Consider the following 144179-nt stretch of genomic DNA (forward strand, 5'->3'; position numbering starts at 1 on the left):
GTACACACACACACATCACATAAGTCCCTTCCCCAGTGGTGCTTACACTCTATAATCCCTACCACATGTACACGCACACATCACATCAGTCCCTGCCCCAGTGGTGCTTACACTCTATAATCCCTACCACATGTACACACACACATCACATCAGTCCCTGCCCTAGTGGTGCTTACACTCTATATTCCCTACCACATATACACACACACCACATCACATCAGTCCCTGCCCCAGTGGTGCTTACACTCTATATTCCCTACCACATGTACACGCACACATCACATCAGTCCCTGCCCCAGTGGTGCTTACACTCTATAATCACTACCACATGTACACACACACATCACATCAGTCCCTGCCCAAGTGGTGCTTACACTCTATATTCCCTACCACATATACACACACATCACATCTGTCCCTGCCCCAGTGGTGCTTACACTCTATATTCCCTACCACATGTACACACACATCACATCAGTCCCTGCCCCAGTGGTGCTTACACTCTATATTCCCTACCACATGTACACACACATCACATCAGTCCCTGCCCCAGTGGTGCTTACACTCTATATTCCCTACCACATGTACACACACACACATCACATCACATCACATCACATCACATCAGTCCCTGCCGCAGTGGTGCTTACAATCTATATTCCCTACCACATGTACACACACATCACATCAGTCCCTGCCCCAGTGGTGCTTACACTCTATAATCCCTACCACATGTACACGCACATCACATCAGTCCCTGCCCCAGTGGTGCTTACACTCTATATTCCCTACCACATGTACACATCACATCAGTCCCTGCCCCAGTGGTGCTTACACTCTATACTCCCTACCACATGTACACACACATCACATCAGCCCCTGCCCCAGTGGTGCTTACACTCTATATTCCCTACCACATGTACACACACACACACACATCACATCAGTCCCTGCCCCAGTGGTGCTTACACTCTATATTCCCTACCACATGTACACACACATCACATCAGTCCCTGCCCCAGTGGAGCTTACACTCTATATTCCCTACCACATGTACACACATCACATCAGTCACTGCCTCAGTGGTGCTTACACTCTATATTCCCTACCACATGTACACACATCACATCAGTCACTGCCTCAGTGGTGCTTACACTCTATATTCCCTACCACATGTACACACACATCACATCAGTCCCTGCCCCATTGGAGCTTACACTCTATATTCCCTACCACATGTACACACATCACATCAGTCCCTGCCCCAGTGGTGCTTACACTCTATATTCCCTACCACATGTACACACACATCACATCAGTCCCTGCCCCAGTGGTGCTTACACTCTATATTCCCTACCACATGTACACACACATCACATCAGTCCCTGCCCCAGTGGAGCTTACACTCTATATTCCCTACCACATGTACACACACATCACATCAGTCCCTGTCCCAGTGGTGCTTACACTCTATATTCCCTACCACATGTACACGCACACACAAACATTCCAGGGTTAATTTGTTGGGAGCCAATTAACCTACCAGTATTTTTTTGGATTGTGGGAGGAAACTGGAATACCCAGAGGAAACCCACGCAAACACGGGGAGAATATACAAACTCTGCACAGTTAGGGCCATGGTGGGAATGGAACCCTTTCCTGGTTCTCATCTTACCTATCTGAACGCTCTTTCAGTGTTGGCTTCTCTAACTCTACCTCCTCCTCACTACCTCTGTCAATCGGAGTTCCACAAGGCTCAGTCTTAGTTCCTCTGCGTTTCTCAATGTATACTTCTTCTCTTGGCAAACTAATCAGCTCTTTCAGATTTCAGTATCACTTATATGCGGATGATACTCAAATCTATCAACCCCAGAGTTGTCACCAGTGGTTTTGGGCTATAAAAGACGCTGTAACGGAATCTGCTGCGCTATATAAGACGCTGTAACGGAATCTGCTGCGCTACATAAGATGCTGTAACGGAAACTGCTGCGCTATATAAGAAACTGTAACGGAATCTGCTGCTATATAAGACGGGCGCTCTTCACACCGTCGTAAGGGGCTGCGCCCCCTTAATTTGCGAACATTTGTATATGAGAAAGATGGTTAGAATTGTATGAAAGATGGCCTGTATTGCAACTTGAGTTATAGGTGAAATGTGTTAAATAGAGAGCATATGATGTGGAAGGGGGTGTGTATTGTTTTGTTTAATTAAAAAGCGGTTACAGAGAAAGATGTACATTGATAGTGTGGATGGTACAGTGACATTTGTGGGTGTGGGGGGGGGGGGCTGTGTGTGCATGTTGTTTAGGTGTGTGTGTGCTATAGTATAGTAGGGTGTTTCTGAGTCAGCGGCTCCCCACTGGCGCGAGGGGGGTTGCGAATCGCAGGAGGGGGGGTGCGCGGGGGGGCCGTGAATTTCGGGAGGGGGGCACGGGGCGCGATGAATCACCTAGTTGGTTATATATTCTTGTAGAAGGATGGTAGGATGTTGCTGTCATTCAGAATGCATTTACGTAAACAGTAATAGTAGCAGTAAAAGGTCTGACTTAAAACACCTACAGTAAAACAGAACAGGTGTTATATATTATACAAAGAATTGGTTGATGATGTGTAGGTTGACGTGCACATAGTTCATAGTTGTCACTGGAAAAAAATTGCTACAAGAAAAAATCAACACAGAAAGTTCAACACATGTAAATGTTGACATAAGTGTGGCACTTCATCGGTGTCCATGTCGACACATGAGAATGAAAATGAAAACATTCAAAAAAAGAAAAATAAATCTTCAAAAACTCATGTCAACCTTTTTTATTGTCGACCATAGCCGTGCCAGTGTTTTGCATGTGCCATTTAATCCCTGGGTTGCCGTGAATCACGCGCAGGGGTGGGGGGGAGGGAGGAGGTGAGGGGTGTCCGCGAATCACGGGAGGAGGGGTCGTGGGTGGATGCCGTGAATTGCGGGAGGGGGGGTTGTGGGGGGGGGTGTGGGTGCCGCGAATCGTGGGATGGGGGTGCGGGGGGTTGCAGTGAATCGCGGGAGGGTGGGTCGCGGGGGAGGGGGGTTGCCGCAATGACAGGAGGGGGGGTCAGGGGTAGGGAATCGCGGTAGGGGGGGTCGTGGGGGGCACCGTGAACCGCGGGAGGGGGGGCCGGGGGTTGGCACGAATCGTGGGAGGGGGGGTCGCGGGGTGTCGCGAATTGCAGGAGGGGGGGTGTCACGGGGTGGGGCCGCGAATCGCGGGAGTCACCGGGGGTGCCGCGAATTGCGGGGGGTGTGCTGCAAATCGCGGGAGGGGGGTTGTGGGGGGTGCCCTGAATCGCCACAAGAAAAAATCAACACAGAAAGGTCAACACATGTAAATGTTGACATAAGTGTGGCACTTCATTGGTGTCCATGTTGACACATGAGAATGAATATGAAAACATTGAAAAAGTGAAAAATAAATCTTGTCAACCTTTTTCATTGTCGACCATAGCCATGTCAGTGTTTTGCATGTGCCATTTAATCGTGGGGATGCCGTGAATGGGGGGGGGGGGAGGTGAATACCCAACATGACCCTCTCCAGGAGGGACACATTGCTCTGTTTCTGGACTTTCTTCTTAATTTATGGATTACCATCACCTGTGCTTAAACACCTTTCTTATCAATTACCCTGTTTAAAATGACAGGTGATGACAATCATAAATTAAGATGGAAGTCCACAAACAGAGCATTCTGTAGCTCCTGGAGAGGGTCATGTTGGGAGGTATGGAGGTGTGGGGCACTCACCTGGTGTGTCTGGTGAGTAGCTGTGTCTTTGCTGTGTAACATGGAGAGGCAGAGGGTGTCTGGCACTGTCTGTGGGCTCACTGGGCTGGTTCTCTGTCATGTGAGTCAGTCATGTGAGTCAGAGGCTCCACCTAGAGTTATAGCTCCAGACACACTTTGAGTGACAAATGTAGCCAAATATATTAGAGATGGTGAGGATAGAACCCATGACCTCAGTGCTGTGAGGCAGTAATGCTAACCATTACACGTCCGTACTGCCCTGTATATATAACACATGGTGGGGATAGAACCCATGACCTCAGCGCTGTGAGGCAGTAATGCTAACCATTACACGTCCGTACTGCCCTGTATATATAACACATGGTGGGGATAGAACCCATGACCTCAGTGCTGTGAGGTGGTAATGCTAAACATTACACCATCCGTACTGCCCTGTATATATATATATAACACATGGTGGGGATAGAACCCATGACCTCAGTGCTGTGAGGCAGTAATACTAACCATTACACCGTCCGTGCTGCCCCAGTATATATAACACATGGTGGGGATAGAACCCATGACCTCAGTGCTGTGAGGCAGTAATACTAACCATTACACCGTCCGTACTGCCCCGTATATATAACACATGGTGGGGATAGAACCCATGACCTCAGCGCTGTGAGGCAGTAATGCTAACCATTACACCATCCATACTGCCCAGTATATATAACACATGGTGGGGATAGAACCTATGACCTCAGTGCTGTGAGGCAGTAATGCTAACCATTACACGTCCGTACTGCCCTGTATATATAACACATGGTGGGGATAGAACCCATGACCTCAGTGCTGTGAGGTGGTAATGTTAACCATTACACGTCCGTACTGCCCCGTATATATAACACATGGTGGGGATAGAACCCATGACCTCAACGCTGTGAGGCAGTAATATAACCATTACACCATCCGTACTGCCCCGTATATATAACACATGGTGGGGATAGAACCCATGACCTCAGTGCTGTGAGGCAGTAATGTAACCATTACACCATCCGTACTGCCCCGTATATATAACACATGGTGGGGATAGAACCCATGACCTCAGCGATGTGAGGCAGTAATGATAACCATTACACCGTCCGTACTGCCCCGTATATATAACATATGGTGGGGATAGAACCCATGACCTCAGCACTGTGAGGCAGTAATGTAACCATTACACCGTCCGTACTGCCCCGTATATATAACACATGGTGGGATTGGAATAGAACACATGACCTCAGCGATGTGAGGCAGTAATGCTAACCATTACACCATCCGTACTGCACCGTATATATAACACATGGTGGGGATAGAACCCATGACCTCAGTGCTGTGAGGTAGTAATGCTAACCATTACACCATCCGTACTGCCCCGTATATATAACACATGGTGGAGATAGAACCCATGACCTCAGCACTGTGAGGCAGTAATACTAACCATTACACCGTCCGTGCTGCCCCGTATATATAACACATGGTGGGGATAGAACCCATGACCTCAGCGCTGTGAGGCAGTAATGCTAACCATTACACCATCCGTACTGCCCCGTATATATAACACATGGTGGGGATAGTACCCATGACCTCAGCGATGTGAGGCAGTAATGCTAACCATTACACCGTCCGTACTGCCCCATATATATAACACATGGTGGGGATAGAACCCATGACCTCAGCGCTGTGAGGCAGTAATACTAACCATTACACCATCCGTACTGCCCCGTATATATAACACATGGTGGGAATAGAACCCATGACCTCAGTGCTGTGAGGCAGTATTACTAACCATTACACCATCCGTACTGCCCCGTATATATAACACATGGTGGGGATAGAACCCATGACCTCAGCGCTGTGAGGCAGTCATGTAACCATTACACTATCCGTACTGCCCCGTATATATAACACATGGTGGGGATAGAACCCATGACCTCAGTGCTGTGAGGCAGTAATGCTAACCATTACACCATCCGTACTGCCCCGTATATATAACACATGGTGGGGATAGAACCCATGACCTCAGCGTTGTGACGCAGTAATGTAACCATTACACCATCCGTACTGCCCTATATATATAACACATGGTGGGGATAGAACCCATGACCTCAGTGCTGTGAGACAGTAATGTAACCATTACACCATCCGTACTGCCCAGTATATATAACACATGGTGGGGATAGAACCCATGACCTCAGCGCTGTGAGGCAGTAATGCTAACCATTACACCATCCGTACTGCCCCGTATATATAATACATGGTGAGGATGGAACCCATGACCTCAGTGCTGTGAGGCAGTAATACTAACCATTACACCATTCGTACTGCCCCGTATATATAACACATGGTGGGGATGGAACCCATGACCTCAGCGCTGTGAGGCAGTAATGCTAACCATTACAACATCCGTACTGCCCCGTGTATATAACACATGGTGGGGATAGAACCCATGACCTCAGCGCTGTGAGGCAGTAATGCTAACCATTACACCATCCGTACTGCCCCGTATATATAATACATGGTGAGGATAGAACCCATGACCTCAGCGTTGTGACACAGTAATGTAACCATTACACCATTCGTACTGCCCTATATATATAACACATGGTGGGGATGGAACCCATGACCTCAGTGCTGTGAGGTGGTAATGCTAACCATTACACGTCCGTACTGCCCCGTATATATAACACATGGTGGGGATAGAACCCATGACCTCAGTGCTATGAGGCAGTAATGCTAACCATTACACCGTCCGTACTGCCCCGTATATATAACACATGGTGGGGATAGAACCCATGACCTCAGCGATGTGAGGCAGTAATGCAAACCATTACACCATCCGTACTGCATCGTATATATAACACATGGTGGGGATAGAACCCATGACCACAGTGCTGTGAGGTAGTAATGCTAACCATTACACCATCCGTACTGCCCCGTATATATAACACATGGTGGGGATAGAACCCATGACCTCAGTGCTGTGAGGTAGTAATGCTAACCATTACACCATCCGTACTGCCATGTATATATAACACATGGTGGGGATAGAACCCATGACCTCAGTGCTGTGAGGCAGTAATATAACCATTACACCATCTGTACTGCCCCGTATATATAACACATGGTGGGGATAGAACCCATGACCTCAGCGTTGTGACGCAGTAATGCTAACCATTACACCATCCGTACTGCCCCGTATATATAACACATGGTGGGGATAGAACCCATGACCTCAGCGCTGTGAGGCAGTAATGTAACCATTACACCATCCGTACTGCCCCGTATATATAACACATGGTGGGGATAGAACCCATGACCTCAGCGATGTGAGGCAGTAATGCAAACCATTACACCATCCGTACTGCATCGTATATATAACACATGGTGGGGATAGAACCCATGACCTCAGCGATGTGAGGCAGTAATGCAAACCATTACACCATCCGTACTGCCCGTTATATATAACACATGGTGGGGATAGAACCCATGACCTCAGTGCTGTGAGGCAGTAATGCTAACCATTACACCGTCCGTACTGCCCCGTATATATAACACATGGTGGGGATAGAACCCATGACCTCAGTGCTGTGAGGCAGTAATGCTAACCATTACACCATCCGTACTGCCCCGTATATATAACACATGGTGGGGATAGAACCCATGACCTCAGTGCTGTGAGGTAGTAATGCTAACCATTACACCATCCGTACTGCCATGTATATATAACACATGGTGGGGATAGAACCCATGACCTCAGTGCTGTAAGGCAGTAATATAACCATTACACCATCCGTACTGCCCCGTATATATAACACATGGTGGGGATAGAACCCATGACCTCAGCGTTGTGACGCAGTAATGCTAACCATTACACCATCCGTACTGCCCCGTATATATAACACATGGTGGGGATAGAACCCATGACCTCAGCGCTGTGAGGCAGTAATACTAACCATTACACCATCCGTACTGCCCCGTATATATAACACATGGTGGGGATAGAACCCATGACTACAGTGCTGTGAGGCAGTAATGTAACCATTACACCATCCGTACTGCCCCGTATATATAACACATGGTGGGAATAGAACCCATGACCTCAGTGCTGTGAGGCAGCAATGCTAACCATTACACCGTCTGTACTGCCCCCGTATATATAACACATGGTGGGAATAGAACCCATGACCTCAGTGCTGTGAGGCAGTAATGCTAACCATTACACCATCCGTACTGCCCGTATATATAACACATGGTGGGAATAGAACCCATGACCTCAGCGCTGTGAGGCAGTAATACTAACCATTTTGACCTTTTGACTGTTGATCCAGACACTGTTGACCTACTGTCCAATAATCCACCCCAGTGCTCGGTTATGGGAGGCCTGTGCCAAACCCTTATTATAGAGTAATGCAGAGCACAGCCGCTGCTGCTGACACCAGTGTGTACTGAGATATACACCCTGCCCCCTCCCATCCTGTGTAATTCATTTTCACTTTCACAATGACTGCTGCACTCTAGTGTGACAGAGGAGACTTGGGGAGGAAGAGAGGAGACAGGAGAGCAGGTAGTATGGACGGGGTGCAGGCAGGGGGCAGTGGAGGGGGTGCAGGGGGGGGGGTGTAGGTGGGAGGGTTGCAGTGGGTCAGCAGATGGAAGGGGAAGGAATAGATTAGACCTCTGCAGGAAATGTGTCAGGGTGGGGAACAGACTCCCACTGTATAGTGTACATGTAGCAGTTACATTGTTACCACACGTCCCTAGCACTGTACCGTCTGCCCAGCACCATGGCCCCTGTTCTCCACTACAGATAACTACGTGGCATTATGCTACATTATACTCGTGGTCAGTGACCTGGCGGAGATTATACTATAAAGGAATGAAGGCGTTTTATGTCCTGTCCTCTGCTATAACTTCTCCCCATGTACTTCTGCCTCCTTCCCTGTGCTCATCGCTGCCCCCTTCTGGCTCAGACACTTATTTTATTTATTTATTTATTAGCAGTTTCTTATATAGCGCAGCAGATTCCGTTGCGCTTTACAAAAGGAGACAGTGATACAACAAACAGGGTATTTACAGACAGTCAAAAGGTATGAGGGCCCTGCTCGCAATCTTACACTCTATAGGGAAATAGGCATTGATACATAAGGATAGATACTGTATTCTTTACTGCATCGATTCCACCAGAATGCAAGGTTCCATGACTGGTTCTGGAATTTGATTACTAATATAATCATAACAATGTGATATAATAATGTATTTATTATGATTTATTACCAGTTATTTATATAGCACATACATTCCACAGAGCTGTACAGAGAATATTTGAACATTCACATCAGTCCCTGCCCCAGTGGAGCTTACAATCTATATTCCCTACCACATGTGGGAGAAAACCGGAGTACCCGGAGGAAACCCACGCAAGTAAGGGAAGAATATACAAACTCTGCACAGTTAGGGCCATGGTGGGAATAAACCCATGAACCCAGTGCTGTGAGGCAGTAATGCTAACCACTAATGTCCGTGCTGCCCAGTAGTAGCCAATGGGCATGTTTTTGCATTCCTTCTGGGAACAATCCAATCGTATTGCTCTCAGCGTCCCCTGTGTCAGCATGCATCAGTCTGTGTATGTGCAGGATGACTCCCGAGTACTAAACCCTGATGTCCTTCTATCACACAGCGTGGTACAGGGGTCCGACAGTCGGGATCCCGACAGTCATTATCCTGACGTTGGGATCCCGACTGACCGGACCCAGACATCATAGTGAGCGCAACTAAGCCCCTTGCTGGCTCACTGCACTCGCATGCCTATTCTATTCTCCCTCTATGGGGGTCGTGGACCCCCAAGAGAGAAAATAGCCGCCAGCCGCCGGGAACCCGGCTGTCGGGACCCCGTCCGGCACACCTATCACAAAGGACAACACTTATTGGGAGAGCAGTCCTTTGTGATTGCAGTCGCATGTCTATGGGAATACTGGCGTCACTAACACAGGTGTGTATCCGATAAGCAGCACGTTGTATCGCGATATGGCATGTAGTACACCCGGCTGTTTATATCTCTCCAGGGGTTAGGGGTTGACCTCCCCCTAGGCGACAAAGACATAACATGGATAAGAAGTACAAGAATAGAATTGGATGTGACAGATATATTGTTATTTATTGTGTGTATTAGCTGCATCCTACATGTGATACACGTCACGTCCCACACATAAGTCATGTTTCCGTAACAGCCCGGTCCTCATCGCCTGTAAGGTGGAGGACACCGGTCCTAGGGTGGTGGTGACACATCACAGCTGTGACATTAGTAATAACGTTGTGTTCCAGCCATTACAGGATACATGGAGCGCGGAGAGAGCCCAGATGTTGGCATATTCTCCAGGTCAGCGGAGAATGATTACCGCTGGTTATACGATATCCTGAGGGAAGATTTCCTTGTGTGTTCCTTCCTCATCTCCAACACCAATCACTTCCAGTTCGTACAAGAAGTGCAGAAATGCAGGTTCGCCATATTGTACCACACAAAAAACAGAGGACGGGTCAACATCACGGACGTCACCGACTCACTGTATGACGAAGAAATATCCGTTATGTACCAAACACTTGGTAAGAATCGGTGATAGTTGTATTTTGCCTAGAACTTTGATGATCTACGACTGGGGCAGCCAACCCTAGTCGTCGAGAGCTACCAACAGTGCATGTTTTGCAGGTCTCCTCACAGAATCACAAGTGAGCTAATTAGCTCCATCTGTGTATCTTTTAAAATGTGTCCGTGATTAATGAGTGCAGCTGTGCAGCAGCTAGGTTGTCTGGAAAATGTGAACTGTTGGTAGCTTCCGAGGACTAGGGTTGGCTACCACTGATCTACGACATCTAGGGGTACAGTGCCGGCCATTACCAGACAAGAGGAGAAGCATCGCACCCAAATCCCCCCCACTGACCAATGCAAAATTCTGCCCCTCTGCAATACCAGAACCCCAATCCAGGAGCATGTTGATAGGCTGCGGTGGGAGGCGGGACCAGTGCTGAGTGTACGCTATTGCATCACTTTGGTATAGCGATGTGATTGAAGGCTGAGCAACCGGGGAGGGTGGTAGGGCGAGGATTAAAGAGGTATTAAATGTACTCTGGCCCTAGAAGACTCTTCCGCTGCAGTGTGCTGGGACTTATTAGGAACAACATACATATACAGTAATTTGCAGCCTTTGTTATTTGCATACATCAGTGTATTTAGGCTAATATGCCAATCAAACAATTAGCACTACACTTGGGGGGGTCATACTGATTTAATCGCCCCGTCCCAATGTTTGTGGAACTGCGCATGTGCACCTCCCCTTTTTGCGAATGGCTTTGGCGACTTTGCAGGGAACGGGGCAGAATGCTGGGCGTTCCCATGGGTTTGCAGGCAGAACGATGTGTGCCATGGCGGGTGGCTGACATCACCGGGCGTCGCCCTCCAGCCCCGTCTTCGTAAGTTTAACTGACTGACAAGATATGCGAGGGGATGTGCCTTCGTTATACATCCCCTTAACGAGGTAATCAGAACCACCCCCTTGATTCTTTGATTGAGATTAAAGATAAACCTGTTCAAATCTGAGGAAGCTTGTACCACATAGATCCCTGCGAAGTCTAAATGGATCCGGTTCTCTGAGAAGCATCCGGGTGTGTTGTGCGGCTGCTAATAGGGACCCCCCCCCTCCTTTAAGCTCTGTCACCAGTGTAAAAGGGAGGAACCCTAGAAGACGAACAAAATCCGGCCCGGGAACAGTAGCCCGGGGGGGTGTGTGCTGACGCTACAGTCCGGGGGGGAAGGGGGGGTGCTAACGCTATGGTCCGTGGTGGGGGGGTGTCGTAGTGTCGGACACTACTCACCAAGGTTTAGGTTCGTCCGCCCGCACCCCCACACTTACGTTCACTTACCCTCCCGGATTGGCTGGGAGGGTCCCGAAAATCAGTTCTCCCTCCCGGCACCCCGGAAAGGTTGACAATCCTCCCTGATTCCGCAGGACCCCCTGCATCTCCCCTGCGCAGCCTTAAGTTACCGTGATTCGTGGATGACACCTCTCTGGGCTTTACCCGGAGTGGAGATTTTGAAAGTAGGACAGGATGAGCCGCTTTCAGCTCCATAGCCGCCCAGCATGTACGAGGCAGCAGTGAGCGGTGGTGCATGATCCCACATCATCACTGGCCCGGCCAATCATCTGCTGGTATTACCAATGGGATGGACGGGTTTCCATAGCATCCTAACACATTATTATCATAGCGCTTCCCATCTCTCACCGCCCACAACTGAGGTACAGCAGCGCAGTCAGTGCTGCGGACATCGAAGGTCCAAGTAGTCACGTAGGGTGGGGACGGGGGGCCCTGCCTGCTTTGTCAGTCCCAAGATACACATTTCTGATGGCAGCCCTGTTGTGGTACTGGGACAACACTGTCATTTGTGTAAGGAGAGAAATCCATGTTCATCTTCTTGTGCATACTGTATCTGTCCCCATTCCGTCATTTGGAAATGGTTGTTAATAATAATAATAAAAATAATATTAAGAGTAAGGTACTTGTGTATTAGCAGGGCACCCACAAAGCAAATTGCTTAGTGGGCGATTCTGCGTAAAAAAAAAAAAAAAATCGATTTTCCTATGTAATTTATTCACTGCTCTCTGGCCGCGGGCGGTGCGATACGATCACAGCGCACGCAAAAATCGCATGTGACCGCATGCGATTTTATAGGGTGCGATGCTATTGACTTTACTATACACTTCTATGAGATGCAATGAGATTTAGGCACCCCTTCTCTATCCACGCTACCCCGAAACATGGCGAGCACTGCAAGCCCCGCGAGTGGTGGCGGAACGTGTCCTCCTGACCTTTTCATACCCCCACTATTCACGTCGGCGTGGAGTCGATCTTATATAGTGTGGCGAGCGCGGCGAGCCACCGTGCCCCAAGTGTCGCAGGGCGCACTGCACTCACCACACTTCGGGCTCGGTGGCTCGATGCGCCCGCCACACTATATAAAATCGACTCCATGCCGACGTGGATAGTGGGGGTATGAAAAGGTCAGGAGGACGCGTTCCGCCACCACTCGCGAGGCTCGCAGCACTCGCCAAGCTTCAGGGTGGCTTGGATAGTGGGGGGGTGCCTAAATCTAATTGCATCCAATAGAAGTGTATAGTAAAGTCAATAGCATCGCACCCTATAAAACCACATGGTCTCGCATGGCACCACCCGCGGGTAGAGAATAGTGAATAAATTACATAGAAAAATCGCATCGCACAAAAAATATGGCAAGTGATACAAGGTGATTTACCTACGGTGCCGTACGTATGCAAATTGGGTGCCCTGCTAATACACAAGTACCAAGAATAAAATGTACTATCGATACAGTATATTAATTGCATTAGTTGCCTGAGCAGGGCCCTACCAAATGAAAGGTCTTTCTCTGTAGATTTAAGGAAATATGTTGACATTGCTTTGTTTTGGAGTTATCTGGCAAAACGTCTGCCTGCCATTTACAATGCATCACCATTGTGCTCTGGAAATTGTGATAGTTTGTGAACTCTCCCTGTGCATCTGCCAGGTGACCTGCTGGGTGGTCTGGAAACTGTGACAGTTATTTGCAGTCACCCACTAAGCAGGGACTTTTTCAAATTCTTCTAAGGGGGCTAAAAAGGGCAAAATGTTCTGCCCAGCAGACCTTTGAAACTGTGCACATCAGCTTATTGTTATTAGTATTATCATTATCAATATCATTGTCACCGCCTATATTTCAGGTAAAGACCAAGTCATAGTGGTGGTTGATGACCTGGATGACAGCAGTGATGTCGCAAAGCACAGGATTCTGGGAAGTCAGCACAGTCTGAGGGATCTGACCCGGGATATCTTCCTATTCACCAGAGAAGAGAAAGCGGATCATGAAATACTGAGACGTAAAGTGCAAAACATAAAGAACCTGATTCCTACCGGTACGTGAGATGATACAGCGCAGACACTGGGACTCCTGTATAAGCCCATTATATGGTCACGTTCAGTCAGTAGCTCAGGATGTGTCCGCAGCAGCCAAGGGGCCTGATTCCTACCTGTAAGTGAGATGACACAGCGCAGACACTGGGACCCATGTATAAGCCTATTATATGGTCACGCTCAGTCAGTAGCTCAGGATGTGTCACAGCAGCACAGGGGCCTGATTCCTACCTGTACGTGAGATGACACAGCGCAGACACTGGGACCCATGTATAAGCCTATTATATGGTCACGCTCAGTCAGTAGCTCAGGATGTGTCACAGCAGCACAGGGGCCTGATTCCTAACGGTACGTGAGATGACACAGTGCAGACACTGGGACCCATGTATAAGCCCATTATATGGTCACGCTCAGTCAGTAGCTCAGGATGTGTCCACAGCAGCACAGGGGCCTGATTCCTACAGGTACGTGAGATGACACAGCGCAGACACTGGGACCCATGTATAAGCCTATTATATGGTCACGCTCAGTCAGTAGCTCAGGATGTGTCACAGCAGCACAGGGGCCTGATTCCTACCGGTACGTGAGATGGTGCAGCGCAGACACTGGGATCCATGTATAAGCCCATTATATGGTCACGCTCAGTCAGTAGCTCAGGATGTGTCACAGCAGCACAGGGGCCTGATTCCTACCGGTACGTGAGATGGTGCAGCGCAGACACTGGGACCCATGTATAAGCCCATTATATGGTCACGTTCAGTCAGTAGCTCAGGATGTGTCACAGCAGCACAGGGGCCTGATACCTACCGGTACGTGAGATGGTGCAGCGCAGACACTGGGACCCATGTATAAGCCCATTATATGGTCACGTTCAGTCAGCAGCACAAGGGCCTGATTCCTACCGGTACGTGAGATGACACAGCGCAGACACTGGGACCCATGTATAAGCCCATTATATGGTCACGCTCAGTCAGTAGCACAGGATGTGTCCACAGCAGCACAGGGGCCTGATTCCTACCGGTACGTGAGATGGTGCAGCGCAGACACTGGGACCCATGTATAAGCCAATTATATGGTCACGTTCAGTCAGCAGCACAAGGGCCTGATTCCTACCGGTACGTGAGATGACACAGCGCAGACACTGGGACCCATGTATAATCCCATTATATGGTCACGCTAAGTCAGTAGCTCAGGATGTGTCACAGCAGCACAGGGGCCTGATTCCTACCGGTACGTAAGATGGTGCAGCGCAGACACTGGGACCCATGTATAAGCCCATTATATGGTCACGTTCAGTCAGCAGCACAGGATGTGTCCACAGCAGCACAGGGGCCTGATTCCTACCGGTACGTGATATGACACAGCGCAGACACTGGGACCCATGTATAAGCCCATTATATGGTCACGTTCAGTCAGCAGCTCAGGATGTGTCACAGCAGCACAGGGGCCTGATTCCTTCCGGTACATGAGATGGTGCAGCGCAGACACTGGGACCCATGTATAAGCCCATTATATGGTCACGCTCAGTCAGTAGCACAGTATGTGTCCACAGCAGCACAGGGGCCTGATTCCTACAGGTACGTGAGATGACACAGCGCAGACACTGTGACCCATGTATAAGCCTATTATATGGTCACGTTCAGTCAGTAGCTCAGGATGTGTCCACAGCAGCACAGGGGCCTGATTCCTACCGGTACGTGATATGACACAGCGCAGACACTGGGACCCATGTATAAGCCCATTATATGGTCACGCTCAGTCAGTAGCTCAGGATGTGTCACAGCAGCACAGGGGCCTGATTCCTAACAGTACGTGAGATGACACAGCGCAGACACTGGGACCCATGTATAAGCCTATTATATGGTCACGTTCAGTCAGCAGTAGCTCAGGATGTGTCACAGCAGCACAGGGGCCTGATTCCTACCGGTACGTGAGATGACACAGCGCAGACACTGTGACCCATGTATAAGCCCATTATATGGTCACGTTCAGTCAGTAGCTCAGGATGTGTCACAGCAGCACAGGGGCCTGATTCATACCGGTACGTGAGATAATACAGCGCAGACACTGGGACCCATGTATAAGCCCATTATATGGTCACGTTCAGTCAGCAGCAGCTCAGGATGTGTCAAAGCAGCACAGGGGCCTGATTCATACCGGTACGTGAGATGACACAGCGCAGACACTGGGACCCATGTATAAGCCCATTATATGGTCACGCTCAGTCAGTAGCTCAGGATGTGTCACAGCAGCACAGGGGCCTGATTCCTACAGGTACGTGAGATGACACAGAGCAGACACTGGGACTCCTGTATAAGCCCATTATATGGTCACGCTCAGTCAGTAGCTCAGGATGTGTCACAGCAGCACAGGGGCCTGATTCCTACAGGTACGTGAGATGACACAGCGCAGACACTGGGACCCATGTATAAGCCTATTATATGGTCACGTTCAGTCAGCAGCAGCTCAGGATGTGTCACAGCAGCACAGGGGCCTGATTCCTACCGGTACGTGAGATGACACAGCGCAGACACTGTGACCCATGTATAAGCCCATTATATGGTCACGTTCAGTCAGTAGCTCAGGATGTGTCACAGCAGCACAGGGGCCTGATTTCTACCGGTACGTGAGATGACCCAGCGCAGACACTGTGACCCATGTATAAGCCCATTATATGGTCACGTTCAGTCAGTAGCTCAGGATGTGTCACAGCAGCACAGGGGCCTGATTCATACCGGTACGTGAGATGACACAGCGCAGACACTGTGACCCATGTATAAGCCTATTATATGGTCACGTTCAGTCAGTAGCTCAGGATGTGTCACAACAGCACAGGGGCCTGATTCATACCGGTACGTGAGATGACACAGCGCAGACACTGTGACCCATGTATAAGCCTATTATATGGTCACGTTCAGTCAGTAGCTCAGGATGTGTCACAACAGCACAGGGGCCTGATTCATACCGGTACGTGAGATAATACAGCGCAGACACTGTGACCCATGTATAAGCCTATTATATGGTCACGTTCAGTCAGTAGCTCAGGATGTGTCACAACAGCACAGGGGCCTGATTCATACCGGTACGTGAGATGACACAGCGCAGACACTGTGACCCATGTATAAGCCTATTATATGGTCACGTTCAGTCAGTAGCTCAGGATGTGTCACAACAGCACAGGGGCCTGATTCATACCGGTACGTGAGATAATACAGCGCAGACACTGGGACCCATGTATAAGCCCATTATATGGTCACGTTCAGTCAGCAGCAGCTCAGGATGTGTCACAGCAGCACAGGGGCCTGATTCCTAACGGTACATGAGATGACACAGCGCAGACACTGGGACCCATGTATAAGCCTATTATATGGTCACGCTCAGTCAGCAGCACAGGATGTGTCACAGCAGCACAGGGGCCTGATTCCTACAGGTACGTGAGATGACACAGCGCAGACACTGGGACCCATGTATAAGCCTATTATATGGTCACGTTCAGTCAGCAGCAGCTCAGGATGTGTCACAGCAGCACAGGGGCCTGATTCCTACCGGTACGTGAGATGACACAGTGCAGACACTGTGACCCATGTATAAGCCCATTATATGGTCACGTTCAGTCAGTAGCTCAGGATGTGTCACAGCAGCACAGGGGCCTGATTCCTACAGGTACGTGAGATGAGACAGCGCAGACACTGTGACCCATGTATAAGCCTATTATATGGTCACGTTCAGTCAGCAGCACAGGGGCCTGATTCCTAACGGTACGTGGGATGGTGCAGCGCAGACACTGGGACCCATGTATAAGCCTATTATATGGTCACGTTCAGTCAGTAGCTCAGGATGTGTCACAGCAGCACAGGGGCCTGATTCCTACCGGTACGTGAGATGACACAGCACAGACACTGTGACCCATGTATAAGCCTATTATATGGTCACGTTCAGTCAGCAGCAGCTCAGGATGTGTCACAGCAGCACAGGGGCCTGATTCCTACCGGTACGTGAGATGACACAGCGCAGACACTGTGACCCATGTATAAGCCTATTATATGGTCACGTTCAGTCAGCAGCAGCTCAGGATGTGTCACAGCAGCACAGGGGCCTGATTCCTACCGGTACGTGGGATGGTGCAGCGCAGACACTGGGACTCATGTATAAGCCCATTATATGGTCACGTTCAGTCAGTAGCTCAGGATGTGTCCACAGCAGCACAGGGGCCTGATTCCTACCGGTACGTGGGATGGTGCAGCGCAGACACTGGGACCCATGTATAAGCCCATTAGATGGTCACGCTCAGTCAGTAGCTCAGGATGTGTCCACAGCAGCACAGGGGCCTGATTCCTACCGGTACTTGAGATGACACAGCGCAGACACTGGGACTCCTGTATAAGCCCATTATATGGTCACGTTCAGTCAGTAGCTCAGGATGTGTCACAGCAGCACAGGGGCCTGATTCCTACCGGTACTTGAGATGACACAGCGCAGACACTGTGACCCATGTATAAGCCCATTATATGGTCACGTTCAGTCAGTAGCTCAGGATGTGTCACAGCAGCACAGGGGCCTGATTCCTACAGGTACGTGAGATGACACAGCGCAGACACTGTGACCCATGTATAAGCCTATTATATGGTCACGTTCAGTCAGTAGCTCAGGATGTGTCCACAGCAGCACAGGGGCCTGATTCCTACCGGTACGTGAGATGGTACAGCGCAGACACTGGGACCCATGTATAAGCGCATTATATGGTCACGCTCAGTCAGCAGCTCAGGATGTGTCACAGCAGCACAGGGGCCTGATTCCTACCGGTACGTGAGATGACACAGCGCAGACACTGGGACCCATGTATAAGTCCACTATATGGTCACGTTCAGTCAGTAGCTCAGGATGTGTCACAGCAGCACAGGGGCCTGATTCCTACCGGTACGTGAGAGGACACAGCGCAGACACTGTGACCCATGTATAAGCCCATTATATGGTCACGTTCAGTCAGTAGCTCAGGATGTGTCACAGCAGCACAGGGGCCTGATTCCTACAGGTACGTGAGATGACACAGCGCAGACACTGTGACCCATGTATAAGCCTATTATATGGTCACGTTCAGTCAGTAGCTCAGGATGTGTCCACAGCAGCACAGGGGCCTGATTCCTACCGGTACGTGAGATGGTACAGCGCAGACACTGGGACCCATGTATAAGCGCATTATATGGTCACGCTCAGTCAGCAGCTCAGGATGTGTCACAGCAGCACAGGGGCCTGATTCCTACCGGTACGTGAGATGACACAGCGCAGACACTGGGACCCATGTATAAGCCCACTATATGGTCACGTTCAGTCAGTAGCTCAGGATGTGTCACAGCAGCACAGGGGCCTGATTCCTACCGGTACGTGAGAGGACACAGTGCAGACACTGGGACCCATGAATAAGCCTATTATATGGTCACGTTCAGTCAGCAGTAGCTCAGGATGTGTCACAGCAGCACAGGGGCCTGATTCCTACCGGTACGTGAGATGACACAGCGCAGACACTGTGACCCATGTATAAGTCTATTATATGGTCACGTTCAGTCAGTAGCTCAGGATGTGTCACAGCAGCACAGGGGCCGGATTCATACCGGTACGTGAGATAATACAGCGCAGACACTGGGACCCATGTATAAGCCCATTATATGGTCACGCTCAGTCAGCAGCAGCTCAGGATGTGTCACAGCAGCACAGGGGCCTTATTCATACCGGTACGTGAGATGACACAGCGCAGACACTGTGACCCATGTATAAGCCTATTATATGGTCACGTTCAGTCAGTAGCTCAGGATGTGTCACAGCAGCACAGGGGCCTGATTCATACCGGTACGTGAGATAATACAGCGCAGACACTGGGACCCATGTATAAGCCCATTATATGGTCACGTTCAGTCAGCAGTAGCTCAGGATGTGTCACAGCAGCACAGGGGTCTGATTCCTAACAGTACATGAGATGACACAGCGCAGACACTGGGACCCATGTATAAGCCCATTATATGGTCACGTTCAGTCAGCAGCAGCTCAGGATGTGTCACAGCAGCACAGGGGCCTGATTTCTAACAGTACATGAGATGACACAGCGCAGACACTGGGACCCATGTATAAACCCATTATATGGTTACGCTCAGTCAGCAGCACAGGGGCCTGATTCCTACAGGTACGTGAGATGACACAGAGCAGACACTGGGACTCCTGTATAAGCCCATTATATGGTCACGCTCAGTCAGTAGCTCAGGATGTGTCACAGCAGCACAGGGGCCTGATTCCTACAGGTACGTGAGATGACACAACGCAGACACTGGGACCCATGTATAAGCCTATTATATGGTCACGTTCAGTCAGCAGCAGCTCAGGATGTGTCACAGCAGCACAGGGGCCTGATTCCTACCGGTACGTGAGATGACACAGCGCAGACACTGTGACCCATGTATAAGCCCATTATATAGTCACGTTCAGTCAGTAGCTCAGGATGTGTCACAGCAGCACAGGGGCCTGATTCCTACCGGTACGTGAGATGACACAGTGCAGACACTGTGACCCATGTATAAGCCCATTATATGGTCACGTTCAGTCAGTAGCTCAGGATGTGTCACAGCAGCACAGGGGCCTGATTCCTACAGGTACGTGAGATGACACAGCGCAGACACTGGGACCCATGTATAAGCCTATTATTTGGTCACGCTCAGTCAGTAGCTCAGGATGTGTCCACAGCAGCGCAGGGGCCTAATTCCTACCGGTAAGTGAGATGAGACAGCGCAGACACTGTTACCCATGTATAAGCCTATTATATGGTCACGTTCAGTCAGCAGCACAGGGGCCTGATTCCTAACGGTACGTGGGATGGTGCAGCGCAGACACTGGGACCCATGTATAAGCCTATTATATGGTCACGTTCAGTCAGTAGCTCAGGATGTGTCACAGCAGCACAGGGGCCTGATTCCTACCGGTACGTGAGATGACACAGCGCAGACACTGTGACCCATGTATAAGCCTATTATATGGTCACGTTCAGTCAGCAGCAGCTCAGGATGTGTCACAGCAGCACAGGGGCCTGATTCCTACCGGTACGTGAGATGACACAGCGCAGACACTGTGACCCATGTATAAGCCTATTATATGGTCACGTTCAGTCAGCAGCAGCTCAGGATGTGTCACAGCAGCACAGGGGCCTGATTCCTACCGGTACGTGGAATGGTGCAGCGCAGACACTGGGACTCATGTATAAGCCCATTATATGGTCACGTTCAGTCAGTAGCTCAGGATGTGTCCACAGCAGCACAGGGGCCTGATTCCTACCGGTACGTGGGATGGTGCAGCGCAGACACTGGGACCCATGTATAAGCCCATTAGATGGTCACGCTCAGTCAGTAGCTCAGGATGTGTCCACAGCAGCACAGGGGCCTGATTCCTACAGGTACGTGAGATGACACAGCGCAGACACTGGGACTCCTGTATAAGCCCATTATATGGTCACGTTCAGTCAGTAGCTCAGGATGTGTCACAGCAGCACAGGGGCCTGATTCCTACCGGTACTTGAGATGACACAGCGCAGACACTGTGACCCATGTATAAGCCCATTATATGGTCACGTTCAGTCAGTAGCTCAGGATGTGTCACAGCAGCACAGGGGCCTGATTCCTATAGGTACGAGAGATGACACAGCGCAGACACTGTGACCCATGTATAAGCCTATTATATGGTCACGTTCAGTCAGTAGCTCAGGATGTGTCCACAGCAGCACAGGGGCCTGATTCCTACTGGTACGTGAGATGACACAGCGCAGACACTGTGACCCATGTATAAGCCCATTATATGGTCACGTTCAGTCAGCAGCTCAGGATGTGTCCACAGCAGCGCAGGGGCCTGATTCCTACCGGTACGTGAGATGACACAGCGCAGACACTGTGACCCATGTATAAGCCCATTATATGGTCACGTTCAGTCAGTAGCTCAGGATGTGTCACAGCAGCACAGGGGCCTGATTCCTACAGGTACGTGGGATGACACAGCGCAGACACTGTGACCCATGTATAAGCCTATTATATGGTCACGTTCAGTCAGTAGCTCAGGATGTGTCCACAGCAGCACAGGGGCCTGATTCCTACCGGTACATGAGATGACACAGCGCAGACACTGGGACCCATGTATAAGCCCATTAGATGGTCACGCTCAGTCAGTAGCTCAGGATGTGTCCACAGCAGCACAGGGGCCTGATTCCTACCGGTACGTGAGATGGTGCAGCGCAGACACTGGGACCCATGTATAAGCCCATTATATGGTCACGCTCAGTCAGTAGCTCAGGATGTGTCACAGCAGCACAGGGGCCTGATTCCTACCGGTACGTGAGACGGTACAGCGCAGACACTGGGACCCATGTATAAGCCCATTATATGGTCACGCTCAGTCAGTAGCTCAGGATGTGTCACAGCAGCACAGGGGCCTGATTCCTACAGGTACGTGAGATGGTGCAGCGCAGACACTGGGATCCATGTATAAGCCCATTATATGGTCACGCTCTGTCAGTAGTTCAGGATGTGTCCACAGCAGCACAGGGGCCTGATTCCTACCGGTACGTGAGATGACACAGCGCAGACACTGGGACCCATGTATAAGCCTGTTATATGGTCACGCTCAGTCAGTAGCTCAGGATGTGTCACAGCAGCACAGGGGCCTGATTCCTACCGGTACGTGAGATGACACAGCGCAGACAATGGGATCCATGTATAGGCACATTATATGGTCACGCTCAGTCAGTAGCTCAGGATGTGTCACATCAGCACAGGGGCCTGATTCCTACTGGTACGTGAGATGACACAGCGCAGACACTGTGACCCATGTATAAGCCTATTATATGGTCACGTTCAGTCAGTAGCTCAGGATGTGTCACAGCAGCACAGGGGCCTGATACCTACCGGTACATGAGAGGACACAGCGCAGACACTGGGACCCATGTATAAGCCCATTATATGGTCACGCTCAGTCAGTAGCTCAGGATGTGTCACAGCAGCACAGGGGCCTGATTCCTACAGGTACGTGAGATGACACAGCGCAGACACTGTGACCCATGTATAAGCCCATTATATGGTCACGCTCAGTCAGTAGCACAGGATGTGTCCACAGCAGCACAGGGGCCTGATTCCTACCGGTACATGAAATGACACAGCGCAGACACTGGGACCCATGTATAAGCCCATTATATGGTCACGCTCAGTCAGCAGCACAGGGGCCTGATTCATAACGGTACGTGAGATGACACAGCGCAGACACTGGGACCCATGTATAAGCCTATTATATGGTCACGCTCAGTCAGTAGCTCAGGATGTGTCACAGCAGCACAGGGGCCTGATTCCTACCGGTATGTGAGATGACACAGCGCAGACACTGGGACTCCAGTATAAGCCTATTATATGGTCACGCTCAGTCAGTAGCTCAGGATGTGTCCACAGCAGCACAGGGGCCTGATTCCTACCGGTACGTGAGATGACACAGCGCAGACACTGGGACACTGGGACACTGGGACCCATGTATAAGCCCATTATATGGGCACGCTCAGTCCAACATCTGAAGGGCAGAAATCGGTACACATTCGGGAAGGGTGTGTGGCCATGTGTGAAGTAGCCGTGGTCACAGTTAAAGTGGGCGTGGTCACACCCCCTTTCCGAGTGTCTACTTTGCTCCCACCACTCTAGAAAATGGAGTTTAACACATACAAAAACCCAGCCCCACCCCCACACATGCTGATGCTGCGCTACTGCTGCTGCCTACCTTCCCCAGCAGTTCAGCTCAGAATCAGTCCTCCGGCCATGTGCCGCTGCGGTAGCTGCTGCTGGCATTCCCTCACTAATCAGGCGGCGTCTGTCATTCCCTGCATCACCACCGTGTGCGTGTGTGTGAGCAGGGGGAGGCGGGCCCGGTCAGTCTCCCTGCGGGGCACCTCGGGAGATGAAGTCTTCTTGGCCAACCACTCCCCCCTCTCAGCTAACGCTGCCGGAAGAGCAGCCAACAGTACAGAATTGTGAAACTACAATTCCCAGAGTCGGAGGAGCTGGCTACAGAAAAACGGTACATTCGGTAGAGTTACATCTAGCCGGTATAGACCATTAAAAAAACGGTAGTGTACCAGCTAAATCGGTACAGTTGGAGGGTATGCACAGAACAAGCAGCGGATGGGACACATACACGCCAGGCACAGCAAGTACACTTTAATAATATTGGTACTTGTTTCCTAGCACGGCCACAATCGTAACTAATCGTGTCCCTTAATTAAGGGACACGATTAGCCCGATGGACCCGATTTCCTTTGAAATCAGGTCCATTTTGCCGGCTAGGAAACAAAAATCGGGGGCATCGCGTCGGTCGGGACCATTAACATTGGTCCCGACGCGACCGACGCGATGCCCCCGATATTTGCATTGACTTCAATGTTAAAAAAAATTTTAACATTGAAATCTTGTCGGGAACTGTAAAATATCGGGGGCATCGCGTCGGTCGGGACCATTAACATTGGTCCCGACGCGATGCGACGCGATGCACCCGATTTTTACATAGGATTCAATGTTAAAAAAATTTTTAACATTGAAATGGTGTAAAAATGTTAAAAAATGTGAAATGGGTCAATATGACCCATTTCACATTAAAAATGTCCCCGTCGTCGCCCCACGATAGACGGCAACCCGAAGCGTGGCGAGCGCAGCGAGCCCGCGAGGGGCGGCGGTACGCGTCCTCCGACCTTTTCATGCCCTACTATCCACTAGGGCGTGGAGTGAGAATAGAATAGTGTGGCGAGCGCAGCGAGCCACCGAGCCCGAAGCGTGGCGAGCGCAGCGAGCCCCGCGAGGGGACGCGGATACCTTCACAGGTAAACGCGTCCCTTCGCGGGCTTCACAGGTGTCCGTGGCGACGCCGACAACTGTGAAGCCCGCGAAGGGACGCGATTACCTGTGAAGGTATCCGCGTCCCCTCGCGGGGCGCGCTGCGCTCGCCACGCTTCGGGCTCGGTGGCTCGCTGCGCTCGCCACACTATTCTATTCTCACTCCACGCCCTAGTGGATAGTAGGGCATGAAAAGGTCGGAGGACGCGTACCGCCGCCCCTCGCGGGCTCGCTGCGCTCGCCACGCTTCGGGTTGCCGTCTATCGTGGGGCGCTGTGTACACGTTTCAATTTGGGGGGGTTTGGAATTTTTTTCATTCAATCCAATGTAAAATTGGGTCCCAGGGACCCAATTTACATTGGATTTAATGAAAAAATCGGGTCAAAAATCGGTCGGATCGGTCGATCGCATCGCATGCGACCAAATCGCATGCGATGCGATCGACCGATTTTTTTCAGCACGACCACCCCGATCTTAATCGGTGTGGCCGTGCTAGGAAACAAGTACCGATAATATTAATGAATACACACGAGAGCATAATGTCTGATTCATGTTATTAATATAAGGAACGTTGCATGTTCTATATAAAGTGTAATGGGAATATAGATAAAGAAGTGACACTAAACAGCAGTGACGATATAATATAGCCACAGATGGCACATTTTTATGGCGCTCAGTGGTACTTTTTTGTGTGGAAACTTTATAACTCTGATAAATCATTTAACGTAGAAATTGGTGTCAGGTGACTTGTCTGTGGGAGGGGCTATGAATCGTATCAATATGTAACTATAGATGAGTGGCGCCACCTTGTGTCCAGGGAAAGGTAATTGGTTTCATTTTAGAAAGGTCTGACTGCAAGATGATTTACATACAAAATCATCCAATCAGAGGCCGCTAGATGATCCATAGAAATATTATTATGTGTATAGTATGACTTCATAGGCAGGGCCACCGCTACCCCCAAGGAAGCTGCCTAGGGGCTCCAGAATCTGGGGGTGCCCCTGTGTAATACCTGCAAAGTGTATGCGGTCATGTTGGCAAAAATAAGTATGTTACATTTAGAGTAGAGTTGTGTTGATAAGGTAACCAGTTACCCCATGGGGGTTATAAAAGACATGTAGGTATAAATATGTGCCTTCACAGAAGGCAATGGGAACTTTTAGGAGTACAGGACTGAAACCCCTCTCAGAGGGAAGTGGACTGGTCTGACCAGAAATTCCATGCCCATGTGTAACGACCGCCGGGTCCAAGACCTCAAACGGCAGGGGAGGTTGGTTCTACACCCCAAACGGACCAGCTGGTGAACAAAACTAAATAAAGTTGCACGGCTCGAGAGGAGAGCGGGTATGGAGGGGCACGAGCTGAAGCTTATAAGAGGACGGAGTGTGTAACGGCTGTTGCGCAGTTTGGAGAAAAAGCTGAGACTGTGAGAGCTACGCAGCGGTCAGGGAGAAAAAGCAGTTTCTGAGGAAGCGCTGAAGGACTCACCCGGTTCTAGGGAGGAGACAGCGGAGATTCCGGGGACCGACAGCTACCGGCTATTCCGACGTAGGAGCCCGATCAGTAATTCGGCAAGGAGGCGGTAGCCGGAGCTATCGGGAGGCGGGCCACGGCTGGTGATGACGCAGGGTCGAAGGCGGAGTTCCGGCCCAGTGAGACTGTAAAGAGGCGGCAGCTGAACATCGGGAGGCAGGCCGCGGCTGACCGTGACGCAGGTTCTGAGGCGGAGCCCCGACACTGCTACTAGGCCGAGGGGCTGGTATGTAACTACGCAGAGTGCGCGAGGAGGCGGTTCCCGACGGGGAAGGCGGTGCCGAACTGTCAGAAGAGGTGGTGAGTGTGAATCCTACCCCCCGTTAACCCTTACATCCATAATTGTACGCAGCAGGCATTGCCACCAGCACAGTATCAACAGGGACCAGGCGAAACCCGACCTACTCGGTCAGGGGAGGCCTTCCAAAGGAATTATTTTAACCCCTCGAGATAGATAGCCGTCATCTGTCTGTATCCCGCATCTAGCCGCATAGAGGGCGAAACCCGACCCGGCGGGTCAGGGGATGCCCATTAGTCAGTGCATAGCTTGAAGATACTGACAGGCTCTGTAAACTTGAGTAAACTTCACAGCTAACACCACAACTGGAAGGAGGGTGAAACCCGGCTCAGAGGCCAGGGGAAGCCCACAAGAACACAGTATAGCCGTAGGATGACTTAAATCTAGAGGAAAAAGAATATTTCGGCTAGGAGCTTCTGTTAAAATCATCAGCTGCAGTGACAGAGAGCAAAGAGTGAATAGCATTCTGTATTGTGACTAGAGACAGAACAGACTCACTGCAGGACTGATACAATAATTGTATCAAACTCATTAACAGAACTAAAATATATAGATACAAAACAGTTACTATACAGTTCATGTAGAAAGTACTTTGAGGTTGCCTGTTTGCAATATAGTAAAGTCATAGAGAATGCCATTGTAGAGGACTTATACTTACCTAGAGTTAGATAGTATTGTAGGATGGAACTGTTAGGAAACCTGTAAAGGAAGAAAAGTAAAGTTTAGTATTTTGACAAAATAATATAGCCATTATTGCGCAATAATCTAACATTATACCCGGGTCAACAATTGTATGAAAGGCCTATCATACCATAGAATTGATTGTGCATTTTAATCCATGTTATATTTATCTGTTATTGAGCCACAAAGGTAAGCGTTATTGTGGTCTGCGGACGGACCAACGAGGGAGAGCAGCATACCTGGGAATCCAGGTCACGTTCCGGTATAATAAAACTTTTGTGGCTATTGTTGTTTGGCTTGCACGCCAGTATATTATTGTTAATATTCTCTTATTACCAGCTCTTATAAATAAATATTGTTGAAATACGCTCCTGTGAATATTTGTAAGAAACAACTGAAAATTATATTACCTTACCCGTTGGAGCCCGATCAGAAAGGAAATAAAAAGGGTTTACACCTGAGTTTAGCACACAATTAAGGATGATTCGGAGGGAGGCATTCTTGTTGAACTTAGGCCCTTATTCTGGTTCATTTGCAGCGGCCATGAATTCATATGTTTTGCTTATGTGCAGCAGCATTTCTGTGCAGGTGTATACGCTGGGTGCGTGCGAACTCAGTGAAAAGTCTGTTCTCCGGGTGCAGGTCCCCAGCCTTGCGAGCGGGGAGAGAAGAGGGGCGTGGGGTGCTGGGCTGGGGCATTAGCTTTTGTGACCGCCCAGCGATCCATGGGTGTTCCCAATAAAACGCTGGGCATACACATGACACAGTGCGGGGGCGGACAGCTGACATAACCGTGTGTCAGCTGTTCTCCCAATATCCTGCAATTCTACACGCATATGTACGAGTGGTCTGGACCAGATGCAAATGGCAGGCACTGAACCCATAAGACGCTATCTCCACACGTTCACCTGAGGGTCTGGAAAGTGGGCATTGGTGTGTGATTGGAGGGGGCATTAAGCTGATGTATTGCCTAGGGTGCTGGAATACCTCGCACCGTCCCTGTACATAGGTCCCTGTTATAGCATGTTCTCTGTATGTAGCTCTCCCATGACATGACCAGTAATGTGCTAATGCTGGAATACCTCGCACCGGCCATGTACATAGGTCCCTGTTATAACATGTTCTCTGTATGTAGCTCTCCCATGACATGACCAGTAATGTGCTAATGCTGGAATACCTCGCACCGGCCCTGTACATAGGGTCCTGTTATAGCATGTTCTCTGTATGTAGCTCTCCCATGACATGACCAGTAATGTGCTAATGCTGAAATACCTCGCACCGGCCCTGTACATAGGGTCCTGTTATAGCATGTTCTCTGTATGTAGCTCTCCCATGACATGACCAGTAATGTGCTAATGCTGGAATACCTCGCACCGGCCCTGTACATAGGGTCCTGTTATAGCATCTTCTCTGTATGTAGCTCTCCCATGACATGACCAGTAATGTGCTAATGCTGGAATACCTCGCACCGGCCCTGTACATAGGGTCCTGTTATAGCATGTTCTCTGTATGTAGCTCTCCCATGACATGACCAGTAATGTGCTAATGCTGGAATACCTCGCACCGGCCCTGTACATAGGGTCCTGTTATAGCATGTTCTCTGTATGTAGCTCTCCCATGACATGACCAGTAATGTGCTAATGCTGGAATACCTCGGACCGGCCCTGTACATAGGGACCTGTTATAGCATGTTCTCTGTATGTAACTCTCCCATGTCATGACCAGTAATGTGCTAATGCTGGAATACCTCGCACCGGTGCTGTACATAGGGTCCTGTTATAGCATGTTCTCTGTATGTAGCTCTCCCATGACATGACCTGTAATGTGCTAATGCTGGAATACCTCGCACCGGCCCTGTACACAGGGTCCTGTTATAGCATGTTCTCTGTATGTAGCTCTCCCATGACATGACCAGTAATGTGCTAATGCTGAAATACCTCGCACCGGCCATGTACATAGGGTCCTGTTATAGCATGTTCTCTGTATGTAGCTCTCCCCTGACATGACCAGTAATGTGCTAATGCTGGAATACCTCGCACCGGCCCTGTACACAGGGTCCTGTTATAGCATGTTCTCTGTATGTAACTCTCCCATGACATGACCAGTAATGAGCTAATGCTGGAATACCTCGCACCGGCCCTGTACATAGGGTCCTGTTATAGCATGTTCTCTGTATGTAACTCTCCCATGACATGACCAGTAATGAGCTAATGCTGGAATACCTCGCACCGGCCCTGTACATAGGGTCCTGTTATAGCATGTTCTCTGTATGTAGCTCTCCCATGACATGACCAGTAATGTGCTAATGCTGGAATACCTCGCACCGGCCCTGTACATAGGTCCCTGTTATAGCATGTTCTCTGTATGTAGCTCTCCCATGACATGACCAGTAATGTGCTAATGCTGGAATACCTCGCACCGGCCCTGTACATAGGGTCCTGTTATAGCATGTTCTCTGTATGTAGCTCTCCCATGACATGACCTGTAATGTGCTAATAGTGGAATACCTCGCACCGGCCCTGTACATAGGGTCCTGTTATAGCATGTTCTCTGTATGTAACTCTCCCATGACATGACCAGTAATGTGCTAATGCTGGAATACCTCGCACCGGCCCTGTACATAGGTCCCTGTTATAGCATGTTCTCTGTATGTAGCTCTCCCATAACATGACCAGTATTGTGCTAATGCTGGAATACCTCGCACCTGCCCTGTACATAGGGTCCTGTTATAGCATGTTCTCTGTATGTAGCTCTCCCATGACATGACCAGTAATGTGCTAATGCTGGAATACCTCGCACCGGCCCTGTACATAGGGTCCTGTTATAGCATGTTCTCTGTATGTAACTCTCCCATGTCATGACCAGTAATGTGCTAATGCTGGAATACCTCGCACAGGCCCTGTACATAGGGACCTGTTATAGCATGTTCTCTGTATGTAGCTCTCCCATGACATGACCTGTAATGTGCTAATGCTGGAATACCTCGCACCGGCCCTGTACATAGGGTCCTGTTATAGCATGTTCTCTGTATGTAGCTCTCCCATGACATGACCTGTAATGTGCTAATAGTGGAATACCTCGCACCGGCCCTGTACATAGGGTCCTGTTATAGCATGTTCTCTGTATGTAACTCTCCCATGACATGACCAGTAATGTGCTAATGCTGGAATACCTCGCACCTGCCCTGTACATAGGGTCCTGTTATAGCATGTTCTCTGTATGTAGCTCTCCCATGACATGACCAGTAATGTGCTAATGCTGGAATACCTCGCACCGGCCATGTACATAGGGACCTGTTATAGCATGTTCTCTGTATGTAGCTCTCCCATGACATGACCAGTAATGTGCTAATGCTGGAATACCTCGCACCGGTGCTGTACATAGGGTCCTGTTATAGCATGTTCTCTGTATGTAGCTCTCCCATGACATGACCTGTAATGTGCTAATAGTGGAATACCTCGCACCGGCCCTGTACATAGGGTCCTGTTATAGCATGTTCTCTGTATGTAGCTCTCCCATGACATGACCAGTAATGTGCTAATGATGGAATACCTCGCACCGGCCCTGTACATAGGTCCCTGTTATAGCATGTTCTCTGTATGTAGCTCTCCCATGACATGACCAGTATTGTGCTAATGCTGGAATACCTTGCACCGGCCCTGTACATAGGGTCCTGTTATAGCATGTTCTCTGTATGTAGCTCTCCCATGACATGACCAGTAATGTGCTAATGCTGGAATACCTCGCACCGGCCCTGTACATAGGGTCCTGTTATAGCATGTTCTCTGTATGTAGCTCTCCCATGACATGACCAGTAATGTGCTAATGCTGGAATACCTCGCACCGGCCATGTACATAGGGTCCTGTTATAGCATGTTCTCTGTATGTAGCTCTCCCATGACATGACCAGTAATGTGCTAATGCTGGAATACCTCGCACCGGCCCTGTACATAGGGACCTGTTATAGCATGTTCTCTGTATGTAGCTCTCCCATGACATGACCTGTAATGTGCTAATGCTGGAATACCTCGCACCGGCCATGTACATAGGGTCCTGTTATAGCATGTTCTCTGTATGTAGCTCTCCCATGACATGACCAGTAATGAGCTAATGCTGGAATACCTCGCACCGGCCCTGTACATAGGGTCCTGTTATAGCATGTTCTCTGTATGTAGCTCTCCCATGACATGACCAGTAATGTGCTAATGCTGGAATACCTCGCACCTGCCCTGTACATAGGGTCCTGTTATAGCATGTTCTCTGTATGTAGCTCTCCCATGACATGACCAGTAATGTGCTAATGCTGGAATACCTCGCACCTGCCCTGTACATAGGGTCCTGTTATAGCATGTTCTCTGTATGTAGCTCTCCCATGACATGACCAGTAATGTGCTAATGCTGGAATACCTCGCACCGGCCCTGTACATAGGTCCCTGTTATAGCATGTTCTCTGTATGTAGCTCTCCCATGACATGACCAGTAATGTGCTAATGCTGGAATACCTCGCACCGGCCCTGTACATAGGGTCCTGTTATAGCATGTTCTCTGTATGTAGATCTCCCATGACATGACCAGTAATGTGCTAATGCTTGAATACCTCGCACCTGCCCTGTACATAGGGTCCTGTTATAGCATGTTCTCTGTATGTAGCTCTCCCATGACATGACCAGTAATGAGCTAATGCTGGAATACCTCGCACCGGCCCTGTACATAGGATTCTGTTATAGCATGTTCTCTGTATGTAGCTCTCCCATGACATGACCAGTAATGAGCTAATGCTGGAATACCTCGCACCGGCCCTGTACATAGGGTCCTGTAATAGCATGTTCTCTGTATGTAGCTCTCCCATGACATGACCAGTAATGTGCTAATGATGGAAAACCTCGCACCGGCCCTGTACATAGGTCCCTGTTATAGCATGTTCTCTGTATGTAGCTCTCCCATGACATGACCAGTAATGTGCTAATGCTGGAATACCTCGCACCGGCCCTGTACATAGGTCCCTGTTATAACATGTTCTCTGTATGTAGCTCTCCCATGACATGACCAGTAATGTGCTAATGCTGGAATACCTCGCACCGGCCCTGTACATAGGTCCCTGTTATAACATGTTCTCTGTATGTAGCTCTCCCATGACATGACCAGTAATGTGCTAATGCTGGAATACCTCGCACCGGCCCTGTACATAGGTCCCTGTTATAGCATGTTCTCTGTATGTAGCTCTCCCATGACATGACCAGTATTGTGCTAATGCTGGAATACCTCGCACCGTCCCTGTACATAGGGTCCTGTTATAGCATGTTCTCTGTATGTAGCTCTCCCATGACATGACCAGTAATGAGCTAATGCTGGAATACCTCGCACCGGCCCTGTACATAGGATCCTGTTATAGCATGTTCTCTGTATGTAGCTCTCCCATGACATGACCAGTAATGAGCTAATGCTGGAATACCTCGCACCGGTCCTGTATATAGGTCCTGTTATAGCATGTTCTCTGTATGTAACTCTCCCATGACATGACCAGTAATGTGCTAATGCTGGAATACCTCGCACCGGCCCTGTACATAGGTCCCTGTTATAACATGTTCTCTGTATGTAGCTCTCCCATGACATGACCAGTAATGTGCTAATGCTGGAATACCTCGCACCGGCCCTGTACATAGGTCCCTGTTATAGCATGTTCTCTGTATGTAGCTCTCCCATGACATGACCAGTATTGTGCTAATGCTGGAATACCTCGCACCGTCCCTGTACATAGGGTCCTGTTATAGCATGTTCTCTGTATGTAGCTCTCCCATGACATGACCAGTAATGAGCTAATGCTTGAATACCTCGCACCGGCCCTGTCCATAGGATCCTGTTATAGCATGTTCTCTGTATGTAGCTCTCCCATGACATGACCAGTAATGAGCTAATGCTGGAATACCTCGCACCGGTCCTGTACATAGGTCCCTGTTATAGCATGTTCTCTGTATTTAGCTCTCCCATGACATGACCAGTATTGTGCTAATGCTGGAATACCTCGCACCGGTCCTGTACATAGGTCCCTGTTATAGCATGTTCTCTGTATGTAGCTCTCCCATGACATGACCAGTAATGTGCTAATGATGGAATACCTCGCACCTGCCCTGTACATAGGGTCCTGTTATAGCATGTTCTCTGTATGTAGCTCTCCCATGACATGACCAGTAATGTGCTAATGCTGGAATACCTCGCACCGGCCATGTACATAGGGTCCTGTTATAGCATGTTCTCTGTATGTAGCTCTCCCATGACATGACCAGTAATGTGCTAATGCTGGAATACCTCGCACCGGCCATGTACATAGGATCCTGTTATAGCATGTTCTCTGTATGTAGCTCTCCCATGACATGACCAGTAATGAGCTAATGCTGGAATACCTCGCACCAGCCCTGTACATAGGGTCCTGTTATAGCATGTTCTCTGTATGTAGCTCTCCAATGACATGACCAGTAATGTGCTAATGCTAGAATACCTCGCACCAGCCCTGTACATAGGAACCTGTTATAGCATGTTCTCTGTATGTAGCTCTCCCATGACATGACCAGTAATGTGCTAATGCTGGAATACCTCGCACCGGCCATGTACATAGGGTCCTGTTATAGCATGTTCTCTGTATGTAGCTCTCCCATGACATGACCAGTATTGTGCTAATGCTGGAATACCTTGCACCGGCCCTGCACATAGGGTCCTGTTATAGCATGTTCTCTGTATGTAGCTCTCCCATGACATGACCAGTAATGTGCTAATGCTGGAATACCTCGGACCGGCCCTGTACATAGGTCCTGTTATAGCATGTTCTCTGTATGTAGCTCTCCCATGACATGACCAGTAATGTGCTAATGCTGGAATACCTCGCACCGGCCCTGTACATAGGTCCCTGTTATAGCATGTTCTCTGTATGTAGCTCTCCCATGACATGACCAGTAATGTGCTAATGCTGAAATACCTCGCACCGGCCATGTACATAGGGTCCTGTTATAGCATGTTCTCTGTATGTAGCTCTCCCATGACATGACCAGTAATGTGCTAATGCTGGAATACCTCGCACCGGCCCTGTACATAGGTCCCTGTTATAGCATGTTCTCTGTATGTAGCTCTCCCATGACATGACCAGTAATGTGCTAATGCTGGAATACCTCGCACCGGCCATGTTCATAGGGTCCTGTTATAGCATGTTCTCTGTATGTAGCTCTCCCATGACATGACCAGTAATGTGCTAATGCTGGAATACCTCGCACCGGCCCTGTACATAGGTCCCTGTTATAGCATGTTCTCTGTATGTAGCTCTCCCATGACATGACCAGTAATGTGCTAATGCTGGAATACCTCGCACCGGCCCTGTACATAGGGACCTGTTATAGCATGTTCTCTGTATGTAGCTCTCCCATGACATGACCAGTAATGTGCTAATGCTGGAATACCTCGCACCGGCCATGTACATAGGGTCCTGTTATAGCATGTTCTCTGTATGTAGCTCTCCCATGACATGACCAGTAATGTGCTAATGCTGGAATACCTCGCACCGGCCCTGTACATAGGTCCCTGTTATAGCATGTTCTCTGTATGTAGCTCTCCCATGACATGACCAGTAATGTGCTAATGCTGGAATACCTCGCACCGGCCCTGTACATAGGGACCTGTTATAGCATGTTCTCTGTATGTAGCTCTCCCATGACATGACCGGTAATGTGCTAATGCTGGAATACCTCGCACCGGCCCTGTACATAGGGTTCTGTTATAGCATGTTCTCTGTATGTAGCTCTCCCATGACATGACCAGTAATGTGCTAATGCTGGAATACCTCGCACCGGCCCTGTACATAGGGTCCTGTTATAGCATGTTCTCTGTATGTAGCTGTCCCATGACATGACCAGTATTGTGCTAATGCTGGAATACCTCGCACCGGCCCTGTACATAGGGTCCTGTTATAGCATGTTCTCTGTATGTAGCTGTCCCATGACATGACCAGTAATGTGCTAATGCTGGAATACCTCGCACCGGTGCTGTACATAGGGTCCTGTTATAGCATGTTCTCTGTATGTAGCTCTCCCATGACATGACCAGTAATGTGCTAATGCTGGAATACATCGCACCGGCCCAGTACATAGGTCCCTGTTATAGCATGTTCTCTGTATGTAGCTCTCCCATGACATGACCAGTAATGTGCTAATGCTGGAATACCTCGCACCGGCCCTGTACATAGGATCCTGTTATAGCATGTTCTCTGTATGTAGCTCTCCCATGACATGACCAGTAAAGTGCTAATGCTGGAATACCTCGCACCGGCCCTGTACATAGGGTCCTGTTATAGCATGTTCTCTGTATGTAGCTCTCCCATGACATGACCAGTAATGTGCTAATGCTGGAATACCTCGCACCGGCCCTGTACATAGGGTCCTGTTATAGCATGTTCTCTGTATGTAGCTCTCCCATGACATGACCAGTAATGTGCTAATGCTGGAATACCTCGCACCGGCCCTGTACATAGGTCCCTGTTATAGCATGTTCTCTGTATGTAGCTCTCCCATGACATGACCAGTAATGTGCTAATGCTGGAATACCTCGCACCGGCCCTGTACATAGGATCCTGTTATAGCATGTTCTCTGTATGTAGCTCTCCCATGACATGACCAGTAATGTGCTAATGCTGGAATACCTCGTACCGGCCCTGTACATAGGATCCTGTTATAGCATGTTCTCTGTATGTAGCTCTCCAATGACATGACCAGTAATGTGCTAATGCTGGAATACCTCGTACCGGCCCTGTACATAGGATCCTGTTATAGCATGTTCTCTGTATGTAGCTCTCCCATGACATGACCAGTAATGTGCTAATGCTGGAATACCTCGCACCGGCCCTGTACATAGGGTCCTGTTATAGCATGTTCTCTGTATGTAGCTCTCCCATGACATGACCAGTAATGTGCTAATGCTGGAATACCTCGCACCGGCCCTGTACATAGGTCCCTGTTATAGCATGTTCTCTGTATGTAGCTCTCCCATGACATCACCAGTAATGTGCTAATGCTGGAATACCTCGGACCGGCCCTGTACATAGGGTCATGTTATAGCATGTTCTCTGTATGTAGCTCTCCCATGACATGACCAGTAATGTGCTAATGCTGGAATACCTCGCACCGGCCCTGTACATAGGGTCCTGTTATAGCATGTTCTCTGTATGTAGCTCTCCCATGACATGACCAGTAATGTGCTAATGCTGGAATACCTCGCACCGGCCCTGTACATAGGGACCTGTTATAGCATGTTCTCTGTATGTAGCTCTCCCATGACATGACCAATAATGTGCTAATGCTGGAATACCTCGCACCGGCCCTGTACATAGGGTCCTGTTATAGCATGTTCTCTGTATGTAGCTCTCCCATGACATGACCAGTAATGTGCTAATGCTGGAATACCTCGCACCGGCCCTGTACATAGGTCCTGTTATAGCATGTTCTCTGTATGTAGCTCTCTTATGACATGACCAGTAATGTGCTAATGCTGGAATACCTCGGACCGGCCCTGTACATAGGGTCCTGTTATAGCATGTTCTCTGTATGTAGCTCTCCCATGACATGACCAGTAATGTGCTAATGCTGGAATACCTCGCACCGGCCCTGTACATAGGTCCTGTTATAGCATGTTCTCTGTATGTAGCTCTCCCATGACATGACCAGTAATGTGCTAATGCTGGAATACCTCGCACCGGCCCTGTACATAGGTCCCTGTTATAGCATGTTCTCTGTATGTAGCTCTCCTATGACATGACCTGTAATGTGCTAATGCTGGAATACCTCGCACCGGCCCTGTACATAGGGTCCTGTTATAGCATGTTCTCTGTATGTAGCTCTCCCATGACATGACCAGTAATGTGCTAATGCTTGAATACCTCGCACCTGCCCTGTACATAGGGTCCTGTTATAGCATGTTCTCTGTATGTAGCTCTCCCATGACATGATCAGTAATGTGCTAATGCTGGAATACCTCGCACCGGCCCTGTACATAGGGTCCTGTTATAGCATGTTCTCTGTATGTAGCTCTCCCATGACATGACCAGTAATGTGCTAATGCTGGAATACCTCGCACCGGCCCTGTACATAGGTCCCTGTTATAGCATGTTCTCTGTATGTAGCTCTCCTATGACATGACCTGTAATGTGCTAATGCTGGAATACCTCGGACCGGCCCTGTACATAGGGTCATGTTATAGCATGTTCTCTGTATGTAGCTCTCCCATGACATGACCAGTATTGTGCTAATGCTGGAATACCTCGCACCGGCCCTGTACATAGGTCCCTGTTATAGCATGTTCTCTGTATGTAGCTCTCCTATGACATGACCTGTAATGTGCTAATGCTGGAATACCTCGGACCGGCCCTGTACATAGGGTCATGTTATAGCATGTTCTCTGTATGTAGCTCTCCCATGACATGACCAGTAATGTGCTAATGCTGGAATACCTCGCACCGGCCCTGTACATAGGGTCCTGTTATAGCATGTTCTCTGTATGTAGCTCTCCCATGACATGGCCAGTAATGTGCTAATGCTGGAATACCTCGCAGCTGCCCTGTACATAGGGTCCTGTTATAGCATGTTCTCTGTATGTAGCTCTCCCATGACATGACCAGTAATGTGCTAATGCTGGAATACCTCGCACCGGCCCTGTACATAGGTCCCTGTTATAGCATGTTCTCTGTATGTAGCTCTCCCATGACATGATCAGTAATGTGCTAATGCTGGAATACCTCGCACCGGCCCTGCACATAGGGTCCTGTTATAACATGTTCTCTGTATGTAGCTCTCCCATGACATGACCAGTAATGTGCTAATGCTGGAATACCTCGCACCGGCCCTGTACATAGGTTCCTGTTATAGCATGTTCTCTGTATGTAGCTCTCCCATGACATGACCAGTAATGTGCTAATGCTGGAATACCTCGCACCGGCCCTGTACATACTGTAGGGTCCTGTTATAGCATGTTCTCTGTATGTAGCTCTCCCATGACATGACCAGTAATGTGCTAATGCTGGAATACCTCGCACCGGCCCTGTACATAGGGTCCTGTTATAGCATGTTCTCTGTATGTAGCTCTCCCATGACATGACCAGTAATGTGCTAATGCTGGAATACCTCGCACCGGCCCTGTACATAGGGACCTGTTATAGCATGTTCTCTGTATGTAGGTCTCCCATGACATGACCAGTAATGTGCTAATGCTGGAATACCTCGCACCGGCCCTGTACATAGGTCCCTGTTATAGCATGTTCTCTGTATGTAACTCTCCCATGACATGACCAGTAATGTGCTAATGCTGGAATACCTCGCACCGGCCCTGTACATAGGGTCCTGTTATAGCATGTTCTCTGTATGTAACTCTCCCATGACATGACCTGTAATGTGGTAATGCTGGAATACCTCGCACCGGCCCTGTACATAGGGTCCTGTTATAGCGTGTTCTCTGTATGTGGCTCTCCCATGACATGACCAGTAATGTGCTAATGCTGGAATACCTCGCACCGGCCCTGTACATAGGGACCTGTTATAGCATGTTCTCTGTATGTAGCTCTCCCATGACATGACCAGTAATGTGCTAATGCTGGAATACCTCGCACCTGCCCTGTACATAGGGTCCTGTTATAGCATGTTCTCTGTATGTAGCTCTCCCATGACATGACCAGTAATGTGCTAATGCTGGAATACCTCGCACCGGCCCTGTACATAGGGTCCTGTTATAGCATGTTCTCTGTATGTAGCTCTCCCATGACATGACCAGTAATGTGCTAATGCTGGAATACCTCGCACCGGCCATGTACATAGGGTCCTGTTATAGCATGTTCTCTGTATGTAGCTCTCCCATGACATGACCAGTAATGTGCTAATGCTGGAATACCTCGCACCGGCCCTGTACATAGGTCCTGTTATAGTATGTTCTCTGTATGTAGCTCTCCCATGACATGACCAGTAATGTGCTAATGCTGGAATACCTTGCACCGGCCATGTACATAGGGTCCTGTTATAGCATGTTCTCTGTATGTAGCTCTCCCATGACATGACCAGTAATGTGCTAATGCTGGAATACCTCACACAGGCCATGTACATAGGTTCCTGTTATAGCATGTTCTTTGTATGTAGCTCTCCCATGACATGACCAGTAATGTGCTAATGCTGGAATACCTCGCACCGGTCCTGTGCATAGGTTCCTGTTATAGCATGTTCTCTGTATGTAGCTCTCCCATGACATGACCAGTAATGTGCTAATGCTGGAATACCTCGCCCCGGCCCTGTACATAGGGACCTGTTATAGCATGTTCTCTGTATGTAGCTCTCCCATGACATGACCAGTATTGTGCTAATGCTGTATACCGAGAACTGAGCGCTGATATAATATATATCATTTTGCTGTTGTGTCGTTACAGGATTGGATTCCGCTGCTATTTACGTGAGTACCGGCCTGATAGATGTTTAATACCAATTTGTTATATGCTGTATCAATGTCAACATTTGGTGCTATTATAAGAAAAGTCACTTTAGCCTAATTCTGGGCATACACCGACCAATACATCAGTGCCAGCGGGTGTGTGCCAGCGATACTGTATGTTGGTGAGCAATGTTGTTGGAAGAAATATTGCATTAGTCCTGCAGCCCAGCCGATATACATCTGCAGATACAGATGTTCCCTCCTGGTTTGTCTCATTACGTGTACCCATCATTACTAGCCTGTGGGGTCACTAGTGTTACTATTCCTATGTACCGTGGCATACTGTGCTTACAGGCGGTCCGCCACCTGCCCATACACTTACTGCAATGAACGTGGGTAACTGATATAACAAAGACATGGAGACTGATCCCAGTTGTGATGTCAGGAATGACACATCGGGCCGATGATTGTCAGATAGGGCAGCGAATCAACCAACCATAGAGGGAGATTCTTTATACTAAAAATGCAATAAAAAGCCCGTTATCGGTGTTTTTACTGCATTTTGGGATGCTCTAAGCATCCCCCGCCGGGTTACCGCTGCGGGGTGCATCGCCAGAAAAATCTAAAAAATATCATTATCCTAGTGTCCCCTAGCCCTCATTACACGTGTAATACAGTCAGTCCCGGCGTCCCCTCACTCTGAGGACACGTGTAATACAGTCAGACCCGGCGTCCCCTCACTCTCAGGACACATGTAATACAGACAGTCCCGGCGTCCCCTCACTCTCAGGACACGTGTAATACAGACGGTCCCGGTGTCCCCTAGCCCTCATTACACATGTAATACAGACAGTCCCGGTGTCCCCTCACTCTCAGGACACGTGTAATACAGACAGTCCCGGCGTCCCCTCACTCTCAGGACACGTGTAATACAGACAGTCCCGGCGTCCCCTCACTCTCAGGACACGTGTAATACAGACGGTGCCGGTGTCCCCTCACTCTCAGGACACGTGTAATACAGACAGTCCCGGCGTCCCCTCACTCTCAGGACACGTGTAATACAGACGGTCCCGGCGTCCCCTCACTCTCAGGACACGTGTAATACAGACGGTCCCGGTGTCCCCTCACTCTCAGGACACGTGTAATACAGACGGTGCCGGTGTCCCCTCACTCTCAGGACACATGTAATACAGACGGTGCCGGTGTCCCCTCACACTCAGGACACGTGTAATACAGACGGTCCAGGCATCCCCTCACACTCAGGACACGTGTAATACAGACAGTCCAGGCGTTCCCTCACACTCAGGACACATGTAATACAGACAGTCCCAGCGTCCCCTCACTCTCAGGACAAGTGTAATACAGACAGTCCCGGTGTACTCTCACTCTCAGGACACGTGTAATACAGACAGTCCCGGCGTCCCCTCACTCTCAGGACACGTGTAATACAGACAGACCCGACGTCCCCTCACTCTCAGGACACATGTAAAACTGACAGTCCCGGCATCCCCTCACTCTCAGGTTACGTGTAATACAGACAGTCCCGGCGTCCCCTCACTCTCAGGACACGTGTAATACAGACAGTCCCGGCGTTCCGTCACTCTCAGGACACGTGTAATACAGACAGTCCCGGCGTCCCCTCACTCTCAGGACACGTGTAATACAGACAGTCCCGGCGTCCTCTCACTCTCAGGACACGTGTAATACAGACAGTCCCGGCGTCCTCTCACTCTCAGGACACGTGTAATAGAGACAGTGCCGGCGTCCCATCACACTCAGGACACATGTAATTCAGACAGTCCCGGCATCTCCTCACTCTCAGTACGCGTGTAATACAGACATTCCCGGTGTCCCCTCACTCTCAGGACACGTGTAATACAGACAGTCCCGGCATCCCCTCACTCTCAGGACACATGTAATACAGACAGTCCCGGTGTCCCCTCACTCTCAGGGCACGTGTGATACAGACAGTCCCGGTGTCCACTCACTCTCAGGACACATGTAATACAGACAGTCCCCGTGTCCCCTCACTCTCAGGACACGTGTGATACAGACAGTCCCGGTGTCCACTCACTCTCAGGACACATGTAATACAGACAGTTCCGGTGTCCCCTCACTCTCAGGACACGTGTAATACAGACAGTCTCGGCATCCCCTTACTCTCAGGACACGTGTAATATAGACAGTCCCGGCGTCCCCTCACTTTCAGGACACATGTAATACAGACAGTCCCGGCGTCCCCCCACTCTCAGGACACCTGTAATACAGACAGACTCGGCGTCCCCTCACTCTCAGGACACAAGTAATACAGACAGTCCCGGCATCCCCTCACTCTCAGGACACGTGTAATACAGACAGTCCCGGTGTCCCCTCACTCTCAGGACACGTGTAATACAGACAGTCCTGGTGTTCCCTCACTCTCAGGACATGTGTAATACAGACAGTCCCTGCGTCCCCTCACTCTCAGGACACCTGTAATACAGACAGTCCCGGCGTCCCCTCACTCTCAGGACACGTGTAATACAGACAGTCCCCGTGTCCCCTCACTCTCAGCACACGTGTAATACAGACAGGCCCGGCGTCCCCTCACTCTCAGGACACGTGTAATACAGACAGTCCCGGCGTCCCCTCACTCTCAAGACACGTGTAATAGAGACAGTCCAGGCCTCCCCTCATTCTCAGGACACGTGTAATACAGACAGTCCCGGCCTCCCCTCACTCTCAGGACACAAGTAATACAGACAGTCCCGGCGTCCCCTCACTCTCAGGACACGTGTAATGCAGACAGTTCCGGTGTTCCCTCACTCTCAGGACACGTGTAATACAGACAGTCCCGGCATCCCCTCACTCTCAGGACACGTGTAATACAGACAGTCCTGGTGTTCCCTCACTCTCAGGACACGTGTAATACAGATAGTCGCGGTGTTCCCTCACTCTCAGGACATGTGTAATACAGACAGTCCCTGCGTCCCCTCACTCTCAGGACACATGTAATACAGACAGTCCCGGCATCCCCTCACTCTCAAGACACGTGTAATAGAGACAGTCCAGGCCTCCCCTCATTCTCAGGACACGTGTAATACAGACAGTTCCGGCGTCCCCTCACTCTCAGGACATGTGTAATACAGACAGTCCCTGCGTCCCCTCACTCTCAGGACACATGTAATACAGACAGTCCCGGCATCCCCTCACTCTCAAGACACGTGTAATAGAGACAGTCCAGGCCTCCCCTCATTCTCAGGACACGTGTAATACAGACAGTCCCGGCATCCCCTCACTCTCAAGACACGTATAATACAGACAGTCACGCATACTTGCCTACTTTTCATCTCCCCTTTGCGGGAGACCAGGGAGAGGGCAGCTAATTAGGGGGCGTGGGAGCTCTCAAATGTAATTTAGATAGCTCCGCCCATGGACCTGCCCCATTTACGGCACAAAAATGGGGCGTGGCCATGGGTGGAGCGATCTAAATTAAATTTTTAGATGGTACCGTAGCACTGTTTAAAAGAAGGAACCCTATTAAAGAAAAAATGGGAGCAGAGGGAGAGAAGCAGGAGGGAGGCACGAAGCAGCTAGCCGCTATCTTACCATCTTATCTGCGGCGCTGCCTTCTGCTGCTCCTGCTCCGATGGCTGCCCCCTGCTGCGCTGCCGCTGTAGGCAGTGTAGCCACTGCTGACAGATCCCCGGCACTTTGTAATTAGCGCATGCGCAGTCACTTTTTTTTTTTTTTTGCCAGACGTGCTAAAAAACCGGGAGGATACCTCACATTACCGGGAGACCGGGAGGAAGAAGCAAAAAACGGGATACTCCCGCTAAATGCGGGAGGGTCGGCAACCCTGCAGTCACGGCATCCTCTCACTCTCAGGACACATGTAATACAGACAGTCCTGGAGTGCCCCACTCTCTGGACACGTGTAATAGAGACAGTCCCGGCCTCCCCTCATTCTCAGGACACGTGTAATACAGACAGTCCCGGCGTCCCCTCACTCTCAGGACACGTGTAATACAGACAGTCCCGATGTCCCCTCACTCTCAGGACACGTGTAATGCAGACAGTCCCGGTATCCCCTCACTCTCAGGACACGTGTAATGCAGACAGTCCCGGCGTCCCCTCACTCTCAGGACACGTGTAATACAGACAGTCCCGGTGTCCTCTCACTCTCAGGACACGTGTAATGCAGACAGTCCCGGCGTCCCCTCACTCTCAGGACAAGTGTAATGCAGACAGTCCCGGCGTCCAGCGCCGAATTTCCCATTAGGCACGTGAGGCACCGGCCTAGGGGCGGCACATGTTTGAGGGCGGCACTTGGATGCCTGTGATAGTACTGTAAGCCAAAAATGTACCAATAACTGCAAAATATCCACTGTACTGTACTATATTCCATCTTAAATAGAGTGTAAATGGATAGGACATGCAGATACTGCCCCCTATAAACTGTCCTACTTAGTAAACAATCCCTAAATCCGCCCCTGCCGGCGTCCCCTCACTCTCAGGAAACGTGTAATGCAGACAGTCCCGGTGTCCCCTCACTCTCAGGACACGTGTAATACAGACAGTCCCGGCGTCCCCTCACTCTCAGGACGCGTGTACTACAGACAGTCCCAACGTCCCCTCACTCTCAGGACACGTGTAATACAGACAGTCCCGGCGTCCCCTCACTCTCAGGACGCATGTACTACAGACAGTCCCAACGTGCCCTCATTCTCAGGACACGTGTAATACATACAGACCCGGCGTCCCCTCACTCTCAGGACACGTGTAATATAGACAGTCCCGGCGTCCCCTCACTCTCAGGACGCGTGTACTACAGACAGTCCCAACGTCCCCTCACTCTCAGTACACGTGTAATACAGACAGTCCCGGCGTCCCCTCACTCTCAGGACACGTGTAATACAGACAGTCCCGGCATCCCCTCACTCTCAGGACACGTGTAATACAGACAGACTCGGCGTCCCCTCACTCTCAGCACACGTGTGATACAGACAGACTCGGCGTCCCCTCACTCTCAGCACACGTGTGATACAGACAGTCCTGGCGTCCTCTCACTCTCAGGACACGTGTAATGCAGACAGTTCCGGTGTTCCCTCACTCTCAGGATACGTGTAATACAGACAGTCCTGGTGTTCCCTCACTCTCAGGACACGTGTAATACAGATAGTCGCGGTGTTCCCTCACTCTCAGGACATGTGTAATACAGACAGTCCCTGCGTCCCCTCACTCTCAGGACACCTGTAATACAGACAGTCCCGGCGTCCCCTCACTCTCAAGACACGTGTAATAGAGACAGTCCAGGCCTCCCCTCACTCTCAGGACACGTGTAATACAGACAGTCCCGGCCTCCCCTCACTCTCAGGACACATGTAATACAGACAGTCCCGGCATCCCCTCACTCTCAGGACACAAGTAATACAGACAGTCCCGGCGTCCCCTCACTCTCAGGACACGTGTAATTCAGACAGTTCCGGTGTTCCCTCACTCTCAGGACACGTGTAATGCAGACAGTTCCGGTGTTCCCTCACTCTCAGGACACGTGTAATACAGATAGTCGCGGTGTTCCCTCACTCTCAGGACATGTGTAATACAGACAGTCCCTGCGTCCCCTCACTCTCAGGACACCTGTAATACAGACAGTCCCGGCGTCCCCTCACTCTCAAGACACGTGTAATAGAGACAGGCCAGGCCTCCCCTCATTCTCAGGACACGTGTAATACAGACAGTCCCGGCATCCCCTCACTCTCAAGACACGTATAATACAGACAGTCACGGCATCCTCTTACTCTCAGGACACATGTAATACAGACAGTCCTGGAGTGCCCCACTCTCTGGACACGTGTAATAGAGACAGTCCCGGCCTCCCCTCATTCTCAGGACACGTGTAATACAGACAGTCCCGGCGTCCCCTCACTCTCAGGACACGTGTAATACAGACAGTCCCGATGTCCCCTCACTCTCAGGACACGTGTAATGCAGACAGTCCCGGTATCCCCTCACTCTCAGGACACGTGTAATGCAGACAGTCCCGGCGTCCCCTCACTCTCAGAACACGTGTAATGCAGACAGTCCCGGTGTCCCCTCACTCTCAGGACACGTGTAATACAGACAGTCCCGGTGTCCCCTCACTCTCAGGACACGTGTAATACAGACAGTCCCGGTGTCCCCTCACTCTCAGGACAAGTGTAATGCAGACAGTCCCGGCGTCCAGAGCCGAATTTCCCATTAGGCACGTGAGGCACCGGCCTAGGGGCGGCACATGTTTGGGGGCGGCACTTGGATGCCTGTGATAGTACTGTAAGCCAAAAATGTACCAATAACTGCAAAATATCCACTGTACTGTACTATATTCCATCTTAAATAGAGTGTAAATGGATAGGACATGCAGATACTGCCCCCTATAAACTGTCCTACTTAGTAAACAATCCCTAAATCCGCCCCTGCCGGCGTCCCCTCACTCTCAGGACACGTGTAATGCAGACAGTCCCGGTGTCCCCTCACTCTCAGGACACGTGTAATACAGACAGTCCCAACGTCCCCTCACTCTCAGGACACGTGTAATACAGACAGTCCCGGCGTCCCCTCACTCTCAGGACACGTGTAATACAGACAGTCCCGGCATCCCCTCACTCTCAGGACACGTGTAATACAGACAGACTCGGCGTCCCCTCACTCTCAGCACACGTGTGATACAGACAGACTCGGCGTCCCCTCACTCTCAGCACACGTGTGATACAGACAGTCCTGGCGTCCTCTCACTCTCAGTACACGTGTAATACAGACAGCCCCAGTGACCCTTCAATCTCAGGACTGCGTGTGATACAGACAGTCCCGGCGTCCCCTCACTCTCAGGACATGTGTAATACAGACAGTCCCGGCATCCCCTCACTCTCAGGACACGTGTAATACAGACAGTACCGGCGTCCCCTCTCTCTCAGGACACGTGTTATATAGACAGTCCCGGCGTCCCCTCACTCTCAGGACACGTGTAATACAGACAGACTCGGCGTCCCCTCACTCTCAGGACACGTGTAATACAGACAGACTCGGCGTCCCCTCACTCTCAGGACACGTGTAATACAGACAGTACCGGCGTCCCCTCTCTCTCAGGACACGTGTAATACAGACAGACTCGCGTCCCCTCACTCTCAGGACACGTGTAATACAGGCAGTCCCGGCGTCCCCTCACTCTCAGGACGCGTGTAATACAGACAGTCCCGGCGTCCCCTCACTCTCAGGACACGTGTAATACAAACAGTCCCGGCGTCCCCTCACTCTCAGGACACGTGTAATACAGACAGTCCCGGCGTCCCCTCACTCTCAGGACACGTGTAGTACAGACAGTACCGGCATCCCCTCACTCTCAGGACACGTGTAATACAGACAGTCCCAACGTCCCCTTACTCTCAGGACACGTGTAATACAGACAGACTCGGCGTCCCCTCACTCTCAGGACACGTGTAATACAGACAGTACCGGCGTCCCCTCTCTCTCAGGACACGTGTAATACAGACAGACTCGCGTCCCCTCACTCTCAGGACACGTGTAATACAGACGGTCCCGGCGTCCCCTCACTCTCAGGACACGTGTAATACAGACAGTACCGGCGTCCCCTCTCTCTCAGGACACGTGTAATACAGACAGACTCGCGTCCCCTCTCTCTCAGGACACGTGTAATACAGACAGTCCTGATGTAACAATGAAGGTTCTTTCCGTTCTTTGTACAGATTCCAGGAATAAACAGCAGCAGCAGCAGCGGTCGGAGGAGAGATAAGGTACAGATGCGCACAGCGTCTATTCCCGGCTGCTTAGCAGCCGACAGGGTGGACTCCCAACAGCACCCCCTCACCGCGGGACACTGCCGGCCGCGGGTGGGACAGCGGGACAGGCACCTGATAATCGGGACTGTCCCGCTAAAATAGGGACTGTTGGGAGGTATGCACTGGATGGGTGTTGTCACTGTGATGCACAGTGGCCCTTATTCAGATCTGATCGCAGTACAAATTTGTTCTCAAAATGGGCAAAACCATGTGCGCTGCAGGTGGGGCAGATGTAACATGAGCAGAGAGAATTAGATTTGGTTGAGTTATTTTGTTTCTGTGCAGGGTAAATACTGACTGCTTTATTTTTACACTGCAATTTAGACTTCAGTTTCAACACCCCACCCAAATTTAACTCTCTCTGCACATGTTACATCTGCCCCACCTGCAGTGCACATGGTTTTGCCCATTTTGAGAACAAATTTGTACTGCGATCAGATCTGAATAATACCCAGTGTGTGGTGGTTGCCATACCAAAATAATCCTCCTCGCTATCAGCATCTCAGTACCAGCAGATAGTGATTAGGAAATCATTTATTAAAGTATTTTTTCTAGCACAAATTACAGATTGTGAAATATTTGTTTTCTATTTTTTTATTGCTTACATTGTATTTTATGTTTTTGGAATTATTTTTGTAACGGTCACAGTGACATCACAGCTGTGTGGTGGAATGCAGTGCTCGCTGGTGATGTGGTAAGGTCACCGCCAGTCAGTGTCACCAGCGGGCGAGTATCCCCCAGCTGCCCCAGCGATAAGGGCCAACATACAATGCATTGTTAATTATATCTATATATCCTAGCCCTCAGTGGGGTCACCTTGCAGTCAGGCTGAGTTGCCGGTTCCCATGTCAAATTCATAACATGGGTTTCTATGGAGCTGGGCAGAGCCAATCAGTCGCAGAGCTCCCCAGGAGCCTGCTCCTGAATGGCTGAGGGAGGACGTCACTGGGGATTCCCACATTCTCAGGGAGGGGCTCCAAGTGTCAACACATTTGTGGCTGCTCAGACTGCTGGAGCCGGGCATTAGGTTTGCTACAAGGAAAGAAGAAGCTGCGACCAGCCAGGGTGATCAAGATTTGGCCAGGGGACCTTATGTTAAAAGTGTTCCCCAGCTGTGGCATGACACTGCTGGCTATTTAAGCACCGGTGCTGGTTTCCAAAATATGGGGGACCCCTACTCCTTTTGTTCCCTGTATTTTGTGAACCAGGACTGGGCCAAGAGACTAGTGCTGGTTATAGAAATACAGGTGGACCCCATGTCATCCCCCCCCCTGTATTACTGCAACCAGGACCGGCTTACTGAGCCTGGGGCTGGTTATAGATGGGCAGGGGGACCCCACAATGTTTTTTTTTTAAATTGTTTAATTATTTTTCTATCCTTTTTTTCACAGAGAAGCATTACATGGATCTGACGGATCTAACTGATACATTATGACTGATACAGTATGACTGATACAGTATGACTGATATGACTGATATGGCGGATCTAACTGATACAGTATGACTGATATGACTGATTTATTATTTATTTATTAACAGTTTCTTATATAGCGCAGTATATTCCGTTGCGCTTTACAATAGCAGACAGTGATACAACAAAACAGGGTATTTACAGACAGTCAAAATGTAGGAGGGCCCTGCTCGCAAGCTTACAATCTATAGGGAAATAGGCATTGATACATAAGGATAGATACTGTATTCTTTATTGCATCGATTCAACCAGAACGCAAGGTTCTATGACTGGTTCTGGAATTTGATAAGCTTGCCTGAAGAGATGAGTCTTCAGGGAACGCTTATAGGTTTGGAGACTTGAGGACAGTCTTATTGTGCTTGGGAGGGCATTCCACAGAGTGGGTGCAGCCCGAAGAAAGTCCTGCAGTCGGGAATGGGAGCGGGTAATGAGTGTGGATGAGAGACGCAGATCTTGGGAGGAGCGTAGAGGTTGTGTTGGATGATATTTTGAGATAAGAGAAGATATGTATGTTGGTGTAGTTTGGTTTATGGCTTTGTGTGTAAGTAAAAGAATTTTGTATTGAATACGGTAGAATACAGGTAACCAATGAAGTGACTGACAGAGTAGCTTTGCAGACGATGAACGTCTGGCTAGGAAGATTAGCCTTGCAGCTGCATTCATAATGGACTGTAGTGGTGAGAGTCTGTATTGGGGAAGGCCAATAAGGAGACTATTGCAATAATCAATGCGTGAGATGATGAGAGCATGGATTAGAGTTTTTGCAGTGTCTTGTGTAAGGTAAGGGCGACTGATATGACGGATCTGACTGATATGACGGATCTGACTGAAACAGTCTGACTTATTTGATGGATCTGACTGATATGACAGATCTGACTGATATGACAGATCTGACTGATATGATGGAACTGACTGATATGACAGATCTGACTGATATGACAGATCTGACTGATATGACTGATATGAGGGATCTGACTGATATGACTGATCTGACTGATCTGACGGATATGACGGATCTAACTTATACAGTATGACTGATATGACGGATCTGACTGATATGACTGATATGACGGATCTAACTGATACAGTATGACTGATATGACGGATCTGACTGATATGATGGATCTGACTGATATGACGGATCTGACGAAAATGACTGCTATGAGAGATCTGACTGATATGACTGATATGACGGATCTGACTGATATGACTGAAATGACGGATCTAACTGATACAGTATGACGGATATGACTGATATGACTGATATGACTGATATGACGGATCTGACTGTTATGATTAATCTGACTAATATGACTGATCTGACTGATCAGACGGATATGATGGATCTGACTGTTCTGACTAATATGATGGATATGATGGATTTGACTGATATGATGGATAAGACTGATCTGACTGATATGACTGATATGACGGATCTAACTGATACAGTATGACTGATATGACGGATCTGACTGATATGATGGATCTGACTGATATGACGGATCTGACAGAAATGACTGATATGACGGATCTGACGGAAATGACTGATATGAGGGATCTGACTGATTTGAGTGATAGGACAGATCTGACTGATATGACTGATATGATGGATCTGACTAATATGACGGATCTGACTGATATGACGGATCTGACTGTTATGATTGATCTGAATAATAAGACTGATCTGACTGATCAGACGGATATGATGGATCTGACTGTTCTGACTAATATGATGGATATGATGGATCTGACTGATATGATGGATAAGACTGATCTGACTGATATGACTGATATGATGGATCTGACTGATATGACGGATCTGACTGATATGACTGATATAATGGATCTGACTGATCTGACGGATATGACTGATATGACTGATATGACTGATATGACGGATCTGACTGATATTGAAAAATAGGGATTTGGTCAGCAGAAATGGCGCACAAAACCTATGGATGATATGTTATGAAAATCAGGATTTATATGCTGGATTTTTTTTAACCAGATAAAAATAATTTATTAAACAAATTTCATAGAAGCAGGAAAACAATCACAAACTGCACATCAAAGTGTCAGTGCAAGATGAAGTACATTGCTATTGGACGGGGGTGACAATAGATGTGTATCTCACTATTTAGGGTGGGTGAGGTGGGCTATAGTGCTATTTAGATGGAGGGTCCCCAATAGCAGAGCGGCGCACCACCGCACAGGCTTAAATAAATGATGTCACAGATGGTATCTGATTCTCCCATCAGCGTGATGGCATCCTCAAAACATGTTTCGGGTTTCAAATCCTTCTTCAGGTGTGGATCTTTTATCTGGTTAAAAAAAATCCAGCATATGGGTCCCGATTTTCATAGGTTCTGCACACCATTTCTGCTGACCTAATCCCTATTTTTCAGTATACAAACGAGTGGATGTTGCTCCCCCTTCAGATCAGCAGAGGGCTGCTTGTGAACTTTTGGACAATAGTGCGCACTGACTCCACCTAAAACTTGATCAAAGGATCTGACTGATATGACTCATATGATGGATGTGACTGATATGACAGATCTGACTGAAATGACTGATATGACGGATAAGACTGATCTGACGGATATGATGGATCTGACGGATATGATGGATCTGACTGATAAGACGGATATGATGGATCTGACTGATCAGACTGATATGACGGATAAGACTGATCTGACTGATATGATGGATCTGACGGATATGATGGATCTGACTGATAAGACGGATATGATAGATATGACTGATATGACGGATCTAATGGATATGACGGATATGATGGATATGACGGATCTGATGTATATGATGGATCTGACGGCAGGGCCGTCTTAAGAATATAATGGGCCCCATGGCAAAATAATTTGAGGGCCCCCCTCCCCTCATAACCCCCCTCCTTTCATAACCCCCCTCCCCTCACAACCCCCCTCCCCTCACCTATGTGCAGCAGCAGCGGGTGGCGGGGATCCGGGCAGCGGTGGGTGGAAAGGTCCGTCCAGGAAGTGGCAACTCAGACCTTGATGTAGTGCTTTTTGCCGCCGTGCGGGAAGCGCTGCAGATTTTGGAAAGAATGGCTGGGCGCTGATTGGCTGAGCGTCCGGCCAATCAGCATATGGCCAGTCTTTTCAAAATCAGCACAGCAGCGCTTCCTGCCCGGCGGCAGACAGCACTACATCAAGGTCTCCGCTTCCTGGACGGACCCTGCCACACGCTGCTGCCCGGGTCCCCTGCACACGCCGCCCGCTGCTCAGGTCCCCTGCACACGCCGCCTGCTGCCCGGGTCCCCGGCACACTTCGCCCGCTGCCTGGGTCCCCTCCACCCGCCGCTGCCAGGATCCCCGCTACACACCGCCTGCCGCCTTTCCCTAGGACAGTGCCATCTTCTCCATTGTGGTGGGCCCCTACTATCCTTGGGCCCCTGGGCAACTGCCCATTAAGCCCAATGGGAAAGACGGCCCTGTCTGACGGATATGAGTGATATGATGGATATGATGTATCTGACTGATATGACGGATAGGACTGATATGATGGATATGATGTATCTGACTTATCTGACTGATATGACGGATAGGACTGATCTGACTGATAAGATGGATCTGACTGATATGATGGATCTGACTAATATGATGGATCTGACTGATATGACGGATCTGACTGATCTGACTGATATGACGAATATGACTGATATGACTGATATGATGGATCTGACTGATATGACGGATATGATGGATCTGACTGATATGACGAATATGACGGATCTGAATGATATGATGGATCTGACTGATATGACGAATATGACTGATCTGACTGATATGATGGATCTGACTGATATGATGGATCTGACTAATATGATGGATCTGACTGATATGACGGATCTGACTGATCTGACTGATATGACGAATATGACTGATCTGACTGATAAGACGGATATGACTGATCCGTGCAATACTTCACGCTCGTCCGTATTTGGCTGCCGGTAAACTCGGCAGCCAAATACGAATGACTTCACCATTGGAAAATACGAATCCTGAGAATTTGGATGCTTAGTAAATTTTCTCCGGTGGTATTTTCCGGCCGATCACGGCCGATCCCTCTTGGGCCTTTCTTAATAGATTTCCCCTTGAATGTAGAATATCAGGATATGCCCAGAGATTAGACTGAGGGCAGGATATCAGGATATGCCCAGAGATCAGACTGAGGGCAGGATATCAGGATATGCCCAGAGATCAGACTGAGGGCAGGATATCAGGTTATGTCCAGAGATCAGACTGAGGGCAGCATATCAGGATATGCCCAGAGATCAGACTGAGGGCAGGATATCAGGTTATGCCCAGAGATCAGACTGAGGGCAGGATATCAGGATATGCCCAGAGATCAGACTTCACTGAGGGCAGCATATCAGGATATGCCCAGAGATCAGACTGAGGGCAGGATATCAGGATATGCCCAGAGATCAGACTTCACTGAGGGCAGCATATCAGGATATGCCCAGAGATCAGACTGAGGGCAGGATATCAGGATATGCCCAGAGATCAGACTGAGGGCAGCATATCAGGATATGCCCAGAGATCAGACTGAGGGCAGGATATCAGGATATGCCCAGAGATCAGACTGAGGGCAGGATATCAGGATATGCCCAGAGATCAGACTGAGGGCAGGATATCAGGATATGCCCAGAGATCAGACTGAGGGCAGGATATCAGGATATGCCCAGAGATCAGACTGAGGGCAGCATATCAGGATATGCCCAGAGATCAGACTGAGGGCAGGATATCAGGATATGCCCAGAGATCAGACTGAGGGCAGCATATCAGGATATGCCCAGAGATCAGACTGAGGGCAGGATATCAGGATATGCCCAGAGATCAGACTGAGGGCAGGATATCAGGATATGCCCAGAGATCAGACTGAATGTAGAATATCAGGATATGCCCAGAGATCAGACTGAGGGCAGGATATCAGGATATGCCCAGAGATCAGACTGAATGTAGAATATCAGGATATGCCCAGAGATCAGACTGAGGGCAGGATATCAGAATATGCCCAGAGATCAGACTGAAGGCAGGATATCAGAATATGCCCAGAGATCAGACTGAGGGCAGGATATCAGGATATGCCCAGAGATCAGACTGAGGGCAGCATATCAGGATATGCCCAGAGATCAGACTGAGGGCAGGATATCAGGATATGCCCAGAGATCAGACTGAATGTAGAATATCAGGATATGCCCAGAGATCAGACTGAGGGCAGGATATCAGAATATGCCCAGAGATCAGACTGAGGGCAGGATATCAGAATATGCCCAGAGATCAGACTGAGGGCAGGATATCAGGATATGCCCAGAGATCAGACTGAGGGCAGCATATCAGGATATGCCCAGAGATCAGACTGAGGGCAGGATATTAGGATATGCCCAGAGATCAGACTGAGGGCAGGATATCAGAATATGCCCAGAGATCAGACTGAGGGCAGGATATCAGGATATGCCCAGAGATCAGACTGAGGGCAGGATATCAGAATATGCCCAGAGATCAGACTGAGGGCAGCATATCAGGATATGCCCAGAGATCAGACTGAGGGCAGGATATCAGGATATGCCCAGAGATCAGACTGAGGGCAGGATATCAGGATATGCCCAGAGATCAGACTGAGGGCAGCATATCAGGATATGCCCAGAGATCAGACTGAGGGCAGGATATCAGGATATGCCAAGAGATCAGACTGAGAGCAGCATATCAGGATATGCCCAGAGATCAGACTGAGGGCAGCATATCAGGATATGCCCAGAGATCAGACTGAGGGCAGGATATCAGGATATGCCCCGAGATCAGACTGAGGGCAGCATATCAGGATATGCCAAGAGATCAGACTGAGAGCAGCATATCAGGATATGCCCAGAGATCAGACTGAGGGCAGCATATCAGGATATGCCCAGAGATCAGACTGAGGGCAGCATATCAGGATATGCCCAGAGATCAGACTGAGGGCAGGATATCAGGATATGCCCAGAGATCAGACTGAGGGCAGGATATCAGGATATGCCCAGAGATCAGACTGAGGGCAGCATATCAGGATATGCCCAGAGATCAGACTGAGGGCAGGATATCAGGATATGCCAAGAGATCAGACTGAGAGCAGCATATCAGGATATGCCCAGAGATCAGACTGAGGGCAGCATATCAGGATATGCCCAGAGATCAGACTGAGGGCAGGATATCAGGATATGCCCAGAGATCAGACTGAGGGCAGCATATCAGGATATGCCAAGAGATCAGACTGAGAGCAGCATATCAGGATATGCCCAGAGATCAGACTGAGAGCAGCATATCAGGATATGCCCAGAGATCAGACTGAGGGCAGCATATCAGGATATGCCCAGAGATCAGACTGAGGGCAGGATATCAGGATATGCCCAGAGATCAGACTGAGGGCAGGATATCAGGTTATGCCCAGAGATCAGACTGAGGGCAGGATATCAGGATATGCCCAGAGATCAGACTTCACTGAGGGCAGCATATCAGGATATGCCCAGAGATCAGACTGAGGGCAGGATATCAGGATATGCCCAGAGATCAGACTGAGGGCAGCATATCAGGATATGCCCAGAGATCAGACTGAGGGCAGGATATCAGGATATGCCCAGAGATCAGACTGAGGGCAGGATATCAGGATATGCCCAGAGATCAGACTGAGGGCAGGATATCAGGATATGCCCAGAGATCAGACTGAGGGCAGCATATCAGGATATGCCAAGAGATCAGACTGAGAGCAGCATATCAGGATATGCCCAGAGATCAGACTGAGGGCAGCATATCAGGATATGCCCAGAGATCAGACTGAGGGCAGCATATCAGGATATGCACAGAGATCAGACTGAGGGCAGGATATCAGGTTATGCCCAGAGATCAGACTGAGAGCAGGATATCAGGATATGCCCAGAGATCAGACTGAGGGCAGCATATCAGGATATGCCAAGAGATCAGACTGAGAGCAGCATATCAGGATATGCCCAGAGATCAGACTGAGGGCAGGATATCAGGATATGCCCAGAGATCAGACTGAGGGCAGCATATCAGGATATGCCCAGAGATCAGACTGAGGGCAGGATATCAGGTTATGCCCAGAGATCAGACTGAGGGCAGGATATCAGGATATGCCCAGAGATCAGACTTCACTGAGGGCAGCATATCAGGATATGCCCAGAGATCAGACTGAGGGCAGGATATCAGGATATGCCCAGAGATCAGACTGAGGGCAGGATATCAGGATATGCCCAGAGATCAGACTGAGGGCAGCATATCAGGATATGCCCAGAGATCAGACTGAGGGCAGGATATCAGGATATGCCCAGAGATCAGACTGAGGGCAGGATATCAGGATATGCCCAGAGATCAGACTCAGTCAGGGTATCAATATATACCAGATAATCACACACAGCACTAAGAGCCAGATGTATCAAGCTTAAAAAAAGTGATAAAATGGAGAGTGATAAACAGCCAGCCAATCAGCTCCTAACTGTCGTTACAGGCTGGGTTTGAAAAATGACAGGGAGGAGCTGATTGGCTGGTTGTTTATCACTCTCAATGTCACACTTTTGAAGCTTGATCCATCTGGCCCAGAGAGGGAAGAGATGTGACCTCACTAGTTACCAAAGCCAGGAATTTATGACACATTTGTTTTTGTTATTTATATTCTGCACATTTAATGTATCACAGTCTGATAAACAATATGTCATATTTATTATCATGTTGTAACTTTTCTGTATTAGGTCAGAACAGTGCTGACGCTGATGGTACTTCCACCTTCTCTGCTTATATGGTGGCATACATATCTCACACCAGATCCCATACATGTGAGTATCTTCCGAATATAAACACCAACTTTACTTCATAGACCCCCAAATCTGTGCTGCTGGGTCCCCAGCTCCCGCCCAGTGCAGGCACATGTGCATTGGGTACAAATTCCAGAGAACGTGCCCGTCTCGGCTCTCGGCTGCCCAGCGAGCACTGGGAGGAAGACAATAGGGTGCCTGACTACAGATATGTAGGTACCAGTTAGCTGACCTGACCACATTCCCTGGAGAAGGCAGCGCCCAGCATGTACGCAAGATCCACCTCCGACCATGTGTGTTCGGGCAGGTGTGCATGAACCCCATCAGTGTCGGCGCACCATTACTGAGCTTCGCACCCCTGCTCCATCTCTCCGCTTAGTGGTGAAACTTGTGGGTTGTGAGCCCAGGTGCAAAAATATACTTTGGGCCCCCATACTCCACCCCAACCCTAGTTCCCAATATGCAAAATGGCCGAGGGTGACATGGAGAGTCCGAGGGTGACAGGTAGAGGCAGGGGAAGGCAGAGAAAAAAAAGTGGGGGCAGGAAGAGGGTAATATGGGGAGCAGTGGGCCCCTAAGGGTGGTTTTGCCTCTGTCTCTGCCCATACATTGATACTGTGCAGTTCCGCATGGGGGCGTAAGCAGCACATCTGGGAGACGCAGGTCAATGTCATGTGAAATACTCTGCGCAGCCTGGCGTAGTACTGACTGACCCCCTTCTCTTTCCATACTCAGCTTATGCTGTCCGGACTCTGGGCCGCAGTGTGCGGGACGACTCTCTGCGCCAGGCCGTATACACCGCCACTAGGCATTGTGAGTATATTGTGTGACTGAAGGTTGAATGTGTAATATAATAATAATAATAATAATAATAATGTGGATTTTAGTTAATATACGATAATAAATATGATATTTTCCAGTATATGTAAAGTGGCGACATGCAGTATTAGGTAACTTTAAGTTATAGGGACGGTGATACATAGATAGATAATACACCATCTAAATACTGCCTAGGGATGGCCATCAACCATCGATGATTTGAAATCATCGATGGTTCATGGCCGATGTTGAATACTTTTGCCATCGATGGGGGAGAACCAGATGGTTTCCCTCCATCGATGGAACAGCATAACAATGTTTTGCTTTTTTTTTGGTAAGTGCCGGGGCACGGAGCATAGCTCCGCCCCGGCACCCGCGAAGCCCCGCCCCTGTGTTTTGATTGGCCCACAGGCCAATCAATCAAACACAATGGATGACCATTGATATATAAAAATATCGATGGTCATCCATTGCATAGTTTAACACTATCGATGGCCTGTTGCAGAATTGCCATTGATGGCAACCATCAATGGCAATGGCAACGATGGCCATCCCTAATACTGCCAATTGCCCACTCTGAAGTGCAGACACAGCTTTTGGTGTATTACGCATGTTGCCTGGGCTAACATCAGAAATTGGGGGGCCCAGGACACACAGTTTAGGGAGGGCCCCTCCTTCCTGGGATGGATCTGTGCCACCGACTGATTGTAGCTGGAGCATCAGGTGGTAGCAATGTGGAGACCGTGCTGGTAGCATTTCACATATGGAGCCGGCCATGAGCCAATTGGAGCTTGCGGACCAACCAACTGCTGTGGCAGCTCCTGATTGGCTGCTGAACCGCGATTGGCTCACTAACGGCTCCTGTGATTCAGGAACAGTGTAAGAACAGCGACTCTGGATGGACAGGTATTCCCTCCTCTGGAGTACTGATGCTCCAGGTACTGTGGGTATAGGGGGCGATAGAGAGTTGGGTGATCACAGGCGGCCAGTCTGATCATTAGCGCCTATGTTGTATTTCAGTGTAAGGTTGTCTCCTTCGCGGTGACCCTGCTCAGCGCCTACGATGCTTACCACAAACCCAGCATCTCCAACGTGAGTATGAGGTGCTTATTCTGCCATCTATACCTGTATTTCCTCCACCTTCATTACCCAGTGCCAACACTAAATAATGTCCCCTTTCCCCCTCCATAGACATTGTACAAATATAACCCTTGTGCTCACCAAAGGTGCTTGTGTGCCCCAAAATGGGGTGTGACCTTTCTGCAGGGTGTGTGGTCTAACTGCAATGGACTTGGCGATTGTACTATATTATGCCACACACATTAATGCCCTTTGTTCTATATAATTCCCCACACAGTAATGCCCCTTGCACCATATTATACACCACACAGTAATTCCCCTTGTACTATATTATGCCCCACACAGTAATGCCCCTTGTACTATATTATGCCCCACACAGTAATGCCCCTTGTACTATATTATGCCCCACACAGTAATGCCCCTTGTACTATATTATGCCCCACACAGTAATGCCCCTTGTACTATATAACTCCCCACACAGTAATGCCCCTTGCACCATATTATACACCACATAGTAATGCCTCTTGCACCATATTATACCCCACACAGTAATTCCCCTTGTACTATATTATGCCCCACACAGTAATGCCCCTTATACTATATTATGCCCCACACTGTAATGCCCCTCGCACCATATTATACCCCACACATGAATGCCCCTTGTACTATATTATTCCCCACACAGTAATGCCCCTTGCACCATATTATACCCCACACAGTAATGCCCCTTGCACCATATTATACCCCACACAGTAATGTATCTTGCACTATATGCCCCACACAGTAATGCCCCTTGCACCATATTATTCCCCACACAGTTAATGCCCCTTGTACCATATTATGCCCCACACAGTAAATGCCCCTTGCACAATTTTATGCCCCACACAGTAAATGCCCCTTACACCATATTATGCCCCACACACTTAATGCTACTTGCACTATTTTATGCCCCACACAGTAAATGCCCCTTGCACCATATTATGCACCACACAGTAAATGCCCATTGCACCATATTATGCACCACACAGTAAATGCCCCTTGCACCATATTATGCCCCACACAGTAAATGCCCCTTGCACCATATTATGCCCCACACAGTAAATGTCCCTTGCACCATATTATGCCCCACACAGTAATGTCCCTTGCACCATATTATACCCCACACATGAATGCCCCTTGTACTATATTATTCCCCACACAGTAATGCCCCTTGCACCAGATTATACCCCACACATTAATGCCCCTTGCACCATATTATACCCCACACAGTAATGTCTCTTGCACTATATGCCCCACACAGTAATGATTCTTGCACCATATTATTCCCCACACAGTAAATGTCCCTTGCACCATTGTATGCCCCACACAGTAAATGCCCCTTACACCATATTATGCCCCACACAGTAAATGCCCCTTGCACCATATTATGCACCACACAGTAAATGCCCCTTGCACCATATTATGCCCCACACAGTAAATGCCCCTTGTACCATATTATGCCCCACACAGTAAATGCCCCTTGCACCATATTATGCCCCACACAGTAAATGCCCCTTGCACCATGCTATGCCCCACACAGTAAATGCCCCTTGCACCATATTATGCCCCACACAGTAATGTCCCTTGTACCATCTTCTCCCTAGTAGTACAGTGCTTGTCTCTTCCCCATCCTGTCGCTGCCTGTTCCCCCATGCAGTGTAGCGCGTATCGGTAGTGAGTGAGTACATTGTCATTTACACTATGTGCGCTCTCGCTGTGTGTGTTACAGGCTACTCTCTCAGTCCTGTGGGTCACAGCTTGCTCCAGACATATATTCCCTGGCTTCTATCGGAAACGCGCAGTGGTGAGTATTGTGCTGTATACTGCAGGGAAGCCCCAATGTCTATGAGATACTATACAGTATACATATGTATATAAGAGGTACCGCAGAAGATGGGGACACATTTATACACATGTATCTGCTAGTGACAGACACCTCTATCATATGTACTCATAGGGGTACATGTACTAAGGTGGGAGTTCTACTGAACATAGCAACCAATCAGATTATATATAATGGGCGAGATGTCATAGGGTGCGATTTTGTTAGTAAAAAAAAAATCGCACCAAATCGCACCTTTAAAAATCGCATTTTTTGCCGCGAATTCACATATGTAATGAGATGCAAATTTGCGGCAAAAAGTGCGATTTGCCGCGATTTCGGGCGATTTTTAGTCATGAAAATGTGCGCATTTTCAGTCATGAAAATGTGCGCATTTTCAGAAATGCTATTTTCTGCTAAAGAAAAAAAGTAAAAAAAAAAAACGGCGTGGGGTCCCCCCTCCTGAGCATAACCAGCCCCGGGCTCATTGAGCCGGACCTGGTTCCAAAAATACGGGGGACAAAAAGCATAGGGGTCCCCCGTATTTCTGAAACCAGCCCCGGACTCTTGAACCGGTCCTGGTTCCAAAAATACGGGGGACCAAAAATCTGGGGGTCCCCCGTATTTTGAAACCAGCACCGGGCTCCAACAGCCCGCGGTATCATGCCACAGCCGGGGGACACTTTTTATACAAGGTCCCCCGGCCGAAACATGAGCACCGTGGCTGGTCAGCCTTGGACGGGGTACCTGGAGGAGTGGGGTCCCCCCCAATAAAGGGGTCCCCCCCCAGGCTTCACCCGTCCAGGGCTGAAGCCCGGGGCTGTCACCGGCGTCCATGGCCAGTGGACGCCGGCCTGATCGGGTTAAATCGTTCATACGTTACATTGCTTTTTACCGGAGAACTACAAGTGCCAGCAGACCTCTCCCGGATGCTGGGACTTGGAGAACCACAAGTCCCAGCATGTGGGGCATTAATGGGCCCGCTGAGACTTGTAGTCCACCTGTAAAAAGAATGTTTATTAAAAAAACACACAGAAAAGTACAAGTTTATTACATACACATTCACCTCACTTTTACACCATCATACTTACCATTCCTGGATCCAACGCTGGTCTGGCTGCTTCACAGCCGGCTCCCCCCACACTGACAGGCAGCGCGGAGAACCGGCTTTCACCGCTGCCTCTGACAGCTTCTGTAGAGCGCGATTGGCTGAGCTACTGTATGCGTCTCCATGGAGACGCATAGCTCAGTCCTGATTGGAGCCGGTTCTCCTCGCTGCCTGTCAGTGCGGGGGGAGCCGGCTGTGAAGTAGCCAGACCAGCGTTGGATCCAGGAATGGTAAGTATGATGGTGTAAAAGTGAGGTGTGTGTGTGTGTGTGTGTGTGTGTGTAATAAACTTGTACTTCTCTGTGTGTGTTTTTTTTATAAACATTCTTTTTACAGGTGGACTACAAGTCCCAGCGGGCCCATTAATGCCCCGCATGCTGGGACTTGTGGTTCTCCAAGTCCCAGCAAGCGGGGGAGGTCTGCTGGCACTTGTAGTTATCCGGTAAAAAGCAATGTAACGTATGAACGATTTAACCCGATCAGGCCGGCGTCCACTGGCCACGGACGCCGGTGACAGCCCCAGGCTTCAGCCCTGGACGGGTGAAGCCTGGGGGGGGACCCCTTTATTGGGGGGGTCCCCACTCCTCCAGGTACCCCGTCCAAGGCTGACCAGCCACGGTGCTCATGTTTCGGCCGGGGGACCTTGTATAAAAAGTGTCCCCCGGCTGTGGCATGACACCGCGGGCTGTTGGAGCCCGGTGTTGGTTTCAAAATACGGGGGATCCCCAGATTTTTGGTCCCCCGTATTTTTGGAACCAGGACCGGTCCAAGAGTCCGGGGCTGGTTTCAGAAATACGGGGGACCCCTATGCTTTTTGTCCCCCGTATTTTTGGAACCAGGTCCGGCTCAATGAGCCCAGGGCTGGTTATGCTTAGGAGGGGGGACCCCACGCCGTTTTTTTTTATAAAAACACTTTTACACATTTTTATTAACATGGCTACATCTGTCACTCAAGCTGTGAGTGTGTCAGAGACGCTGGGTGGAGTCATAGGCTAATAGCCTATCAGAGCCTCTGACTCCACCCATACACACTCACACAGTGATAGAGAACCAGCCCCCAGACACCCTCTACCTTCCCATGCTGCCTCATATGCTGACAGATAAAAACAGTGGTGAAAGCTGCTCAATCAAACCAGTAATTCCCCCAGGTGCTGCAAGGGAGGGGGATTTAATCCCCAGCACACCAAAGGGAATTAGTAGTAAGATTTGAAATAACAACATAATAGAGGCATACTTGCCTACCTGACCCTCTCCATGAGGGACACAATGCTCTGTTCCTTTGCCTCCCTGGTAATGTATGATTGCCAGCACCTGTGGGGAGCTAGGTAAAGGCGTTTCACCACAGGTGCTTGCAATCATACATTACCAGGGAAGCACAGGAACAGAGCATTTTCTCCCTCATGGAGAGGGCTATTTCACACTGTCCGGCTCCTGCCGGATGGCAAAATCCCAGACGGCTTAAAAGCCGTGCCGTCCCTGCAGTGTGTAATGGACTGCTATGTGTCCATTCACACAGGACGGTCACGGCACGGCTGCCGGATAGCAGCCGGATCTCACGACTGCAGTGTCCGGCTGCCGTGCCGTGGCCGTCCCGTCCTCAGGCTAGCGTCACACACTCCGGTTTTGACCGGACGGCAAAAAACCGGACACACTTTGTCCGGCTTTTTGCCTGACAGTTGTCCCTTTCACATGCTCCGGCTCCGTGAGCCAGTGCTGTGAAAATTTGAGGGTGGAAACTGAAGTGACGTCAGTTTGGTGGGTGTGGAGAGCTAAAACCGGACACCAAATGACCGGAATGTGTGTGAAAGGCCCTCATCGCCCTCAGCACACACTGACCTGTGAGGGCGGGACGGCCACGGCACGGCAGCCGGACACTGCAGTCGTAAGATCCGGCTGCTACCCGGCAGCCATGCCGTGACCGTCCTGTGTGAATGGACACATAGCAGTCCATTACACACTGCAGGGACGGCACGGCTTTTAAGCCGTCCGGGATTTTGCCGTCCGGCAGGAGCCGGACAGTGTGAAATAGCCCTCACAGGTCAGTGTGTGCTGAGGGCGATGGGGACCTTTCACACACTCCGGTCATTTGGTGTCCGGTTTTAGCTCTCCACACCCACCAAACTGACGTCACTTCAGTTTCCACCCTCAAATTTTCACAGCACTGGCTCACGGAGCCGGAGCATGTGAAAGGGACAACTGTCAGGCAAAAAGCCGGACAAAGTGTGTCCGGTTTTTTGCCGTCCGGTCAAAACCGGAGTGTGTGAAACTAGCCAGAGGGTCAGGTAGGCAAGTTAGAATAGAGGGTCATTCAGAGATCTTAGTTACATATATTTTGCAAAAGATATATGCTGACATATGCTGACAGCCAAAGACACTGCTGCCTCCACAGCGTCTCTCACCCCCCCTTCCCCCCGGACATGGATAGTGGCAGCCGGCAACTGACGACCTCACCTCTCCCCCACCAGCACATGTCTCACGACTTTATGACCTGCACCCACACCCACACCCCTAGCTGCTTAGCAGCGGCTGGCGCATGCACCTCTCCCCCTCCCCCCCTGGATAAGGAGACCAGGAGCCAGCAGCTGGGGGCCGACCGCACCACTCCCCCACCCACTGATTAGTGGTGGCCAGCGTAAAAACCTCGGCCCAGGTGAGTGCTAGCGAACTCGCCCACGGCTGCTTAGCAGCAGGTGGCGGCCGCACCCCCCCCCCCCCCCCCCCCCCCGAGCAGGGGAGCAGGAGCCGGCAGCTGACGACCGCACATCTACCCCCACTGGATCCGTCCGTCCTGGAGCCCATACGTAACATTACATCCCTTATGCTTCAGGACCGTCCAGAAACTCGAAAGTTAAATAACATACTTTCCTTTCAGTGACCCGCAGTCCGCAGGTGTTGTTTAAAACACGTAACCTTTTTCCTTACAATTCCATATCCTCCCTCCCTCAGCATCAAGCCTAACCCTCAGTCAGCATAATCCCTGACCCTCCCACCCTCCACGTCAAACTCTAATGGGGTGTACACACGGGTGCGATATAGCTTCCGATATTGCCGATATAGTGCACATCGGAAGCCATATCGCATACCGATTGTGCACTTTTCAGGGCTTGCGAGCCTGATGCGCTGCTGATGCGTACTCCCGAGTGAGCGCAAATCGGCAGCGACATAGTGAGGGCAGGCAAGACTATATAGTGCAGATCTGCACTATATAGTCTTTGTGCCTAATACTCACCATATCCTCCGGCGGCCAGAGGGAGAGGGACGAGTTCTGGGGCTGCGCTGCAGGGCGGCTGATGATCCGGCCGGAAGAAGAGGGGGGGGTGTGGCCTGATGTCCTGATGTCTGCACGGCACGGCTGGGGACAGCTTTGATACCGGCAGGTAATGTCTCTCCTCTCTCCTACATGCTCCCACACAGTCAACATGCTGCCGTGCGATGCGAGTCCCGATGCCATCAGATCGCATCGGGACTCGCATCGCACGGCAGCATGTCGACCGTGTGTACACACCTAAACCCTTCCTCAGCATCAAACCCTAACCCTCCCTCAGCGTCAAACCCTAGCCCTCCCTCAGCCTCAAACCCTAGCCCTCCCTCAGCGTCAACCCTGACCCTCCCTCAGCGTCAACCCTGACCCTCCCCCAGTATCAAACCCTGGCCCTTCCTCCCCCAGGGTCAAACCCTGGCCCTCCCTCAGCCAGGGTCAAACCCTGGCCCTCCCTCAGCCAGGGTCAAAGCCTGGCCCTCCCTCTCTCAGCTCACACCAGCGTAAACACTGACCCTACCTCCCCCAGCATAAACCCTAACCCTCCCTCAGCGTCAAACCCTAACCCTCCCTCAGCGTCAACCCTGACCCTCCCTCAGCGTCAACCCTGACCCTCCACCAGCATCAAATCCTGGACCACCCTCCCCCAGGGTCAAATCCTGGCCCCCCCTACCCCAGGGTCAAACCCTGGCCCTCCCTCACCCAGGGTCAAAGCCTGGCCCTCCCTCACCCAGGGTCAAAGCCTGGCCCTCCCTCCCCCAGGGTTAAACCCTGGCCCCCCCTCCCCCAGGGTCAAACGCTGGCCCTCCCTCCCCCAGGGTCAAACCCTGGCCCTCCCTCCCCCAGGGTCAAAGCCTGGCCCTCCCACTCTCAGCTCACACCAGCGCAAACACTGTCCCTCCCTCGCCCAGCATAAACCCTGACCCTCCCTCGGCGTAAACCCTGACACTCCGTCTCTCCCCCAGCATAAACCCAGACTATATGGCGTTTACATGTTAAGGGGGCGCAGCCCCTTACGACGGTGTGAAGAGCGCCCGTAGGGCGCGATGAATCACCTAGTTTTTATTAACAGGACCATGCACAAATCTCAATGATCTGTGCATGGTTCTGTCAAATTCGCCTGTCAGAACCTGGTCTATTTTTTTTTGCTATTTTTGGTAACATTTACCAAAAATCGCACCCTATTACATTTGCGAGTTGAATACTTTATAATGGGAAAACATCTGGATGCAATTTGAAATGTGACTAAAAATCGCCACTTTAAAAAGTGCGATTTTTTTACCGCGATTTTCAACCTATTAAATTTGCGATTTTTGGAAAATGTGCGCTTTCGGCCGTTTTTGACCAAAAATCGCACCCGGGGGCCAGGTCGCCATGGCAACCAGATTCTTCTTCCTGGTGACCAGGGAGGAAGGAAGCAGAATCTGGTCATGGGCAGATCAGTGGTGGCGCGGGCAGTGGTGTCTGACCCCCCGGCAGAGATTGCAAAAGTGCAGTGCAGTGAGGGACCCCATTTTTTTTAATTCAGTGGGTCCTGCAGAACATGCTGCAACAGCCAATATAAATCCTCAGCACCACCCCCAACCAATCTCCGCAGGCAGAAACTTCCGCTGCCTGTGACCTTCCCTGGCCTGCATCGCCTGCAACATCCTGATGCAGATGCTGGACACCAAGCCCCTGCAGAGCCGCCGCTCCTCCTGGCTCTCTGGCTACTTGAACCAGCACCTGTACAGCAGCGTAGGCAGTGGCTACTGCTCATATGGGGGCTTAGCAAGTGCCCCACCATCCCCTGCCAGAACTCCTCCATTGGGGTGCGGGTCTTTCCCTCATCCCAAAGCTGCACCTCCACTCGTTCGAGCTCCACCAGTGCCACCGCTCCTTGCTGCTGGATGAGTGGGGGCTGTACGGCTTGACACTATGACACAAGGTGGCACAGGCGACACTAGGACACATAACAGGGCATTGACTATAAATAGGATGCAATAAAGCATGTACTACACTTGTGTGTGGGTTACAGTAGAACACAATAGGGCACAGGTGACATAAAGGGACATGGGGGCAACATTAGTACAAGAGGGCATGGGTGAGAGTATGCCACAAGAGGGCACAGGGAACACTAGGACGCAGAAGGCAAAGGGCGACAATAAGATGCAAGAGGGCATGCGGTAGCCCAGAGACCTGATGTGATGCTTCCGATGCTGAATCACCGGGAGCATCGCATTCCCATAGAAACCTATGGGAGATGCAGATGGCGCCGGGACAGGAGGGATGACATCAGGGACTAGAGATTCCTGCTGTGGTCCCTCCTGATACATTCGGGTGATACTTATTTGTTTGAGGCTAACCCGTTTTCGGGGAACTAGCTGCAAATATTATATGATAAATGGGCCCACGTTTTGTACCATGCGAGGTGATGTGCGCTCCTGCATCTAGTTCAACTCGCACACTGCTGTAGCCCATCGCACAGTGTACGTGCTCTTAATGTTTCTGGCTCCGGTACTTGTGTATTATCAGGGCGCCCAAGAAATCGGACGAAAATCAGCCGCAAATCGCATGCAAAAATCGGATGCGATTTTGCGGCCGATTTTCTGCCGATTTTTTTTGTTTTCTGGCCGCTTTGCATGCTGTTCCATCATTGCACATCTTGCACGCCCCCGATTTCCATCGTAGTGCATCGCATGCAATATAGTGGCATGTGATGCATGCCATGCGATGCATGTGAAGCGATTCGATTTGTAATTGTACAATCACCCTGATGGGTGCTTACAATGTTAAATGCACCCCCATTGTCAACACCACCCCCACTATCAACGCCAACCCGAAGCGTGGCGAGCATAGCGAGCCCGCGAGGGGCGGCGGTACGCGTCCTTTCGACCTTTTCATACCCCCACTATCCAGGTCGGCGTGGTGAGCGCAGCGCACCCCGCAAGGGGAAGCGGAACACTTGTAAAGTAATCCGCATCCCCTCGCGGGCTCTCTGCGCTTGCTACGCTTCGGGTTCGGTGGCTCACTGCGCTCGCCACACTATCTAAAATCAACTCCACGCCGACGTGGATAGTGGGGGTATGAAAAGGTCGGAGGACACGTACCGCGGCCCCTCGCTGGCTCGCTGTGCTCGCCATGCTTCGTGGTTGGCATTGATAGTGGGGGTGGCGTTAACAATGGGGGTGCATTTAACATTGCGAATCGCATCGCATGCCACTTGCTGGCATGCAATGCTATGCGATATTTAATTGTACAATCAGGGGCACACATTGCATACCATCGCATACCATCGCATAGTACCTGGGGGTGTGCAAGGATGGAATAGCATGCAAATCGGCAGGAAATGGCCGAAAATCGGCAAAAAATTGGCCGCAAAATCGCATCGCAGATCAAATCGGCCGCAAATCGGCCACAAATCGGCCGATAAATCGGATGTGATATCGTATACGATTTATATTCCATCGGGCGCCCCATACACAAGTACCCTGGCTCCTACACTTTCATCCTAGCTCATAGTTTTTTAAGTTTAGCAAGCCCTGGTCTACGTAATAGCAGACGTAGAGGTAGGAGGGCCCTGCTCACAGGCTTACTAAATAAACTGGATTGTGTTCATAAAAATAATGTAGTGATCTAGACATTGTATAAATAAGTATAACATACATAAAACACTGGGTAAAAATACAGTATATCACTTTGTTTTCCAGTGACATATGTTACATGATATTCACAACCTCAACATAGAAGTTGCCGTCTTCTGGCATTCAGCCCACAATGTACATAGAGAAACGGGGAGATCTATATATAAAAGGCTCAATACGCCTCACCTCTGAGGTGAAGTTCTGCCAGTGACCACTAGAGGCCACTCGACAAACCAAATTACTCCTTTCTCACAAAAGTAAAAGCAAAATGATCTGTTTCAGACTTGCTGGATATGGAGAAAGGGAGCTGTGACACAGAGATTGGCGGAAGGAGCAGATAGGGACTAAGCCGCCATATTGACGGGATTCTAACTAGTGTACATATCAGTACAGCGCTTTTAGGATGTTAGGAAATTCTGATCTGTTTTCTGAATTCCTTCAACAACGTCACCTCGGATGTGCTCAGATCTCATATTAATCTTAAATATAATAATAACAACTATAACTCAAGTGACAAATATGAGAATATACTTTCCTGGTATTTTAGTGATCAAAATGATGGAACTTTCAATTTCATTATAATGATAAATAATATGAGAACCTCTAGATTTCAGTATCTGATGTGGCTCTCATGCGCTACAATCACAAAAGTGATATGCGCTCAGTAAATGTTTATTAGTCCGGCACGTTGGCTTGGGGAATATTCGCCCATTCATCCTTACGGATCCACCTCATCTCATGGATGCTGGTGGGCTTTCTGCTGTTATCATATTTCTATTGGATTTTGACCAGAACTCCCACGCATCTGTAAGGATCCGGGGGCAACCTCGCCTGCCCTAACTCCATTGCCTCAGACTAGGGTTGGCGGGCACGTGCAGAACTAGGCTTCGCCAATAATAGCCGCGTTCGAAGGAGGCAGTCTAGCTCCAACCCAGATGCCACCTGGTCTTGAGAGTGACAACGCGCCCACCAAGGCCAGGAGAGAGCAAGGGGACCAGCTACCTAATGCCCACACGAGGCAAGGGGCCCCCGCACCCCCAAGGGGGTGACTACACAGGGAGATTAGGAATGCTCCCACAGGTGATGAGACAAGGTAATCTCTGGCTGGACGCAACAATGCGTGACGGTGGTATATATACACAATGGCAACAATGCTCAAAAGATGGTATAAATAAACAATAATAGACAATGGCAACAATGCTCAGAAGATGGGATGCAATAATAATAAACCTCAACTGTACTATCCTGCACTGCGATGGACAAGCCCCACAATGCAGACACCCAGGCTGGTATTAGGGAAACCAGGAGACAGAAGGAATACAAGGCAAGAGTCCAATGGACACTTAGCTGCAGCAGGGCAGGATGCAGGAACCAACACCGCGAGACTCTGGAGGACTCAGGAACCAGGAACACCAAGGGATTGCTGCGCAGGGTCCACAAAGCTGGGACAGCACAAGTAGCACACGGGACTCTGGCTGGGAGCTCTGAACTAAAGGCTTGCACACGGCTGACTCAGGGCTGATAAGACAGTATAACTGGCAGGGCTGAACAGGTGAGGCTGCCTTATGAAGGCTTCTGGTAATTAGCGCAGCTGTGCACTCCAAGCTAGCAGCCTGATAATGATACACCTGTGCTGTTAGGATCTCCTGTGCCACGCTGCCTGGCGAGGCACTACGTGGCACTGGCTGGTAGGAGATCTGACCAGGAATGGAGGGCAGCCTCGCCAACCTAACTCCGTTGCTACCAGATGGAATTGGTGTGTGAGTGCAGGATGCTAAGCTTCACCACTAATAGCCGCGTTCGTGAGAGCCCGTTAGTCAGGCTCCCACCTCGATGCCACCTGGTCTTATGTAAGTGACAACTCACACGCCAAGGCCAGTGATTAACAAGGGGAACCTCTAACTGACACCTGCTGGCGAGAATCCCAACGGGGCTCCCGTAAGAAACCCTAGGAACCTGGTGTAAAACAGTGTCTGGATGGGACCACCCCACGGGTGTAACAATACACAAAAGATGACTCAATATGCCGAATGTAACAATACAAAAAGATGACTCAATAAGCAGGACTGTAACAATACATAAAGATGACTCAATAAGCAGGACTGTAACAATACAAAAAGATGACTCAATAAACAAGACTGTGACCATAAACAAGGATGGCCGCACAAGCAAGATGGTACACTTAGCTGGGGCTGAGCGGCAGCGGACAGGGCGAAGCAAGGAACCAGCTGACAGGAAGGATCACGCTGGAGAGGACTCCCAATAGACCAACCAAGCTCCAGGAACCGGGAACACTCAGGACGCTGGGTCTGAACTATAACCGGCGTCTGAGTGTCCCGGCATCAGGGTTTAAATAGTAGCGCCTCCATAGGAGGACGAGGCTGCGTTGCGCGCCTCCTCTTCCGCCCGGCCGCCTGGCGTCCCCCGTCGCCTAGGCAACCGGGGCGGGCGCTGAGGAAGTGGCCGGGCGTGCGACTCCCGGCCGTACGTGACGTCAGACGGGGGGCGTGTGTCGTTGCCATGACCACGTCCCCTGACGCGGGGACGCCCCCTGATGCGGCGACGCCCTGGCTGTGACATCACAGCCGGGAGACAGCGCGGAGAACCCCCTGCGTCAGCGCTAGAGCCGGCTGCAGGGGTAGCAGCATTACCAGCCGGGACGGAGCGCAGAGAACCCCTCGCGTCAGCGTCAGAGCTGACTGCAGGGGTCATAACAGTACCCCCCCCTTGAGGAGGGGTCACCGAACCCTTACCCCCAGGTTTAAATGGAAATTTCTTAAAGAACTCTGCCCTAAGTCTGGGAGCATGAAGAAGTCTGTCCGGAACCCAGGATCTCTCTTCATCCCCAAATCCCTGCCAATGAACAAGAAATTTGAGCTGACCCCGGACAAATTTGGAATCAAGGATCTGTTCTACCAAAAACTCCTTGTGGCCTCTGATAATCACAGGTCTCCTAGACTGTTTCTGATGAAAGAGAGTGGAAACCGGCTTAAAAAGGGAACAATGGAAAACATTATTGATCCTCAATGACCGAGGTAATTGTAACTGAAAGGCTACTGGGTTAACCTGCCTGGTAATGAGAAAGGGTCCGATGAATCTGGGGCCCAACTTATGACTTTTCTGACGTAATTTGATAAATCGGGTTGAGAGAAAGACTTTCTGGCCCACCCTGAATGGGCAGGGTTTCCTGTGTCTGTCATAAAAAACTTTAGAACGGGCCGAAGAAAGAATCAAGGCCCGACGCACCTTCTTCCAAGAGTTCCTAAGGACAGTAACTGCCGAGGGAATTGAGTGAGAGGACTGAACCGGAACATCAAAGGAATTGCATTTGGGATGAAAACCGGTGTTACAGAAAAATGGTGAAGTCTTGGTTGACACGTGATAGGAATTATTATAAGAAAATTCAGCTAAGGGCACCAAGTCTGCCCAATCAGTCTGACATTTAGCAATAAAGCAGCGTAAATACTGTTCCAAGGCCTGATTAACCCTCTCGGTTTGTCCATTTGACTGAGGGTGGTATCCGGAGGATAAGCTGAGCTGAATACCCAAGTTGGAACAAAATGCCCTCCAAAAGCTGGCGACAAACTGGGGTCCCCTGTCCGAGACGATATCTCTGGGGAGACCATGAAGTCTGAAAATATGAGTAATGAAAAGTTGCGCTAATTCTCGAGCCGAGGGAAGTTTGCGCAAAGGTACAAAATGAGCCATTTTACTAAAACGATCGACAGTAACCCAAATGGTGGAAAAATGGGAAGACAAAGGAAGGTCGACGATAAAATCCATAGAAATGTGTGACCAGGGTCTGTCTGGAATAGATAAGGGTAGAAGCTGGCCCATGGGTGGTGCTCTGGGAGATTTCTGTCGAGTACATACGGGACAAATTGAGACGAAATGGGTGACGTCTTGTTTCATGGAGGGCCACCAGACTGCTGTGGACAAACTTTCGAGGGTCTTGGTGATGCCAGGATGGCCCGCCAACTTAGTGGAATGGAAATCCTTGAGAACTAAATCTCGCAGAGCCTTGGGGACAAAGAGTCGGTTCTGAGGAGTCGACTGGGGAGCAGAGGACTGGGAAGCAAGAACACGGGTAGCCAAATCTTGGGTTAACCCGGCCAAGATAAAAGCTGACGGGATAATGGTCTCTTCCCCCAATTCCGGGTCCTGAGAAGACTGAAAACTCCGGGAAAGCGCATCGGCCTTGACGTTCTTAGGACCGGGTCTGAAGGTGATGTTGAATCGAAAACGGGTAAAGAAAAGAGCCCATCTAGCCTGACGAGGGTTGAGTCGTTTGGCTGACTGGATATATGCTAAATTCTTGTGATCTGTGATAACGGTGATCATGTGTTCTGCTCCTTCCAGCCATTGGCGCCATTCTTCAAAGGCCCACTTTATGGCAAGAAGTTCTCTATTACCTACATCGTAATTCTTTTCAGCGGCGGAAAATTTCCGTGAAAAATAGGCACAGGGATGCAGTTTGTTATCCAGACTATAAGTCTGGGAGAGCACGGCTCCCGCCCCAACATCGGAGGCGTCAACTTCCACTAAGAACGGTCTCCGGGGGTCAGGATGGTGAAGAATCGGAGCGGAACAAAAAGCTTTCTTCAGCCGTTCAAAGGAGTCAACGGCCTGTGGGGACCAGTCTTGTGGATTTGCTCCCTTGCGAGTGAGTTCCACAATGGGAGCCACGATATCTGAAAATGAGCGAATAAATTTACGATAATAGTTAGAGAAACCCAGGAACCTCTGAACAGCCTTGAGGTTAGAGGGATGAGCCCATGACAGGATGGCTTGAACCTTTTTAGGGTCCATGGAAAAACCTTTGGGAGTGATGATATAGCCCAGGAAAGAAACCTGGGAAACTTCAAACTCACATTTTTCTAGCTTGGCGTACAGTTGGTTTTCGCGTAATTTTTGGAGAACCATACAGACATGCTGCCTATGTTCGGTCAGAGTTTTGGAAAAAATCAAGATATCGTCTAGATACACCACAGCAAAAACTCCTAAAAACGGCCGGAGTACCTCATTAATGAAATCCTGGAAGACGGCAGGAGCATTGGCCAATCCGAAAGGCATAACTAGATATTCGTAGTGGCCAGTATGCGTGTTGAAAGCCGTCTTCCACTCGTCCCCCTGCCTGATTCTTATGAGGTTGTATGCTCCTCTCAAATCGATCTTAGAAAAAACAACGGCTTCCCGAATCTGGTCGAATAACACAGAAATGAGAGGTAAAGGATAAGAATTCTTAATGGTGATCTGATTCAAGGCCCGATAATCAATACAGGGGCGCAAGGACCCATCCTTCTTTTCAACAAAAAAGAACCCTGCCCCTACCGGAGACTTGGACGGACGGATGAAGCCTTTCTCTAGGCTTTCTTTAATATAATCTTCCATAGCGCGGGACTCAGGAGCGGAGAGAGCATACAAACGCCCTTTGGGTAACCTGGCATTGGGGACAAGATCTATAGTACAATCAAATGGCCGATGGGGAGGCAGTGTTTCTGCTTCTTTTTTAGAAAAAACATCAAGAAAGGTGTGATACGAAGAGGGTAAAGAAGACACAACAGGAGACACCGCCCGTAAAGGGAGAGCGAGACAGCTGCCAGAACATGCTGACCCCCAACGGGTAATCTCTCCCGTAGCCCAATTGACATTGGGATTGTGCTTCCTTAGCCAAGGCAGACCCAAGACAAGAGGTGCAACCGGGCAATGAAAAACTAAAAAAGAGATTTCCTCGGAATGTAAAGCTCCTATAGACAACCTGAGGGAAGGAGTACGGGAGGATATGCTGCCATTGGACAGTGGTAGGCCATCTAACCCACAAACTGACAAAGACCCCTCAAGGGGGATGGGTTTGAACCCTAAGGATTCAACCAATGTGGCGTCTATAAAATTGCCAGCTGCGCCACAATCCAAGAAGGCAGACACCTCCAGAAACTGCTTCCCAAAGGAGATGGTGGTCTTGATATAAATGGATTCCATGGGGGAAAAACAGGTAAGGCCTAAGTGAACCCCCCCAAGGTTACCTAGGCCCTGTCTTTTCCCGCCTTAAGCGGACAACCCACCACACGGTGACCGGACCCCCCACAATAAAGACACAATCCCTTAAGTTTTCTCCGATTCTTTTCGGAAGCGGAAAGGCGGGTAGCCCCTAGCTGCATGGGTTCCTCCCCTGAGTGGTCAAAAGAATCTCCCGAAGGAGATGAGGGAAAGATCCCAGACTCTCTCTCTCTCTGACGCTCCCGAAACCGTCGATCCACCTTGATGGCTAATTGCATCAACTCATCTAAGGATGTGGGAGATGGGTAGTGCACCAGTGCGTCTTTGAGGCCATCGGACAAGCCAATCCGAAATTGACTGCGTAGAGCTGGGTCATTCCACCCGGAATCAATGGCCCACCTCCTAAACTGTGTGCAATACCCCTCTGCCGTACCATGCCCTTGACGGAGGGCTCGGAGATTGGCCTCAGCTGAAGCAGACCTATCGGGATCATCATATAACAACCCCATGGCCGAGAAAAAAGAACTGACGGAGGAGAGGGCCTCATCTCCTGCAGGGAGCCCGAATGCCCAGGTCTGGGGATCCCCCTGTAGAAGAGAAATGATTATCCCCACCCGCTGGGTCTCTGAACCGGAGGATAAAGGACGCAGTTTGAAATATAGTTTACAGGCCTCTCTGAAGTTATAAAAAAGTGAACGATCTCCAGAGAAGCGATCAGGGAGATCGAGTCTGGGCTCTGGGCGTCTAGACGCTGACAGGGCTCCATGTACCTGTTCCTCCTGAGTATTGACCCGGAGGGTGAGCTTTTGGAGCTCCTGTGTGAGAGTGTGAATCTGGCCCACCAGAGCATGACCCGTGGCCTGCTGGGAAGGATCCATAATGGACTATGACCCGCGACTGAGGACAAATATAAATTATCGGGCCGGTTATAATGTTAGGATCTCCTGTGCCACGCTGCCTGGCGAGGCACTACGTGGCACTGGCTGGTAGGAGATCTGACCAGGAATGGAGGGCAGCCTCGCCAACCTAACTCCGTTGCTACCAGATGGAATTGGTGTGTGAGTGCAGGATGCTAAGCTTCACCACTAATAGCCGCGTTCGTGAGAGCCCGTTAGTCAGGCTCCCACCTCGATGCCACCTGGTCTTATGTAAGTGACAACTCACACGCCAAGGCCAGTGATTAACAAGGGGAACCTCTAACTGACACCTGCTGGCGAGAATCCCCACGGGGCTCCCGTAAGAAACCCTAGGAACCTGGTGTAAAACAGTGTCTGGATGGGACCACCCCACGGGTGTAACAATACACAAAAGATGACTCAATATGCCGAATGTAACAATACAAAAAGATGACTCAATAAGCAGGACTGTAACAATACATAAAGATGACTCAATAAGCAGGACTGTAACAATACAAAAAGATGACTCAATAAACAAGACTGTGACCATAAACAAGGATGGCCGCACAAGCAAGATGGTACACTTAGCTGGGGCTGAGCGGCAGCGGACAGGGCGAAGCAAGGAACCAGCTGACAGGAAGGATCACGCTGGAGAGGACTCCCAATAGACCAACCAAGCTCCAGGAACCGGGAACACTCAGGACGCTGGGTCTGAACTATAACCGGCGTCTGAGTGTCCCGGCATCAGGGTTTAAATAGTAGCGCCTCCATAGGAGGACGAGGCTGCGTTGCGCGCCTCCTCTTCCGCCCGGCCGCCTGGCGTCCCCCGTCGCCTAGGCAACCGGGGCGGGCGCTGAGGAAGTGGCCGGGCGTGCGACTCCCGGCCGTACGTGACGTCAGACGGGGGGCGTGTGTCGTTGCCATGACCACGTCCCCTGACGCGGGGACGCCCCCTGATGCGGCGACGCCCTGGCTGTGACATCACAGCCGGGAGACAGCGCGGAGAACCCCCTGCGTCAGCGCTAGAGCCGGCTGCAGGGGTAGCAGCATTACCAGCCGGGACGGAGCGCAGAGAACCCCTCGCGTCAGCGTCAGAGCTGACTGCAGGGGTCATAACATGTGCCCAACTGACACATTATTGAGAGAGCTGCAATGGCACAGGCTGACCACTGGAGGCCACCAGAGAGTAAACACAACAGAAGCTGAGGAACCCAGGGAGCAGAATCCAAGGAAAACAAACAAACTCCACACAGAAAATGTGAACAGCACATTCCACCGATCCGCTGGAGGCATATCGTAATAGCATCCACATGTCTTTTTGATACACTTGTATAGGATTGTTGTCTTCTAAATGGCCACACCTTCTTAGGAGCCCTAGTTCATACAGATTTACCTAGACATTCTCCTGAAATGATTGCTGGTATAATCAAGAATTCATAGATCCATCAATAATGGCAAACTGTCTTCATCTTGTGCCAGTGAGGCAGGCCTCAACTGAGTTTCTTCCTCCCTCATGTCTAATGGTTGGGGTGAGATTCTTATGAGAGACCAAAGATATGATTTCTCGATTAGGCCAAAAAGTTGTATTTTTGTAGACAGAAAAATGAGTTCTTTCACTTATCGAGAACTGCAAACTTTAATTTATTATTATTAATAATAATAATAATAATAATAATAATAATAAAAATAATCATAATAATAATAAAAATAATCATAATAATAATAATAATAATCTTGTTGATCGTTTGCTTGATTTTGGACTCATGAACATTAGCCTGTACAAGACAATCCAGAGTATTTTACACCTTGGGGGTGTCCTGCAGGTGAATTTTGTTGGATGATCACTCCTGGAGAGAGAAACTTTTGGTGAAACCTAATGTCTCTAGAAACTTTTCTGGAATCTTGATGAGATAATTATTTGTGTGATCCTAGGAAAATATTTTTGATTCACAAGATTCAGGCAGAAATTACAAAATGGGTAAAGGCTTCACAAATTTTTACATTGGACCTATTCAATTGAAGTGCCGATTTCAACACTGGAATAAATTGGCAAAGTTGTAAAACACGCGGTTCTGAGAATTTCTTGCTGATCCACGTGTTTTAGTCAAAAATAGGTATTTTTTTTCCAACAACTTTTTGCGGATGCAGTACCAGGTGCATTGAATATGTATGTCCCGATTTTTGGGCAAATGGGTTAATTTAGACAACATTGAATACCCCCCTTAGTAGGAGTTTGGGACATTCTGGTAAAATCTGTTTTATAATGCAATCTTTATGTAAGATGGACCAGTGAGTATTTAAAACATTTTCCAGAGTGTTTGATGATCTATTAACCTTTGCGATAAACATGAGTTTTTCATTTCCATTAGGATCTTGTGTCAATTTCGATATGAGAGTAAAGCAAGTTTACTCTATATTACAGTGTTGTCATCTTTGTACTGCCTCATGGATTGTCTAAACAAAAAGTTTATTGCTCAGATTTGGCTATGGAAAGAAAAGAGTTGCCAAACTGAGAGCAATTGTTGTTCCCATTGCTGTCCATCTTTTTGAAAAAAATTACTACATACAACAGTGGTTCACAAAGGGTGTGTATGGGCAGCCTAGGGTGCCATAAGGCTCTTGCAGGTCTGTCTCAGGTTGCTGGTCCAGGACCAAATAATTTATGGTCAAAGTGATAGGTAAAACCAGCGTTAGTGGCTGTCAATCATGAAACATGTAGCAATCAGATGCACATCATTATGTCACTACATAACTGAACCTAAAGATGGGAGGTAGGCACAATTTAATTAATTTTATAATTTTTAAAAAAAAATGTATAACAGAAGTTTTATTTAAAGGCTGCTATGAAGAAAGTGCTGACACTTTTTGATTCAAGGAATTTTTGGGATCCACTGACATACAGTATATGCAAGTGTTAATATATATATTGTGCAGACAGCGATACAGCACACATGAAATTAATATACTTCATTACATGCTTAAGTCAACATGTGGACAGAATTATTAAAATACACATTTAGTAAGTAACGCAGTAAAATAAACATGTTATACATATACACATCCATATGCATATAAACAAAATACAAAATGTAAATGATGACAGCAGATATTTAGCACTGAGAAGGTAATTGTACATAGGTACAACACAGTTATGTTTATTCAGTTTAATTTAAGTAATTAAGGTTTTCAATGGTGGGAATTTATGCCAGAGATAATCTTGTGCATTCATAGTACCTTAGAGTGTACGCTCTTCAGTCTAGACTTGTATATTGTCTATGAACATTGAGTGTTCTCCTTCATGCATCTGAGTGGGGAAATCATTGTGGAAAGTTACGTAGATGTCATATTTACTTTATCATTTCTGGCCTATCCCAGTCATATATTCCTATGCCTGGTTATGTGTCTATGTTCTGTGTGTTACTGGTAAACTACCCTCTGATGTCTCCTAGCTTGTTACTGCCTGGAAGATAATGACATACGGACTAGCGATGTTCACTTTTTGGAAAGCCTGGAATTCCCCAAGAACAAGTGGTGTGAGTATTTGTAATTGTGCAACACACACACACACTATATACAAACATAGCAGATGGGAAGACCGCGCTCCTCTGTTTAGCTTCATGGTAATCCACAGATTCACTAACACAGAGGAAGTGTAATTACTATTGATAATGACTATGGCCCAGGGGCAATGGGCACAGGTGTGAAGGAGAGGGGGGTTAGTGAACAGAGATCGTCCTTTAATGTACCTATAGGGAAACAGGAATGTATGGCTGCATTGTTTATAAATACATCTTCTCCTCATACAGTATCCTCTATACAATAATTAACTCACTAAGCAGCATTTGGAAGCACATTGTTCTCAGGAACTTTGTGAATTACCAAGTGCCAGCATGCCCTGGCAGACTTTCCATTTGGGTGTTGTTGGCTAGCGGGGACCGGTGGTGTGCTGGTATAATATTACAATATTCTTTTATTAAACCATCATTATGTAACTCCACCCCCCACTGGCTCATCCATAAGGATGCAGCCCGGTGTCAGGGAACAAGCTGATATTTGACTTGTGATACTGTTGTGATTTTTCAATTATGTCTTTATTAATTTAATTGTGTACTATATTATTTAATTATTTTTCAAACCATTGTTTACAACCATAGTAAAAATAATGTTGTAATTTAAAATGTAAATGATCCAAATTTCAATTGCATTTTGTTGTTGGGGTCTTCCTTTAATTTGCCAACTGCAGCCCAGATATTTGGGAGGGGGGGTTTGACCACTTATATCTTACTTCTAGTCCTACATTGCTTGGCTCCTATCTATGGAGAGTAAGGTACTACTAATTTTTCACATACTTGCCTATTGTTACTAAAGTTGCAGGAGACTTCCAATTTTTTGAGTGCTCTCCAGCATCCACGGTAGATGTCTCCTCAGTGTCTCCTCTCCGCTCTTCTTCCAGAGAGGAGACTTTCAATGTAGATACTATGGTTGTACATAGCAGAAGTGTCACACTTAATATCCAGTCTACATAGTGTCAGCGGCGGGGGACACTTGTTTTCAATGCCACACTTACCATGCCTTAGTGATTATGAGGGGGCCCCCCATTTTAGTTGTGGCCCTGTCTCCCCTAGGGTTTCCATGCTGACCAACCTGTCAGTATTTGCCATTATGGTGTGTTTCCCCTGCTATAGTGTCACATCCCTTGCTGGTACACCCTAAGGCTGGGTAGAAGAAAATTCAGAGTACCCCTTAACTCTTCAATTTTTTCCCATTTCCAGCCAAGCGGTTTTGGGGTAGACCTCACATTTTCTCCTATTTATAAGAAAGGGCAAATGTACAGCTAAAGATTATCAGAGGCAAGTCATTTTTTGGAGATTTTTATAATGAGTTTGTTGCAGTTTTCAAGCCCAAACCAATATTTGTGATTAATAAATACTATATGGCACTCTTTGTTCTAAAGTGTATTATTGTATAAATAAATATGCATAGGCCCCAGTGCTAAAAGCCGGAGATATTGTTGAACTGCAGAGAGTGAGAGGCGAATAGTTCCTGGTACCACCCATAAACCGCATAACCACAAAATGACTGCTTTAGGGTTACTAAATCCTACATCTACAGTAGATGGTACGAGCTGCCCCTATTAGCCATTGTGATGCCTGTAGTACTAGCGTGGGAAAGCCATTCTGATTGATTAGTAATGGTTAGACCAGAAGTGATATCTAGGCTAAAATACTCTATATCCATGGGATGAGGTCAGCAGCAACCGGTGGTCAGGATACCAGTGTTCACTACACTGATGCTAAAGGTAAGAATACCAGGGAGCGCTACCGTCAGGCTGGGGAAAGGGGAGTGGGGTTAGGTTTAGGCATTGATGGGGGTACTTGGGTTTAGGCTGTGGGTGGGGAGGTTAAGGTTAGGCTGTGGGAAGGGGAGGTTAAGGTTAGGCTGCGGGAGGGAAGGTTAGGGTTAGGCTGCGGGAGGGAACGTTAGGGTTAGGCTGCGGAAAGGAAGCTTAGGGTTAGGCTGTGGGAGGGGAGGTTAGGGTTAGGCTGCGGGAAGGAAGGTTAGGGTTAGGCTGCGGGAAGGGAAGCTTAGGGTTAGGCTGCAGGGGGGGAGGTTAGGGTTAGGCTGCGAGGAGGGAAATTTAGGATTAGATCTTAGAGCTAAGTTTTTTGTCAAATTTGTGGGCATTTTCACCCAGTTTTGGGCCCATTTTTTGTTTACTGGCTCCAAAAGCAAAGGTGAAAAGGCATGGGCACAAAAGGACTAAAAAACGCCCGCAAACGCCCACAATTGAATACCCTTGGATGAATTAGTGCCATTTTTTGGGCTAGCCGAAAAAACGTCCACTGACTGAATACCTCCTGGGGGATTTTTAATCCTGGATTCAGAAAGTCGGAATTTCTTAACATTCAGAATCCTGTCCGTTTTCGGCTTCCGACTATCTTGACACTTGGAAAAATGTCGACTGTCGTGGATATAACAATCCACGTGCGTTTCTGACTAAACCGTTTCTTCTTTAAAAGAAGACGAAACTAACAGCCTTCAATGCTGTTGGAAACGGCAGCATTGAATAGTCGAGTGCCGATAGTTTCCCCTGTGGGGAATACTGGCACAGATTGAATACTGCCCCATGTACAGTATCACGGAGAATATTGGTGCTATTATTGTCACATACAGAAATGCAGTTTTTTCACTACAGCATATTAGACATATATAGGACCCTCTGCAGCAGTTGTGTTACACAGCTTTCATATACGACCCTCTGCAGCAGTTGTGTTACACAGCTTTCATATACGACCCTCTGCAGCAGTTGTGTTACACAGCTTTCATATACGACCCTCTGCAGCAGTTGTGTTACACAGCTTTCATATACGACCCTCTGCAGCAGTTGTGTTACACAGCTTTCATATACGACCCTCTGCAGCAGTTGTGTTACACAAGCTTTCATATATGACCCTCTGCAGCAGTTGTGTTACAGAGCTTTCATATACGACCCTCTGCAGCAGATGTGTTACACAGCTTTCATATACGACCCTCTGCAGCAGTTGTGTTACACAGCTTTCATATACGACCCTCTGCAGCAGTTGTGTTACACAAGCTTTCATATACGACCCTCTGCAGCAGTTGTGTTACACAGCTTTCATATACGACCCTCTGCAGCAGTTGTGTTACACAGCTTTCATATACGACCCTCTGCAGCAGTTGTGTTACACAGCTTTCATATACGACCCTCTGCAGCAGTTGTGTTACACAGCTTTCATATACGACCCTCTGCAGCAGTTGTGTTACACTGCTTCCATATACGTCCCTCTGCAGCAGTTGTGTTACACAGCTTTCATATACGACCCTCTGCAGCAGTTGTGTTACACAGCTTTCATATACGACCCTCTGCACCAGATGTGTTACACAGCTTTCATATACAACCCCCTGCAGCAGTTGTGTTACACAGCTTTCATATACGACCCTCTGCAGCAGTTGTGTTACACAGCTTTCATATAAGACCCTCTGCAGCAGTTGTGTTATAGAGCTTTCATATACGACCCTCTGCAGCAGTTGTGTTACACAGCTTTCATATACGACCCTCTGCAGCAGTTGTGTTACACAGCTTTCATATACGACCCTCTGCAGCAGTTGTGTTACACAGCTTTCATATACGACCCTCTGCAGCAGTTGTGTTACACAGCTTTCATATACGACCCTCTGCAGCAGTTGTGTTACACAGCTTTCATATACGACCCTCTGCAGCAGTAGTGTTACACAGCTCTCATATACGACCCTCTGCAGCAGTTGTGTTACACAGCTTTCATATAAGACCCTCTGCAGCAGTTGTGTTATAGAGCTTTCATATACGACCCTCTGCAGCAGTTGTGTTACACAGCTTTCATATACGACCCTCTGCAGCAGTTGTGTTACACAGCTTTCATATACGACCCTCTGCAGCAGTTGTGTTACACAGCTTTCATATACGACCCTCTGCAGCAGTTGTGTTACACAGCTTTCATATACGACCCTCTGCAGCAGTTGTGTTACACAGCTTTCATATACGACCCTCTGCAGCAGTTGTGTTACACAGCTTTCATATACGACCCTCTGCAGCAGATGTGTTACACAGCTTTCATATACAACCCCCTGCAGCAGTTGTGTTACACAGCTTTCATATACGTCCCTCTGCAGCAGATGCGTTACACAGCTTTCATATACGACCCTCTGCAGCAGATGCGTTACACAGCTTTCATATACGACCCCCTGCCGCAGTTGTGTTACACAGCTTTCATATACGTCCCTCTGCAGCAGTTGTGTTACACAGCTTTCATATACGACCCTCTGCAGCAGATGTGTTACACAGCTTTCATATACAACCCCCTGCAGCAGTTGTGTTACACAGCTTTCATATACGTCCCTCTGCAGCAGATGCGTTACACAGCTTTCATATACGACCCTCTGCAGCAGATGCGTTACACAGCTTTCATATACGACCCCCTGCCGCAGTTGTGTTACACAGCTTTCATATACGTCCCTCTGCAGCATTTGTGTTACACAGCTTTCATATACGACCCTCTGCAGCAGATGTGTTACACAGCTTTCATATACGACCCTCTGCAGCAGTTGTGTTACACAGCTTTCATATACGACCCTCTGCAGCAGTTGTGTTACACAGCTTTCATATACGACCCTCTGCAGCAGTTGTGTTACACAGCTTTCATATACGACCCTCTGCAGCAGTTGTGTTACACAGCTTTCATATACGACCCTCTGCAGCAGATGTGTTACACAGCTTTCATATACGACCCTCTGCAGCAGTTGTGTTACACAGCTTTCATATACGACCCTCTGCAGCAGTTGTGTTACACAGCTTTCATATACGACCCTCTGCAGCAGTTGTGTTACACAGCTTTCATATACGACCCTCTGCAGCAGATGCGTTACACAGCTTTCATATACGACTCTCTGCAGCAGTTGTGTTACACAGCTTTCAGCGCGCATGTAAAAGGTCAACCTGAGTATTTTTACGTTTATTTAAGTCAATATCGACACCCAATGTTGACCTTTTTGCGTGTGTGAATCTTTTGTTAATGTTGACATACAGTATTACACATTTTACAGATAATGCTACATTATGAATACTGTATATATGTGACATGTGCCCCCCGTTCTCCCAGTATAAGGAGTCACTAGTACGGGGTGTATCTGAATGTAGTACAAAGCAGTGGAACCATGTACCACCAGCAGCCTGATATCATTTCCTCTCTTCCAGGTACCTGAGCAGGTATATCGGGCTGTTCTCCTGTCTCCAGCTATACTGGCATCTGTCTGTATCTAACATAAACCAAAGTGATTGGACAACAGAATGTCACCTGTCCCCTGTGCTGTGTACAATAAACGTGTAACGCTCGCAGTGATTTCCTCTTTATTTATAGGGCTCATGTACTACATATAACCATAGTAATCAATGAGTGTCATCTGTATACAGGGCGGATCCAGGAAACAATGACCAGGAGGGCACTGTGTTCATGGGAGGGGGTGGTTTTGGCGTTGGGGTGCAGGGAAGTGTCCACACACAGATCCACTGTACATAGTAGTGTCCTCCTAAAGTTGTGGCAGATGATATAGTAAATGAGTATCCCACTTATGTAAGTATAATTGCTGGTACTGTATGCAAATACTTATGGATATTGATAGTGTGAAATCACACATTCAGAATCCAATGATTCCCCAGTGTGTGCAGTGTGTGCGTAGCCCAGGACTTACTCAGCGGCTGTTATAGAATCAGGCTGATCGGGGGCGGAGCTGATGTCACATGACTTCCCCACACACACCTGGCCACGCCTGCATATTACCTGACACTCCCAGATAACAGCCGCTCACCATGTAATGATTCCCCAGTGTGTGCAGTGTGTGCGTAGCCCAGGACTTACTCAGCGGCTGTGATAGAATCAGGCTGATCGGGGGCGGAGCTGACGTTACATGACTTCCCCTTATACACCTGGCCACGCCTGCGTATTACCTGACACTCCCAGATAACAGCCGCTCACCATGTAATGATTCCCCAGTGTGTGCGTAGCCCAGGACTTACTCAGCGGCTGTGATAGAATCAGGCTTATCGGGGGCGGAGCTGACATCACATGACTTCCCCTCACACACCTGGCCACACCTGCATTTTACCTAACACTCCCAGATAACAGGCGCTCACCATGTAATGATTCCCCAGTGTGTGCAGTGTGTGTGTAGCCCAGGACTTACTCAGCGGCTGTGATAGAAGCAGGCTGATCGGGGGCGGAGCTGACGTTACATGACTTCCCCTCACACACCTGGCCACACCTGCGTATTACCTGACACTCCCAGATAACAGCCGCTCACCATGTAATGATTCCCAGTGTGTGCAGTCTGTGTGTAGCCCAGGACTTACTTAGCGGCTGGCTGTGATAGAATCAGGCTGATCGGGGGCGGAGCTGATGTCACATGACTTCCCCTCACACACCTGGCCACACCTGCGTATTACCTGACACTCCCAGATAATAGCCGCTCCCCATGTAATGATTCCCCAGTGTGTGCAGTCTGTGTGTAGCCCAGGACTTACTCAGCAGCTGTGATAGAATCAGGCTGATCGGGGGCGGAGCTGATGTCACATGACTTCCCTCATACACCTGGCCACGCCTGCATATTCCCTGACACTCCCAGATAACAGCCGCTCACCATGTAATAAATCCCCAGTGTGTGCAGTGTGTGCGTAGACCAGGACTTACTCAGCGGCTGTGATAGAATCAGGCTGATCAGGGGCGGAGCTGATGTCACATGACTTCCCCTCACACACCTGGCCACGCCTGCGTATTACCTGACACTCCCAGATAACAGCCGCTCACCATGTAATGATTCCCCAGTGTGTGCAGTGTGTGCGTAGCCCAGGACTTACTCAGCGGCTGTGATAGAATCAGGCTGATCGGGGGCGGAGCTGATGTCACATGACTTCCCCTCACACACCTGGCCACGCCTGCGTATTACCTGACACTCCCAGATAACAGCCGCTCCCCATGTAATGATTCCCCAGTGTGTGCGTAGACCAGGACTTACTCAGCGGCTGTGATAGAATCGGGCTGATCGGGGGCGGAGCTGATGTCACATGACTTCCCCTCACACACCTGGCCACGCCTGCATATTACATGACACTCCAAGATAACAGCCGCTCACTATGTAATGATTCCCCAGTGTGTGCAGTGTGTGTGTAGCCCAGGACGTACTCAGCGGCTGTGATAGAATCGGGCTGATCGGGGGCGGAGCTGATGTCACATGACTTCCTTCATACACCTGGCCACACCTGCGTATTACCTGACACTCCCAGATAACAGCCGCTCACCATGTAATGATTCCCCAGTGTGTGCAGTGTGTGCTTAGACCAGGACTTACTCAGCGGCTGTGATAGAATCAGGCTGATTGGGGGCGGAGCTGGTGTCACATGACTTCCCCTCACACACTTGGCTCCACCTGCATTATCCCTGACACTCCCAGATAACAGCCACTCACCATGTTATGATTCCCCAGTGTGTGCAGTGTGTGTGTAGCCCAGGACGTACTCAGCGGCTGTTATAGAATCAGGCTGATCGGGGGTGGAGCTGATGTCACATGACTTCCCCTCACACACCTGGCCACGCCTGCGTATTCCCAGACACTCCCAGATAACAGCCGCTCACCATGTAATGATTCCCCAGTGTGTGCAGTGTGTGCGTAGCCCAGGACTTACTCAGCGGCTGTGATAGAATCAGGCTGATCGGGGGCAGAGCTGATGTCACATGACTTCCCCTCATACACCTGGCCACACCTGCATTTTACCTAACACTCCCAGATAACAGGCGCTCACCATGTAATGATTCCCCAGTGTGTGCAGTGTGTGTGTAGCCCAGGACTTACTCAGCGGCTGTGATAGAAGCAGGCTGATCGGGGGCGGAGCTGACGTTACATGACTTCCCCTTATACACCTGGCCACGCCTGCGTATTACCTGACACTCCCAGATAACAGCCGCTCACCATGTAATGATTCCCAGTGTGTGCAGTCTGTGTGTAGCCCAGGACTTACTTAGCGGCTGGCTGTGATAGAATCAGGCTGATCGGGGGCGGAGCTGATGTCACATGACTTCCCCTCACACACCTGGCCACACCTGCGTATTACCTGACACTCCCAGATAATAGCCGCTCCCCATGTAATGATTCCCCAGTGTGTGCAGTCTGTGTGTAGCCCAGGACTTACTCAGCAGCTGTGATAGAATCAGGCTGATCGGGGGCGGAGCTGATGTCACATGACTTCCCCTCACACACCTGGCCACGCCTGCGTATTACCTGACACTCCCAGATAACAGCCGCTCACCATGTAATGATTCACCAGTGTGTGCAGTGTGTGCGTAGCCCAGGACTTACTCAGCGGCTGTGATAGAATCAGGCTGATCGGGGGCGGAGCTGATGTCACATGACTTCCCCTCACACACCTGGCCACGCCTGCGTATTACCTGACACTCCCAGATAACAGCCGCTCCCCATGTAATGATTCCCCAGTGTGTGCGTAGACCAGGACTTACTCAGCGGCTGTGATAGAATCGGGCTGATCGGGGGCGGAGCTGATGTCACATGACTTCCCCTCACACACCTGGCCACGCCTGCATATTACATGACACTCCAAGATAACAGCCGCTCACTATGTAATGATTCCCCAGTGTGTGCAGTGTGTGTGTAGCCCAGGACGTACTCAGCGGCTGTGATAGAATCGGGCTGATCGGGGGCGGAGCTGATGTCACATGACTTCCTTCATACACCTGGCCACACCTGCGTATTACCTGACACTCCCAGATAACAGCCGCTCACCATGTAATGATTCCCCAGTGTGTGCAGTGTGTGCTTAGACCAGGACTTACTCAGCGGCTGTGATAGAATCAGGCTGATTGGGGGCGGAGCTGGTGTCACATGACTTCCCCTCACACACTTGGCTCCACCTGCATTATCCCTGACACTCCCAGATAACAGCCACTCACCATGTTATGATTCCCCAGTGTGTGCAGTGTGTGTGTAGCCCAGGACGTACTCAGCGGCTGTTATAGAATCAGGCTGATCGGGGGTGGAGCTGATGTCACATGACTTCCCCTCACACACCTGGCCACGCCTGCGTATTCCCAGACACTCCCAGATAACAGCCGCTCACCATGTAATGATTCCCCAGTGTGTGCAGTGTGTGCGTAGCCCAGGACTTACTCAGCGGCTGTGATAGAATCAGGCTGATCGGGGGCAGAGCTGATGTCACATGACTTCCCCTCATACACCTGGCCACACCTGCATTTTACCTAACACTCCCAGATAACAGGCGCTCACCATGTAATGATTCCCCAGTGTGTGCAGTGTGTGTGTAGCCCAGGACTTACTCAGCGGCTGTGATAGAAGCAGGCTGATCGGGGGCGGAGCTGACGTTACATGACTTCCCCTTATACACCTGGCCACGCCTGCGTATTACCTGACACTCCCAGATAACAGCCGCTCACCATGTAATGATTCCCAGTGTGTGCAGTCTGTGTGTAGCCCAGGACTTACTTAGCGGCTGGCTGTGATAGAATCAGGCTGATCGGGGGCGGAGCTGATGTCACATGACTTCCCCTCACACACCTGGCCACACCTGCGTATTACCTGACACTCCCAGATAATAGCCGCTCCCCATGTAATGATTCCCCAGTGTGTGCAGTCTGTGTGTAGCCCAGGACTTACTCAGCAGCTGTGATAGAATCAGGCTGATCGGGGGCGGAGCTGATGTCACATGACTTCCCTCATACACCTGGCCACGCCTGCATATTCCCTGACACTCCCAGATAACAGCCGCTCACCATGTAATAAATCCCCAGTGTGTGCAGTGTGTGCGTAGACCAGGACTTACTCAGCGGCTGTGATAGAATCAGGCTGATCAGGGGCGGAGCTGATGTCACATGACTTCCCCTCACACACCTGGCCACGCCTGCGTATTACCTGACACTCCCAGATAACAGCCGCTCACCATGTAATGATTCCCCAGTGTGTGCAGTGTGTGCGTAGCCCAGGACTTACTCAGCGGCTGTGATAGAATCAGGCTGATCGGGGGCGGAGCTGATGTCACATGACTTCCCCTCACACACCTGGCCACGCCTGCGTATTACCTGACACTCCCAGATAACAGCCGCTCCCCATGTAATGATTCCCCAGTGTGTGCGTAGACCAGGACTTACTCAGCGGCTGTGATAGAATCGGGCTGATCGGGGGCGGAGCTGATGTCACATGACTTCCCCTCACACACCTGGCCACGCCTGCATATTACATGACACTCCAAGATAACAGCCGCTCACTATGTAATGATTCCCCAGTGTGTGCAGTGTGTGTGTAGCCCAGGACGTACTCAGCGGCTGTGATAGAATCGGGCTGATCGGGGGCGGAGCTGATGTCACATGACTTCCCTCATACACCTGGCCACGCCTGCGTATTACCTGACACTCCCAGATAACAGCCGCTCACCATGTAATGATTCCCCAGTGTGTGCAGTGTGTGCGTAGCCCAGGACTTACTCAGCGGCTGTGATAGAATCAGGCTGATCGGGGGTGGAGCTGATGTCACATGACTTCCCCTCACACACCTGGCCACGCCTGCGTATTACCTGACACTCCCAGATAACAGCCGCTCCCCATGTAATGATTCCCCAGTGTGTGCGTAGACCAGGACTTACTCAGCGGCTGTGATAGAATCGGGCTGATCGGGGGCGGAGCTGATGTCACATGACTTCCCCTCACACACCTGGCCACGCCTGCATATTACATGACACTCCAAGATAACAGCCGCTCACTATGTAATGATTCCCCAGTGTGTGCAGTGTGTGTGTAGCCCAGGACGTACTCAGCGGCTGTGATAGAATCGGGCTGATCGGGGGCGGAGCTGATGTCACATGACTTCCCTCATACACCTGGCCACGCCTGCGTATTACCTGACACTCTCAGGTAACAGCCGCTCCCCATGTAATGATTCCCCAGTGTGTGCAGTTTGTGCGTAACCCAAGACTTAAGGTGCCCACAGACGCATCAATTATCAAATGCGTTTTGTACTTTTTAAGCACAAATTGCATCTTACGTACAATTATTGGATGGTGTTTATGGGCTTGTGCGATGTGATGCGCGTTCCCGGGAGCCCGATATTGTATGTCTTAAAAAGTACGTGCTGCACGTACTTTTTAGACTACATCTGAAATTTAACATTACAAACATGGGTTCATCACATCGCATCGCATGTATCCAAATGCACATTGCATCGCAAGCTGGAAGAAAAATTGTATAGAACCATTGTACAGACAAAAACGCCTAGCACAGTACAATTGTAGCGTCTGTGGGCACCTTTACTCAGCGGCTGTGATAGAATCAGGCTGATCGGGGGTGGAGCTGATGTCACATGACTTCCCCTCACACACCTGGCCACGCCTGCGTATTCCCAGACACTCCCAGATAACAGCCGCTCACCATGTAATGATTCCCCAGTGTGTGCAGTGTGTGCGTAGCCCAGGACTTACTCAGCGGCTGTGATAGAATCAGGCTGATCGGGGGCAGAGCTGATGTCACATGACTTCCCCTCATACACCTGGCCACACCTGCATTTTACCTAACACTCCCAGATAACAGGCGCTCACCATGTAATGATTCCCCAGTGTGTGCAGTGTGTGTGTAGCCCAGGACTTACTCAGCGGCTGTGATAGAAGCAGGCTGATCGGGGGCGGAGCTGACGTTACATGACTTCCCCTTATACACCTGGCCACGCCTGCGTATTACCTGACACTCCCAGATAACAGCCGCTCACCATGTAATGATTCCCAGTGTGTGCAGTCTGTGTGTAGCCCAGGACTTACTTAGCGGCTGGCTGTGATAGAATCAGGCTGATCGGGGGCGGAGCTGATGTCACATGACTTCCCCTCACACACCTGGCCACACCTGCGTATTACCTGACACTCCCAGATAATAGCCGCTCCCCATGTAATGATTCCCCAGTGTGTGCAGTCTGTGTGTAGCCCAGGACTTACTCAGCAGCTGTGATAGAATCAGGCTGATCGGGGGCGGAGCTGATGTCACATGACTTCCCTCATACACCTGGCCACGCCTGCATATTCCCTGACACTCCCAGATAACAGCCGCTCACCATGTAATAAATCCCCAGTGTGTGCAGTGTGTGCGTAGACCAGGACTTACTCAGCGGCTGTGATAGAATCAGGCTGATCAGGGGCGGAGCTGATGTGACATGACTTCCCCTCACACACCTGGCCACGCCTGCGTATTACCTGACACTCCCAGATAACAGCCGCTCACCATGTAATGATTCCCCAGTGTGTGCAGTGTGTGCGTAGCCCAGGACTTACTCAGCGGCTGTGATAGAATCAGGCTGATCGGGGGCGGAGCTGATGTCACATGACTTCCCCTCACACACCTGGCCACGCCTGCGTATTACCTGACACTCCCAGATAACAGCCGCTCCCCATGTAATGATTCCCCAGTGTGTGCGTAGACCAGGACTTACTCAGCGGCTGTGATAGAATCGGGCTGATCGGGGGCGGAGCTGATGTCACATGACTTCCCCTCACACACCTGGCCACGCCTGCATATTACATGACACTCCAAGATAACAGCCGCTCACTATGTAATGATTCCCCAGTGTGTGCAGTGTGTGTGTAGCCCAGGACGTACTCAGCGGCTGTGATAGAATCGGGCTGATCGGGGGCGGAGCTGATGTCACATGACTTCCCTCATACACCTGGCCACGCCTGCGTATTACCTGACACTCCCAGATAACAGCCGCTCACCATGTAATGATTCCCCAGTGTGTGCAGTGTGTGCGTAGCCCAGGACTTACTCAGCGGCTGTGATAGAATCAGGCTGATCGGGGGTGGAGCTGATGTCACATGACTTCCCCTCACACACCTGGCCACGCCTGCGTATTACCTGACACTCCCAGATAACAGCCGCTCCCCATGTAATGATTCCCCAGTGTGTGCGTAGACCAGGACTTACTCAGCGGCTGTGATAGAATCGGGCTGATCGGGGGCGGAGCTGATGTCACATGACTTCCCCTCACACACCTGGCCACGCCTGCATATTACATGACACTCCAAGATAACAGCCGCTCACTATGTAATGATTCCCCAGTGTGTGCAGTGTGTGTGTAGCCCAGGACGTACTCAGCGGCTGTGATAGAATCGGGCTGATCGGGGGCGGAGCTGATGTCACATGACTTCCCTCATACACCTGGCCACGCCTGCGTATTACCTGACACTCTCAGGTAACAGCCGCTCCCCATGTAATGATTCCCCAGTGTGTGCAGTTTGTGCGTAACCCAAGACTTAAGGTGCCCACAGACGCATCAATTATCAAATGCGTTTTGTACTTTTTAAGCACAAATTGCATCTTACGTACAATTATTGGATGGTGTTTATGGGCTTGTGCGATGTGATGCGCGTTCCCGGGAGCCCGATATTGTATGTCTTAAAAAGTACGTGCTGCACGTACTTTTTAGACTACATCTGAAATTTAACATTACAAACATGGGTTCATCACATCGCATCGCATGTATCCAAATGCACATTGCATCGCAAGCTGGAAGAAAAATTGTATAGAACCATTGTACAGACAAAAACGCCTAGCACAGTACAATTGTAGCGTCTGTGGGCACCTTTACTCAGCGGCTGTGATAGAATCAGGCTGATCGGGGAGGAGCTGACGTCACATGACTTCCCCTCACACACCTGGCCACGCCTGCATTATCCCTGACACTCCCAGATAACAGCCGCTCACCATGTAATGATTCCCCAGTGTGCGCAGTCTATGTGTAGCCCAGGACTTACTCAGCGGCTGTGATAGAATCAGGCTGATCGGGGGCGGAGCTAACGACACATGACTTCCCCTCATACACCTGGCCACACCTCATATTATATAGGGAGAGGGGCCCTAAACTGCACACCCTGGACATATGAGGTGCTACCTGCTGAGACCTCTAGTGCAACAAGCAGGAGGAGGAGTTTGCAGGTGCACACTAAATATATATGCTAGACCTTTTAATATCATTGCTATATTGCACTTCTGAGGTTATTAGCATAATGATGGCCATTATTATCGGCTTGTCCACCACGTCCAGGTTACCTCAATAGGACAAGTCCCTAACACTACTCTGGGATAGGTCCAGGGCACAGGGCCCCCCAGGCCAGCCCAGCAGAACCACCCCATGGCATCACATTAGTGTGAAATTAAAGTGATAGTGAAAGGTATAGGGGAAATTATATGTGATAGGACTTACCTAGGTAAGAAGTAATAATAAATGTGAAGGGTGCTACATATATATTAACCCCTTACGAACGCAGCCTGTTTTTGCCTTACTGACAGAGCCCTTTTTTTCAAATCTGACATGTATCACTTAAGTGGGGATAACTTTTTTTTGCTTTTACTTATCCCAGTGATTTTGAGATTGTTTTCTCGTGACACATTGTACTTCAAGTTAGTGGTAAATTTTGGTCGATACAGTCTGTGTATGTCGTAAAAAAATTGAAAATTTTGCAATTTGCAAAATGTTAAATTTTCTGCTTGTGAGACAAATAATCATACCACTCAAAATAGTTAATAACTAACATAGACCATATGTATACTTTATGTTTCCATCATTATTTCAACCTCCTTTTAATTTTTTTGGACACTAGGAGGCTTAAAATATGAATAGCAAATTCTCATATTTTCAAGAAAATTTCAAACACTGATTTTTTTAGGGACCAGTTCAGTTCTGATGTGACTTTGAGGGACTTGTATGTGAGACACCCCCATAAATGATGCCATTTCAAAAACTGCACCCCTCACAGTATTCAAAACAGCATTTTGGAAGTTTGTTAACCCTTTAGGTGTTTCACAGGAATTAAAACAAAGTGTAGGTGAAATTTCAAAATTTTTTTTTTTTTTGCAGATTTTCAATTTTAATAGATTTTTCTAAGGAACACAGTAGATTTTACTAGAGAAATGTGACTAAAAATTGATTCCCCCAATTCTTTTGTTTTCATAAATATCCTATATGTGGCCCTAGTGTGCACGTTGACCAAACCACAGGCTTCATAATAGAAGGAGCACCTACTTGATTTTGGAGCCTCCTTTTTATGAGGTTATTTTTTAGGCACCATGTAGGTTTCTAGGCACCATAAGATGCTAAAAGTTAGGAACCCCCCCACAAGTGACCCCATTTTGCAAACTACACCCCTCAGGGAATTCACCTAGGGGTATAGTGTACATTTCAAACCCCCAGGGGTTTCACCAATTGTGGTACAACTGGGCTGTGAAAATGAAAAATTACATTTTTTTTACACAAAAATGCAGTTCTGGCTCAACATTTTTCATTTTCACAAGGAATGAAGGAGACAAAGCACCCCAAAATCTGTGCCCCAATTTCTCCCGAGTACGGCAATGCCTCACATGTGACCAAAAAATGCCAGGACTTAGAAGGGAAGGAGTGATATTTGGATTTTGCAGCACAGATTCTGGTGGAATGTTGGTGGGTGCTATGTCGCATTAGCAAGACCCCCGAAGCACCAATACAGTGGAACCCCCCCACAAGTGACCCCATTTTGCAAACTACACCCCTCAGGGAATTCATCTAGGGGTATAGTGTACATTTCAAACCCCCAGGGGTTTCACCAATTGTGGTACAACTGGGCTGTGAAAATGAAAAATTACATTTTTTACACAAAAATGCAGTTCTGGCTCAAAATTTTTCATTTTCACAAGGAATGAAGGAGACAAAGCACCCCAAAATCTGTGCCCCAATTTCTCCCGAGTATGGCAATGAGTCACATGTGACCAAAAAATACCATTTGGGTGCATGGCAGGACTCAGAAGGGAAGGAGTGATATTTGGATTTTGCAGCACAGATTCTGGTGGAATGTTGGTGGGTGCTATGTCGCATTAGCAAGACCCCCGAAGCACCAATACAGTGGAACCCCCCCCCACAAGTGACCCCATTTTGCAAACTACACCCCTCAGGGAATTCATCTAGGGGTATAGTGTACATTTCAAACCCCCAGGGGTTTCACCAATTGTGGTACAACTGGGCTGTGAAAATGAAAAATTACATTTTTTACACAAAAATGCAGTTCTGGCTCAAACTTTTTCATTTTCACAAGGAATGAAGGAGACAAAGCACCCCAAAATCTGTGCCCCAATTTCTCCCGAGTACGGCAATGCCTCATATGTGACCAAAAAATACCATTTGGGTGCATGGCAGGACTCAGAAGGGAAGGAGTGATATTTGGATTTTGCAGCACACATTCTGGTGGAATGAATGGTGGGTGCTATGTTGCATTAGCAAGACCCCCGAAGCACGGTGAAATGATGAACCTAATAATCCATAGATGTGTGGTATATTTTAAAGCACTCCTTCATACATAGGCCGGGTTTGTCGGGGCAAGTTTCACAGTGGAAAATAGTTTGCTTTCGTATTCCCTTTTTATAGCAAACTTTGCACCTTTTTTGTGTCCTGCCCTTTTTTCCAGTGGAGGGGATTTCGTTCGGAAAATGCTGCCCTGATACAATACGGGGGCCAGTACTAGAAGTACTGGGGCCCTCTGCCTGCTGGTTCCCAAATATTAGGCCCTTTATGACTTCCTCTTGAAAGTGCATAAATGTCCCCGTCTGGCTGGTAGAACGGAATAGTACGTAAGCGTTATACAGTGCCATCTGGATGATATACACGGCCAGCTTCTTATACCATATTTTTTTTTTCCGCAGGGCACTGTACGGCTTCAGTACCTGATCTGAAAGATCCACTCCGCCCATGTACTTATTGTAATCTAGGATACAAATAGGTTTTGAGGTGTGGGTACTGGTACCTCGTATAGGGACGGAGGTGGTACTGTCTCCGTGAATTGTTGTCAGTATAAGGACATCCCTCTTGTCCTTATATTTGACCAACAACATATTTTCGGTGGATTGTGCCCTGCTTTCACCCTTTCTCAGTAATTGGGCAACGTGCGTTTTTGGGAGGCCTCTTTGGTTCTTGCGCACAGTACCGCAAGCTGCTGTACCTCTTGAACCAAGGGCCTTAAACAGGGGGATGCTAGTGTAAAAGTTATCCAGATAGAGGTGATAACCCTTATCCAGGAAGGGGTGCACTAAATCCCAGACAATCTTTCCACTAACACCTACGAGGGAGGGGGGGCATTCTGGCGGTTCAATTCTTGAGTCCTTTTCTTCATATACCCTAAACCTGTGGGTGTACCCTGAGGTACTTTCACACAGTTTATACATTTTTATGCCATACCTTGCCCTCTTATTGGGAAGGTACTGGCGGAATTTAACCCTTCCTTTAAAATGTATAAGTGACTCGTCTACACAAATGAATTTTTGGGGGATGTACATCTCAGCAAATTTGGCGCTGAAATGATCAATGACCGGCCTGACTTTGAATAGCCGGTCAAAGGTGGGATCATCTCTGGGTGGGCACTGTGCATTATCGTTGTAATGCAAAAATTTAAGGATCGTCTCAAAACGAGTCCGGGTCATGGCCATACGATGAAGTGGGGTGCTGTACAGAACATCTGTACTCCAATATTGCCTAATTTCTGGCTTTTTAACTATGCCCATATGTAACACCAGACCCCAAAACGTCATCATCTCTACTGCATCTACAGGGGTCCACCTAGCAAATGATGACGTGGGGTTTCGGGCAATAAACTGCTAGGCATATAAATTACTTTGGTCCACCATTAAATTTATAAAATCATCAGAGAAAAAGACTTTGAAAAAGTCAATTTCTTTGAGGCCTGTAGTATCAAATTGGATTCCTGGGTTGGCCAAAAACTCAGGAACCTGGGGCTCAAAATTGTCTGGTGGTGGGGTCCATACGAGATCAATCATTGGGGGGGGGTCTCAGCTGCTCTACGGGGGCGTCTTTGAGGGGGTCCCTCATCACTAGAGGAGGAAGAGGAGCTTAAGACGAATGCTAATTCATCGCTTTCTTCACTGGCTGTGTCAGTGTCAGAGGCAATAAGGGCATATGCCTCCTCCGCTGAAAACAGTCTTTGCGATAATTGGGACATTTTTATTATTTTTGTGTAGGCGTGTATAGTGTAGGGGGGGGTACAAACTTTATTTCAACACGGGGGGTATGTAGTGTGTATGTAGTGCTTTAACACGTGTAAATTAAAAGAAAAAAAAAAAAGCTCCTGCGCCAAAAATTGAGCACAGATGTTGGTCAGTAACGTCCGTCACTGATCAGCGCTCAGCGGGCACAGGACACCCACGGTGGGTGTAAAAATTTTTTTAAAAAAGACTCCACAGCACCCTCCAAAAAAAAAAATTAAAACAAAATGCTGATGAGTCAAAGGCAACAGTAATTTGATCAAAAAAAAAAATTAGATCAACCCTGTGCCAAAAATGCTGATCAGTGACGTACGTCACTGATCAGCGCTCTGCGGCCACAGGACACCCACAAAATCACTGTGAGTGTAAAAAAATTTTAAAAAAAAAACCCCACAGCACCCTCAAAAAAAAAAAAAACTGCTGATCAGTGATGCAACACTGGTTAGCAGTGAGGGGCAGCAGGCACACAACTGTGGGTGCAACCTGACAGGGTATATATAGAAAAAAAAACCTGCACCCCCCAAAAAATGCTGATCAGTTAGTTTACACTGATCAGCACAAAAGGGGGGCAGCAGGGGGCAGCAGATACAAAATTAAATCACACAATTTAAATATCTAACACAATGACGCTGCTGCAGCAGCAGCAGCACAAGCACCAGACACAAGTCACAGCAGGAGCTGGCAGCACGGATGCCACCAGATCAGGTCAGTATAGGCACAGATGGGCACGGAGACCGCTCTGCACGCTGTTCCTGACCGGAATGGCGGCTGCAGGGCTGTCTCCGTTATTTCATTTAAAGGGTAATGGCTGTGATTGGTCCGACGGACCAATCACAGCCTTTGGGGGCGGGTGGGGTGAGGTGGGGTGACCACCAGTGACACCCTTACACCCGGGGGTGATTGGTGCTGTACTTAACAGCACCAATCACCACCGATCCCTGTGTCACCGGCGAACGTTATTCGCCGGTACACAGAAAACGCTGTAATTGGCTGTTCACATTGAACAGCCAATCACAGCGATCGCCGATGGGGGGGGGGCATCGCTGCCCCCCCTGGGCAATGAGGGAAGATGTCTGCTGTCAGGGACAGCAGGCATTGTCCCTCTGTCACCGCGTCTATAGACGCGGTGACAGTTTAATGGCATGACGTACATTTATGCCATGTGTCCGGAAGTACATCCCGACCATGACGTAAATGTACGTCAAATGTCGGGAAGGGGTTAAACAAACTAAAGGGGTGATGGAAAGTGTACGATATGATGCCATGGAGCAGCCCAGCAACAGCAGCCCAAAGAGCCCAGCGCCCCAAACACAGTCCCACAGACCAACACTCACTATATATGTATAGTAGGACTTACCCTCATAGTGCCAAGCTGAGGTGTGCAGTCTTGAATGCTGGGACTCCAACCTAATTAAAAACAATCTGGGACAGGTGGGTGGGGTGCTAGTTAAGGAGGAAGGCGTCTCTAGTTCCTTCCAGTGTGTATGAATACACAATATATAGTACATAGGGGGAGGGGCCCTAAACTGCACACCCTGGACATATGAGGTGCTACCTGCTGAGACTTTTAGTGCAGCAAGCAGGAGGAGGAGTTTGCAGGTGCACACTAAATATAAATGCTAGACCTTTTAATATCATTGCTATATTGCACTTCTGAGGTTATTAGCATAATGATGGCCATTAGTATGGCATACCTCCCAACATGACCCTCTCCAGGAGGGACACAATGCTCTGTTTCTGTACTTCCCCTTAATTTGTGATTGCCGTCACCTGCTTTGAACAGGTTAACTGATCAGAAAGGTGCTTCCACAGAGAAGTCCAGGAATAGAGCAATGTGTCCCTCCTGGGGAGGGTCATGTTGGAAGGTATGGTATGGGCTTGTCCACCACGTCCAGGTTACCTCAACACCACGCCTGCGTATTCCCTGACACTCCCAGATAACAGCCGCTCACCATGTAATGATTCCCCAGTGTGTACAGTCTGTGCGTAGCCCAGGACATACTCAGCGGCTGTGATAGAATCAGGCTGATCGGGGGCGGAGCTGATATCACATGACTTCTCATACACCTGGCCACGCCTGCGTATTTCATGACACTCCCAGATTTGATCGGGGGCGGATCTGATGTCACAGACCCTCCCTGAAAACACCTGGCCACTGGCCACGCCTGCACATTCCCTGACACTCCCACAAAGTGGTAGGTTGTCGCCCGGAAATGGCAGATTCTTGTTAAGCAACTCTTGAATGACCTGCAATGAAACAAAGTAGCAGGATTTAATTGCAGGGAGGCCTCATGCATGCATACTGTGACCCGTACGCATATGCAGCTGTTCTATAATCGCCCAGCATGCAAGTTCACAGCTGTGCAATCAGGTCTGAATCAGGTCCATTGTTTTCCCATGCCACCCTCTACCTCCCCATCATCAAATTCAGCCACATCCTCTTCCTAGTCACCCACAGCCACCCCCTCTGTCACCCCTGTCACCCTCTACCACCCCCTTCACCCACAGCCTATTCCTAGTCACCCACAGCCTCTTTCCATCACCCACAGCCTCCCTCCCTTTCACTCCTGTCACCCTCTACCACTCCCTTCACCCACAGCCTCTTCCTAGTCACCCACTGCCTCCCTCCCTGTCACCACTGTCACTCTCTACCTCCCCCTATCACCCACAGCCTCTCCCTAGTTACCCTCTGTTTCTCTGCCATCCCCTGTTTCTCTCTACCTCCCCCTATCACCCACTGCCTCTTTCCATCACCCTTTCTCTCCCTCTCTGTCACCCCTGTCACTCTCTACCTCCCTCTTCACCCACTGCCTCTCCCTAGTTAACTTCTTCCACCCTCTGTTTCTCTGCCATCCCCTGTTACTCTCTACCTCTCCTTATCACCCCCTGCCTTTCCTAGTCATCATCTGTATCTTCTTGGAAGTCAGTGCATCAGACTCTCTCCCACTGCCACCCCATGCCACCCTCTGCCTCTCTTTGCTATTTTCTGTCTCCCTCTGTCATCCACTGCCTCCCTGATATCCCCAAAGCCCTCACAGCAGGTATATGCTTTAACATTTTCATGAATAAATTAAAAAGCACATGCGGGGCAGGGACACTGTAAGGAGCTTGTCCCTGCAATTGTGTAAGGAATGAGGTGATCACATTAGTGGTCACCTCACTTCTGTTTTTTGCATCTGCAATGCTGTCCTGTATTGTCTGATGGGGTCCCAGCGCAAAATACTCTAAGAACCCCTGAACTATACAATAAATTCACATACACAATTATTGTAAATGTTAACAAGTTCTCACAGATATTTTGGATGGCTATGTGCAAGATGTTGTAAGCCATTATCGTGTGGGCTTACACTGGGCTATTAGACCCTGACATATTTGTTATTGATTATGGGATGGGTTTGGGGGTGTGGTCCCCCCTGTGTTGGCATGGCTGGTCTGCTCCAGGTTAGAACACACTAACACTTTATTCACACTTATGTATTTATTTTAATCACACATTCACTCCCTTACATAGCACTTATGTGCTTCTTATTAACCATAACCACTACTAATTGTCATTTGTGTGCTGCCCTGGAGTGGTCAGCCTCTGCCGACATGATGGGGCCCACACCCCAGACCCATACCCAGTATTAGGGACCCCCAGTGACACAGAGACGCCTTGACGTACGGCCTGGGGGCTTAGCCCTATATCTGCAGATATATGCAACCAAGATCTCAGTATTATCTGATTAGTATGTAGATATTTCTCACTCAGGGCCTTATTCTGGTTGGAGCGGCCGGGCCGTACGCGTACGTCCCGGGGTTTTTCATGATCTGCGCATGTGCAGATACGCTAATGCGCCGGCGCCAACACTCCACAACGCTTACGGGCGGGCTCCCAACGTGCGAAAAAACCTGTACGCGAGTGTACAGGTAATGGGGCGGCATAGGGGCGTGTTGATGGGAGCGGCCGAAATAATGAGGGAAAATGGGCGTAAATATGGGCGTACACGGGGGTGTGCACCTAAAATGAGCGGTGCTACTACCGCACGATCGACTAAGGCACCGTTCATTTCGGACACAAAACAGGCGGCCGCCAACCGCCAGCTCAAACCACCCCTACAGATACCGCATGTCAGCGTGCGCCTGAGTTGGCTAATTAACGCTGATTACTACTCAAACACATACACCTGAATGTAATAAGCAATGCTGCAGTCTATTAAGTCCAAACCATGATTTCACTGCCTGCAAGCCACACACACAGCACGCAAACACATTGGAAGCTTATGTTGCTATACTTCTCCACAATTAAAGGTTTGTTTAATTTAAGGTAAGAATCTTTTTATACGCTAAGGTAGGTATTTGCTAAACAGACACATTCACTACGTGCTTTCATAGACTTTACGCAGTAGCACACTCAATCTACACAAGTCGACATGTGTCAACGTCTTCACTCTAATACTAACATAGGTTTTGTATTTAGGATACAATAACATAAACCACATCTAACACCTACAAAGGATGTTTCAGCAATGTTTTAAGACCATGACCACTATTTTCCACACAATCTTTGTATAGTACCCAAAATAATGACCTGTACCACTATCTCATCTGCTATCATTTGGATTTCACTACACTCTGGATGTAAGATGCCACCAATCACATTATTGCACTCTCATCTCTCTAACAAAGGATTCCTACATCTGCTTATGACACTGTAAAATCATATATATTTAAAAAGTTATGCATGTTTGTTCACAAGCTAATTTATCATGTTTGGCCCATTCACACATCTTTTTTTAGGGAGGACACATATGCATTCCTACACAAATGTACCTTTTCACCCTTGTTTGTCTGCCTCACCCACTCCATGAGGAAAGCATTGTTCTGGACCTGCTTTTACCTACTACTGTAGGAGCTACCTCACCTGCACACAAACTGCTTTCTCACCTATTAAGTTGCTCTGCACATGTGCTGACACAAACTAATTAGCAGGGAAAAGTTGGATAGGAACATGGGAATGGCCATGGAGAGGGTTACACATGGGAAACTTCGACCACACTTCCACAAATGTTCAAAAATACCCTGGTCAGTAAGTACACATAAATCTAGTATTTGTTTCACACAAGAAATGACACATACCACAATTTAGATTTAATGTGTAAAATAAATTTATTTGCTGTTCAGCATCACAGCTTGACACTTTAATGTGAGAAATCAAATAAACAAATAAAATAGACACACAAATAATAAAACAGCCAGAACAAGAGGTTGCATATCTCCAAACATGTGTTACCCTGCAAATGCAATGGTGAAAGAAATGGGGACACCAGAATATGTACTGCAACAACCAGGGTGAATACTAAGCAAGATACACACCACCAAAAAAAAATATCCTGCATTTGTAGAGGTCAAAATACGAACTTTCATGCCCATGGCACGCAAATGGATCGATGGCCAACTCAGGAAGCGGATGTCCAGTGCAATTTAAACCTTTGGCCTCCAACCACAGAGGAAGTGAACCAGGTCTCATTTGGGCCCTTTTTTGCCCCTTTTAGATGGGGCCTTGGGGACAGGGGCCTTTGGCTCAGCTGGCTTTCGGCGTCTTCCCCTAGTCGACACAGGAGGGTCAGCCGAGGTGGAAGGTTGGGGAGCAGCTTGGGGTGGGGCAGCAGGTGGGGGATTGTCCCTTAGGGACCTGGCGGTGGACAGCTGCTCCGCAATAAGTTCATTCTGGCGGCTGAGGTGTTGGCCAATGCTTAGCATGCCAGCCGCCAGAGTTTCATTAATGCGGTTCAAGGCCTCAACCTGCAGCTTGTTTGTGGCCTTCCACTCCGCCAGAAAATCCGCCACCTGCTGCTGACGGGTCGCAGCATCCACCCCTTGCTGCTCGATCCTGTCCAGGATCACCAGCATGCTCTGATCCCATGTCTCCTGTGGCTGGGGCTGGGGGCGACGGGTTGGTGGAGGCTGGACCACTTGCTCCACCTGTGGCTCTGCAGAGGAAGATGCTGCCGGTACATCCTGGCTTTCTGCTTCTGCTAGGATAAGAATTGAAAACAATGTCACCATCACATACGCAATAAAAAATATCTTTCTAAATACAATGCATTACTGTGACTTACCATCAAAAGCAGCATCAAAGACCTCCGCCGGGAGCTCACTGTCCATATTGGAGATCCCCCTGATCTCCCCCACATCGATCACGTCACAGGAGTCCAGCTCCAGGGGGGTATACTCCAAATGGTCAGGCATAGGACCTCTCCTGGTGGACATGCTGTGGTTGTACCGGTCAGTCATCTTCCTCTTCAGTGCACTTTTGAAGTCAGTCCACCTACAAGTTTAAATATCACCATGAGATATGTGCACCACTGTGCTACGTGTAGGGTTACCACCTAGTCCCTTTAATTCCGGACACATGTTACTTACACAGGTTCTGTGGCAGTTTAAAATTAGGTGAAGTGGAGTCTTGAAGTCAGCCAGCCACAGAACCTGTGTAATTAATATGTGTCCGGAATGAAAGGGACTAGGTGGTACCCCTAGCTACGTGACATTTCCTAGTGTGGGTGATCTTATGTTTTTTTGCCATATGTGTCCCACACACACATTCATGTCTCAATTAGGAGGCATTTCAGTGTCTCATCTCATTCATTAGGCCACTAAATGCACATACATACATCACTATGCAGAAATGACATCATCCATGGCCAAATTAGCCACCTCCACCTGGTGTGAAACTACACATTCCACCATAGCTTGACAATGTGGTTATTATGGAGTAATTTAACTATGGAATGGCATACTGGGATGTGTAGTTTCTCACCAGCTACATGTGCACAGTTTGCTCATTCTTGTTTCAGTAGCATCATATGGAACATGTTACACCAACTCTTTCAAAAACACACTTTCTCTTGTCCCATCACATACTTCACATGAGCAGAACTGTGCCCATAACCTCACATCACACCAATGGTGCATGTTTCATATATCAATGTGGGTTATTAGACATGGTTGTGTTCACATGTGACATTGAAGTGTAGCACTATCTACAAACACACCTTTCTATTAGTCTCAAAACATACATGTAACATATGTACACACATATGACATTATCAGGGGGACAAAGACCAGGGCAATTTTTCAGCAGTCTCCAGCAGGAACTGAGGCCCTTATTCTAGTTCACTCTTTCTGCCCAAATATTTCTTTGATGGACAAAACCATGTGCACTGCAGGTGAGGCAGGTGTAAAACCCCACCCAAATCTGATTATCTCTGCACAAGTAACACCTGCCTCACCTGCAGTGCACATGGTTTTGTCCATCTAAGAAATATTTGGCCAGAAAGAGTGAACTAGAATAAGGGCCTCAGTTACTGCTGGAGACTGCTGAAAAATTGCCCTGACAAACACACTAACCTTTTCTTCACCGCGTCCCAAGTTCTGACCACTGGTGACACCTGGTTCACTTCCTCTGTGATCTTGTCCCAAAGGTTTCTCCTTGCACTGGCACCCGGCTTCCTGGTTGCCAATTCAATCCATTCGCGTGCCCTGGGCACTAGAATTCGCATTTCGGCCTCTACAAATGCAGGGTTTCTCTTTCTGGTGGTGGTATCCTGCTCAGTCATCACCCTAGATGTTGCAGCACGTTTTCTGGTGGCCCCAGTTCTCTCACCATGCACCTGCTGGGTCACACCTGTTTGGAGAGATGCAACCTCTTGTTCTGGCTGGTTGCTTGGCCCTTGTGGAGCTGGTGGAGGTTCACCAGGGCCTGTTACTGAGGGGCCCGCTTGATCTTGCAGGCGACTCCTCTTTTGGGCCCTCCTTCTCCGCTCCTGTTCCCTCTTGTTGAGTGCATCAAGCAGGGATTGTGCTGTAGCTCTCTGCAGAGCGTCCTCTGCTGCAGAATCGTCTGAGTCAGACATGTTTGCAGCAATTGTGGGCTGCATCTGACTGAATATTTAAATATTAATCTCCCGCCATGAACAAGGGGGCGTATATTTTTTTCAGCAATGTAGATGCAAATTTACGCCGATATTTCCCGCCGATAATTCCCGCTTAAATTACGCAGGTCTCAACGCACCTGATCAATCACCTGTAAATGCACATACACAGGTTGGGGAGCATTGTGGGCTACATCCTGAAATGTTTGCACCTGTCATTCCAATGATGAGTGTTGTCAGCTGGTATCTGTTGGAGTTCGTGTATGCCTTGTGAGTCACATTTCAAAACATCACGTTACAATGCTTTCCTTACATATGTAATGTGTATGAAATTGTCATACAGCAACATGTCGCATTGTGGCCCTTTAAGCAGCGTAGTTATGACTACAGGGTTGCGTGTATTATTTTCCGCACACTGTAAATACAGTACTCCTCTCCATGCATATCGGTGTATCGTGCCCCCTTTAAGCAGCGTAGTTATAAGTAGAGGGTTGCGTGTATAATTTTCCGCGCACTGTAAGTACAGTACTTCTCTCTTCATTGAATGCAAGCTGTTGGTTGTGGTGTGTGTATATCGGAACGGTCCGCGTAAGTTTCTATTCGCATTCAGTTTGTCAATGTAAGAGGGATTAATAAAGTTAATACCAAACAAACAATTTTTTCGACCAATCAGCAAGCACCAAAAGTGATATATGTACCTGCAATTAATAACTGCACCATTGCCACTATGATTTGTCCTCGAGCTAGGCCCTTTTCCACCTCAGAGCTTTTGGCCCTGGTAGAAGTTATGGACCGTCACCTGGGGCCCAGGGGCCCATATGTCTGTAATGCGGACAAGCGGCGGGCGTATACTGCTGCCCGCCGCCTGATCTTCTCGACGACCGGCGTCCGCAGAAGCCTTGCGCAGTTTGAGCGGCGCTGGTCAGACCTGCGCAGGCGGCAGCCAGTGTTCCTCAGCAGCCTTCGCCGCCATATTGCCCGATGTAAGTTTTGATTACTAGTATGTCAGCGTTTTTTTGCAATGTTTTGTATTTTTTATAAATATGTTCCTGAGTATGGGGGTGTATATGGGGGGGTATATGGGTGTATATGGGTGTATATGGGGGTGTATATGGGGGTGTATATGGGTGTATATGGGGGTGTATATGGGTGTATATGGGTGTATATGGGGGTGTATATGGGTGTATATGGGGGTGTATATGGGTGTATATGGGGGTGTATATGGGTTATATGGGGGGGTATATGGGTGTATATGGGTGGGTATATGGGTGTATATGGGGGGGTATATGGGTGTATAGGGGGTGTATAGGGGGGGGGGTTTAAGTAGTTGATCAGTTTTTGGGTGTAGGATATCAAATAGTTTGCATGATAAATGTCTGAAATATAACAGCACTGATAATTGTGAAGGTTATGAGCATGACTAATGTGAATTTTTCTTTCCCCCTTTTTTATGAAACCCAATCTTCGATTTCTATGCCATCAACATGAACATTTCAGCACGGGCAAGGGCACGCATGGAAGCCCGGGAGCAGGCAGCCCGGGACCAGGCAGCCCGGGACCAGGCAGCCCTGGAGGAGGAAGAGGAGGCGGAGGAAGAAGAGGAGGAGGAGGAAGAAGAGGAGGAGGAAGAGGAGGAGGAGGAAGAAGAGGAGGAGGAAGAGGAGGAGGAGGAAGAAGAGGAGGAGGAAGAGGAGGAGGAGGAGGAGAAGAAAGAGGAGGAGGAAGAGGAGGAGGAGGAAGAAGAGGAGGAGGAAGAAGAGGAGACACTGGGTGCAGTTTGGACCCACACAATTTCCCCATCCCCTTCCCCCTCCGCAACCCCCCCCTCCGCAAACCCCACCCCCTCCACAACCCCCCCCCTCCGCAACCCCCACCCCCTCCACAACCCCCCCCCTCCGCAACCCCCCCCCTCCGCAACCCCCCCCCCTCCACAACCCCCACCCCCTCCACAACCCCCCCCCCTCCACAACCCCCACCCCCTCCACAACCCCCACCCACTCCACAACCCCCACCCCCCCCTCCCCACCCCATTTCCTACCCCCCTACACCTCTCCACCACCCACCCCCAAACCTCTCCACTCCCCAGTCACACCCACTACCTCGGTCCAAACTCCAGGACCATCCTCCTTGCTCCTGCCCCCCCCAACCACTGCACAGCCAACCAGCGGCGCCCAGGATGGCTCAAGTAGCCGTAAGTAAATAATGTGTCTAATGTTGACCTACACATTTCTACACATAAACAATCACAACAACCACATATGTGTATCCAACATCAACATTAGTTGCAACATATCACTGCAGGCCGACCATGAGGTGTGTCCTGTCCTTCTCCAGGAACAAGGCTCCCCTTGGTGGGTTTTTTGAGTGTGGCCATGCCTCACCCCTTGAATAATTGACATAACAGTACATCCAATGAGATATCCGACATTAGTGGTGTGGTAGTTATGTGGCTCCAGGTGTTGGGTAACTCCAGTTCCCAGCATGATGTGCAACACAGGGCCGGATTATAATGGAGGCGCAAGGGGTCAGTGCCCCTGGGACCCCCTCTAGCTAGGGGCCCCCTGTGGTTGTCATGTATTTTTTAAAAAGAAAATGTTTAAGTTATGTTTTTTTTTTTAGCTAAATGGTTTGTGCATGGGTGGGGTAGTGCTGCAGCTTCACCTATCTGCCAATGTGACAATGATTTATGGTGCTGAGCATCGGGAGCCAAGGCACACTGATTGCACAAGTGTGCAGTGCATTTCTGGGAGTTGACTAAGTCCCATGACACTTTGCACCAGAGGACAGAGGCTGAGAAGTTTGTGCTGAGCTCTGATTGGTGGAGCTCATTACATGCTTCTCAGGTCCATGGAGAACAGCAGCAGCAGCTTAGTCATAGGAGGGTTTTTAATCAGAGGCAGCACTAGGACTGTGAGGTCTCCTCCAGAGTAAGGGGCAGAGGGACAAACACAGGCTTTTCATGTGGTGTGTGTATATATATATATATATATATATATGGTGTCTATTATTATTCCGAGTGCCGCCAACCCCCTGTCTATATATATATATATATATATATATATATATATATATATATATATATATATATATATATCCCCTGCAGGTAACCATTGACCAAGTTTATTCTGCCTTTACTCTATGTTTTGACAGTATAATATTCGCCCATGCAGTGTGCGGCCAGTAATGACAAGTGCAAGGGGGCCCCCCGCTCTAAAGTACCCCGGGCCCCCCAAAGGCTTAATCTGCCACTGGTGCAACTTAAATGTAGAGATTGTTTTGGTAATAGTGTGTGAGGCCATGCGGATGCATGCTTTACAAACATAGCTGTAGGCCTATAATTTGTACAGCAATGTCCTAAATTTAAAATAGTAAGGAGTGCTTAAGCCACAACAATGTCATAACCCTTAAATAGCACAGGCTAATTGTGAGGTTAGAGGACAGTCCCCCAAAACCAAAGTACCAATTGGGATACAGCATACATTCATTGATGAAGGAGTAATTGAATTAATGTTATTTACTATGTACAGTATGTGTGTTAACATATTTTTTTTTTAGTACTGTGTTTACAGCAGACCCATCTTCAATGTAGTTTCTAAATGTATGTGGCCTTCACACATAACTCTGAACTTTTTATTATGTACAAATACAACAAACATTTGTGTATATTAATTTTTTGTTTTATCCCTTCATTACAGACACTGAACAGCAGCAGGAGGAGGTGGCAGCAATCATGCGGGAGATCATGCTGACCCTTGTGTACCTCCAGCTCCTTTTTGGCCTTCTGGAGGCCCGCCTTTAATTTTTTATTTATCCCCCCCCCCCTTTTTATTTTTGTATAAAATAAAAGTTTGATGACAGTTCGAAATTGCCTGTGTTTTTAATAATAAATATGTTAGAGGGCGTGTAAGGGTAGGTACATACAGATGTGTACTGTAAGTTATACTTGTAATTTGAGGTGAGGGGTAATGATTGATGTGTGAATGTGTGTGCTTTTGAGTAAAATAACACATAGTGAAATGCATGAATGTTTAATGTTGTTAGATTAAAACATCACACATAACATCAGGGTAGGTATACATGTTACACATTTTGGACAAAGTAATTACGGACATAATTTAGTACATATACAGAAACACCAACATAACTTGATTTAAAAGTAACAGCAATATGGGGACACATAGATAGTGATTAAAATGCCACATTAGAACATAACAAATATACATGTAATGTGGGTTCAAATGTAGTTTTATTAGGTCTTTATTAAGGTAGACAATTGAGTTAATAGAAAACAATAATAGAATAACAAATAGATTAATTAATCAATTGTCAGATTAGTAGTTGAGAGGCAAGATTTGCAGGTCCATATATGTGAAGGGTATGCCAGCGTGCACGGACGTACGCTCACTCTCACGAGCGGTGACATAAGCTGAGTTTTCCATTGAAAACAATAGGGACCCGTCCGTGCAAGCTGGCGTACGCTCAGATCTCCGCAAGAAGTCGGTGGGGAGACGGAGGAAAGACGGCCGTATACGGCGCCGTACGCTCAGTTGTACGCCTGTTGTCGGCGTGCAAGGGCTGGGCCGTCCGCGTACGTTGCCTTACGCTCATTTGTACGCCACTCCCCTTCTGCGGTATTTCTGCCCGTACGTAAGCGGCTGATTTGTGGGTGGGCCTGACTCCAACGGCCGCGTACGGCTAGCGTGCGGTTATGGCGAACGTACGCACGTTTGGCCGCTCCGATCAGAATAACCTCCTCAGTGTGCAATTGGGATACAAAATGTTTTTTTCCTAACCAGAATTACCCCTCCCTTATTGCACCGGAGTGACATCACAATGGCCCTTATTCTGATCGGTGCGGCCGGATCCGAATATGCGGCCAGGACCGTGCGTGCGAAACCCCGCCTTCCATACGGATTGGCAACTCCGTCCGTACGCGATAAGAAGCTGGCCGAACGGACCGCACGTGTATTTTTCATGGATTACGCCTCCTCCATCTCAGGGAACCTCCCCCATCATTCGATGGTCGCAAACCATCGAATGCAGGACCGAGTGGTCCACCAGCTCCCGCAACCTCAGACCACACGGACATTTCTCCGTGCAAAAGCAGGGATCTGGCGGGCAGCTGACATCCATACAGATAGTGGTAGATGCTCAAATTAGTTCAGTAATACTTTTCAGGTGCATGCAAGGGAGGGGTTAATACTCAGTAAGTAACAAGACATTTTTCCCCCGGCACACTGAAAAGCATTAGTAACCAATCGTGAACACTACATGATAATAGAATTCAGAGATATTGGTTACATATACCTGCGCAGGTGTATGATATGCCCCCAAGCCGCATCAAGGCTTCTCTGTATATTGGGGGTCCCTAGCGCTATATCTAGGTGAGAGGCAGAGAGGAGCTTGCATTAGGAGGAGATGCAGGTCCTGACATGCCACATGGAGTAGTTTGGGGTTGCTCCAAGGTAGGTAGCTCTTAGTTCAGATATACCAAGTAAGGAGCCATTATCATGTGGCTCCTTGCTGATTAATTGTAGACCCAATTTAGGGTAACAGTGGTGTGAGGTGCGGTGCCCCTGGACTGGTTGGGCTGGGTGGCTTCAGTGCGGCATGCCCTTACATTCTATTAACACTTTTCCCTCACTAACACTATCTCTCTCTTTATTTTAATTACATTTCATTTATCTCTCCCTTTATGTATAGCTTCGGCTTCCTATCACTAATTATTAACACTTAGTATCTCACTGGCATGCTGCACTGGGCCTCCTAGCTTATGATAGTTTTTGGGGTGCCGCACCCCGCACCTAGATATAGCGCTAGGGACCCCCAATATACAGAGAAGCCTTGACGCGGCTTGGGGGCATATCATACACCTGCGCAGGTATATGTAACCAATATCTCTGAATTCTATTATCACGTAGTGTTTAAGATTGGTTACTAATGCTTTTCAGTGTGCCGGGGGAAAAAATGTCTTGTTACTTACTGGGCAGCTGACATCCGGCGATGTCATATGTCCGCCCCCTACACCTGCGTCACGGCCGCATTACCATACGTACGCCCAGCGTTTTCATGGGAACGCCCATAAAACGTGGGGCGTATGCATATGGTAATGTGCCCAAATAGCCCTTCACGCCCCTCTCCACCCCCTGTTCGGAGTGGTCACATTTCATGCGGGATTTGGCCGTACGCCCCGCTCGCACATGCGCAGAGACGCCTCTGCACATGCGCAGACACAAAACATCGGCGGCACGAACGCACGCGGCTATTACCGCACCGATCAGAATAAGGGCCAATCTGATTGAGAAGCGTGTTGTGTGGATGGCTATGTGCATCAACTTTTCAGTCATTTGAAAGGCTTTTTTTTTTTTATAAAGTAAAATGATGTTTATGGGTCTTATTCTTGTTACTTCTCAAATGAAAAAAACCATGTGCACTGCAGGGGGGCAGATGTAACAGATGCAGAGAAAATTAGATTTGGGTGAGTTATTTTGTTTCTTTGCAGGGCAAATATTGACTACTTTATTTTTACACTGCAATATAGATCTCACTTTGAAGTAAAACCCCACCAAATGTAATTCTCTCTGCACAAGTAACATCTGCCCCACCTGCAGTGCGCATGGTTTTGTCCATTTGAGAAGGAATTTGCCTCAAAGAGTGAATCAGAATATGGGCCTACTGTATGTGACATGTCCTAGGGCCAGATTCTCTAAGCTTCAAAAGTGATAAAATGGAGAGTGATAAACAGCCAGCCAATTAGCTCCTGTCTGACATTTTTCAAACACAGTCTGTGACATGTCGGGCGGGAGCTGATTGGCTGGCTGTTTATCATTCTGCATTTTATTTATTTATTTATTTACAGTGCCTTATATAGCGCAGCAGATTCCGTTACAGTGTCTTATATAGCGCAGCAGATTCCGTTACAGCGTCTTATATAGCGCAGCAGATTCTGTTACAGTGTCTTATATAGCGCAGCAGATTCCGTTACAGCGTCTTATATAGCGCAGCAGATTCTGTTACAGTGTCTTATATAGCGCAGCAGATTCCGTTACAGCGTCTTATATAGCGCAGCAGATTTCGTTACAGTTTCTTATATAGCGCAGCAGATTCCGTTACAGTTTCTTATATAGCGCAGCAGATTCCGTTACAGTTTCTTATATAGCGCAGCAGATTCCGTTACAGCGTCTTATATAGCGCAGCAGATTCCGTTACAGTTTCTTATATAGCGCAGCAGATTCCGTTACAGTGTCTTATATAGCGCAGCAGATTCCGTTACAGTTTATTATATAGCGCAGTAGATTCTGTTACAGCGTCTTATATAGTGCAGCAGATTCCATTACAGTTTCTTATATAGCGCAGCAGATTCCGTTACAGTGTCTTATATAGCACAGCAGATTCCGTTACAGTGTCTTATATAGCGCAGCAGATTCCGTTACAGTGTCTTATATAGCGCAGCAGATTCCGTTACAGTGTCTTATATAGCGCAGCAGATTCCGTTACAGTTTATTATATAGCGCAGTAGATTCTGTTACAGCGTCTTATATAGTGCAGCAGATTCCGTTACAGCGTCTTATATTGCGCAGCAGATTCCGTTACCGTTTCTTATATAGCGCAGCAGATTCCGTTACAGTGTCTTATATAGCGCAGCAGATTCTGTTACAGCGTCTTATATAGTGCAGCAGATTCCATTACAGTTTCTTATATAGCGCAGCAGATTCCGTTACAGTGTCTTATATAGCACAGCAGATTCCGTTACAGTGTCTTATATAGCGCAGCAGATTCCGTTACAGTGTCTTATATAGCACAGCAGATTCCGTTACAGTGTCTTATATAGCGCAGCAGATTCCGTTACAGTGTCTTATATAGCACAGCAGATTCCGTTACAGTGTCTTATATAGCGCAGCAGATTCCGTTACAGTGTCTTATATAGCGCAGCAGATTCCGTTACAGTGTCTTATATAGCGCAGCAGATTCCGTTACAGTGGCCCTTATTCTGATCGGTGCGGCCGGAGCCGCATATGCGGCTCTGACCGCACCAGGCGAATCCCCGCCTTCCATACGGATCGCCACGGCCGTCCGTACGCGGACATGTGGCGATCCGCATGAATGTGTACGGGGATACGCCTCCTCCATGGTGGGAGCAGCCCCTGCATTCGATGGTCGCCAAACATCGAATGCAGGGCCGCACGCTCCACCAGGTCCCGCTACACAAGACCACACGGACACTTGTCCGTGTGAAATCTTGTATGGGGGCGGGCAGCTGACATCCGGCGATGTCAGATGCCCGCCCTGTACCCACGCGTCATAGCCTCATTAGCATGCGTACGCCCCGCGTTTGCATGGGAACGCCCATGAAACGCGGGGCGTATGCATATGCAAATGAGGCTTCGTAGCCCCTCACGCCCCTATCCACCCCCTTTGCGGCGGACAAAATACGTGTACGGCGAATTCGGCTGCACATGCGCAGACCGAAAACATCGGCGGAACGGCCGCATGCGGCCGTTACCGCACGAAGCAGAATAAGGGCCAGTGTCTTATATAGCGCAGTAGATTCCGTTACAGCGTCTTATATAGCGCAGCAGATTCCGTTACAGCGTCTTATATAGTGCAGCAGATTCCGTTACAGTGTCTTATATAGCGCAGTAGATTCTGTTACAGCGTCTTATATAGCGCAGCAGATTCCGTTACAGTGTCTTATATATCGCAGCAGATTCCGTTACATTGTCTTATATAGCGCAGCAGATTCCGTTACAGTGTCTTATATAGCGCAGCAGATTCTGTTACATTGTTTTATATAGCGCAGCAGATTCCGTTACAGTATCTTATATAGCGCAGCAGATTCCGTTACAGTGTCTTATATAGCGCAGCAGATTCCGTTACAGTGACTTATATAGCGCAGCAGATTCCGTTACAGCGTCTTATATAGCGCAGCAGGTTCCGTTACAGTGTCTTATATAGCGCAGCAGATTCCGTTACAGTGTCTTATATAGTGCAGCAGATTCCGTTACAGTGTCTTATATAGCGCAGCAGATTCCGTTACAGTGTCTTATATAGCGCAGCAGATTCCGTTACAGTGTCTTATATAGCGCAGCAGATTCCGTTACAGTGTCTTATATAGCGCAGCAGATTCCATTACAGTTTCTTATATAGCGCAGCAGATTCCGTTACAGCGTCTTATATAGCGCAGCAGATTCCGTTACAGTGTCTTATATAGCGCAGCAGATTCCGTTACAGTGTCTTATATAGCGCAGCAGATTCCGTTACAGCGTCTTATATAGCGCAGCAGGTTCCGTTACAGTGTCTTATATAGCGCAGCAGATTCCGTTACAGTGTCTTATATAGTGCAGCAGATTCCGTTACAGTGTCTTATATAGCGCAGCAGATTCCGTTACAGTGTCTTATATAGCGCAGCAGATTCCGTTACAGTGTCTTATATAGCGCAGCAGATTCCGTTACAGTGTCTTATATAGCGCAGCAGATTCCATTACAGTTTCTTATATAGCGCAGCAGATTCCGTTACAGTGTCTTATATAGCGCAGCAGATTCCGTTACAGTGTCTTATATTGCGCAGCAGATTCCGTTACAGTTTCTTATATAGCGCAGCAGATTCCGTTACAGTTTCTTATATAGCGCAGCAGATTCCGTTACAGTTTCTTATATAGCGCAGCAGATTCCATTTCAGTGTCTTATATAGCGCAGCAGATTCCGTTACAGCGTCTTATATAGCGCAGCAGATTCCGTTACAGTGTCTTATATAGTGCAGCAGATTCCATTGCACTTTACAATAGTAGACAGTGATAAAACAAACTGGGTAACAACAGACAGACTTGGAGGTAGGAGGGCCCTGCTGCAAGCTTACAATCTATAGGGATATAGGAGGGAAACACAAGGACAGGCACCAGTAATAGCATAGCAGTCCCACCAAGTTACAAGTCCAGAAGGGAAGCTATATAATACATAAGTGCCTCGGAGGGTTATGCATGTAGAACTAAATATGATAGGCTTGCCTGAAGAGGGGAGTTTTCAGGGAACGCTTGAAAGTTTGGAGGCTAGTGGAGTCTTATTGTGCGTGGAAGGGCATTCCATAGGGTGGGAGCAGCCTGATGAAAGTCCTGTAATAGTGAATGGGAGCTAGTGATCCCTGCAGACGAGAGACACAGATCCTGTGCAGAGCGGAGTGGTCGAGATGGGAGATACTTTGTGATAAGTGCAGAGATATCAGCTGGTGCAGTATGGGTAATAGCTTTATATGTGAGAAGTGTTTTATATTGAATACGGTAATATACAGGCAACCAATGGAGGGACTGGCAGAGCAGATCAGCAGACAATGAGCATCTGGCTAGGAAGATCAGCCTAGCAGCAGCATGCCCTTATTCTGATTGACGCGGACTTTACCGCATTCTTACGGATCGCGTCTTTTCGGCGTCTGCACATGCGTGGAGAACGCAACGCGCATGTGCCACGCCTTGACTCCGTACCAGTTCGGCCAAATCCCGTACAAAACTGTTCCCCGCAATCAGTCGGGAAATATGGGCGTATTATGGGCGTCATGCGGAATGTCACATGGGCGTAGTTTCAAAGTGGGCAAAACGGGGCGGAAACATGGGCGGACACGGGGGAGTACACTTATGTTGGGGGGCGTACATTCGGATAGCACTCCGAATGCACGCGATCAAAAGGGGAAGAAATGTGCGGTGTCCACAAGTGTACTATTGCTTTGCGGACACCACTCGTTCATGCGGTAGGCGAACGTACGCCTAATGACTACAAGCATTAACACCTGAACCCAATAGAATCTACTCCTTTACTCATTACTCACTAATAGGCCGCTTGTCAGTGCTTTAATTGAAACCATTGCTGCTTCAAGGAACCCTTCCTAAACACCCACATATCCTGTACTTGTCAGACACTTTAAAACTGCTAACAATGGACATGACAGAATATTAATACTAGCAATACACATGTGTATTCGACATGTACTCATGAAACCACACATTTTTGGGTAAAGTAAAAAAATTTATTTCTATACATGTCACAGTCAATGCCACTGTGATGCAATGACCAAAAAATACAAAATAAAAAAAATAAACAACATGGCAGGAATGTAGCAAAATAAATAATAATACAAAACAAATATAATTGCACACAGATGGACTCCAGCACCTCCTATGTGCCACTGCACATGCAGCCAGTGGGAAATGAGGATGCTGCTGGCCCTTCTACAGCAGGGCAACCTGCACCTGACCATTCTACAGCAGGGCAACCTACACCTGGCCCTTCTGCAGCAGGCCAACCTGCAGCTGGCTCATATGCACCATCAGCAGAATCATTTGGAACACAACCGGGGACTTCACAAGATAGTACCATGGCCATCACTTCAAGTACAGCTGACAGTAATGGCAGGCAAAAGAGGGCAACAGGGGAACCAAAAAGGACATATGAAGCAAGGGCTCATCTGGTTACCCTCAGCACGTGATTGGACACAAGAAGCTGACACACACAGCACAATGGAAGATTTGGGACCACATAACGGTGGAGATTAATGCAGCCACAAGTTCATTTGCGACCACGTTTGGCCTTGGTAGGCTCCTTGGCCTGTGCAGCAGCTCTTCGGGGACGGCCAGATGCTGGGGCAGGTGGAGCAGATAATGTTGAGGGGTTGGCTGGTCTACCCCTCCTGCCAGCAGGGAGTGTTGCCGGTGGTAATGCACCAGAAACGGATGACATTAGGACCCTGTTGCTGGTAACCAGCTCCACCATAAGCTCATTATGGTGGAGGAGGAGATCATTTTGGCGGGTGGCTTGCTCGGCCAGCACCTGAGCACTTGCAGCCATGGCCTGATGTGACTGAGCCATGGCCTGCATGCTCGCAGCGATGGCCTGCTGGGTGCTGACCAAGCTCGCCAGGATCTCCTCGGTCCTATGCATCCGTTCTGATGCCAAGTCTCCCTGCTGGTTGATGTCCCCAAGCATCTGTGCCAAGGCGGCCAAATCGGCTTGGGCCGATGGCTGCTGCTGCACAGGCCTACCACTGGGGCCAGGTGGCACGGACTCCTCCACCTCCTGAGCAGAGTCGGCACCAAGCGGTGGGGTGTCTGTGGAAAAAGATAAACACAATTAGGAGACATTCTAAGATAATTACTTGCACAAGTTTATGGCATGACCAATATTTACCTTCCAGCAAAGACGCAAACACTTCAGCTGGGGCCTCGCTATCCATCGTGCTCACCCCCCTGATCTCCTCTACTGATATACAGCTCTCGGCCATCAACTCCAGGGGGGTGAGCTCTAGCCCTGATGGCATGGGCCCGGCCCCAGATGTCTGGCTGTGTTCCCACCGCTTGGTCATCTTCCTCTTCAGGTTGGTTTTGAAGTCCTGCCACCTGCAATGTAAGTTGACATATTAATACATGTCACTCCAGATGTTAGCTGTTGCAGCCATTGCTCTGTGCTACATATTACGACATGTGATTAATGTCCAAAAGATAATATTATATGCAACTATGATATCCACCGTTACAATACACATTCACAATCACCCTACTCTAACTCTCACCGAAATAACATGGCAATAATGTATGTGTATCGTAACAACCTCACGGGCCATTTGCTAAATCCATCTAAGCATCAATTCAATCATTACTTGGCTATTACTGGGCACATGTATGACAAAACAACTTGCCTCTTCTTCACATGGTCCATCTCACGAACTTGTGGCGCTACTTCATTAATCTCTGCCGTTATCTGTTCCCAAATCTTCCATCTGCGTGTGTGTGTCAGCTTCTCCGATGGACACTCAATCCAATCACGTGCTCGGGGAACCAGGATGGCAAGCTCCTGTGCTTCATATGCCTTATTTTTTTTGGGTGGTTCCTCTGTTGCCCTGGCTCTCCCCTTGCCACGTCCTTGGCCACGCCCCCTGTCACGTGTCGCTGCACTTGAAGTGCTGGCCATGGTACTACCTTGTGAAGTCCCCGGTTGTGTTCCAATCAATTCTGCTGATGGTGCATATGAGCCAGCTGCAGGTTGGCCTGCTGCAGAAGGGCCAGGTGTAGGTTGCCCTGCTGTAGAATGGTCAGGTGCAGGTTGCCCTGCTGTAGAAGGTCCAGCAGCCTCCTCATTACCCACTGGCCGCATGTGCAGTGGCACATAGGTGGTGCTGGAGTCCATCTTGTCAAATAGTTGCTGCAGATCTGGGTCCACCTCTGGTTGTGATCCAGACATGTTAGCAACAACATGGTCACCTTCTAATACACCTTTATATACTGTTTGTGTAGCCTGTTTGGCGGACATCAGCGGCAGCTGCGTTCCGTGCGTGAGCGTACGTCGCTGTTTTTTCGCGCCGCATACGGTGGCGGAAATTCCATTGTGTAAAACCTGGCGAAAGTTCTACATGAAATACTGGGCACCAATTCTAACATTGCATAGAATCTTCTGATACACCTGTGACTATTGCACAATACACATGCTATTTGCTAGCATGACATGACATTTGATTCATGACTACTGTGGTATTGTGGCGTTTGTTTGCAAGCTAAAAGTAGCCCAATCCCTTAGATAATCCAGGCCACAAGTCATGCAATACTCATCTCTACTGTTATAGACCACACATGTGAGAGCCCTATAAATAGTGACTTGCTGCTAGAATCATTTGTCTCCAGATCTGGACTTGTCAGGGTCTAAGGTAAGCTCTTCCATGCTCCTTGTAGATATGATATCCATTAACAATGTAAGTGTATGAATGTATGCACAATTGCCTCACTGACTACAGATTGTTGGGCCAGCAAAGTGCGTGTAGCATTATTGCAACATGTCACATGTTCACTATTTCACTCACAGGTCTTAAACCTGTGTGGGTTCATCTATTGCAGGACAACATGTCCCAGCAATAGATGAAATGTCTCATAGTACATGATGTCGGCAAAAAATGCTGACACCTTTATCTGAGTGTTTTGGACGGTGTGTATTGAGTTCATATTATTGTGTCATCATTATAGAGTCAAATGGATCTGAGGGATTTCACGGGGCGGCCATCTATTGTACGTATTGAAGGCTACAAATCTATTTGTAGTGGGATATGGCCATTATGTGCATAGGTGCATCAGTATTTATGTTCATTTCTTTATAGGTTGCTGAAGCAATGATGCGCTACATGGAGAGGAGGCTAAGGGCACTTGCGGCTCTCCCCACTCGTCGGCCAAGGAGGCCAGGACGTGCTAGAATCTATCGCACACGGGTGACTCTGTTTGCTATGCCCGATGATGAGGTACTTACTAGGTACCGGTTACCGCCACATGTCATTCTGGATCTGCTCACCTTAATTCAGAGCGATCTGGAACCTCTACACGGGATCACGACAGCAATTCCGCCTCACACACAGCTGCTGGCGGTGTTGCATTTCTGCGCCTCAGGATCATTCCAACAAGTAGTGGCAGTACTTGCTGGAATATCTCAGCCGGCCTTCTGCCGAATCCTGAGGCGTGTGACGTCGGCCATGTTCAGGCGCAAGGGGCACTTCATGGCCATGACATTTGCCACCGAGACCCTGCGCAGAAGCCAGCAGGCCTTCCATCAAATTGCTGGCTTCCCTAATGTGATAGGGGCTGTGGATGGCACCCATGTACCATTTGTGCCTCCATCTCGAAGTGAGAAGATATATAGGAACCGCAAATTGTTCCACTCACTGAACGTGATGGTGGTATGTGGCCCATCCATGGAAATTCTCGCCTTCAACTCGAAGTTTCCCGGAAGTGCCCATGACTCTCATGTCATCCGACAAACCGGGATATGGCAAAGACTCCAAGAGCTGGAAGGCCGTGATGCGTGGGTTCTGGGTGACTCCGGTTACCCATGTACGCCCTGGCTACTTACGCCGTACAGCTACCCAGCACCGGGCCCACAGGAGGCATTCAATCGGGCGCATGTTGCCACCAGGCAAGTGGTGGAGCGCTCAATTGGCCTTTTAAAAGGTCGATTTAGAGTGCTCCACCGCACTGGTGGTGACTTACAATATGCGCCTCAAATGGTGTCGAGGATCGTGGGCCTGTGTATATTTTTCCACAACATTGCTGTGCGGCGTGAGATACCCTTTGATGAGTGGGAGGTACCATCTGAGCCGCAAGATCCGCCCATGCGCCCATCCCGCGCCCCTGAATGCCGGAGGGGATACCAGCTGCGGGACTCTGTGGCGCAAAGATACTTCAGGTACATGTTATCGAGTTGACAGAACACACCAATTGTAGTCAAAATCAGCCCTTCAAATAAGTACAGTGTGTTAGTTGTCAGTGTTACAAAACTAAAATTAGCCAGCCTGCCCTCCTAATGGCAAAGAAATAGGAGATATTTATCATATGTGCTTAGTTTTGGGGGAAGTTAAATATAGGTGCTAATTATTATACCTTGTTCAAGGGATCTTATGTGTTTGTTATATCTTCATTATTGTAGTTGATACTATCCCTGATGACTGGTGAGTACATTGATTTATTCTGTAATGTGTTGGGGATTTTTTCATGTGTTGATGTCTGATTTGTTTGCATATATATATATATATATATATATATATATATATATATATATATATATATATATATATATATATCTATATATCTATATATATGATATTTGAATTTATTCACATGTTTCAACATTTCAAGGAGCAGGCAGCCAGGCAGGCAGGCAGGCAGGCAGGCAGGGCTGGTGTATAATGCTGGTCTCAGGATACCTGCAAGTGTGTGTATGTGTCTTTTACACATAAATGTACGCATACACATAGATGCATAGAGTAAGTAATGCTAACTACAGCTATGCGTTGCTAAGCTATAGCACGCGTTGCTTGGCGGAGCGAGGCGTCATTGGATTTGCTAAGTGCATACACACTGTGTTTTATATATATCAGATTTGTTCATTGCCATACATCAACACTACTGTTTTGAAGGCATGCGAATTTGTCACCATTTGTGTTGGCGCAGAGACGCTGTTCATGTAAAGATGAACAATAAAGTTATTAACACAAATAACTGTGATCAACCAATGCCACCACCTGATTGGTTGATAGATGCCATTGTCAACATGGCGGAGACACGAAGGGCAGAACCCTTCACACATGCGGAGCTGAGGGTTCTTGTCTCCGTCATGGAGACAAGGCTGGGCCGTGCGGGGCCCTTCATCACAAACCGCCATAAGCGGAGGGCGTATGCTGCGGCAGGGCGCCGTATTTACGCCCGCACTCGGGTGCGGAGGTCCCTCGGGCAGCTGGAGAGGCGGTGGTCGGACCTCCGCAGGCGCCAGCCCCAGCTGCTCCAGCAAATCAGGGGCGAAATTGCTGAGTGTGAGTATTTTAGCTATGAAATTTCGCACTTACAACATAGCATCTAGAAACAATAAAATGTGTCTCATGATAAGTGGGTGTCCATGGGTTTAAAAGTCCATAGACTGTTATGTGTGCTTCTTCCTGGTTAACATGCAGTCATGTGGCTTTTATATGTAATGCCATAGCATTGAGGATTCTGATGCATACAATGTGCCAGATCTAATATGTGTTACACATTGATAAATGCCTGGGTTGTAATGTGTGAACAAATTACTAACAATCACATAATAATTTAAATGTCACAATTTGGAGTCCATTAACAGTAAGGAGCTACTTTCCTGCATCGTTTGCCATCATTATCACCCTTCCATGTATGTCTTGTTATGGATTAATACATGTGCACCAATGACCCGACATTGACCATGATGTTTTTTTCTACCACACAGCACGAGCCCGAGCCCGACAGGCCCGTGAAGAGGCGGAGGCAGACCTGGCCCAGGAGGAGGCCCAAGACCCGGAGGAGGAGGTGGCGGCAAGGGTGGAGGAGGAGGAAGTGGAGGAGGACCAAATGTTGGAGGAGATGGTGGAGGAGGTGGTGGAGGAGGAGGAGGTGCGTGAGGAGGTGGTGGAGGAGGATGTGGAAGCGGAGTTGGTGGCGGAGGAGGAGGTGTTGGTGGCGGAGGAGGAGGTGGAGGAGGAGGTGGTGGTGGTGGAGGAGGAGGAGGAGGAGGAGGTGGAGGAGGAGGTGGAGGAGGAGGTGGAGGAGGAGTTGGAGGAGGAGGTTCTTGTGGCAGAGGAGCTGGCGGAGGAGGGGGCTGAGGAGGCCACGGTTGCCCCGGACGATTCTGATGACGAGGGGGAGGAGGCGTGCCAGGCCCCGGAGTCCCAGCAGATCGGTATGTTAACATAATGCATCATTCATGAAGTAGTTGTACTGGTATTTGTTATGTAGCACTGGTGATAAAAAATTTTGGGCCCATACTATTCATATAGACCCCAAAGTGGGTAGCTACAGATACAGGTACGGGTTAGATGGGGTGTCCAAGGCATCCCTTTCATCCAGGACACCTCTCAATTACACAGGTTTGTGGGATGGGTTGGAGGTCCATTTTGACTGCCACATAACCGTTGTAGTTAAACAGGATCCAGGAGTAAAGGGATGAGTGGATCATTTGTGGATTAAAATCACCTGCTGCAAGCGTAGATTATGACCCATCAAATAGTGGAATCTATATTGTTGGTGAATGTTATTTATAAACTCTAGGATGTATGCTATAAATGGAGTAGGGGCCAGCCTACCTTGGAATGGAGTCAGAAGTTGCCAGTGTCCCAGGAGCCTCCTCTACCTAAACACCCCCTGTAGTTCAGATTGTTTTTTTGCCCTCACAGAATTGTAGGTTGGTTTAGACAGAATTATGATTTTGAGGATGTGTACTGTGCATTCCTGACATTTGCATAACTCCCATGCCACGAACCATCACTGAACTTAGACTGAGCAGATTGTGACAAGTTCTTATTGACGGAGGCCATGACATGCTTGTCATTGGTTAGTCATGGGTGGGTTGTGACTGAGAAGAAACAATATGACTGTTATGTCTTCTGCAGAGTAAAGGGTAGAGGCCAAAAAAGACAGTATGTAGTAAATAAGTTTGCATGTATGTATATATGTATGTGTCATATCTATTTATCTATGTGTGTCTCTATCTCTCTACATAGATAGATATATATATATATATATATATATATATATATATATATATATATATACACACATGTCACCTAGCATTTGTGCAATTTATGTCGCAGTATGTGAAATGTATGCATGAATAACATGACTAATTTTTGCCCCTTTGACATGCCCACAGATGACACCACACCGGCAGATGAGGGGGTGCGTGGGGCCGTCCTGCGAGCGGAGCACCATTTGAGGCTCCTTCTAGCAGACCTGCAGGACATCCGAGATCTGCTGCTTTAATTTAGTATTTTATATTTTTTTTTTTCTATGTTAATGGTGTTTTTAAATAAATTCTTTATGCAAGTTCACAGTTGTTGGTTTTATTTGCACTTGAAACAGTATATGTGTAGATTGTTTATAATCTTTTACACAGGGTGTAATACAAACCATTGCACTTACATTGCTGTAACGGTTAATGTGTGCAATGCATGTGTTAGGCATGCTTGTAAGGATATATTGGCATCTAATTGATTCCAATTCCAAATAAGCAGTTTTTTATGAGGATAGGTAATTGAATAAGTGGGTCATGTGATGTCTTGCAGAAGATACTTAATAGTGGGTTGTTTGGCGTAAATACTCCGCTTACGTGCGGTAGCACCGCTTGGCTCCCGTTCGGATGCGGTATTCCCGAGCATACTCTGTAATACTCTGTAATACCGTGCCGAATCTGAGTGTTTCTCCCGCACACGCATGGTTTGTATGTCGTCCGTAAACACGCCCTGTTCTTAAAGAGTGAGTCCGTCCGAATGCGGAGGACACGTGGGCGTTTCTACGGACGATGGCCGCATGCGGCAAAACACCGTAGCGTGCGGACCGCTCCGTAAGAATGCGGGAATATCCGCACCGATCAGAATAAGGGCCGAATGGATTGCAGTGGTGAGAGTCTGTTCTTGGGAAGACCAGTTAGGAGACTATTGCAATAATCAATGCGGGATATAATGAGTGCATGGATAAGAGATTTAGTTAGTGTGAGATACGGTTGTATTTTGGACATGTTTTTTAGATGCATGTAACATGATTTGGAGACAGATTGAATGTGGGGAAGAAAGGACAGTTTAGAGTCGAGGATAACCCCTAGGCAATGAGCTTGTGGAGTAGGGTAGATTGTCGAGTTGTCAACGGCAATGGAGATATCAGGATGGTAACTGTTCTTAGTTGGCGGGAGTATAAGTAATTCCATTTGGAAATATTGAGTTTGAGTTATCTATTTATATCTAGTTATATTGAGTTATCACTTTTGAAGCTTAGAGAATCTGGCCCCTGTTCTGCTCACTTTAGTAAAACAAGATTACTTGTTATTTTTATAAATGATAAGCAGAAGACAATTGTCAGTGGGCATGTATTCCTGCCCGCCCACCCACAACCCCCCTCCGGGCACTTTTAATGAATTTTTACCTTATGGCCGGGGTCAGGGTGGCTGGCAGCTCCTCTCTCCTCTCCAAATGATGAAGCATGCAGCAAGCCTCATGACGGTGCTGCTGCTGCGCTGTTCTTCCGTTGTCACTCACGGCGTGACGTCATTACATTACGCCACGGTTGGGTCTTCCTTTGAGCTCGTAGTGAACTCGGAGCCGGGCGGCGGGCGGGCTCAAGCAGCCGGACAGTGAAGGGGCGGGCAGGGGTGAGTGACTGTGACCGTGCGCTGCTGTGGAGTATTGCCCAGGTCCTACCCTATGTCAGAGCGGCGGGGCCCGGGACTCAAGTACCCCCACCCCCCCAGACCCCCCCTGTCGGCGGCCCTGAGTGTGTGAGGTGCGCAGCATATATATTTTTATATATATATATATATATATATATATATATATATATATATATATAATGTGTGTTGTGTGTGTGCATTGGCATAAGTGTAAATTTTGGGGGTCTGGGAAATTGAAGGCTGAAGTTATGTGCACACTCCATAAAAGAGGGTGCCGCCACTCAAAATGGTGCATGTCCTTGAGTGTAGTGTACCATGCCATATGCCCCTTATACACATTGTGCAAAACAGTAGTAGACCCCCTTACACTTGCCCCTTAAATATTATGCCACGCAGAAAGAGCCAAAATTCCCCTTATGCGACACAGGGTGAGCAAAACAAATTCACATGGAATGAGCCAAAATTCACATTATACCACCCAGATTGCACCAAAATTCATGTTATGCCAAACTGAAATTCACCTAGTGTGTATTGTTTGTGTACAGATGAGATGGGATGCAGTCCGTTAAAGTAAAAATAAATTAATTGTAAGTATATTTATTGTAAGTAAATACAAATAAAGGGTGTAGATGCATAGATAAGTCTGTGACCTGGAAATATCCACAGGTTGATGTGCCGGTGGGTCAGAATGCAATGAGCCCCAGTGGGAAATGAGGATGTTAGCAGAACCCTTTATACCATAAACCTCCTGCGGTTTATGTCTCAAGGCATATATCGTGGTGTGGGGGCAAGGGGGTAGTGTGTAAATGCGATGAGCCCTTTCGGGGATGGGGGTGTCAGCAGAACCCTATACCCTTATAAACCTCCTGTGGTTTATGTCTCATGCAATAGTCCGTGGGGATATGTGTGCCCCCACACCACAATACATGCTTTGAGACATAAACCACAGTGGCTTTCAGATCAAAGCCACCCAGTGTGTATGGCCCGGCGATGAGCGGTGAGCGCTGCTGCGCGCTCCCACAACATCGCCGGGAAAGCCGTTCATCGTACCAGCAGATGTGCGGTTTTCAGGACGGCTTTGCATAGCGCTCTGCTATGCAACACCGTCCTCCCCCCCTCCGTCGGCGCCGGGCAGGGGGAAAGTTGCTCAGTGTGTCCATACACCCTGTCCATACACCCTGGGCTTGGTCGCCCAGGGTGTATGGACCGTAAGTGAAATTTCCCAAAAATGGCTATGAGACACCACCAGGTCCAGAGGTACCTTGTTGCCCAATTTGGTCGGCTCTGAGTGCCACGGTGTGCCCGCAATGCAACAGACACACACACACACACATATATATACTGTATACCCCACACCACACAAGGTCCCCACAACGTGACTGTGTAAACAGATTCTGGTCCCCGAAATGTGATAAATACCAGAACTCACACACTCTTCAATTTTATTATATAGATTACATGAACAAATACAGAAAGGATTTGAATGTCAGACTTATTGCAAACATTATGTTATACTTAAGGTGATTCTGTTGGATATCACTGGTCAGTAAATTATATTGCTACAGTAATCTTCATGTCAATAGCGCATCCATTTCTCTATTACCTTTGTATTGTATGATTAAGTGTATGTGTGTTTTGGTCATTGGCTAAACTCTAAGTGCCTCAAGTGGAGATGATTACATGTCTGTATGTGGCGTGTGTCCTGTATTCTGCATGCTCCTTACCTATATATACACTAGTACATACTGTATGTAGCCATAGGCATTGGGATCTCATTACAGCCAGTGATGCAGAAATGGGCTATGATGGAACATTTTCTTGCAGGCAATGCTCAGTGTGGTGAGGCGGATCTGGTTAGAATACTGGCAATAAGGATGCCGGCACTTGGAATACCGACAGCAGAATCCCAACACTGGTCAGAGTACCGGGCCTGGAACTCAGACAATGTATGCAATATGATTCCCAGAATCCCGAAACTGAATGTAAACATGCTGGGGAAGGTTAGGGTTAGGCCACGGGGGAAGGGGGGGGGGGGGTATTAGGGGGAGGGTTGCTATAATTCTATAAGGCACTAGGAATGGTTAGACACCAATGTAGAAGGGTCAGGGGTTAAGGTTTAGCACTAAGGGGGTATTGTTAGGGTTAGGCTGTGGGAGTTAGGCACTAATGGAGGAATGTTAGATTTGCTTAGGATGCAGGAAGGGAGAATTAGGTGGGTGTGTTGGGGTTTTGCATATTGGTGCTGCTGCTGGTCATGTGACTGCTGGCATCCCAAGCACCTGAATCCTGATACTATCTCAGAGAAGACGGGGGTGTACACATAACTGCCATACTAAAGGGCCCCATACATCAGCAATTAATTGTGACAATTTTCAGATATTGAGATGATTGCCACAATTAATTTTAGATGTGTGGGCTCCCCCTTTTGGCAATCCCAATCACAATCGCCAATTTCCAGATATGAAGATGCAATCTTTAGATGGAAAAATCTGCCGATCACTGAAATAAATCTGTAATGTGTGGGTAAAGTCAGATAGATTGTAAAATCCAATTATCTGAAAATCCATAAATTGTGATTGCTGATGTATGGGGCCTATTAGTCTATCTATCTATCTATCTATCTATCTATCTATCTATCTATCTATCTATCTATCTATCTATCTATCTATCTATCTATCTATCTATCTATCTACAAGGGCGTAACTACCATAGGTGCAAGGGGTGCAGCTGCTATAGGGCCCAGAGGTGAAGGGGGCCCATCTTTGCTGTCTAAGTATATGTTTTACCTACATTTATCACCATCAGTTGCTAAATAGGGGGCCCTTACAAACTTTTGCTATGGGGCCTACGAATAACTAGTTACGCCTGTCTATCTATCTATCTATCTATCTATCTATCTACCTATATATCTATCTACCTACCTATCTATCTATCACATACCTCCCAACATGACCCATGCCAGGAGGGACACAATGCTCTGCTTTTGGACTTTTTCTCTTAATGTATGATTGCCATCACCTGTGTTGACCAGGTTTACTAATAAGAAAGGTGTTTCTCCACAGGTGCTGGCAATCATTAATTAAGAGGAAAGTGCAGGAGCAGAGCAATGTGTTCCTCCTGGAGAGGGTCATGTTGGGAGGTATGCTATCATATTCATCTATTTAGCTATTAAAAAGCAAAATCTTAACTTGAGCTCTATCTTTTAATAGATTTTACATAAAAAACTGTTTTCCACATCTTCCTTACTTTGCCTTTTTATGTAATAAAACCATTTTAGCTTTATGTATTTTCTATTTTGCGTTAATAACGCCGATACCCGAGATTTACCATCCTTGTTATCTCTGCCTGGTTTAGTTCACTTTGTTTCTGCATTTCTGCCTTGTGTTGATCCCTTTGTTTCTGCATTTCTGCCATGTGCTGTTCTTTTTGCCTCTCCATATCTCTCTGGTGAGCGAAATCCAGGACAATTTCTTTCCTTTGCTTCCTCTCAGCTGCTGGATTCCTTTCCTTTCTCATCTGAAATTCTACATCCTTGATAATCTCATACAGACACTTTGCAATTTCCTCATGTTTCCCCCGGGTCATCCGGTGATCTTCAGCCGTGTAATTCTCTATGGAGAACATGTTCTCCACCCCCATCCTTCTGAAGTTCTCCTTTACCTGCGGCAGATTGCCACTGAGCTCCCGGGTGAGGACAACAGTGGGGAAGAGTCCTGTAATACAATAAAATTAAAAATAAAATATTTCAGAGCCAGATGAAGGACATCTATATGTCTGATATGTTCTGGTTGCGAAAGGGAACCTTCTCCATGGATGTTCACCCACCCATTCCATCGGGATTACAATGTTCTGGACTCTACTCATTCAGAGTGAGAAAGAGAAAGACTTCCTACCATGCTATCCATTTGGAGGATTTGGATTGGCTATGTTGCCATTTTATTCTTTTTTTATTGTCACATGAAAAAAATGTTTTTGGAAAATCTATTGTGATACCCTCTATGTTTGGCTAATCGTTTAAGGGGATGGAGTAGTGACATGTTATTATTATTATTATTATTATTATTATTATTATTATTATTATTATTATAATTTTATTTATAAGGCGCCACAAGTGTTTTGCAGCGCCGTACAAGGAACAATGCAGGGAGACAAAGCTTGGCATAACATTGAATAAATAACAAAAATACAGTACAAATACAGAGTTCCACATATCAGTACACATTACAGCTTACATGTAAGTAGTGAGGACTCAATCAACATACAACTAGATCCTTGAGGCCAACGATGGAGATTAGTATGTAGAGGAAGATGGTCACCTAGTGTTGGAGTATAGGAGAGCTGTGAGTGAAATGTGAAGAGAAGAGGGCTTAGATGACAAGAGGGAAGAGGGCCCTGCTCGGAGGAGCTTACAATCTAGTAGGAAGAAAGAAAGAATGTTATAAAGAAAGCTTTTGAAGAACATCAATACCTTCATTTAGGTGAGTGCAACTTGATGAGGTGAAGGTCCCCGAGTGCACTATGGGCCTAATTCAGGTTCACTCGCAAAGCACATTTAGTTTGCTAATGGACAAAACCATGTGCACTGCAGCTGGGACAGAAGTAACAGGTGCAGAGATAACACTGCAGGCAAGGCAGAAGTAACAGGTGTGAGTGAACGTGAATCACCCTCTATGTCCTTCAAGCCTGCTAACAGCATTATGCGTAAGATACCTTTATGTGACCACATCTCACTTCTGTTAGGTGAGCCCAAAGTGGACACTCCTGAGGAAAAAGGGAAAATATAACTGTTTTAACAGGCTCTATCTAGAGTAGAAAATGAAGTGGGAGGCCCCAAGTGCACAACTGAGAAAGAAGACAAGAACATTATCTCTAGTTTGAGAAATAGATGCTTCACAGGTCCTCAACTGGTAGCTTCAATAAATGGTACCCACAATATGCCAGGGTCGATGTCTACAGTAAAGAGGCGACTCTGGGATGCCGGCCTTCTAGGGAGAATAGCAAAAAAAAGCCATATCTGAGACTGGCCAACAAAAGGAAAATATTAATATGGGCAAAGATCACAGACATTGGTCAGAGGAATTTTGGAAAAAGTTTTATGGACTGCCTAGAAGGCCACTTCTTCACTATAGACATTGACATTTGATTAATTTGCCAGTTGAGGACCTGTGAGACTTCTTTTTCCCAAACTAGAGACTCTAATGTACTTGTCTCCATGCTCAGTTGTGCATCGGGGCCTCCCACTTCTCTTTATACTCTTAGAGTCTGTTTGTGCTGTTCTCTGAAGGGAGTAGTACACACCGCTGTAGGAAATGTTCAGTTTCTTGGCAACTACTCATATGGAATAGCCTTCATTTCTAAGAACAAGAATAGACTGTTGAGTTTCACATAAAAGTACTAAAAATTTTTTTTGCCATTTTGAGAGTATAATTGAGCCCACAAATGTAATGCTCCAGATACTCAACTTGAACAAAGGAAAGCCAGTTTTATAGCTTCTCTAAAAAGCAAATCCATTTTCAGCTGTGCTATCATAATAGCTCAAGGATTTTTGAGGGTTTTCTAATCATCCATTAGTCTTCTAACATGATTATCAAATACAATGCACCCTTAGGACACTGGAGTGATGGTTGCTGGAAATGGGCCTCTATACACCTATGTACTGTAGAAACTCCTTTAAAAACCAGATGTTTGCAGCTAGTATAGTCATTTACCACATTAACAATGTATGGAGTGGGACTTCTGCTTCCGGGTCCATGGTGACAGCAGGCTGAAGCTGCAGCTCCATGCCAACACCCACATACCCGCACACCAAACCGCTCACAGACCTCCAACCACCCGCAGCCTGACATCACTTTTCCTGCTGCACCTATGGACAAGTTCCTGGTGTCAGCGACCGCTTCCAAACCCCAGCAGCAATGCACTGAAAAGAGGCGCGTCGGACCCCAGCACAGCACCAGTCTCTCTAGCATCCAGAATGGCTAATGGGTTTCTGGGCAGGTGTGTTATATAGCATGTCATGGGCATCACGGTGTGTTATATAGTATGTAATGGGCATTACGGTGTGTTATATAGTATGTAATGGGCATTACGGTGTGTTATATAGTATGTAATGGGCATTACGGTGTGTTATATAGCATGTCATGGGCATCACGGTGTGTTATATAGTATGTAATGGGCATTACGGTGTGTTATATAGCATGTCATGGGTATTACGGTGTGTTATATAGCATGTCATGGGCATTACGGTGTGTTATATAGTATGTAATGGGCATCACGGTGTGTTATATAGTATGTAATGGGCATTACGGTGTGTTATATAGTATGTAATGGGCATTACGGTGTGTTATATAGTATGTAATGGGCATTACGGTGTGTTATATAATATGTAATGGGCATTACGATGTGTTATATAGCATGTCATGGGCATCACGGTGTGTTATATAGCATGTAATGGGCATTACGGTGTGTTATATAGTATGTAATGGGCATCACTGTGTATTATATAGTATGTAATGGGCATTACTGTGTGGTATATAGCATGTCATGGGCATCACGGTGTGTTATATAGTATGTAATGGGCATTACGGTGTGTTATATAGCATGTCATGGGCATCACGGTGTGTTATATAGTATGTAATGGGCATTACGGTGTGTTATATAGCATGTCATGGGCATCACGGTGTGTTATATAGTATGTAATGGGCATTACGGTGTGTTATATAGTATGTAATGGGCATTACGGTGTGTTATATAGTATGTAATGGGCATTACGGTGTGTTATATAGTATGTAATGGGTATTACGGTGTGTTATATAGTATGTAATGGGCATTACGGTGTGTCATATAGTATGTAATGGCATTACGGTGTGTTATATAGTATGTAATGGGCATTACGGTGTGTTATATAGTATGTAATGGGCATTACGGTGTGTTATATAGTATGTAATGGGCATTACCGTGTTATATAGTATGTAATGGGCATTACGGTGTGTTATATAGTATGTAATGGGCATTACGGTGTTATATAGTATGTGATGGGCATTACGGTGTGTTATATAGTATGTAATGGGCATTATGGTGTGTTATATAGTATGTGATGGGCATTACGGTGTGTTATATAGCATGTCATGGGCATCACGGTGTGTTATATAGTATGTAATGGGCATTACGGTGTGTTATATAGCATGTCATGGGCATCACGGTGTGTCATATAGTATGTAATGGGCATTACGGTGTGTTATATAGTATGTAATGGGCATTACGGTGTGTTATATAGTATGTAATGGGCATTACGGTGTGTTATATAGTATGTAATGGGCATCACTGTGTGTTATATAGTATGTAATGGGCATTACGGTGTGTTATATAGTATGTAATAGGCATTACGGTGTGTTATATAGTATGTAATGGGCATTACGGTGTGTTATATAGTATGTAATGGGCATTACGGTGTGTTATATAGTATATATAATGGGCATTACGGTGTGTTATATAGCATGTCATGGGCATCACGGTGTGTTATATAGTATGTAATGGGCATCACGTTGTGTTATATAGTATGTAATGGGCATTACGGGGTGTTATATAGTATGTAATGGGCATTACGGTGTTATATAGTATGTAATGGGCATTACGGTGTGTTATATAGTATGTAATGGGCATTACGGTGTGTTATATAGCATGTCATGGGCATCACGGTGTGTTATATAGTATGTAATGGGCATTATGGTGTGTTATATAGCATGTCATGGGCATCACGGTGTGTTATATAGTATGTAATGGGCATTACGGTGTGTTATATAGCATGTCATGGGCATTATGGTGTGTTATATAGTATGTAATGGGCATTACGGTGTGTTATATAGTATGTAATGGGCATTATGGTGTGTAATATAGTATGTAATGGGCATCACGGTGTGTTATATAGTATGTAATGGGCATTACGGGGTGTTATATAGTATGTAATGGGCATTACGGTGTGTTATATAGTATGTAATGGGCATTATGGTGTGTTATACAGTGTGTAATGGGCAGTACTGTGTGTTATATAGCACGTCATGGGCATTACCGTGTGTTATATAGTATGTAATGGGCATCACGGTGTGTTCTGTAGTATGTAATGGACATTACTGTGTGTTATATAAGGGGATTTTTGTAAGAACTTACCGTTTGAACCCCTTTCTCTGAGTCCAGTCCGGTGACACAGCTTACGATGGGATGTAGGAGGGGTCCGCAGGAGCCAGGCACCTATGCTTCTAAGTCTTTGGGAGCAGGCTCCTCCCTACTGCATCCCACAATGCTTCAGTTCAACTTCAACAGCACACTAGGATACACAACTCAGTACAATGCCTGAACATCATATATGCAACTTATAACACATAACATGGCAACCATGAACGGTACAACTTACTGAGCATTAGGGAGGGATCGCTGTGTCACCGGACTGGACTCAGAGAAAGGGGTTCGAACGGTAAGTTCTTACAAAAATCCCCTTTTCTCTTTCGTCCAGTCCGGTGACACAGCTTACGATGGGACGTTCACGAGCCGGTCCTTTGGGAGGGTACGCTCAGACTGCCAGTTCTCATCACTGCCCGTCCAAATGAAGCCTCCTCCAATGCGAACTCATGAAACCTGTAGAATTTTGTAAAGGTGTGAACAGAGGACCAGGTGGCTGCCCTGCACAACTGCTCTGCCGTAGCCCCATGCCTCACTGCCCACGAAGAAGCAACTGACCTCGTAGTATGGGCGTTTATGCGAGATGGCACAGGTCTACCTGCCCTACAATAGGCAAAGGGAATAGTTGATCTCAACCAACGGGGTATAGTCTGCTTAGAAGCAGGCCACCCAATCTTGTGTACATCGTACAACACCAACAGCAAATCTGATTTGCGAACATCCTTTACTCTACTTATGTAAATTCGCAACGCGCGAACCACATCCAACTTCTTTAAACTGTCCCTATTCCTCGTTCCCTCAGGTGGGGAAGAAACCAGGAGCACAATGTCCTGATTCAAGTGAAAAGAGGAAACCACCTTAGGTAAAAATTTTGGTACTGTCCGAAGTACAGCCCTGTCATCATGAAAAATCAAAAATGGGGACTTGCAGGACAAGGCACCCAATTCTGAAACACGTCTAGCCGAAGCAATAGCCAATAAAAATGCGAGCTTCCAAGTAAGGTACTTGAGATCAGCCGATCTCAGAGGCTCAAAAGGAGGTTTCTGCAGCATGGACAAAACAAGAGATAAGTCCCATGGTGCAACAGGTTGTCTGTAAGGAGGCTTAATCCTAGCCAAACCCTGTAAAAAAGTCTGCACCTCTGGCAACAGAGCCACTCTGTTTTGAAAGAAAATGGAAAGAGCCGAAATTTGCACTTTCAAAGACTGCAAACTTAATCCTGATGATAGTCCATCCTGTAAGAACTCCAGTAGTCTCGCCACCTAAAAACCTGGAGGTATGAACTCTCTGTCGTTCACACCATCTGATGTAGATCCTCCACACCCTGTGGTAATTGGCCGCAGACACCGGTTTTATGGCCCTGAGCATGGTCTGAATGACCTCTTCTGAAAACGCCTTCTTTCTCAATAAGGAGGATTCATACGCCACGCCGTCAAATTTAGGCAAGCTAGGTCCTGGTGCAGAAACGGTTCTTGGCTTAGCAAGTCCAGCCGAAGAGGAAGTCGCCACGATTCCGTCGATAATCTCAGTATGTCTGAGTACCATGACCTCCTGGGCCAATCTGGTGCAACCAGAATGGCCGGTACTTTCTGGTTCTTTATCCTCTTCAACACCCTCGAGAGCATTGGGAACGGGGGGCAGCTGTAGACCAGACTGAAGGACCAAGGAATCGTCATTGCATCCACTGCCCAAGCCAACGGATCCCTCGACCGAGAACAAAACCTCGGCACTTGACAATTGGTCCTGGACACCATAAGATCTATATCTGGCAGCCCCCATCTGTCTACCATTTTCTGAAACACCTCCCGATGGAGTGACCACTCCCCCTCCAGCAGGTCCACCCTGCTGAGGTAGTCCGCCTCTACATTCCGGATCCCCGGAATGAACACAGCTGACAGAGCCGGTACCTGAACCTCCGCCCAGGTGAAGATCTTCACAATCTCTGCCATTGCCATTTTGCTCCGAGTACCGCCTTGGTGATTTAAATATGCCACTGTAGTGGCATTGTCTGATTGTACTCGCACTGGCAAACCTCTCAGAAATTCCTCTGCTTGGCACAAGGCATTCCATACTGCTCTTAGTTCCAGTATATTTATGGGCAGCGTGGACTCCTCCACAGACCACAGGCCCTGTAATCTCAAGTGAAGGACCACTGCCCCCCAGCCCCTGAGACTGGCATCCGTCGTGATGACCAACCAGTCCCATGAGCAAAGGGACCGCCCTATCTGCAGAGTCTCTATATCCGTCCACCATTCCAGGGATATTTTTACTTCCTGGGACAGAATCAGCCGCTCCTGTTTCATGGTCTTGGCATTGCCTGACCAGCATGCTAGTATGTTCCATTGGAAGGACCTTGAATGGAATCGGGCAAACTGCAGTGTCTCAAAGGTCGCTACCATTTTGCCCAGCAGTCTTACTCCCTGCCACACCGTCGGTGCAGGGGCTTGGAGAATTGCCAGCACCATCTGCCGGATCTCCACCGCTTTGGAGCTGGGTAAGAACACCCTGTGAAGGTGTGTGTCCAAAATAACTCTGAGGAACTGTAGCCTCTGAGTCAGTGTCAGATGTGACTTGGGAAGGTTTAGCACCCAACCCTGTTCCTGCAAAAACTGCATCGCCATTCTTAGGTGTTCTTGAAGTTTTTCCGCTGACTCCGCCTTGAATAAAAGGTCGTCCAAATAAGGAATAATTACTATTCCTTTTAGACGGAGAGCTGCAGCCATGACCGCCATCATTTTGGTGAACACTCTGGGGGCCGTCCCAGACCAAACGGCCGTGCTTGGAACTGCCAATGATCCTCTCCAATTGCAAACCTTAGGAGAGCGTGGTGATCTCTGAAAATGGGTACATGAAGATATGCATTTTGAATATCGACCGATGCCAGAATCTCCCCCGGTTCTACCCATGATCTACCCACAAATAAAGATTTAAAGACTTCAAATTTAGTATGGGCCTGAAAGACCCGCCTGGCTTTGGGACAAGGAACAAGATTGAATAAAATCCTTGTTTTCTCTCTTCCTGAGGGACAGGAATCACTACCCCCTTTTCCTTGAGAGACACAGCTGCTCCCAAGAGAGCGGACCTCAGAGACGCTGTCCACGGCAGGGGTGTAGGGAGAAATCTCTTGGGCGGTGTGCCCCTGAGATTTATCCGGTAACCTTCGGAAATGATGGAAATGACCTCCACCTGTCCCGAAAATGCAGGAGGCGACCCCCCACTCTGAGCCCAGAACGGGGAGTCCCCGCCCCGTCATGCATAGGACGAAATGGCGGCCGAAAGGACTGCTTGAACACCCCAAACTTGGAGCCTGAGCTTTTGGAAGTGGTAGGAAGGAAAGTGCTTTTGCCCCCAGTAGCCTGCTTGATTATGGCTTCCAGTTCTGAGCCAAACAATAACTCCCCTTTAAAAGGCAGGTTTTCCAGGGACTTCTTAGACTCACTATCAGCTTCCCAAGCCTTAAGCCAAAGAGCCCTTCTAGCAGACACTGAAGTCACAGACACCCTGGACGCCATCTTAGCTCCTTCCTCACCAGCCTCACACACATACTCTGCGGCAGATCTCAATTTTTCTGCCAGAAAAAAGGCCTCTGAACTTTGATGGAGCAGCCCTGCAAGCTCCTCCGCCCACTTAATCTTGGCTTTTGTGACCCAAGCAGACGCGATAATGGGTCTCAAGGTATAACCCACACCCTCAAAACAAGCCTTCAAGCAGCCTTCCACTTTTTTGTCCACTGGGTCCTTAAAGGCAGCACCCCCCTGGACCGGCAAGGCAGTGGCTTTAGACAGTCTAGCAACTGATGCATCCACTAATGGGGCCTTTTCCCATAGTTTGCTATGTTCCTCTGGCATAGGGTACATATTTGCATACCTTTTTGCCATCAACAATCTCTTATCAGGAGTCTTTCCTGCTTCATTTAAAAGAGATGTCATTCCCTCATCAGAGGGGAAACACACAGGGTCACTGCGACTCTTTTTAAACACACAAGAGACAGGAGTCTTATCCTCCTCTGCAAGATTTAAGGTCTGCTTAACAGCCACAATCAAATCCTCAATGCCTGAAGTTAAGGCCTTGGCTTCCTCACTGATGTCCCAACTCCAGCTCTCATAATATCCACCATCATCATCCAAATCCTGTACAATGGGTGGTGTAGACACAGGGTGCTTATGCACACTCTCATCAGAGGACTTTGTAAAATGTTCCATCAGGGCAGTCATTTTATGAACCCCCTGGGCAGTATCCTGCATAGCCTGCAGTAAAATGGGGTCCCCCTGAGCCGGGGTAAGTGACCCCCCCAGACACCTGAGACGACGTAAAACGGCCAGGAGACCCTATCAGAGAATCTTTCTGCCTGTTTAAAGCCTCAGTAAGAGCGTTCATAGACCTGCCCAGCGTCAAAGCCCACGCAGGTTCAGCTATCTCTGGTCTGGGGGCGCGTGACCCACAGGGAACAGCCTCACAGGCAGGGCATAAATCCCCCTGATCCTCATGTTCACATGTAAATTTAGCCTCACACTTTTTGCAGTAAATAAACATGTCCAGCGCTCCCTCCTCCACAGCAGCAGAAGTAAACCCCTCAGCCATGTATCTAAACACAATGCAAATGAAAAGGCACCGCACAGAGCAATGTAACTGAGTACTTATCTGAGCTGGTAATCCTGTCAGCGATCAGTGAGGGAAGCGCTTCTGAGAAGAGACTGGAGTCTGTGTAAAAGTCACCCTGTCAGCTCCGCAGCATGGTGAAATGGCGCCAAAACACAGAGCAGGAAGAGACCAAGTCTCTGCCTCAGCGGGGAGACTAGCCTATCTGGTGCATTTCTCCCCCATCGGCCGCTCCCGCAGTTGTCTCTCTCACCTCCTTGTACCTCCCTCAGTGGGACCACAATGGAGTTGTCCGGCCAAGCCAGACTCCTGTAAGGGACTTCACCTCCCTGGCGGGATTTCCGTCCCTAAACCCTTCAAGATGGCGGCGCCATCACGGGGGGGTCCGTTTCCCACGATCCCCTTCTGCAAGGAGCCGGTTAGGACACCCCCGGGGCCCAGGAAAGTCTCTATTCTAAAGAGACTCAGCGCTGTGCAGAGGGAATAAAAAGGTGTCCCTCTGCACACAGAGAGCTGACAGGACGCGCTTCTGTCAGCCTCTGCTGCGCTCTCAGTGTAAAGTGCACTTCTGTGTGAAGCGCTACACTGGCAAACCTGCTCTAGCTAGTGCATTAATAAAATAATAAAAAGCCTAACTAATCTGTTAAAAATCCAAAGAAAAAACGCAGCTGCAGCGCAGCTGCAAAGCATAGCACCCACTCCTGTGGGCACCTAAAACGAACTGGAGCATTGTGGGATGCAGTATGGAGGAGCCTGCTCCCAAAGACTTAGAAGCATAGGTGCCTGGCTTCTGCGGACCCTCCTACATCCCATCGTAAGCTGTGTCACCGGACTGGACAAAAGAGAAAGTATGTAATGGGCATCACGGTGTGTTATATAGTCTGTAATGGGCATTGCAGTGTTATATAGTATGTAATGGGCATTAAGGTTTGTTATATAGTATGTAATGGGCATTACAGTGTGTTATACAGTGTGTAATGGGCAGTACGGTTGTTAGGTATCGGGTGTGACCCTGCCGCCGGGACTGCTGTTCAGGACAGCCACGGCAACCCTATACTGACTCTATTGTACCCCCCAGGCTGGGTGACCGACTCCTGCAGATGTTCTAGGCTTCGCCTGTAGCCGTCACGTTTGGAAGGGTGAGTTAAGCTCGCCCTAACTCTGGTACAGCCAGGACAAGGAGCCGGGGACCCCCCCCAGGGTACGGTCAACAGGAGAAACTGACTAATGGACCTAACTGAAATTTAACCAAATGGCGGCTTTGGTTAACGCCACTATGCGCCAGCGACCTAGTCGCTACCACCTGCGACACCTGTCGCACACACCACAAAACATACAATAAAAGCAACACAATAAGAAGGAACTAAGGAGGAATTTACCAGAGATAACGGGAAGCAGGAAGGAAGTGCTCGCTGGGCACTAAACAACCCCAAAGCAACGAGACTAGCCTGACCAGCTGTAAAGGAAAAGGAAGGCAGGAAAGAAGCAAATGAGGGGGAAGGAATGGAACAAAATCAACCCCGACTGGGGCAACTTACGGAACCAGAATTCCACTGGGATCAATCACTGGGAGCACAGACAGGAACGTGCTGGAGCAGGCAACCTGACGTCAGACCCGGAAGGATGGGCGGCCGTCCCACGCCCGCAGCGCGCAACAGTACCCCCCCTTGAGGAGGGGTTAAGAAACCTCTAAGACCAACTTCATGAGGAAACTCCCGAAAGAATTTTGCCTTAAGTCTGGGGGCGTGCAGATCAAAGTCAGAGACCCAGGACCTCTCCTCTGGCCCATACCCCTTCCAATGGACGAGAAATTACGGAGAACCCCGAGAGATTTTACAATCCAGAATTTTCTCCACCAAAAACTCTGATTGTCCATGGACATCAACCCGGAGATTTGCCTCGACTAGTTCTTCGAGGAAATTTTTTCGAGTCAACTGCGGGTTTGAGGAGAGAAGCATGAAAAGTATTAGTAATCCTCAAGGCCCTGGGGATCTGTAAACGAAAGGTGACAGGATTGACTTTTTTTATAATGGGAAATGGACCAATAAATTTTGGGCCAAATTTAGAAGTGCCCTGTCGGAGTTTAATATTACGTGTTGACAGCCAAACCTTATCGCCCACTTTAAACTTACATGGTCATCTTGACCGATCAGAAAAGACCTTCTCCCGAAGAGCAGCCTTTTTAAGGGCAAGGTGCACCTCTTTCCAGATGGCCCTAAACATGGTCGTGGTGGAAGATAAAACCACAGGTCCTTCTGGACCGAGTGAAAGCCATTGGATGAAAGCCATAATTGGCTAGAAAAGGAGAAGCTTCCGTAGCTGAGTGGTGAGAATTGTTGTTGGCGAATTCAGCAATGGGGAGGAAATCCGACCAATCATTCTGCGTCTTAGAGACAAAAAGACGCAAATATTGCTTCAAGTACTGATTAAGGCGTTCCGTTTGCCCATTTGATTGAGGATGATAGTCGGAGGTCAAACTCAGTTTAATCTTTAACGCCTTACAAAAGAGTTTCTAGAACCGGGCAATGAATTGCGGACCCCGATCAGAAACGATATCGGTCGGCAGACATGGAATTTAAAAACATGAAGCAAAAATAACTTGGCCAACTTATTAGCCGAAGGCAACTGAGGCAAAGGGACAAAGTGGGCCATCTTACTGAATCTGTCGATAATTACCCAGACTACCCGGAACCCTGATGACAGAGGCTGGTCAACCACAAAATCCATGGCAATATGAGACCATGGTCTGGAAGGAATGGCCAAGGGGATAAGTTGCCCTGTGGGCGACACTCTGGGAACTTTATGCCTAGCACAATGAGGACACGACTGGATGTATTCCTTGGCATCAGAAATTATGCCCAGATGCACCGAGAGTGAAGTCCCAGGGTTTTTTAATGCCAGGATGTCCTGCAATTTGACTGTCATGGAACTCATCCAAGACTCACCTTCTCAAAGGCTGCGGAACAAATAAACGACCGGCAGGTATTTGCCCGGGAGCTTGATGCTGAGCCTAAAGGAGCAGGTCTTTGAGAGTCTGAGTAATCCCAAAATGAATGACAGACGCTGGAAGAATGGGCCGAGGAGACTCCCGTAATTCCTGCTTGGGTAAAAAGCTGCGAGACAATGCGCCTGCCCTAACATTGTTTGATCCAGGTCTGTAAGAAATAACGAAATTAAAACGGGTAAAGAATAAGGCCCACCGGGCTTGTCGGGCATTCAGACGTTTCGCTGACTCTAAGTACTGCAGATTTTTGTGATCCGTAATCACAAGGACATGGTGATTGGCCCCTTCCAGCCAATGCCTCCATTTTTCGAAGGCCCATTTAATGGCCAGCAACTCTCGGTTCCCAACATCATAGTTGATTTCTGCGGATGAGAAGTCGCTACCACCTGCGACACCTGTCGCACAAACCACAAAACATACAATAAAGGCAACACAATAAGAAGGAACTAAGGAGGAATTTCCCAGAGATAACGGGAAGCGGGAATAACGGGAAGCGGGAAGGAAGTGCTCGCTGGGCACTAAACAAACCCAAAGCAACGAGACTAGCCTGACCGGCTGTAAAAAAAAAGTAAGGCAGGAAAGAAGCAAATGAGGGGGAAGGAATGGAACAAAATCAACCCCGACTGGGGCAACTCACGGAACCAGAATTCCACTGGGATCAATCACTGGGAGCACAGACAGGAACGTGCTGGAGCAGGTAGATCGTATCAAACGGAAGCTGTCACCAGCAGGGAAGTGCTGGGCTGACTCCCTTAAATGAGACTGGGGAGCCAATCAGCCGTGACGCCCTGCCCTGCCAAAATTAGCTGTCCCCACGGACACCTGCGATCCGTTTATTATTATGCACTATTGAGGCCATCCTAACTACCTGCCCGGCGGCGTCCTCCGTTGTTAGGCAACGCCGCCGCCGTGAGCAGAAAGCTCCCTGGCAGCCCGACGGCATCCCAGGTTGCTGGGAGACGCAGGACTGGGGGACAGAAGCTGCGTCCATCTGCCGTGTCTTCCGGCGTCCTAGGTTGCTCGGCAACCTGACGTCAGACCCGGAAGGACGGGCGGCCGGACGCCCGCAGCACGCAACAACGGTTTGTTCCTCCACAGGAAGTGACCAAGCCTGCCCAAGGTGAAACGCGCTTTCCACCGGCACCAGACACATGGGACCACGCTAATAGAGGCAATAACAATTACCCCGGACAGAGGAAAGGAGCAGCCTTAAACTGCTCACGGAAAGGCTTACTGTACTGCACTAGAGCGATGCATGCCGCAGATTGAAATAAGAGAAGGGACAAGCTAATGACCAGCAATTCACAGCTGTAAATCTCCTACACAGACTCCCGGCGGTTGACAGTGCACACACTGCCTTCAGCGTAATGGCGGCCAAAGTGGGTTTCCCTGCAGAGACTCCCAGCGGCTACCCACACAAGCAGAATTAACACACTGGGGCAGATGTATTCAGCCTTAAGAAGAGATAAATGCAAGGGTGATAAAGAGATAAACATCCAGCCATTCACATCGTAACTGCCATGTTACAGGCTGTGTTTGAAAAAAGTCAGTAAGGAGCTGATTGGCTGGACGTTTATCTCTCTTTTTGTGAAATGTATTAATATACATTGCCGCCCTTCGCCGCCTGTCCGCCGCGATGCCAGCGCATATGTACTAACATATGTGGCTGGCATCGCGATGCGGTGACGGAGGCCCCACACGATACCTGGAATGTGGTGTGCGGGGGGTCTCCAACACCTCCCTGCCCCTTCCTGCATCCCTTACGCCGGGGACAGCTAAGTAGGCGGTCCTCGGCGCCTCCTCCTCCCCCTGCAGCCGGAAGGATGTGTGGCTGCATCACTAGGGGGAGGAAGGTGTTACCTTCCGGGTCCAGGAGTACCTGGACCAGGTAAGCCAGAGGGAGGGGGAGAGGGGGGTCGGCGGGTTTTCGGCAGAGGCGTCAGGCATCGAAAAGAAGCCCATAGGCTTCTACAGGGTATCGCCACCCAAAGGTGGCGATACCCTACAATGCGTTGACGTGGCGGCAGGGTTTTAATACATAGGAAAATGCTGTAAAACGGGGGTTTTACCGCATTTTTCCATTAGTACATCCCGCCCTTTATCACCCTTGCATTTATCTCTTGTTAAGGCTTAATACATCTGCCCCACTGAGTGGAGCAGCAATTAATGGCTATTCACCGGAGCTCGTACCCTCCACCGGCAGCAGAGTCAGAACCTATTAAGGCATCTGAACAACATTTCAGGTATTTCAGCGTTTCACTCACTCGCGGAACCGGTCACTCATGTACTGCACTGCAACAAGCATCAGTATATGAGTGACATGTTAAACGCAGAGCAGCAGATATCTCTTACTTTTTCTATATTTTCAGACAAACCAGTGCCCTTGTAGAGATCCCATCACTCATCCGCTAAGTATATGATGAGATGATAGTGGTCTCTATAGGGACAAACACTGATCACTGTCATCTTTGTAAAACTCTTTCTCTTATGTGTGGCCAAAGGAGGAATTGATTTAACTAAGAATGTCAATCTAGCTACTTGTTGCAATAACTCCTCTAAAATCAACTCCACACGGACATGGGTAGTGGGGGTATGAGCGTACTAACTACAGTGGGCGCCCAACTAACATATAAGTACCAATTATTATTTTTTGTGTGATTTTTTTTCACAAAAACAGCCATTTTATGTCTTCTTCCGAAAATCTCATATTTTATAGGGTGCGATTTGCGGTAAAAAAAAAAATCACTTTTTTTTCCCCCGAATTCGCACATTTTAAAGGTGCGATTTTTAGTAAAACTAAAAATCACATCCAGATGTTTTCCCATTAAAAAGCATACAAATCGGCTTGTGTGTCTACATTTTTGATTCCTCTCTCATTCCGCTGAACAAATCCTGCTAACACTGCAATGCAAAATGTAATCAGTGTCAGGGATTTTACTGCTTAGTGTGAACAGCAGAAGGAATCTTTGTACTTCCTTCCAGAGCTAGAGTTTTTATCCCACTACACTCATCTCTCTATCCGCTGGAATAAGATAGAGGGAAAGCAGCTTGCGAAGGAGAAAGCTTATACTCAGCTCTCAGCTTTTCTCAAATACGTAATTACAGTATAACCCTCATATGTAATATTTATTGTATGAGAAGTAATCCAATAGTCTAACAGTACCAGAAATAATATTTGCCAAGAAGGGAATTTTGAACCCGCATATCACAATTGGTAAACGATACCTGGTTAATTGATCCAATAGTCCAATTATGGTGTGTCAGTGCCATCTACAGTAAATGTATTATATATTGCTGTTTGTTTGTGTGTATAAATTATGTAACTTGATCCTGACCAATAATACCCCACTGGCCAAAACCATAGGACTTTATACTATTGATTAAAAAATAAAAGTGAAGTTTTAATACAATCACATTTTGATCAACTTTATTCTCAGTGCCCCCAACCAAAGTCTCCTTTCCTTTCTGTATTACATATACTTTTTCTGACTTTGGGGAGCACCTCCAACCGTCCAATTAGCAAACTCTGCTAATACTATTAAAATGGGAATTGGAGTCATACTTGCCTATTGGGTACTCTCCTCCTATACTTTTTGATAGGCACAGTCATCTTTTTTCCGCCGCCCCTCACGGGCTCGCTGCGCTCGCCACGATTCGGGTTGGCGTTGATCGTGGGGTGGCGTTAACAATTGGGGGGGACATTTGTCACTTCACGGTGGGTATTTGGGGTCTGTGGGCCATATAACATTGTTCCCTATGTTAAATCTGGTCAATTGGCCCATTTAACCCCTTCCTGACAGAGCCAGTTTTTGCGTTCCTGAC

The 144179-nt window shown here is 48.3% G+C and overlaps 2 protein-coding genes across 3 annotated transcripts in view; one reads left to right on the plus strand and one right to left on the minus strand.

Moving 5' to 3' along the window:
• Positions 1-8202: 8202 nt before the first annotated feature.
• Positions 8203-84250, plus strand: LOC146019738 (uncharacterized). Of its 2 annotated transcripts, XM_083152253.1 has the most exons (12): positions 8272-8357; positions 9099-9214; positions 10115-10393; positions 13558-13749; positions 39588-39610; positions 47311-47358; positions 56655-56738; positions 57453-57530; positions 58557-58628; positions 60385-60459; positions 78810-78893; positions 84113-84250. In XM_083152253.1, the coding sequence occupies exons 3-12, from the start codon at positions 10129-10131 to the stop codon at positions 84176-84178; spliced, it is 987 nt and encodes a 328-aa protein (XP_083008379.1). In that variant the 5' UTR covers positions 8272-8357; positions 9099-9214; positions 10115-10128; the 3' UTR covers positions 84179-84250. The 2 variants fall into 2 exon arrangements, with proteins under 2 accessions (XP_083008378.1, XP_083008379.1); XM_083152252.1 differs by lacking the exon at positions 9099-9214 and having other exon boundaries at positions 8203-8357.
• A 43632-nt stretch (positions 84251-127882) lies between these two features.
• LOC146021061 (uncharacterized) overlaps positions 127883-144179 on the minus strand; it is a 32966-nt gene continuing 16669 nt past the window's right edge. The window contains exon 4 of the mRNA XM_083154862.1: positions 127883-128295. Coding sequence (XP_083010988.1) covers positions 127883-128295 — 413 coding nt within the window. The remainder of the gene's footprint in view (positions 128296-144179) is intronic.

This window comes from Crinia signifera, chromosome 7 (assembly GCF_055691185.1).
Source record: "Crinia signifera chromosome 7, ASM5569118v1, whole genome shotgun sequence".
In the NCBI taxonomy this organism is placed as follows: Eukaryota; Metazoa; Chordata; class Amphibia; order Anura; family Myobatrachidae; genus Crinia; species Crinia signifera.

Bases quoted from the DNA above. Each gene is read 5' to 3' on its own strand.
- LOC146019738 (XM_083152252.1), top strand. From the start codon at position 10,129: ATGGAGCGCGGAGAGAGCCCAGATGTTGGCATATTCTCCAGGTCAGCG. The intron at 10,394-13,557 runs GTAAGAATCGGT...CCTATATTTCAG, and splicing joins CGTTATGTACCAAACACTTG to GTAAAGACCAAGTCATAGTG. The intron at 39,611-47,310 runs GTGAGTACCGGC...TTCTTTGTACAG, and splicing joins TGGATTCCGCTGCTATTTAC to ATTCCAGGAATAAACAGCAG.